Source organism: Ochotona princeps, chromosome 4 (genome assembly GCF_030435755.1).
Source record: "Ochotona princeps isolate mOchPri1 chromosome 4, mOchPri1.hap1, whole genome shotgun sequence".
Classification (NCBI taxonomy): Eukaryota; Metazoa; Chordata; class Mammalia; order Lagomorpha; family Ochotonidae; genus Ochotona; species Ochotona princeps.
This window is the reverse complement of record NC_080835.1, coordinates 27,017,390-27,150,855: the sequence shown is the minus strand read 5'-3', so window position 1 is coordinate 27,150,855 and position 133,466 is coordinate 27,017,390. Positions and strand designations below refer to the sequence as shown.

The following is a 133,466-nucleotide window of genomic DNA, read 5'->3' as shown; positions in this document are numbered from 1 at the left end:
AACAGGTTGGTGAGAACTGGGTTTAAAATGATTGAGCACATTTTCCTTGTCCATCTGTGTCTATGAAAAATTTTCTTGCAAAACAAAAAGAAACAACAAAAAAAGAAAAAACAGAAAATTTTTCTTGTGCGTATTGTGCCTATGAAAATTACTCTGCCTTAAATTATCAAATCCAGGGATCTTGTTACTCAATTCTAAGTCTGTGATAGAAAATGTGCAGGTATATTTCATGTACACATACATGTGCTTCTGCTCATCTATACGTGTTCTTACCCAAATGTGAGAAACTCCGAGGATCAATAGAAAAGCACAGTGTGTATGTGCCTTTTACTGAATTCCCGTTTTAAACACTCGGTGCAGTCACTTAATTCCATTTCCTTCCACAAATCCATAAAGCTGGCTGCAGAACCTGTATTATCTCACTCTGCCACAGATGATCGGTCATCTGCCACGATTTAGTGTAAACTTGAATGAATCTGGAGCTTATCAATATTATTAAATCACTGGCATTTATAAAGCATCCAGTCTGGAGCTCATGACACTAAATATAGAAAATGTGATAAGCTCATTATTAATCAATGAAAGAAAAATATCTTAATACCAAATTACTGCTACATACTCCTTTTATGTGTTAGGAGCTTTGTTTGAACTATGTGTTTTGTTTGCGCTTCTTGCCTTGGCTTGTGATTAGTTAAACCATTAACCACCAACCTGTAGTTTTATATTTCTATATAATTAGATCAGTTAGGAAATGAATGGAATATAAGTGTAAAATAGTTGCATTTAACAGTACATTGTGATTATACACAATACCTTCACTATAATAGATAATTCTATGTAGAAAAATCTCTTGTGAACAATGAAAAAAAGAAAGAGAGCATAAACTTGTCTCTGCAAGCTTTGCATCTCAGAATGGAAAACTCAGAACAATTAAAAACTGTAAGACAAGGTGGGGGGTCCAGCTTGATGCCCTAGTGGCTAAATCTTTGCTATGCAAGCACTGGGGTGCCATATGGGTGCTGATGCATGTCCTGGCTGCTCCAATTCCCATCCAGCTCCCTGCTGTGGTCTGGGAAAGCAACAGAGGATGGCCCAAAGCCTTGGGACCCTGCGCCCATGTGGGAGACTCAGGAGAGGCTCTGGATCAACTCAGCTCCAGCTGCTGTGACCACGTGGGGAGTGAGCCAGTAGATGGAAAATCTTGCTGTCTGTCTCTCTTTCTCTCTGTGTATCCGCCTTTGCAATAAAAATAAAATAAATCTTAAAAAAAAGGGGGGGAGCCAGGTGGAGAATGTTCAGCCCACAGTGTGGTCTGTAAGACCTGCAAAATCATCCGGTCTGCTGATGATCAAGCAACTACAGGTGAGATTCAAAATTCAGTAAATCAGGGCCTGGCACAATAGTATAGTGGTTAAAGTCCTCGCCTTGAATGCACCGGGATCCCATATGGGCGCCGCTTCTAATCCCAGCAGCCCTGTTTCCCAGCCAGCTCCCTGCCTGTAGCCTGGGAATGCAGTCAAGGACAGCCCAAAGCCTTGGGACCCTGTATCCATGTGGGAGACCCAGAGGAGTCTCCTGGCTTCAGATTGGCTCAGCTCCAGCCATTGCGGCCACTTGGGGAGTAAATCATCGGACGGAGGATCTTCCTCTCTGTCTCTCCTCCTGTCTGTATATCTGCCTTTCCAATAAAAAAATAAATAAATCTTTAAAAAATTCAATAAATCTTTGGCAGATCAATTTTTAAGTTACTAATTTTGCATGGTCTGCGAATAATGTTGTAAAATATCTAAATGGCCTGTAGCAGTAACACGGGTTCCCACTACAGCAATAAACTGTCCTCCATTAACTTCTTTTTTTTTTTTTTTTTTTTTTTTTTTAAAGATTTATTCATTTTATTACAGCCAGATATACACAGAGGAGGAGAGACAGAGAGGAAGATCTTCCGTCCGATGATTCACTCCCCAAGTGAGCCGCAACGGGCCGATGCGCGCCGATCCGATGCCGGGAACCTGGAACCTCTTCCGGGTCTCCCATGCGGGTGCAGTGTCCCAAAGCTTTGGGCCGTCCTCAACTGCTTTCCCAGGCCACAAGCAGGGAGCTGGATGGGAAGTGGAGCTGCCGGGATTAGAACCGGCGCCCATATGGGATCCCGGGGCTTTCAAGGTGAGGACTTTAGCCGCTAGGCCACGCCGCCGGGCCCCTCCATTAACTTCTAAAATTCCAATCAACTTTTTTCTCTTTTTCAGATATGTGTATAGAATTTTCCTTAATGCTAAACCATATGTTAGTGCTTAATAAAACTTCGCTTTCATGTTGTTTATGTTTTAATTTAATGTGAATTAGATTTTGTTGGTTATTGGTGTGATTTGAATGTTAAATGTGGCACTTATACTATTAGAGAAATGTCTAACATTTTTGTTATTTTTCGAAATTAGATTTTTTTTACAGATCCTACCTATGTTGTCCCTTTGTAATACGCATCGCATGACATGCATTGATCACTTCAATATTTTGTATTGAGCGTTTCTGCCAACCTCATTTTATTTAAAAATGTTTCCCTAATGATTTAGAAATTTAAGGTAATCCAACAGAAGCATATCAGTATTTTCATTATTTAGGAAAAACAACCATTTTCATATGTATATTTTCTAAAAGCCTAATTGTTTTTAAAATGGGTTTCTAAATATATAAACTTTTTATACATATAAATAAACTTTATCCTAAGTAATTATTGCTTGCTTGCTTTAATTAAACATTCTTTTTCTTCATGACACATAATGACAAGTGCAATTCTATGAATTAAATCGGAGCAAGACATTGCATGTTTTCCCAATGACATTTATAATATGATGTAACTACATATTTCTCACCCAGTAGGTCTAACATTTTATTTAAACAATTAGTTGCTCTTGTGTAGGTGTTGTTTTTTTCAATATGGTTTTAATTCATTTAAGGCAAACATAGCATATTACTCCTTAAAATTAACCTTATTTCTATGGCCCATAGCTAAACATAATTGAAAACATAGAAGAAAACATAGTACTAGTGTACTAAGTTATAGGGATAGCATAGTATTACCACATTAATAGAAATTCATCAGGGGCCTGAGCAGTGACATAGTATGCTAAACCCCTCCCCTGGAGCACCAGCATCCCATATGGGCACCACTTCTAGTCCTGGCTGCTCCACTTCCCATCCAGCTTCCTGCAAAGCAGCAGAGAATGGCCCAAAGTCTTGGGACCCTGCACACACCTGGGAGACCCAGAAGAAGCTCCTGGCTCCTGGCTTCAGGTTGTCTCAACTGTAGCCATTGTGGCCAGTTGAGGAGTGAACCAGCAGATGGAAGATCTTCCTCTCTGTCTCTCCTTCTCTCTTTAAATCTGATCTAACTTTCCAATAAAAATAATCAAATCTTGGGCCCAGCGGCATGGCCTAGCAGCTAAAGTCTTTGCCTTGAATGCCCCAGGATCCCATATGGGCGCCGGTTCTAGTCCCGGAAGCTCCACTTCCCATCCAGCTCCCTGCGTGTGGCCTGGGAAAGCAGTCGAGGACGGCCCAAGGCCTTGGGACCCTGCACCTGTGTGGGAGACCCGGAAGAGGTTCCAGGTTCCCGGCTTCGGATCGGCGCAGCACCGGCCGTTGCGGCTCACTTGGGGAGTGAATCATCGGACGGAAGATCTTCCTCTCTGTCTCTCCTCCACTGTGTATATCTGACTTTGTAATGAAAAATGAATAAATCTTTAAATAAAAAACAAATTTTTTAAGAGGCATTAAGTGTTAATATTTTTACATAACTTATCTAGGTTTCTCCAAAATTTAACATGATCTGAATGAATCTACGTGAATCAACTAGTATGCAATAATCAGTGTTGACTTCTGTGTAAAAAGTTGCTATTTGATGTTTCTCTTTTTCAAGATTCACTATTTTATCTATTTTATTTGAAAACCTGATTTTTTTCTTTTTTTTTAAGATTTGATTATTATTTTTTAAAAGATTTATTTATTTTCATTACAAAGTCAGATAATACAGAGAGGAGGAGAGACAGAGGGGAAGATCTTCCATCTGATGATTCACTCCCCAAGTGAGCCGCAACGGCCGGTGCTGCGCCGATCCGAAGCCGGGAACCTGGAACCTCTTCCGGGTCTCCCACGCAGGTGCAGGATCCCAAGGCTTTGGGCCGTCCTCGACTGCTTTCCCAGGCCACAAGCAGGGAGCTGGATGGGAAGTGGAGCTGCTGGGATTAGAACCGGTGCCCATATGGGATCCCGGGGCTTTCAAGGCGAGGACTTTAGCCGCTAGGCCACGCCACTGGGCCCAATGCCTCTTAAAAATTTTTAGCAAGAGAATATACAGACAAATCATAGATTAGGAGAAACTATTTTTGAGTCACATTTGATAAACGGACTGTCGTCTAAAGTATACAAAGGATTCTTAAAACTGCACAATTAAAACACAAATCAATTCAAAATGGGCAAAGGACATGCACAGACATTTCACCAAGGAAGTTGTACAGATGACAAATAAGCACAGTAAAACATGCTCAACGTCATGTATTGTTTGGGCCAGGGAGCTGGATCTGAAGGGGAGAAGTCAGAACACACACGGGCACTCACGAAGCATGCTGACATTAGAGGCAGGAGCTACGCCACAAAGTCAACCCCTTGCCTAGTGATTTTTAATGTATGTAATACATTGTTATTTATAATAGTTACCATGCTGTACAATAAATGTCTTGTACTTATTCTCCATCTGACTGAAATTTTGTATCCTTTGCCTAACGTCACCCCAAACCCCCAATTCTTAATAACCATGGTTCATTCTACTTCTGTGACTTTCAATTTTCAGAACCATCTGTAAGTGAGATGGTACAAATTTGTCCTGGACAAATTGCTACGCTAGTTTCCCATGGCTGCGTAACAAACTCCCACAAGTTCAGCAGTCTCAAACCACCCACATTCCACACTTTCTGTGAGTAAAGAGTCTTGTCGGAAGGATTTCATGAGAATGCAATCAAGGTGATGACCAGACTATGTGTCCTCATCTGAAAGCTGTCCTGTGGGGTAATCCATGTCAGGTTCTCCCAGACTGCTGGCAGAATATTGCACAGTTAGGACTGAAGCTGGAGGTAACACACCAGCCATGCCCAGAGGCTGCCTGCAGTTCCATCCCACACCGGCTTTCCCTAGCTTGACCCTTTACTTCAAACCATCAGAGAAATCACTGAAGTATGTCTGCTAGAGAAAGATGGAGTTTTTGCATAATGTGATCACAGTAGTGACATCCCATCACCTTTGCTATATTCTACTGGTTAGAAACAGGCTATAGGTTGTGTCCACACTCAGTGGGAGCAGATTCCACAAAAGCATGAATATCAGGAGTGAGAGATCACTGGGGGTCACCTTAGGGTCTGTCTACCACAAACCCCTATCTTGTGAAGCTCCTAGGCCAAATGCCTTACATATGGTCCTTCTTTCCATATGAGTATATTGCAGTTTTCAACTGTGAAATACTATTTAATGTAACTTAAAGGGGCAGGCATGTGGAGTAGCCATCGAGTCACCACTTAAGATGTCAGTTTTTCATGTCACAGCACCTGTTTAAATCTCGCTGTGTTGCTTCTAATCCTGCTTCCTGCTAATGAGCACCATGGAAAGCAGTAAATGATGGTTCAGCCGCTGCAGTCACTTGGGGAGTAAACTAGCAGAAGGAAGATCTTTTTTCCCCCACTGTATGACTCTGTCTTTCAAATAAAGAAACAGAAACAGAAAATAGAAACAGAATAGAAAAGAGTGAGGAGGGTTATTCTATCATGGGAACCCACAGGTGGTGGTGTGATCGCACCTGTTGGATTAGGTTTGGCCTGGGTCCAGGAATGGTTGGGTTGAATGAATGAAGCTACAGCTCTCTTGCATATGTATGAGACCAAGATAGGATGTCAGAGAGGCTAGGGTAGGTCTCAGCACATGCTGGCATGCACAAAATCTAGGGCTGGGAATTTTGCTCCTGGTGGAGATTTTGGGTGTCACCCCAACTAAGCAGTTCACTTTCTGATGTGCATGAAGACCGGGCCTATGTTGGTTGGGTTGGGCTAGGTCACACCACCACCTGTGGGTTCCCATGAGAAGTGAGGCTGGGGACGAAACTGACCAGGCAGCTGCATCTACCAGCTGTATGTGCATGGGCTGGTGCACGTGACAGCATCTGACCCTGCACTAGCTGGCACACACAAGAGTCAAGTGTGGGGTCTCCCAGGGGAGGTTTTTGGGGGGACTCCCCATATTCATTCTTAGACTCAGACTGTGGCCCCAGGGAAAACCACAAGATATGTGGTCTGACCTTGGAGTGCATGTATTGGGGCTAGACTTCCTCGGTTAGGTTACTGATGCCTATGCAGAGGACAGCCTGCACATTAACAGCCAGCTCCTTTACCAGTAGAGGGTATCAAATGCCTCATCAAAGGAGGGAAAGCAGAACAGTTTGGATAGTTGTGGCAAAGCTATGCAGCAAGATTCTGGGTCTGTGGATACACTGAGGTGGACTTGGCCAACAATAGGCCTTGGAAAGAGTTTCTCAACCCTGGTGCAATGAAGCTGACAATGTCTTAGAATTATCAAAACTACTCAAGTAACACCTTCAGAACATTCTTTCCCAAATTGGGGTCTTTAGGGCAGCATCAAATGACCATCTCCCATCCCAGGGTACTGATGTAGTTTGGCAGCGAGTAATGACCCTCCTCCCTGGAGGTACCACACCAGCCATGCCCAGAGGCTGCCTGCAGTTCCATCCCACACCGGCTTTCCCTAGCTTGACCCTTTACTTCAAAAAAAATAGAAACAATTATCCCACTCACCTTCCTCTGTACCATGACCCTGCCCACCTTGATTGGAGTCCCACTTGGGCATACAATCCTCTCAACTATATAAATAATATTTAAAAATATAACATTAGAAATTTAAAAATTAAAAAATTAAAAAAAATTTTTAAATAAATTAAAAAATAGGGCCCAGTGTGGTGGCCTAGCTCTAAAGTCCTCACCTTGCACACACCAGGATCCCATATGGGCGCCGGTTCTAATACCGGCAGCTCCACTTCCCATCCAGCTCCCTGCTGGTGGCTTGGGAAAGCAGTTGAGGACGGCCCAAAGCCTTAGCATCCTGCAACCACATGGGCGACCTGGAAGAAGCTCCTGGCTCCTGGTTCCCGGCTTTGGATTGGCACAGCTCTGGCAGTTATGGTCCCTTGGGTAGTGACTCATCGGATGGAAGATCTTCCTTTCTGTCTCTCCTTCTCTCTGCATATCTGCGTTTCCAATAAAAATAAATAAATCTTTTTAAAAAAACAAGAAATTAAAAAAATAAATGGGAATAAGGAAAAATTTCTTTTCATTGAAGGGTGATCATTATTGATTATAGAAGGAATGAGGGAAATTGAAAAATCACTATTTAGTAACTACTTAGTCATTGGTTCATGAAAATAGCATCACTGGTTGCTATAGTGAAATGATTGATGGCCCGCCAAAAGAGTTCTGGATGTCCTAGTCTCTAGAACAGGTGAGTATGAGCTTACTTGGAAAAAAAAATGCATTTGCAAATGCTCCAGATGATAGAGCATTTTGAGTTATCTGTGTGCATCCTAAATCCAGTGGCAAATGTCCTTCCAACATCCGCACACAGAAAAGGCAATGCAAACACAGAGCAAGCAATCAGTCAGCTGGGGGGCAGGGTAAGAGTTTCCCCAGAGCATGACCCTACTAACTCCTTTATTTCAGTTTTCTCGACTCTAGCATTGTGAGCCGATTCATTTCTGTTGTTTGCAGCCACCTCATTCGGAGCCATTTATTGCAACAACCACAAGAACTAACACAGAGATGAAAGAATGATGCCTGAGGAATTAGCACAGTCTTATTGAAGTATCCACAAAATACTTCTTAATGGGAAAGAAAAATACAATCGCTCTTCAGTGGAGAAAACTGGCAGCAGCTCCTTCCCATGCCTTGGGTTACAGAGTGAGACAGAACTGGTTTGTAGCTCTTCTCTCATTATTGTCTTTAGTAGCTTATGTGATGTTTTGAAAGTTACTTAAATTCATTAATCTTCAATTTCCTGTAAAACAGGATTACTAATAATCATTACCCACATCTTAAGGATATTACGAGGATTAGATGCAACAATCCACTAGCAGGTCTTACCACAGAACCTAGCACATCTGAGTAGGACTGCATGTTCAACACATATCAGTTATGTTGATGAGAACTGTCACCATTTACAGAATGAAGTCTCAATTCCTTGTAACCTCATCAGGGAAATAAAAGCTGCACAAAATTAAAAACATGATGATTGGCCAGAGCAATGGCTCAACTGGCTGATTCCCAGGCTCTATTGGAATCCTGTATGGGCACTGGTTCATGTTCTGCTTGCGTCACTTCCATTCCAGCTCCCTACTTGTGGCCTGAGAAAGCAATAGAGAATGGCCCAAACTCTTGGGTCGCTGTACCCACGAGGAAGAACTGGAAAAAGTCCCTGACTTCAGACCAGGTCAGCTCTGGCTGTTGCGGATATTTGGGGAGTGAACCTGCAGATGAAAGGGTTTTCTCTTTGTCTCTCCTTCTCTGCCTTTCCAATCAAAATAAATAAATCCAAAACCAAAATAAAACAAAAGCCCCACACATCATAATCAGGTCAAACCCCATTTTTTCCAAGTCCTACTTAAATGGTGCTTCTTTTCCAAACCTCCTGGTATTTCATCAGCTAATGTTGCTTCTTGCAAGTTCTTTGTTCAGGTAAGCCATTTATCAGTGCCTCTGTATCCACAGTTCAGACCACATGCCCTGCATCCGAAATGGACAGCTGTGTCCTTCTGAAGCTCTGCTCACTGGGCAGAGTTTATTTTATCACCATCTTTCAGAAGAGATCGCTAGATGAGCCTGTGGCTTCCGAAGAGGCAGAGTTTTCTTACTCCATTGCTTTCTCCACAGTAGGAAACAGGGAGAGGATACACGGTGCCTGCCAGGTCAGGCCTATCGAATGGTGCTCACTTGGTTTATGATGCTTTAAGTGAACTTTTTTTTTTTTAAGATCTATTTATTGGGCCCAGTGTCATGGCCTAGCGGCTAAAGTCCTCGCCTTGAACGCCCCGGGATCCCATATGGGCGCCGGTTCTAATCCCGGCAGCTCCACTTCCCAGCCAGCTCCCTGCTTGTGGCCTGGGAAGGCAGTTGAGAACGGCCCAAAGCTTTGGGACCCTGCACCCGTGTGGGAGACCCGGAAGAGGTTCCTGGTTCCCGGCTTCGGATTGGCGCGCACCGGCCCATTGTGGTCACTTGGGGAGTGAATCATCGGACAGAAGATCTTCCTCTCTGTCTCTCCTCCTCTCTGTATATATCCGCTTTCCAATAATAATAAAATCTTAAAAAAAAAAAAAGATTTATATATTTAGGACCCGGAGGCGTGGTCTAGCAGCTAAAGTTCTTCCCTGAACGTGCCAGGATCCCATATGGGCACCGGTTCTAATCCCAGAAGCTCTATTTCCCATCCAGCTCCCTGCTTGTGACCTGGGAAAGCAGTCGAGGATGGCCCAAAGCTTTGGGACCCTGTATCCACGTGGGAGACCCAGAAGAGCTCCTGGTTTCATTTTGGCTAAGCTCCAGTCTTTGTGGTCACTTGGGGAATGAATCATCGGAAGGAAGATCTTCCTCTCTGTCTCTCCTCTCTGTATATACAACTTTGCAATAAAAATAAATAAATCTTTAAAAGAGAGAAGGAGGAGAGAGAAAGAGAAATATCTTCTGTCCGATATTCACTCCCCAAGTGGCCGGAATGGCCGATGCTGCACCAATCCGAAGCCAGGAGCCAGGAGCTATTTCTAGTTCTCCCACATGGGTTCAGGGTCCCAAGGACTTGGGCCGTCCTCAACTGCCTTCCCAGGCCACGAGCAGGAAGCTGGATGGGAAATGGGGCTGCCGGGATTAGAACCAGTGTCCATATGGGATCCCGGTGTGTTCGAGGCAAAGACTTTAGCTGCTAGGCCATGCCACCAGGCCCCTTAATGAACTTTTTCTTTCCTTTTTTTCCCATTAATTATTTTTTTTATTGTAGTTTTGACAATCTTTACATAGTTAATTACGGTAAAAAGGTTCAAGGGCTATAGGGAAGTGGGTAAGACTATTATTTCCATACTGTTTCCTTCATGTATCTGACTAAAGGGGGATTTTAAGGGAGAAGCCCCACCCAGTTGCCCACCCACCCAAGGTCCCGGATGTGGCGCATGCTCTGAGATACTTGCTTAAGTGGTTTTGATAGTTCACCAGTTATGAATCGCTGCCAGTCTCGCCACTCCAAACATGATGAGGTCGTTGAAGAATCCACTGATTGACATAGTCCATCATAGAGTCTCCATTTGCCCAGTATTTCGCAGCCAACATATACCTGAGGTGGTTGATTGCCTTGTTCTGTCTTCTGTCTTTTCTTGGTTAGGGTTCTGAGTCCGGCATTTCCATTGGAGAGATCCCCAAAGAAACTTTGAGGTATTCCCAGACCAGATTCTTGTGTGTTCTAGCAAGCCCAGGGCCCAGCACAATCCATCGCCCTGATCAGCTGGTGGTTGGAATTGCTGGGTTGGTTCTGTTTTCAGCCCCGACTTCCACTGGAACCAATGGGTGTTGCAGTCCAGCCTGGTTCTGCCCAGCACATACTCAGCCCTCACATAAACCAGTGGGAGCAGCCGCTTAGTCAGAGCGACCCACAATAACCCCCACCAGGCACGCCCCCTATCCCGATTTGCCAGTCTGTGCAGAAGACTAGTCCAGTCTGTCCCACAACTCATTTGGCTCTCATATGTGTCGATGGGTGTTAAAGCCTAGTTCCATCTAACCAGCTCAACTATACAGCCTTCACAGATGTTGTTGAGTGCCTCTCTTTCTAGCCAGCCCAGGCCCCGTCCTAGTTTTTGTGCCCTCCCGTCGGAGTAGTAACCCAAGAGGGAGGAGCCCACTATTTCCCTCCCAGGTCTTTCTCACTCCCAGATTGTGCACTCTCCAGGTGGTTCTGTGGTTTAACTTAGCCCCCAGTGCCAGCTTCTGCCAGCTGATGCTGCGGCTAAGCCCAAACAACCCTCATCCACTCTATCTATGCTTGCACCAGTAGGAATAATCAGCCCAGCCTGGCTTTTTCCCTGAGACACATGGGTGTTATAACCCTGCTTAGTTTGGTCTGCCCCCATTCCAGCTCATGCTCTCCAGTAGGAATAGCTATCCAGCAAGGGAACCACCCCTTATTACACCTGCCTGCTCTGCCCCCTCCCTTCCTGGTTCTCACATGTGCTGGTTGGGTGCTGTGGTCACATCCAGTACAGGCAACCTCACCTTGGCATTCCATATTGTGCACTGGTTTTTGTTGCGACCAAACCCAGCTCGACCCACACTCTGTTCTGGTGCTCAGATTTGCCAGCAAATGACACGAACTGATTCAGCCTGGTCTGCCCCAACCAACCCATGTCAAATGTATGCCAGTGGGGATCTTTCCATGGCCTGTTCTGAGCTGTTTCCTATCATGCTTCTTGCGCCTACCTGCTGGGTCTGTGTCCTGCCAGAGGAGTTGCCCAGGCTCCTCCATCAGAACCCCTCCCAATGACAGATTTTGCACATACCAGGGGGTCCATGGGCCAGCCCTACTCAGTTCACCTCCTGTCCTAGCAGGGACAGTGGCTTTTCCTGACTGGCCTTCAACCCAAACTGGTTCTTGGATGTTTCAGCCCAGCCATGGCTTGTCCATACGCACATATGGCTCACACATGGTTCAGTAGGGCTTCAGACCTTGCCTAGTCCGTCCCACAACTACCCTGGTCCTCCAGGACACCAGGTGGTGTTGGAGTCTGGCCTGGCTTGGTGCGTCCAGTCCCAGCCCACACTTGTGCCAAGGGAGACTACAACTGATTCCTGATTAGAACGCAGCCCCCATTCCTGCACACACGCCCTTTGGTGGGAACCTCAATCCAACTAGGATTGTCCCCTTAGCTCCCCAACCAGACCTATTCCCAGCCCTAGATCACGCGCATGCCAGTGGTTGCTCTGACTCAGCTTGGCTCAGCCCCTCACTTGTCCCGGCCTCTGCCTTAGACACTGTGGCTTAGCGTCCTTGATTCACGCAGACCAGTAGGTGCAAGAGCCTAGCTCGGCATGATCTGTGCTCCATCCTGGTTTCTAGTTTTGCGTGTGGGCTAAGGTTTGCTCAGTTCTGCCCAGTATATCCCATTCCATTACCAATTCACACATTAGCCAACTGTTGCAGCTACTTTGCCCAGCTTGTCCAACCCCCAGGTCTGGACCACATGTTCACCAGTGGGAGCTATGACTCGCCAGGGGAGTTTCCCAAGTTCCTCCCCTTGGTCCATTCCCAGACCCAGTTCTCATACATGCCAATGGGTTTTAGGCCAGTGCCAGGCGCAGTCTGGCCTTCCATTTATTTATTTTTTTTAAGATTTATTCAGTTCATTACAAAGTCAGATATACAGAGAGGAGGAGAGACAGAGAGAAAGATCCTCCGTCCAATGATTCACTCCCCAAGTGAGTCGCAACGGGCCGGTGCGTGCCGATCCGAAGCCGGGAACCAGGAACCTCTTCCAGGTCTCCCACACAGGTGCAGGGCCCCAAAGCATTGGGCCGTCCTCGACTGCTCTCCCAGGCCACAAGCAGGGAGCTGGCTGGGAAGTGGAGCTGCAGGGACTAGAACTGGCGCCCATATGGGATCCCGGGGCGTTTAAGGTGAGGACTTTAGCCGCTAGGCCATGCCACCGGGCCCATGGCCTTCCATTTAGCCTCGTATGAGCTGGTGAACATTGCAGCCCAGCCCACCCCACACCCTATTCAGGATGCACATTTGGGTGCTGCTGCCTTGACCAGTCCAGACTGTTGTGAGTTCCTTTACCTGTGATTGATGGCAAGCTCCTTGGTCACACCTAACTTAGTCTATCACCACCCCAACTCTTGAGCTAACCAGTGGGGCTAGAATTTCCACACGGTTTGGCCCACACCTTCCGCACAGAATCTACCCCCGGATATGGTTCTCAAGTGATAGTTAATGTATTGGCCCTGCCTAATGTGACCTGTTTGCTGATCCATCATCATGTCAGGTAATAGGATAGCCTCCTGGACAAGCCCTGAGCCAAAGCTTTTGCATGGACTGGTATTCAGTGCTCAATGAAAGCAGTGGGTGGGCCCCGGGTACCTGGGCCTGCACAACCCAGCCCTAGAGACTTCCCCCTCGGTGTACTTACCCTGAAGAAAGCAGCCTCAGAGCCCAGGCAGCCCCAGGGACAGCACACCACGTGCACGTGGTGGCTTGCGTCTGGGATCCAGGCATGAGATGTCCTGTCCTGAGACCCACCCGCAGTCAAGTGGCTGCAGGAAGTTTTTTTCCCTTAAGTGAACTTTTGATGTTGATACAGAATCCAGGACCACCCCAGCAAGGACTGGACTTACACTTTTCAGTGCCAGAAAAGAAATGAGAAAATGAAAACCAAGTGTTTTGTTCTCAATCAACCTACTTCTCACAAAGAACACTCATGATACTCTTGGTAATACCACACACTTGACCTTCTAGGATCTTTCTATTTAAAAATGGCCCATCCCTGTGGCAGGCATTGTGATATAATAGGCTAAAGCCTCCACTTTTTACGCCAGCATTCCCTATGTGTGCTGTTCCTAGTCCTGTCTGCTCCATCTGTGATTCAGCTCCCTCTAACGAGGGTAAGGATGTATTGGGTCTAACTCCATTAATTTTTAAGAGTAATCTGACTTTTAAAATTTATTTATTTTTATTAGAAAGGCAGATATACAGAGAGGAGGAGAGAGAGAGAAGAAGATCTTTCGTCCGATGATTCACTCCCCAAGTGACCGCAACGGATGGAGCTTAGCCAATCCGAAGCCAGGAGCTCTTTTGGGTCTCCCACACAGGTGCAGGGTCCCAAAGCTTTGGGCCGTCTCGACTGCTTTCCCAGGTCACAAGCAGGGAGCTGGATGGGAAGTGGGGCTGCTGGATTAGAACCGGTGACCCTATGGGATCCTGGCGTGTGCAAGGCGAGGACTTTAACCACTACACTATTGCACCGGGCCCAAAAGTAATCTGATTTTTTGGAGAAATATAGATAGAGCCAGAGAGAACCTCTATTCGTTCACTCCTCAAATATCCACAACAGCCAGGGCTGGGGCAGTTTAGAGCCAAGAGCTGGGAATTCAATCTGGGTCTGTCATGAGAGTGGCAGGGATGCAATGATTTGAGCAATTAGCAGGTGCCTCTCAGATACACTTCAGCTGGAAGTGGGAACCTGATGAGCTGGGACCGGAAACCAAACCCTCAGATAGGAATGTGAGTACCTTTGCATTTTTAAAGATTTAGATTTTTTTTATTTGAAAGGCAGAATTACAGAGAGAGAAGGAAAGACAGACCTTCCATCTGTGGGTTCATGGCCAGAGCTAGGCTGGTCTAAAAGGGGGAGTCAGGAGCTCCTTCTAAGTGTTTCGTGTGCTTCAGGGGTCCAAAGCCTTGGGCCATCTTCTGGTGCTTTCCCAGGCACACTAACAGGGAGCTGGATTGGAAGCGGAGCAGCTGGGACTTCACCACAGTCAGGACTCAAACTGGTGCTCATATAGGATGCAAGCATCAGAGGCAGCAGAACAACCTAGTACACCCCAAAACCAGACCTTCTCCTCTCATTTTATTTATTTATTTTTAAAGATTTATTTAATTGAAAGCAGATCAAGAGTGAGAGTTTTTTTAAAGCTGGAATTATAGAGAGAGTGTGTGATAGCGAGCGAGCGAGAGAGAGAGAGAGAGAGAGAGAGAGAGAAACCTTCAATCTACTGGTTTACTCCCCAAATGGCAGCAACAGCCAGAGTGGAGTCGGGCCAAAACCAGGAGTAGGGAACTTCAATTGGTTCTCCTCTGTGGGTGCAGGTGCCCGAGAATGAGCCATCCTCCACTGCTTTCCAAAGTACATGGACAGCTGGATCAGAAATGGAACTGCTAAGACAAAAACTGGAGCCCATATGAGATGCTGGTAGCACAGTTGGTGGCTCTACCCGACAACGTGGGCTCCAACAACTCTGTACTGAGGTACTGCTGTAATGTCAGGTCTAGTGTTGGAGATACAAAGAACGCTTTAAGTATACCACCTGCTTTATGGAATTCATAATCTAGGAGGGAAAGGTAATCGTAATGCAATGTGATAGGGTGAAATCTAGTAGAAACTTCAGGCATCACAGGAAAACTGAAAAGAAAGCAACAGACTTTGCCAAGGGAGGAAGGAAATGTCATGGAATCTCAGATCCGTAAGGAATAGATGTTTTTGAAAACAAGAACAACGATTTCATTTTAGGCGTTTGAATTTGCCTAGATCAGACTTGAAACTGTTCTGTAGGGACTGTTTCAGAGGTTATGAAAAAAAAAACCCACCAACTTGGGAACATGTTTTCAGGAGAGAAGATATTTTTCAGGTAGTAACATTGTGTAAATGTAGCAATTTATACAATGTGTAAGTATGTGGGGTGGTTTTCCAACCACTGGCTTATTTCCCAAATACCTGAAATAAAGGCATAAGGCAGGATATTAACAAAGGTTTCTCACTTTGGTGGGATAGATCCAACTACCTGAGCCACCATGACTTCCCAGGACACACGTTAGCTGGAAACCTGGAATGGAGCCAGGACACAGAACTTAGGTACTCTGATACGGACACTCAACCTTGCACAAATTTTTTAGAAGATTCATATACATATATGAAAGCTCAACGCACCCCAAGGTAGACACAATATACAGCTTGGAATTACATTTGTGCTAATTTGGGGTAAACCAGAGTAATTTTATTTAAAGAGCTAAATAACATGGTGCTACAATAATATTTTTTTGAAATACTCGTTACAATTTTCCCTTAATATCTTTCCTGATTTACGTGGTATAAACAAACTCCATAATGGTAATGAGAGACTATAAAGGTTTTATTGGCACTTGCTTGGTATTGCCTACATAGCGCACTCCAGCACTAGTCGCGGGTATCTCCAACTAAGCGCCATAAAACATTTATAGCATGCCGCTCTGTTTCCTATACTTTGACAAAACTTCAGCAAGGACAAAAGCGAGCATAAAATAGCTGGTTGTGAAGACTTTTCTAGGAAGATTCCAGATTTCCTCTCGGCAGGAAGAAAAATAAATGTAATGAAGATTTACGTTACTTCTCTGAAGGATCTCACATTATGAGGCAAATTCTTTCCCTGAGGAAAAGGCATTTTCAGAGCTATCCACAGCAAATTCATCCTGCACTTAACATAAAACTAGCAAGGTCGTTTGTGTCCAGACCTTTGAATTCACTTGTAAATAACAACTACTTACTGCCTTACTTCCCCACCCGGGGACCAGGCACCACGTATTACAGGTGCAGAAGGGCTTACAGCAAGCAATGAATAAGAACAAAAGGATGCAGGCGCCTGGAGGAAAACACAACCTGGTTGGCTGAACAATCTCGGCAGGAAGTGCAGATCCAAGGCGAGGTTTTACCTAAGTTCAAAACCTTTTCAAACGCTCATCAACGGTTGTGTGTCCAGTTCATTGGGTCTTCCACTATGCCTGGGTTGTTTAAACCTTTCCGTTGGCTTATCTTGAGGGATGCAAGTCTGTGCTAAGCATGTAACACGTGTTGAACCTGCACTGATTTTTTTTAAAGAGGGAAGTGGCCGTTACACTTTAATGTTATTTTGACTTCAGTCTTAAGGGCAGAAGGATTTTTCGGAACTTCACTGCCCAAGAGAAGAAACACACGTCTGATAGGCAAGAAAAGATTTTTCAGTAGTCATTCATTACCCACCACCACACAGCCTGCAGGTCAGCTAGGGAATGTTTGCATACACTTTTGCTAAGTTACAGGTCTCAAACAAACAAACCCCAACGAGGAATGCACGGTGCGTTGACATTTTCTGAGAAGTCCAGTTATCCCTAACGTTGGTAGATTAGTCAATGAAGAGGCAGTATTTGTCTTAAGATAAGAGATTCGGAAACCCAGAGTGAGAAAAATCCCCGAGGTGGGGGTGGGGACAGTTAGTAAGAACCCCTGGGAAAGGCCCTTTCAGCAAGGACTGGAAAAGAATACGCTTGAATTTGAATTTCTTTGAATATAAATCTCCCCCTAATAGCAGGAAAAAGGTCCTCGAGCTAGCAAGCTTTGGGCAGAAAGGGAATAAACCAACTCTAAGACAGCTCGTCCTGCTGTTTTTGCTTCGGGGAGCGGGGAATGAGCATATTTAATCTGGCCATTGAATATTTTGAGTCCCTCGAAAGAACGCAAAGGTTTAAGAACGAATTCCTTGCACAGCGCTGACAAGCTCCCCGTTCGCAGCACCCTAACACCCCCGGCTGCCCCTCCCCAGCGTCGGGCTCCCCTTCCCACGCGGGGTGAGGCGAGCGCGCACACCGCGTTTCTCCAGGGCGCAGAGGGCGGGAAGCCCGCCGGCTCCGCAGCTCCGGCTAGCGGGCGCTCCGCCGCCGCCGCTGCCCTCCGAGAGGTGGCCGTGAGGCGGCCGGCAGAAGCTGAGGCCTCGCCCGCCGCCCGCCGCCCGCCAGCCGAGAGCGCGGGGCGCCCAGGGGGAGGCGGGGCGAGGCCGCGGGGCGGAGGGGAGCGGGAGGTGCATCCTGGGAAATCCACCAACATGGGGCGAAGCGGCCGCCGCCGCCGCCGTCGCCGCCGCCGCGAGTCCCGGGCGCTGGTGCCGCCGCTCCCCTGACGCGCCGGGCCGTGTGGGGGCCTCGCCCGCCCGCCCGCCCGGGCTCGGGTTCCCCGCGGCACGAGCCTGTCCCAGCGCGCCCTCCTTCTGGTCTCGCCCGCACGGGGCCATGTGAGGGGGGCAGCTCCCTCGGCCGCCGCCGCCTCCTCCTCTTCCTCCCCCCGCCCCTCCCTCCCTTCCCGGCCCCCTCACGCGGGGCCCTGGAGGAGCCCCCGCAGCCGCCCGCCCTCCCGACGCGACCCCCGCGATGGACAGGAACTACGCGACCTCGGGCTTTGCGGACCCGCCGCCGCCGCCGCCCGCGCCCCCCGCCAGCGCCGCCGCGCAGCCCCCCGCCCCCGGCTGGGCCTACGAACCCCGAGCCGCGGCGGCCGCCAGCAGCAGCAGCAGCTGCAGCAGCGGCAGCAGCCCCAGCCTCAAGGCCAGGTAGGGAGGGTGGGCGGCGGGGTCGCGGTGGGCCAGGAAAGGCCGGGGATGCGTTTGGGGCCTTCTGCGCGGGGTGCAGCGCCGCCGCCCAGGGGTGCGGGCGCTGGCGGGGAGCCCCCCATGAGGGGAGGGGGCTGATGACTCCGTAGGAGGTGGTCCCGGGCGGGTGTAGGATTCGCGCCTGGGGCTGGTGGGGGACCGTGGCTGAAGGAAGGGCTTGGCGGGCGGGCGGGAGTCGTTGGGGGCTCCGTCATCTCCCCGTCCTGGGCTCTCTCACATGGTGAAGTTTGGGCTCGAAGCTGAACTCTGGATCCGAAGGAGATCCAGGACTGAGTCCCGCGGGCGGAGGGAGGCGCCGGGGAGTTGGGGCCAGTGACATTCCATTGTATTGAAACCTCGGTGTGGCACGGTGTGGTCTTGGGGGCCTTTGCATTGAGCGTGGGGAAGGCTTGGTAGAGGCTTGGAGCTGCGCTCCTTCTGTGGGACCCAGAAGGATTGGGCCGCCCCAGAACCAGCGGGACTCGGGACCAAAGGGTTGGGTTGTGGGGTTGAGAGGGAAACCCGCGGGGCGTGAGTGCAGCGCCAGGGCTGGGTGACATATGTTTGCAGGGGTGGCTAAGATTGAGCGATTTGTCTTGCACGCGTTCAGAGTTGCTCTTGTGTTTCCTCCCCTTCTAACAGCAGGAAGTAAGGATTCTCTCGTGGCTTTCTGTGCCTTGGAGGAGGGGCAGTGACTACGAGTTGGGAAGAAATGGGGTGGAGGTGAGGGGTGTGTGTGGGGGGAGCCATCAGGGAAGGCCATAAAGGTTCCAGAACCCGAAGCATGCTTCTGCCATCTCGGCTTCATTACGTAGCGTAGCGTGGGGTTCAAGAGTTCCTCGGTCCTCCAACACGACCCCGGGAATCTAAAATGTTGACTCCTGCTGGAGACTTAAGCTCGCGGGGAATGTGTAGTTGTACACTGTGGAGCAGTCCAATTTGAATGATAACTGGAAGGCGTGGTCTGGCTTGGAGGAATCGGGAGCCGGGTGTTTTAAAGCCACCTCTCTCGAACAATACTCAATCTGGTAGGTGCAGCTTACCAGGACCAGGGAATCCTGGGTTGCTAATGACTTCATCCCGAGCCACCAACAGGAAGCTTTGTGATCTCATCAGGTTTCTTCATTATTTGCAAGACACAAGTGAACTTTCTTTAAAACTTTATATATTTTAGTGCTCTTCTAGATTGTAATCTTTGTTTTTTTTTGGAAAGTTCCACTGTCATGATTTGGAAAATATGTGTGACCGGGTAGCTGTTCTTTGTCTTAGATTGTACCTTGGGGTGAGTGAAAGAATGAGAAAAATTTCACTTTTAGAAAGAGGGGGAAAGAGCCTTGTTAGAAAAAATTTGGCCTTTTTTTTAAAAGAGCTAGGGAGAAAAGATATTGTAATGGGACATTTTAAATAATTAAATGCTGAAACCTTTCACAAGTAGCCATCATTCTGTATTGCATATAAATAAGCTGTTGTAAGAAGTTTCATGAAAAATATTTGGCGCTTTATTATTTTTTTCTTGTAATAATTTCACTGTCATTCTCCAAGTAGCTTTGGCATTGTATGATTTTCACTAATTAAAATTACTTTTTCTAAAGTGAGCAGCAATGCAGAATATTTTGTCTTAAGTGAAAAAATGTATTAGGTAAATGAAACTGAAATGCTATCTAGTTTTTTTCTGTTATTTCTTTTAGCAGAATACTTCTGAGGCAAGAATCTATAATCCGCTTATCATATTTTCCAATTATAATTTATCAAAGTAACAGAGTGACTCCCCAAACACATTTGAAAACAGTAAGTAGATTCACTTGGGCCACAAAATCTGAGAGAGTTGATTTCTGTCGTTTTGGAGTTACTGATTCTTAAATGTTAGCCCTTCCTGCCTTAAGGAAAGTGTTTTGGGGGAGTGGGGTCAGCTGAATTAGCGCATAGAAAATGCAGACTTTCCCCTCCCCCATTAACCTGCTTTGTTAACATCTTGTGTTAGGATCAGGCCATCTGTACACACTTCTTAATCGTACCTCATTTTATTCTTCAAACTGTGAAAATATCCTATTTGATTTCACTTACATGAAGAATCCTGAATCTTTATAGCCCTGTAAGTTTTTAAATAGCCTGCATTTCAGAAGCTTGTTCATGTTTTCAACATTTAAAAAGGCTTTTCCGTAATTCATGTATCCCTTGAATGTTTCTGTTCCCCTGCGTGGCAGTTTCCTCTGAAGGGGCAAAGGAGTGGGATGATGTAATGTGGGTATTTATCCATAAAGAAGCAGCCTTGTCTGTCACCTTGTTTCCTGTAAGCTAATCAAAAACTGACAGATGGTGATGACATTTAGTTCTTACTGACACAGAATCTAACATCCTACATTATGTCTTTGGTTGATCCTGAAATGTAGCATTTTCATCAATGGATGGGAAGGGGCACGCCAAACAATTATGAGTCTGAAACAATACTTTTAAGAGACAATGGCTCGGGCCCGGCGGCATGGCCTAGCAGCTAAAGTCCTCGCCTTGAAAGCCCCGGGATCCCATATGGGCACTGGTTCTAATCCTGGCAGCTCCACTTCCCATCCAGCTCCCTGCTTGTGGCCTGGGAAAGCAGTTGAGGATGGCCCAATGCATTGGGGCCCTGCACCTGCGTGGGAGACCCGGAAGAGGTTCCTGGTTCCCGGCTTTGGATCGGCGCTGCACTGGCCGTTGCGGCTCACTTGGGGAGTGAATCATCAGATGAAAGATCTTCCTCTCTGTCTCTCCTCCTCTGTGTATATCTGGCTGTAATAAAATGAATAAAATCTTTAAAAAAAAGAGACAATGGCTCCATTAGAGAGAAACAGTTGAAAAATAGAATGGACACTACTGCAGCATTTTACTTTAGGTGGGGTTTCTTAGGCCATTTTGGAACATTTCTAGAATAGATATTGTTGGGTACTTGGAAAGTTCACATAAATCCATTCATTTCTGCTCTGCCTTTGTGGGGGCTAGATTGGATGTGGATGGAGCCTGGCATTCTGGGAGTCAGCAGCCCTGCTGTGGAATCCCGCCTCTGGGGGCTGCTCAAACACAGCCACTCCAGTGCTCAAACTGCAATGTGTTACTGAGTGGACGTACTGTCTTCTTTAAATTTAGTTATATTAGTTTTTGTCTTTGACCTAAAAGTTCTTTTTTGCTTCTTGACTAAGTTTTAGAACTCCTAATAGATAGTTTTTTCTGAGGACTGTATGAATGTATGTGAATGAGGGGGTACCTCTCCAAAAAGCCCAGGAATGATTATGTTTGAAAATGGTCAGCTTCTGTATGAAATACATTTGTTTAAATATGTTTTGGATAGATTTTTAAACTAGACTGACTGAACTAGACACGGTTTTTGGAAAAATGCTTTGTAAGCTCGTAATTTATAAGGGATAATGACAGTCCCCAGTTAGTGAAAATTTCTTCCTTTTGAATGCATCTTGTCATGTAGCTGGTCTGAGATGGACCAGAAGGTACATATTTCTTATTTTTTTTAACATTCATTTATTTTTATGTGGAAGGCAGAGTTAACAGAGAGGAGAGATATATCTTCCATCTGCTGGTTCAGTCCCCAAATGGCTGCAATGGCCCTAGCTGCCTGTCCAGAGCCAGGAGCTTCATTTAGGTCTCCTATGTGGCTGCAGGGCCCCAAGCAATTGGGCCATTCCTCCCTACCTTCCTGGACACTTTGGCTGGAAGCTAAATCAGAAGTAAAGAACCCAAGATTCAAAACAGTGCCCATGTGGGGTATTGGCGCTGCAGGCAGAGGCTTAGCCCTTAGCCTGCTTTGTCATGGCACCAGCCTTAGGGAAGGTATTGTTTCAAATTTCTGTTGTAAGAGTTGCAAAATATGTACCAATAGCAACATACTGTATTAGTAGCTTTCATTCACCTCATGAGCAAATAATCTGTGCTACAGCAAGGTTCTTTGAGACTTTACTTGGGCATGTCCTGAGCATTGAATGATGAGCTCAAACTTCTACCACCCAAAGGAGCTCTGCTGCTCTGGTGAGACAGATCTCAGGTGGTCACTGCAAAGGCCATAGCCCCGGTCCACCAGCCCAGTCCAGAAACCTGGGAGTTGTGTGGGCCCAGTCACCAAATTCCACTGCTTGCTTGCTTTATTTCTTCTATTCTCTCTTTTTTTTTTTAAGCTCTTGTGATTTTCATGGCTCCATATTGGTCCAAGGCACTAGTATTTTTTACTTGGATAACTGCAGTGGCTTCTTTTTTTTTTTTTTTAAAGATTCTGAATTTATTAATCTAAGCATATTGCATCTCTGTTACCGGTCATCCGTGTGAACTGCAGTGGCTTCTAAGTAGTCCTCTTGAACCTTTTCTCTCCACCCTTCTGTTAAATCTACCCATGGCTTCCTGAGTGATTTCATTTTGTTGATTTATTTATCTGAAAAGCAGGTTTACAGGGATATATACCTTCTGTCCACTGATTCACGCCCTGGAAGGCCACAGTGAAGGCTGAAGCAAGGAGCCTGGAATTCTGTCCAAGTCTCCTATGTGGGTGGCAGGAGTCCACATACTTGAGCCGTCTTCTGTTGCTTTCCCAGGTGCCTTAGCTGGAAGCTCCATCAGAAGCAGAGCAGAAACAGCTGGGACTCACAGCATTTCTCATGTGGCATGGTAGGTAGTGTGATAGGCAGTGCCTTAACGTGCTGTGCCACAGATTGACCCAGAGTGGTTTTAAATCACACAAATCTAATAAGGCTTGGTGGTTGGCATAGCCCATTAAGACATCCTTATCCGTATTCGAGTGTCTGGATCCTCTGGCTCTGACTGCTGTTGCCTGTTGGTGCAGACCCTGGAGCACAGCAGTGTGATGGCTCAAGTGGTTGGGCTCCTGCCCACCCACAGGGAAGAACTGATTCAATTCCCCACTCCTGGCTCGCTTGCATTCTCTCTCCATCTCTCTCCAAAAGAGCAAACACTAAAGATGGAAAAACTCACAACTCTATCCATTTGATTCTGTTTATTTTCCCAAAACCTTTGTATGAATTAAAAAAAATTTTTTTTTTGGTTGTAGTGGTTTTCATTTATTTATTTCTGAGGGATGGAGAGCAAGAAGCAAGCGTGTTCCCATCCACTGGTTCAATTCCCAGGTGGTCACATCAGCCAGGTCTAGGCCAGGGCGAATTCAGGGGTAAGGCGTCCCGCATGGGTGGCAGCACTGGGACCATCTTCTGTAGCCTTTCCAGACATGTTAGCAGGGAGCTGAATCAGAAGCAGAGCGGCCAGAACTCAAATGAGCACTCTGCCAGTGTCATAAACTGCAGTTTATCTACTGTGGTACTCCCCTCCACATTCATTCATTCATTCATTCATTGAAAGGCAAGATGTTGGAGACAGAGAAAAGGGTCAAGAGATTCATTTTTATTGGATAGGCAGGTTTATAGAGAAGAGGAGAGACAGAAAGATCTCTGTCTGCTTGTTCACTCTCCAAGTGGCCTCAGTAGCCCAAGCTAAGCCCATGCAAAGACAGGAGCTTTCTTCTGGTTCTCCCATGTGAGTGTAGAGTCCCAAGGCTTTGGGTCATCCTCTACTGCTTTCCCAAGCCACGAGCAGGGAGCTGGACAGGAAGTGGAGCAACTGGGATACAAACTGGCGCCCATATGGGATCCCAGTGGATGCAAGGCGAGGATTTAGTTATAGAACCATTGTTCTGGACTTCTTCAAAATCTTTAATGTGCCCTACATGGGGCCTGCATTTATTATCCCATTTAAAATTTTAGAATTTGAATCATCCTAATTTCCTTCCTATCTTAAAGCTTTTTTTTTAAAGATTTATTTTTATTGCAAAGTCAGATATACAGAGAGGGGGAAAGACAGAAAGGAAGATCTTCCGTCCGATGATTCATTCTGTAAGTGACCGCAGTGGCCAGTGCTCAGCCGATCTGAAGCCAGGCGCCAGGAGTTCCTCTGGGTCTCCCACGCGGGTGCAGGGCCCCAAGGCTTTGGGCCGTAGGGAGCTAGGTGGGAAGCAGGGCTGCCAGAATTAGAACCGACACCCATATGGGATCCCAGTGTGTTCAAGGTGAGGATTTTAGCCGCTAGGCCACGGTGCTGAGCCCTAAAGCTCTTTGAATGCCCTTATCACCACTTAGATTATTTATCCCCATCCTTCCTCCCTCGCTTCTACTTCTTTGGGGAAACCTGCCTTCCTTCCAGTTCTAGCCGCACTGTGTGCAATGTTGTCTCTTGTCACAGTACATTTTACTTTCTTTTCACATTGTTCTTTGAAACTTAAATACCTACATGTTTATGTGATAGTTATCGTCCCTTTAGTATGAAATTTCATTGTGGAATGTTACTAGATGGTTTGCTGCTGTATTTCTAGTATTTAATACTTTTTCCAGTACTTGGCACACAATTGGTGTTTAAGGCATATTTATAGCACAAAAGCCAGAACTCTGCTTCATTGTGGCAGTTAGAAACGCTTACCTGTTGTGGCTTCTGTATGCACTCTACCTCTGCCCTGCAGGAGGGATCAAGATGAGGAATTTAAGGTTGCCTGAGTTTATCAGACTAGAGCTATATATGATTTGTTTCATTCTTTCCGGTATGTAAACCTTAAGCAAATACTCTTGGCTTAATTTCCATATCTAATTTCCAAAAGGTCTGTTGCAGTTGACTTATTTTGTTTTCTTTGCCTTCATTTTAGGCCTTCTAATATTAATTATGTAAGCAAGAGCTGGAGTTAACTTCATAAATAGGTAATGGCATTACTGTCCTTAACACCTTCCAGTATCATTCGGTAAAATCCCAAGTCTTTATCATGGCCTACATATATCCTACTCATCCAAGCCTTTCCTAATTTTCTGTCCTATCTCACTCTACCCCTGCACAGCGCCATCTTTCTGTTCCTGAAACAGGCCAAGATATTTGTGTCTTAGGACTTTTTCACTGGTTACTCTTTTAACCTGGAGTACTTATTCCAGGTCATTTCTGGATATTTAGGTCTTCTCTGATTTTAACTCTTCAGAAAGTGTTTCTGACAGTCCTTTCTTTTTTTTTTTTTAATAAATAAACTTATCCTTTAATTTCATTTTCCATGGACCTCTAGAAGTTCTCTTATATGTGTTTTTTTTTAAAGATTTATTCATTTTATTACAGCCAGATATACACAGAGGAGGAGAGACAGAGAGGAAGATCTTCTGTCCGATGATTCACTCCCTAAGTGAGCCGCAACAGGCCGATGCGCGCCGATCCGAAGCCGGGAACCAGGAACCTCTTCTGGGTCTCCCACGCGGGTGCAGGGTCCCAATGCATTGGGCCGTCCTCGACTGCTTTCCCAGGCCGCAAGCAGGGAGCTGGATGGGAAGTGGAGCTGCCAGGATTAGAACCGGCGCCCATATGGGATCCCGGGGCTTTCAAGGCGAGGACTTTAGCCACTAGGCCATGCCGCTGGGCCTGACAGTCCTTTCTAGAGTAACTTCTTATAGCTATCATGCTACAAAGCCCTTGTTTCTTCATAGCATTGTTGCTCTCTGAAGTAATTTGGCTGGTGTATAGCTACTATTTGTTATCAAGCTTTTCCCATGACACTTGCTGCCATAAATGGAATGAATGTGCCATGGGCCTAATGGTTAGGCTGCCACCTACAGTACCTGCAACCCATCTGGGTACCAGTTCAGTTCTGGCTGCTCCACTTCCAATCCAGGTCCCTTCACTTCCAATCCAGGTCCCTGTGCCTGAGAAAGCAGTAGAGGATGGGCTAACTGCTTGAGCCTCTGCTCCTATGTGGGAGACCCAGAAGAAGCTTCTGGCTCCTGGCTCTGACCTGGCCCACTCCTGGCCATCATGGCTAATTGGGGAGTAAATCAGCAAATGGAGGACCTCTGTTTCTCTCTGCCTCAGTTTGAACTTTGCCTTTCAAATAAATAAAATCTTTAAAAACATTGTTTGAAAGGCAGAGTGACAGAGAGATCTCCCGTCCACTAATTCACTCCTCAAGTGCCCATAAAAGTCAGAGCAGAACCAACCTGAAGCCAGGAGGCAATGTCTGGGTCCATCAGGAGGTGACAGACTACCGGAGTGGCCACCTACTTCCTCCCAGGGTGTGTGTTAGGTGTGTTAGCAGGAGGTCGGACTAGAGGTGGAGTAAGGACCCTAACATGGGATATGGTTATCTTTATGGCTAAGCCAGGTTAGTATATTCTTAGACAAATTTGTTAACCTTTTTGTACCTTCATTTCTAGTTTAAAATGAGGATGCTTTCTTAGCTTTTGAAGATTTGACTAAATAGCTTAATATTTAGAATAATGTGCAGCATATAGAATAATGACTTCTGTATACATTGTGAGTGCCATTAAATACTCACTGAATGGATGGAATAACTGCTACTAAGCCTATTATTTGTTTCTTTGTGACAGAAACAAATTAAGCTTTGGAAACAGAAAATTATATCTAGTTTAAGGCATCATGGAAACATTTGTCAGGTAGACTGCGTATAAATTGATCTGAATTGTTACTGTTGCAAAGGAGGGAACTCCATGAGCAACTGTGCCAGTAAGGAGAAAGTAGAGCTGCTGGGCCTGTTGTTAAGTAAGGGCTGTGCCTTGAGTGGCATGGGATCACTTCTGCGAGTCCCTGGTCCGGCGCCGAACAGTTATGAGAGGGAAGCTATGCAGAGGACTGGCTCAAAGGGGAGCTCGGGTGAGTTAACCCTGTACCACAGGACTAGTACTAGATTTTAAGGCTTTTCATGTTGGCCATGGAGTTAACTCTGTGTGCTCTGTAAAGGATAGGGCCCTTTGAAATGTTTAACAATGAGGATGTGAACAAAAGGGGTTACCCTGGCCCTAAATACATATTGGGTTAGAATCGACAAATAAAAAAAAAGGATACCAAAAATGTATGCAGTGCAAAAAGAGAAGCTTTAGCTCATTTTGGTCAGCATGCAGGCCATGCAGCTCTTCTAGTCATTAGGGATTTGTGAACGATTAAAACATAAAATCTTGGGTTTTGAAAGCTTGTGCTTTTGAATGAGGAAGTTAAATAAAACAAATAAGCAAGAAAATTTTCTCTTTAAGGGAGTAGCATTTCCCTGAATTCTGACAAAATAGCTGGTGTGAATGCCCTAAGGCAGAAGCAAGTCTGACATGATCTTCCTGTAGATCAGTGGTCCTGCAGAAGACCTCAAAGGAAGGCCTGTTGACTTTTTAAAGAGGATTTTTATCTGCTACAAATGAGAGGGGGGAAAAAAGAGAGACAGACAGATCTTGTGTCTGCTGGTTCATCCTCCAAAAATGCCTGCAGCAGCCTGGGCCAGGATGAAACAAGGAGCCAGGAACGAAGTTCAGATCTCCAGCAAGGGGCGGGAGCTCAGGTACTTGAGTCAGAACTGTTATTATCTCCTAGGGTGTGCATTAGCAGGAAGCTGGAAGCTGGAGTGGAGGTGCTCTGATATGGGATGGATGCTGGAAACCATATGTCTGCTCCAGGGCTTGTTGATTACAGGTTCTTGCTGGTCCAGGGGTTTCTTGTTGAGAACCACAGATCTGGATCTTATCGTTGTTGACTTCTTGTTAGTCTTATCTCTGCTTGACGTTATCATCTTTTTACAAAAACCCTTTCCAGACTCCAAGATATAAAGCAGACCCACGAAGTTTCCTTTATTTCCACAATTTTCTTCGTAGTATTTGTCCTTAGCTAACAAAACCAGAGAGCTTAATTTAGAAGTTTGGTTAGACTTTTTAAAAAAAAGATTTACTTTATTTTTATTGGAAAGGCAGATTTACAGAGAGGAAGAAAGAGAGAAAGATCTTCCGTCTGGCGATTCACTCCCCAAATGGCCGCAATGGGTGGAACTGAGCCCATCCGAAGCCAGGAGCCCAGAGCTTCTTCTGGGTCTTCCATGCATGCATGGTCCCAAGGTTTGGGGCTGTTCTTTATTGCTTTCCCAGGCCATAAACAGGGAGCTGGATGGGAAATGGGGCCACCAGGACACGAACTGGCACCCCATGGGATCCCGGCCCATGCAGGGCAAGACTTTAGCCTCTAGGCTACTGCGCCAGGCCCTGGTTAGACATTTTTGTAGAGAGGCTAGTGGAATCTCAGAGACTAAGGCTTTGGTTTTTTTAAGGGTGGGATAGGTCACTCCTTCCTTCCTTCCTTCCCTCCCTCCCTCCCTCCCTTCTTTCCTTCGTATATTTTTATTGGAAAGTCGTGTTTTACTAAGAGAAGGAGAAACAGAAAGAAAGCTCTTCCCATCCGTTGGCTTATTCCCCAAATGGCCACAACAGGTTCAGCTGAGCTGATCTGAAGCCAGGAGCCAGGAACTTCTTCTAGATCTTCCACACCAGTGTAGGGTCCCAAGGCTTTGGGCATTCTCCACTGCTTTCCAAGGCCAAAAGCAGGAAGCTGGATGGGAAGTGGAGCAGCTGGAGTACGAACCAGTGCCCATATGGGATCCCAGTGCATGCATGGTAAGGACTTCAGCCACTAGGCTACCACACTTGGCCTAGAGGCTAAGGTTTTGGAGCTGAAGAATAAAAGGGCTGAGTATTGAGCTGTAGCTGTTATTGTGAAAAATTTCTTAAAACATCTGTCACATGCCATGCATATATAAACTCGTTTTATTGACAAGGCAATTGAGATGCAGCACGGTTAGCTTGTCGTAGGTCACATTGCTGCCAAGTAGAAGAGGCAAGAATGAGACTTCAGTATAGTTAACAGCAAGCTGTTCTAGTTTTCAGGAAAAACTTCTTTCAGGGGGTTGTACGTATAGAAAATAATAGTATAGTATAGTATAAAGTCAGAAGGAGGAGTTTAGTAATGGAGGATGATGAAAAATTATGGGTCTTTGGGGACCTGATATTTATCCCGGGAGGCTATGCTTTCAATTATTTTAAAAATGGGAGTTATTTCCTCGGCATATTTTTGCTGAAAGGTTTTGGAGAAAACTTGGGGCATGGGCTTATCCTCCCTCAGATGGAATAGTTACCATAAGCCATGAAAGAAATTCGGGGATGTTTACTGAGCATCTGTCAAGTTCTGAACACTGACCTTGGATCTTTGAGCTTTCAGTGACAAAAACCAAGATCACTGCCTTGGTGGAATGTATAATGGCTGCTGAGATGAGACAGGAAAAAAATAAGCATAACTATGTAATATTCAGTCTGTGACAAGTGATACAAGAAAGAAAAGCAATGTAAAGAGTAGAAATTGCAGGTCCTGCACGGTGGCCTAGCAACTAAAGTCCTTGCCTTGCATGCAGGATCCCATCTGGGTTGCCGGTTCTAATCCCAGCAGCCCAGCTTCCCATCCACCTCCCTGCTTGTGGCCTGGGAAAGCAGTCGAGGATGGCCCAAAGCCTTGGGACCCTGCACCCGCGTAGGAGACCTGGAAGAGGCTTCGGGTTCCTGGCTTTGGATCAGCTCAGCTCCAGCCGTTGCAGTCACTTGGGGAATGAATCACCAGACAGAAGTTATTTTTCTCTGTCTCTCCTACTCACTGTATATCTGACTTCCCAATAAAATAAATAAATCTTAAAAAAATGAAAATTAATTTACATTCATGGGACACACACTGTGATACAGTGGATAAAGCCAAAGCTGGTGTCCAGTGTGAATGCCAGTTCATGTTCTTGTTACTCTACTTCACATCCAGCTGCCTGCTATTGTGCCTAGGAGGTGAAGATAGACTAAGTGCTTGGGCCCCTGCCACACACATGGAAGACCTGGATGGCTTAACCTCGGCTGTTGTTGCCATCTCAGGAATCAACCAGTGCATGTAAGATCTCTCTGTACCTACCTATCAAATAAATAAAACCACGTATCAAATTAAAATTTTTACATTGAGAAACAAGCTAAATAATTTTGCCATTAATTCAAATGACATACCAGTTTTGTGAAGATCAAACTGCCTGTTCCTTTGTTAACCATGCTTATGAAAAGGTCTTACTTCTTTGTTAAATGTTCACCCCTTATTGCTGCTACTGCTGTTTTAAAATTTCATTTAATTTTTGAAAAGTTTTTGAGGCTGGCATTATAGCAAAGTGGGTTAAGCTGTTGCCTATGAAGAGATATCCCACATGAGCACCTGTTCGGGTCCCAGCTACCCATGTAACAGACCCGGATGGAGTTTAGGATCCCCTTTGGCCCAGCCCAGCTCTGCCGCAGTCTTTGCAGCCATTTAGGGAATGAGCTAGCACATGAAAGATCTCTGTGTCTCCTTCTCTTCCTCTTTGTAGCTGCCTTCCAAATCAATAAATCTTTTAAAAAACAAAAGAATGTTTGTTTTATAAGGTAGGGAGAGTGAGGCAGAGAGAGATCTCTTTCATCAGTTCATTCACAGTAGCCAGATCTGGGCCATTGGAAGCCAGGGACTAAGAACTCTATCCTTGTCTCAACATGTAGGTGGCAGGGGCCCAAGTACTTGGTTCATCTGTACGGTCTTGTCTGAATGGATTAGCAGTACTGCCAGTATTACAGGTGGAAGCTTAACCCACTTTATCACAGTGCTAGTCCCGGTTTTTAATTGTACCAGCCTCCTGGGTGACTGTGTTCTTGGGCTGGTACTGATGGATTCCTAGTTTCCATTCAAACCAGTTTAGCTAAGCCTTTGAAGATCTTTACTGTCTTGGTCAGCAGACAGCATCTGGCACTCTGCTAATATAGAATATGAATGTGAATGGGATGTGGTATAATATGAAGAGTGAGATGGTGTATGGGCCTGGTTTTAGCATATCCACTCATTTTCAACCGTTTTTTGTACTGTGGCCATAAATTTTATCTTTTAATGAAACGTTATTTTGTTGCTCCTTCAGTAGTGGAAGGAATGTTACTATCTCGAGTTTTTGTCCTGTTTCCTCTGTCAGGACCAAGCTTTCCTTGTAGTTTGCATGGGCCTATTGACACTTATGGATTGTGACTATAACATAAGGAGGCTTTCTTAGGCTCTAGTACAATCCTCATTACTCTGTGGTCACTGAACGTTTTTAAATAAGTTGATACAAGGTTTGTGAAGCAAACACAAAAATGTGGATAAGCTGAAAATACGTTTGCTTCGATCTGATTGCATTACATGACTTTTTTATGTTAGGCACTATTATGAGATGAACATTTTCTCTGGTAAAGCAGCTGGTGCTATCCTCCCTTAAAGGACATTACATCTTATTATTTTTTTAAAAGATTTATTTACTTTTAGAACACAGAGTTACAGAAAGAAGGAGAGAGAGGGAATGAGGGAGAAGGAGAGACAGTGAGAGAACTTCCATCTGCTGACTCATTCCCCAAATGGCTGCAATAGTTAGAGCTGGGACATTCTGGCATCAGAAGCTGCCTTTGTATTTCCCATGTGGGTACAGGGTCCCAAGCACTTGGGCCATCTTCCACTGTTTTTTCAGATACATTATCAGGGAGTTGAATTCAAAATAGAGCAGTCAAGACTCCAGTTGGCATCCATATGGGCTGCTGGAACTGCAGGCAGTGATTTTGTTCACTGCACCACAGTACTCCACCACATTAAATTCATTTTAACTTATAGTTTGAGTTTGACCAGAGCCTCAGAGGGATTGGTGGAATCATGCTAAAATAAAAATGTGAACCAGGGCAGGTGTTATGTATCCTATTTTATAGGGCCCCTTCACCTCTGCTTCCAATCCAGTTTTCTCCTAATGTACCAGGTATGCAACAGATCATGACCTGTGCTCGTCAGTCTCTGTCATCTATGTGGGAGAACTGAGTGGAGTTCCTGGCTCCTGCTTCTGTAGTCATTTGAGGAGTGAGCCTCCAGATAGAAGATCCCACTCTCTCTGTGGAATAGACTTTTATTATTATTTTTTTAATGTGAATCATTCAGAAAAATGGGGATTTGGGGATGGGTGTTACAGTGCGGTGGAGTAAGCTGCAGCATAGCAAAACGTCTGTATTGAACTGTGAGTATTGGACTGGCTATTCTGCTTGTAATTCATCTCCCTGCTAATGTATCTGGGAATCCAGCGCAAGTTACCTCAAGTGTTTTGGCCTCATGTGATAGCATAGTGGCTAAACCTTCACCTTGCCTTGCATGCCCTGGGATCCCATATGGACAGTGGGTCATTCCCTGGCTGCTCCACTTCCCATCCAGCTCCCTGCTTGTGGCCTGGGAAAGCAGTCGAGGATGGCCCAAAGCCTTGGGACCCTGCACCCACATGGGAGACCTGGAAGAAGCTCCTGGTTCCTGCCTTCAGATCAGCTCAGCTCTGCCATTGCGGCCACTTGGGGAGTGAACCAGGAGATGGAAGATTCTTCTCCTTGCCTCTGGTTTCTGTAAATCTGCCTTTCCAATTAATATAAAAAAAAAAAAAAAAGATGCCTCACATGTTTGAGCCCATCACCCCTGTATGGAGTTTCAAGCTTATGCATCTCTGATTGTGACCATTTGGGAAGAGGATTGGGTGATAGAAAATGTCTCCGCTTGTCACTGTGCCTTTCAAATAAATAAACCCTTAAAAGCAAAGATTTGTGTTTATAAATTTAGCATGCACATGTAAATGCACGTTTATAAATTTAGCATGCACTGTGATTAAACTTTCTTTATTATGGTTTTTATAATTTATGAATACTTTTTCAGATAAAAAATGAAGTAGCTTTCAAATCCTATACATAGAAAACACAGATTCATTTATTTTCAATTTATTTCTTAGAAGTTTTCATCTTTCTGACCATCCAGTGGCTTTTAAAACTTAGTGGCATTTTGTTTCTTCTGCATTCCCCAAGTGTTATTCAAGAATTGGGCAACAGCCTTCTTCACTGGTGACTGCTTGTTGTTGATGGGCAGGAACGTCGTTATAGCAGTTCTGTTGATTCCTGGGCCGTATAATGCTCCCAGCACAAAGGCCTTGGCTGCCTGCTATCTCGCGTCTCTCAGTTCTTGTTTCTTGAACTACAGGGCCACAAAGCTTTTATTCTGCCTGATCCTGCAACTCCAAGCGCCGCCATCCCATAAAGCAGTAGAGGCAGGCGTTGGGACCCTGCACCCACGTGGGAGACCCAGAAGAAACTCCCTGGCTTTGGATCTGCTCTACTGTTGGGGAGTGAACCAGCAGATGGAAGATCTTTATCTTTTCTTCTCTGAATAAATCTGCCTTTTCAGGAAAAATAAATAAATCTTAAATTGCTTTGAGAAACACTGCATGAGTTGCATAACTCTGTGTACTGTGAAGATGTAGAAGTCAAAAAAATAGTGGCACCCAAATTATCTTTAACTGCATTTTCTGGAGATGTTTGTAATACTCTTCAAACAAAGGAAGCTAAAATGAAACATTTGGTTGCATTAGTATGTTGTGTTATGAGGAGTAATCAGCTATGTAGTTTTAGAAAGTTTGGTTGCTTTCATATTTTGGAAAGGTAGAGCAGCACAGTGATCCACTGGTTTATTCCCCAAATGCCCACAACATTCAGGGTTAGGCCCAACTGAAGCCAGGGCTTGGGAACTCCCATGTCTGTCTTCCAGTGTGCGTGGCAGAGGCCTACACTTGGGCCATCTTCTGCCGCCTTTGCAGATGCGCTGGGAGGGAGCCTGATTGGATTGAGGCAGCTGGGATTCAAATGAGCAATCCAGAAGGGGATGCCTGTGTTGTAAGTGGTGGCTTACTTTAAATAATAATTTAAAATCTTTAAAAAGCATATCTGGATATTACAGGTGGTTAATAATATGCAACAGTTTGAGCCACTAAACAGTTTGCTTTGACAGATGTGTTTCTTTTAAAAGAAAAGCATTGCAGAAGATTAATTGGAGTTGGGGAAAGTAGGACCTGGAAATTTTCTTTGTTTAGAGGGAAGATTAATAATTCGAGTGGTGACAGAAAAGGAAGACAATCAGATGGGATTTTGGAATGGTGTTGAATCCAGGCTTGATGTCTCTTGTCCTCAAGGACGGAGCCAAGCATGTGCCACAGCACTGTCGCATCTCATTATTTGCTTGAGAAACAATAGACAAACCCTCAGTTGCTTTAGTGTTGGCAGTTTTTCTTGGACATCTGTTACAAATGCCAAAATCTGTCTCTTTGTTGTGAATCCTGTTTAGAGCTGATAGACTGGTTTTTGTATATTATCTACCACTGTACTAGACAGAAAATTTCATTTCTTTGTAACCAACTTAATAAGCAATATCATTTGTATAATATAAAATAGACTTTTGGTAAAAAAAATCAGTAACTTATGATATATATATATATATAGCAGTTAAATAAACCAAAAAGTCATACTTGATTTAATAGTAACGTTGGTAGAAGGTTTCAGTTGTACCTCTTTTTTTTTTTAAAAGATTGATTTCTTTTATTACAAAGTCAGATATACAGAGAGGAGGAGAGACAGAGAGGAAGATCTTCCATCCAATGATTCACTCCCCAAGTGACCACAGCGGCTGTTGCTGTGCTGATCCAAAGCCAGGAGCCAGGAACCTCTTCCTGGTCTCCCATGTGGGTGCAGGGTCCCAAAGCTTTGGGCTGTCTTCAACTGCTTTCCCAGGCCACAAGCAGGGAGCTGGATGGGAAGTGGAGCTGCCGGGATTAGAACCGGCGCCCATATGGGATCCTGGTGTGTTCAAGGCGAGGACTTTATCTGGGCCACCGGGCCCAGTTGTAGCTCTTTTATACCAGTTACCAACTGGGGGCTCTGTAGGAAACAATTTCACTCAGATGATTGATCTGAGGCCACTTTCAACGTCTGTTTTTGTAGTTGTGCGTGGGTAAGAGCACCACAGCAGGTGGCAGGGGTGTAAGCACCTGGGCCATCACACTGAAGTGGCAGCAATTAGGAAGTCACTTCCCTTAAGGAGACAACGTGGGAACTCAGCTGCTGCGGTTGTTTAGGGATGGAGCATGGGCCAGCACCTTGGGGAAGGGACAGGTGATTCTCATACCACTCTCATGATGGTGTGTAGACCCTAGCTCTAATAGACCAAGAGATGCTTACTAATAGTAGAAGTTAACCAAGCTTTGTGAGGCAATCTTAAAAATGAGCATATTGGGGACAAGCTTTGTGGCGTAGTGGGCTGTTTGGGATGGCCACATTCCATTTTGGAGAGCCTGGGATGGGAGCAAGTCCTGCCTCCGCTTTCCCTCCATCCTTCTGCCAGTGAGCCTGTCCAAGTGCTTGCCACCCTCATGGGAGTCCAGGACGGAGTTTTTGACTCCTGGCTTTGGCCTTTCCCGAGCCCATGGCTGTTGTAGGCATTTGAGAAATGAACCAAAGGAGGGAAGTTTTCCTTTCCGTGTCCCTCTGCCTTTATGATAAATAAGTAAGTAAACATTTTTTTAAAAAAATCAGCATATTAGGGCCCTAAGAAACTAAAAAATTCAGTAGATTCAGTGGTATTCAAATCTAGACCTAATTGACTCCTGTTACTTTTTAAAAATGAGTACTATTTTTGATTTTCATCTTCATATGATTTTCCCATTTTAAGTGTACAGTGAGAGATTTTTAGTATATTTACAACTGTATTGCCACAATCTAAGAGCATTTTCATGACCCCGAGAAGATACCTCATGCCCATTTGTGACTGTATTCACATTTAGCCTTGTGTAATGATTAATCCATTTTCTGTCTCTAAAGATTGGTCTTTCCTGGACATTTCCTGTAATGGGGGAATAAAGTTTTTTTTAGATTTATTTTTATTGGAAAGTCAGATTTACAAACAGAAGGAGAATCTTATGTCTCCTGGTTCATTCTCCAAGTGGCCACAAAGGTTGGAGCTGAGCCGATCTGAAACCAGGAGCCAGGAGCCAAGAACCTCTTCCAGGTCTCCCACACAGGCCCTGGATCAGCATATGAGAGGCTGTGTGTCAGGCAACAGCTTCAGGCACTGTACCGCAGAGCCAGCTCCTGTTTGGTATTTGAGTTCTGGTTATTGGGGGTTTGCCTTAATATGCTCTCTTCAAGGAGGATTTTGCTGATCACTGTGTCCTCTTTATTCTGTCTCTGAACCCTTTTTTCCTCTACATTTATTTGGTAGAATTTAATTATTAGTTTATTTCCTTGTATTTGTTACCCACTGAACAACTTACATGTAACTTTCTCAGGACACTTTCCTTGTCTTTCTTACTGTTGTAACCCTGGGTTTTGCTTGTTGCCTGATACTTGCTGAATGTAGGAATGGATTTTATATAATCTGCCATGTATTTGCTTTATTCTGTTTCACAGGCTAGACACTTGTATATTGTTTAATCCTTCAATAATAAATGGGTCACAATGGCAGAAACTTTGCCATGTGCGTGCTTTACATTAAGCCCGTTACATTTATATACTTAAATACATATGGACTTAAAGTTCTTCCTTGAAGAAAATATAGTTTTTAAATTGTGAGACAAGAGATAACATGCACTCCCATATGTGATAATTTACTGTCCAAATGCCTACCATTGCGTGGGTGGTACAAAAGTAATTATTGAGCTATCATTGCTGCCTCTCAAGGTCTGCATTAGCAGGAAATGAGAGCCAGAAATCGGACCCTGGCTCTCTAGTATGGGACGTGGGCATCTTAACCACTAGGCCAAACAACCTGCTTTTTGGTAGGAATTTTAAACAGCGTTTGGTATAATGGTCAAGATGCCGCTTGGAATGTCTGCATGCTATGTTGGAGCATTTGGGTTTAGATTGATTCCAGTTTCCCTGTAAAGTATCGGGGTCTCCTGTCCCGCAGAAGAAATCACCCAATACTCCAGACTCTGTATCAAGAGGCACTTTATTCTTCCAACCAGTCCGTTTCCCAGTCAGTCGACTCGACTTCTACTACCTCCCGTTTGTCTCTGCTTCATTCCCCAATCTCCTCATCGCCCCCAGTCTTCTGTCTGTCTGTCTGTCCGTCCCAGTTGTACCCTGTCCTCTGTCTCAGTCCGTCCGTCCGTCTCCGTCTTCTTCTTCCTGTCTTGTCCCCATTCTTCCTGGAACCCCCACCGCTAAATACAATCTTAGTCCAATCAGCTTAAAGGTCACTTTATGATTGGCAGCAGGCACGCCAATCATAGCTCTGATCACGCGTAGCACACGCGCTAACCATGCAGCTATGGGCCAATCAGAAGGCACTTCCTGAAACCTGTGTACTGCCAAGCTCCGGGGGCGATCAGCGGTCTCAGCGCCATCTTAGGGCACACGTGCAGTGCTCCCGACAGTAAAGCACACCCTGGGGGGCTCTAGATGATGCCACAAGAAGTTAAGTGCCTGCCACCCTGTTTTCTGATGTCAGTCTGGCCCAGCCCTGAGTGTTGCGGGCATTTTAGGAATACACTAGTGGATGAAGACTTTTCTGTCTCTCTTTTAGATAAGTAAATAAAATTTACAATTAAAAAAGTTTTAAACAAAAATGATAGACTCAAAGCTACATAGAATAAAAATCACTTTGGACATAGACCTTAAATTATGATTTACACATAACTTCTTTGTTTCTTTTTTTTTTTAAAGATTTATTTATTTTATTACAAAGTCAGATAAACAGAGAGGAGGAGAGACAGAGAGGAAGATCTTCCATCCGATGATTCACTCCCCAAGTGAGCCGCAACGGGCCGGTGCTGCTGGGATTAGAACCGGCACCCATATGGGATCCCGGCGCGTTCAAGGCGAGGACTTTAGCCATTAGGCACGCCCCCTTTGTGCCATTTATAACTGCTTTTTTGCAGTTGCTTTTCTGTTTTGCCTCTGGCTTCTGGTCCACAGACTTCCAGAGCTAGAGGGTGAAAGAGGAAATGATGTTACAATATAATTAATTATGTACAAATTTTGTTATGTTTGTTTTGTCAATTTCCATTTGTCATATCTTACCTCAGTATTTAATGCCCCCCCCCATGGATTTATAGATATTTTATTTAAAAGGTAGATTTAGAAAGGAGATCTCCATCCACTGGTTTACTCCCAAAATAGCCTCAATGGCCAGAGCTGGACTCATCTGAAGCTAGGAGCCTCAGGTCTCCCTTGTGGATGCAGGGTCCCATGGACTGGGGCCATCCTCTGCTGCTCTTCCAGGACATAATCAGAGAGCTGGATGGGAAGTGGAGCAGCCAAGATATGATCTGGCACCCACATGGGATGCCAGCACTAGTAGGTGGAGGATTAGCTTGCTATGCCATCACCCCAGACCTTATAAAGATTTTGAGGTAAAGAATATGTGATGAATGAAGTAAAAATATTAGTTTTAATTCAGAACATTAGAACTGTCAGGCCCCACGTGGTAGCCTAGTGGCTGAAAGTCCTCACCTTACATGTTTCTAATCCCAGCTACCCCGCTTCCCATCCTGCTTGTGGCCTAGGAAAGCAGTGGAGAATGGACCAAAGCCTTGGGACCCTGCATCCGCGTGGGAGACCCGGAAGAAGCTCCTGGCTCCTGGCTTTGGATTGGCGCAGCACTGACCATTGTGGCCTCTTGGGGAATGAATCAATGGATGGAAGATTTACCTCTCTCTCTCCTCCTTTATATCTGACTTTTCAGTTTTAGAAAAAATAAATCTTTAAAAAGAACTGTAAAAAGTGCTAAACTTTATAAAACACTTACTTTGCTCAAAGTCTTGTGGCATCTATTTACAGAATCTGGACTGGAATTTTAGGCTCCTGGTTACAACCCAGGGTTCTTATCCTCACCTCTGAAAAGTTGAGGTATGACAAAGTACTATAAAACCTTAAATAGAATTCTGTTTTTATTCTAGTTTTCAGTGACTAAATTCTTTAACTCAAAGAAGAGTTACTAAAGGTAAAATTAATTCATTGTATGCTTAACCTGTGTAATACTTATGTACAAGTTCTGGCTTGTTTAACTAGGATTTAACATATTTCGTGGAATTTGGCTAACTTGGAATGTGTTTTATGTTTTAAGCATGAAAGATATAAATGTAGACTATTCAGTATGCTTATAGATTATGAATATCTGTACATAAGTCATAAGTTATTCTCAGGAATAGATTTAAAAACTTTTTTAGGATCATATACTATCTTCACTGCTATTTTAGATGAGATTTTTTTTGTCTCATTTGCCTTTATAGCTTAATTTTGTTAGATAAAAGTTTTGGAGAAAGTGTTGACAATGGTACATGAATAACTAAATTGGCTTTTTTGGTTGTTTTGCTTTTGAGAAAATAACTTTTTTCTTACTGTGGAATGTAATTTGCAGTAACTGAAGGAAATGATACTTTTCGCTGAAAAATTCTGACTCTGCTTATTTTCAAGACTAAATTCAGTTTTATGCTAGCCTGGGCAATATGAAGATTATGGCAAACCCCATTTCTTATTCCTCCTGTGTAGCCAGCACCTAAGTCATGTTTAGAATATACATGTGATGAGAGTCCTCTGTGTCCCCGCCTTCCCAGGGCTTGTGAGTTGGAAAGGCCTACGCTGACTTACAGTAGGTCTGATCTTAAATAAATGCATATTTAATCAAAGGCAATTTGAAGACCACATTTTGAGGCATATTTCTTTTTTATGGGGGATTAAAATGAAATCTAGCTTTTGTTTTTAAAAATGAACAGCTTTGGGGCTACACACCAGCACCTGCAACACTATGGTCCCAAATGAGTGCTTGTTTCTGTCCCAGCTGCTTCACTTCCAATCCAGGTATGAGTGTGTGTAAAACAGCATAAATAGGATTCAGTGATATCAGTTGGTTTCATGATACCTATTGAGGGTTTGGGGACACATAGCCCATGTGTGACTGCACCTGGAGTGAACAAACAATTTATACAGAGTAACCTAACCTTTTACATATATTATTGGTGGGAATACAAAATGATTTAGCCATGTTGGAAATCGGGTAGTCTATGTAATGTTAACCATATACTACCATATGTGACTCGGGCGTCTTACGTATTTACCACAGTGAAATGAAATGGTGACTTTCACTGTATGCAAGCTATAGCAATTTTTTTTTAATTATTTGTATTGGAAAGTCAAATTTACAGAGAGTAGGAGAGACAAAGATCTTTCATTGCTGGTTCATTCTCCAAGTGGCCACAATGGCCAGAGCTGTTCCAATCCAAGGCCAGAAGCCAGGAGCTTCTTCTGGTCTCCCACACAGGTGCAGGTCCTAAGGCTTTGGGCCATCCTTTACTGCTTTCCTAGGCCACAGGCAGGGAGCTGCAAGTGAAGTGGAGCAGTCAGGATATGAACCTGTGCTCATGTGGGATCCCAGTGCTTGCACGATGCATGGCAAGGACTTTAGCCACCAGGCTGTTGTGCCAGTCCTTATACCTCCTTTTTTCTTTTTTTTAAAAGAATGTATAATGTATATGTTTGAAAGGCAGATTTACATAGAGAAGAAAAGATGGAGAAAGAGTTCTTCCATCTGCTCATTTACTCCCCATGTGGCCACCATGGCCAAAGCCAAGCTGTTCTGAAGCCAGGAGTTTCTTGTGGGTCTTGCATGAAGGTACAGAGTCCCAAAGACTTGGACCATCCTCTGCTGTCCTTCCACACCATATACAGGGAATTGGATCAAAATGGAACACTCAGGACACAAACTAGCACCCATATGGGATGTTGACACTTGAGGCGAATGCTTAGCCTGTTGAGCCATGGTGCCGGCCCTAAAAGTAAACATTGACCCTTTCTTTCTTTATATTATACTATGCTTTAAAAATTTTTTTTCAGAATAATTAACAGATCCAAATTTAAAAGCAAAACCTAATGTACAGAAAAAAGCATAGAAACTGTAGTGGCTTTGAGATCGGTAAAATTTTCTTTTTCTTTTTTTAAGATTTTCATTTTTAAAATTTGGTTTTTTAAAGGTAAAGTGGCAGAGACACGAAGAAAAAAATTTTAATTTACTGGTTTGTTCACCAGATGATCCCATGGCTGCAGCTGGACCCTGGCCAAGGCAAGAGCCTGACATTCCAGGCAGATCATTCCAGGCAGAGCTCTCATGGAGGTGCTGGGAGTCAAGACCCTGCAGCATCTCCCGCTGCATTCCCAGGAGCATTAGTAAGACGGGTTGGAAGCGGAATAGCCAGGACCTGAGCATTCCAACATGAGATCTAAGTGTTGCAGGCAGTGGTTTAGCCTGCTACAGTGCTAAATGTAGTGTAAACCACCATTAAGTACTGTTTTTTTTTTCTAGAATGACTAAAATTAAGAACCCTGAAAAGATTAAGTTGATACAAAAGGTCTGTATGACAAATGAGGGAAGATGAAGAAATGTATGTTAGGTTTGTATTGGAGTTATCAATACAAAAAAGACAAGTGTTGCCTGTCTGTGTCTACCAAAAGGGTATGGAAGCAATGAAAGTAAAGGAATTAAATACTTGGTTTTACCAGAAAGGTTCCTTATATAAATGGTTGATTTGATGTCTGGAACAGGGAAAATATCAAATAAGTTTGAAAGCCTTATGCTATCATAATGATTGAAGTACCAGTAAGGACGTGTCATAAAGTCCCACTTCCCAAGGTATAAACTGAATATCAAGAGTCTACAATGCAAGCATTGCATATGGATGCTGGTTTTATGCTCAGCTGTTCTACTTCTGTTCAAGCTTCCTGCTGATGTGCCTGGGAAAGCTGCATAGGATGGCCAAGTGCTTGGGTCCCTGCACCCACTTGGGATGCCGTGAAGAAGGTCCTGACTCAGTTTCAGCCTGACCCAGCACTGGCCATTCTGGCCATCTTTGCAGTGGACCAACAGATGGATGATATCTTTTTGTTTCTCCCTGTCTGCAACTCTGTTTTTCAAATAAATGAAAGTCTGCAATGATAAATTATTGAAATATACATATACTTCTTGGAAAGTACACTGGTATTATAAGCATGAGTCAAAGGAAAAATAAGTTCATTTTTATCTGGCAGAAGAATGCTAACTTATAATACTGAAAGCATGACAATCAAAGTAGAAAAGGTAACTACACGGTTCTGGAAGAGATTACCGTAACTCTTTGAAGTTTGGTATCACTAGTAATGAAGCAGACTGACATTATGTGCTTTTTTATGTGGTGTAATAAGTACACAACATCATTTACACATTTCTCTTGAGGTTTGGGATATCCTACAATTTAACTGACTTCAACTTTAAAAAAAAACTTTAAAAAAAAGTTGATCAGTTCTTTAGCCTAGCTGTTAAGCTGTCCTACATTGTAGTGTCCTAATTTAAGTCCTTGTTCTGACTGTTGAATCCAGCTTCCTGCAGTTAAGATGCTGGGAAGCATCGGTGATGACTGAAGTGATTGGGCTTTAGCAACTGTGCAAGACACCTAGATTGAATCCCTGGTTTCTGGCTGAGGATCTGGCCCTGGCTCAGTCCTACCTGTTATAGGCAGATCGAACTAGCAGATCGAACCAGTTCCATGTGTTTGTCTCTTCCTCTCAAACTAAAACGTATATTTAAATCAGTGTCATACAACCAAGACGATGGGAACATGGGATTAGAACCGGAGTAGAGTTATAATCCTTTTAATTTTTTTTCATTTTATTTGAAAGGTAGAGCAACTAACCCAGAGAGATGTTCTTAAGGTTCACTCCTTAAGTGCCAGCAGCACCTGGAACTGAGCAAAGCTGAAGTCAGAAAGAACTTGACCTTGGTCTCCTAGTCGGTTTGTGAGAAGGACCCAAACACTTAAGCCTTTATTTGCCTGGCTGTCAGGCTGTACTTGACCAGGACAGCAGGAAACTGGATTGGAAGCAAAGTAGCAGAATGTAAACCAGGCACCTTGATTGAGTTGCAGGGGCTAAAAGGTTCCTGCCTCAGGCACAATTTTTTTTCTTAAAGATTTATTTATTTATATTATTGGAAAGTCAGATTTACATAGAGAAGGAGAAACAGAAAGATGTTCTGTGTTCTGGTTCACTCCCATAGTGTCTGCAATGAGCAGAACTGAGCCAATCCAAAGTTAGGAGCCAGGAGCTTCTTCTGGGTCACCCAGGCTGTTGCAGGGTGCCGAGGCTTTCGGCCATCCTCTACTGCTTTCCCAGGCCCCTCGCAGGGAGCTGGATGGGAGTTCATGAACCTGTGCCCATATGGGATCCCAGTGCATGGAAGGAGAGGATTTAGCCACTAGAATATCCTGCTTGGCCCTCAAGTACAATGCTTTTTTGCTTGTTTGTTGTTTGTTTTGTTTTGTTTTCACATTCTCTTTCCTTCCTCTGTCTGGGGAACGGGAGAGATAAGAGGAGAAGCCACACCCAGCCTCCCAACTATCCCAGGGTCCCCAATGTGGGGCATGCTCCTAGGGTCCTGCTCAGTGGTTCCAATAATTCAACAGTTCTGTATTGTTGCTGATCTTGCCATTCCTGTCATGATGAAATCTCTCCAGACTCCACTGGCTGATATAGTCCACCTTAGAGACTGCTTGCCCAGGTACTCACTGCCAACACTTGGCTGGGGTAGTTGATTGATTTGTTCTGTCCTCCATCCTCCATTATGGTACCAGGTGTCCTGCAAGCTGCAGTGTACTACCATATCCTCCATGTGCTTGTGGATATGCTGGCCACTGCTCTGTTTAAGCCACTGAGGAGGCCCAGCTCTGGCACATGCATTCCACAGTCAGACTGAAACCTGCAATTGTCTCCATGGTTGGAGTTCTGAGTCCAGTGGTTCAGTTGGGGGGATTCCAAAGAAACTTCATCTGACGTGATCTCTGACCTGATTCTTGTGTGTGCATGCCAATGCAGGGTCTGGCAGAGTCCGTCACCCAAATCTGCCTTCGTGCACAGTGTTAGTTGCAATTGCTGGGTCGGTTGTCTCCAGCCCTATCTCCTACACAAACCAATGGATGTTGCAGCCTAGCCCGATCCTGCCCACCATACACTTGGCCCCCACACAAACCAGTGGGAGTAGTAGCCTAGTCATAGCACCCCGCAATAACCCCCACCAGACCCACACCCTGCCCTGGTTCCCATGCCTACCAGTATGTACAGCCGACTGCTCCAGTCTGTCTCATATCCCATTAAGCTCTCATACATGTGTCAATGGGTATTAAAGTCTAGTTCAACCCAACCAGCCCCACTGTCCAGCCCACACATGTGCTGGCAGGTGCTACTCTCTGTCTAGCCATGCCTGTCCCAGTCCTGGTTCTCTTGCTCTCCCATGGGAGTGGCAACCCAAGAAGCAGGTGCCCACTGTTTCCCCTACTGGGCCCACTCCCACTCCCGGATCTTGTACTCTCCAGGTTGTACTACAGTTTAGCTCAACCGTTTGCCACCCATGCCAGCATCTGTTAGCTGATGCAGTGGCAAACCCCAACCAACCCACACCTACTCTGGCTTGTGCATGTACCAGTAGGTACATTATGCCTAGCCTTTCTTGTCCCCGATCCAGCTTACATGCAGGCCAACAGGTGTTGTAGCCCTGCCCAGTCTGGTCTCATGCTCACCAGTGGGAATAGTCGCCCAGCAGGGGAACTCCCTGCAGCCCCTCTACCGGGTTCGCCCACTCTCCCCCTGGTCTTATGTGTGCTGGTTGGGCACTGTCACCCAGTCTGGCACAGCCCGCCACACCTCAGCATTCAACAGTGGGTGCTGTAACCTGGCCCAGCCAAGCCTATCCCCAGTTCCAGCTCACGCTGGTCAGGACTACAGCATAGGCCAGCCCAGCCATCCCTGGGTTCCTGCCCTAATGTGAACTGGCTGGTATTACAGCCTGACCTGGCATGACCCACACACCATTCTATCTCTCAGATTTGCCAGTTGATGCTATGAACTTGGCCTGGCCAGTCTTGCCCCCGACCTGAGCCAAAGGTAAGCCTGTGGGTACTGTAACCTGGCTTTGTCTGGGCTGTTCCGTTTCTTGGTTCTTGGGCTCACCTGCAGGGACTGTGTCCTGACAGAGGAGTTTCCCAAGCTCCTCCATTAGAACCTCTCCCAGTGCCAGATCTCGCTCACACTGGTGGATCCATGGGCCAGCCTTACCTAATCCACCTCCTGTCCTAGCAGGAACAGTAGCCTTTCCTGACTGGCCCTCACACATTTCTGTTCTTACTGTTGGGTGCTACAGTCCAGCCAAGCCTAGTCCACATCCAGACACAGTTCATGCATGGCTCAGCAGGAGCAGAGCCCTAGCCCAGCCCATCCTACACCCATCCTGGTTCTTACGATCACAAGTTGGTGCTGGAGTCTAGCCCAGTCTGGTACACCCCAGACCCAATCCATACTTGGAAGCACAGTTCTTAAGTTAAAGGGAATAACCAAATTAAATTCTTGAGTTTTGATTAGATTCTAGTTAGAAAAGCTTACGACTCCAGATATTTTAGCGACAACTGAAGAAGTTGGAATATGTTTTCTATGTTACATAATTATTAGTATTAAATTTCACTAAATGCAATAATGATACTTGATTAAATAAGAGAAGGTATAGTTTTAGGAGAATCTCCTAATTTTTGGGAAACATAGCTTAAGTATTTAGAATTACATTGTAATGAGGCGTTTAAACTTCCAGCACCCTACCAGCTGCTGGTGGGCCTCAGGACAGGGCATCTGGCTCGGATCCCAGACGCCAGCCACCATCTGCATGTGGTGAGCTGTCCCCAGGCGGCCAGTGCGTCATTTGGCGCCAGGCTCTGCCTGCTGGCCGCCTGGCCGGGAAGCTCTGGGGTTTTGGTTCTTTATTTTTTTTTTTTTAAAGATTTATTTATTTTGTTACAAAGTCAGATATACAGAGAGGAGGAGAGACAGAGAGGAAGATCTTCCATCCGATGATTCACTCCCCAAGTGAGCCGCAACGGGCCGGTGCTGTGCCAATCCAAAGCCGGGAACCAGGAACCTCTTCCAGGTCACCCACGCGGGAGCAGGGTCCCAAAGCATTGGGCCGTCCTCCACTGCTTTCCCAGGCCACAGGCAGGGAGCTGGATGGGAAGTGGAGCTGCTGGGATTAGAACCGACGCCCATATGGGATCCGGGGCTTTCAAGGCGAGGACTTTAGCCGCCAGGCCATGCCGCCGGGCCCGGTTTTGGTTCTTTAAATCACTGCTTAGGTAGCTCCAGGCTGAACCCACTGTGCTTCTGGGATGTGAGTCAATCCTAAAGATTCCCAATGACAGTAACTCTTCCTTGGAAGAACTTGTAATCACTTAACAATGCTGAGCACCGAACACCAGTCCATGCAAAAGTTATGGCTCGGGGCTTGTCCAGCAGGATATCCTATTACCTGACATGATGATGGATCAGCAAACGGGTCACATTAGGCAGGGCCATTACATTAACTATCACTCGAGAATCATATCCAGGGGTAGATTCTGTGGGGAAGGTGTGGGCCAAACCCTGTGGAAATACTAGCCCCACTGGTTAGCTCAAGAGTTGGGGTGGTGATAGACTAAGCTAGGTGTGACCAAGGACCTTGCCATCAATCACAGGTAAAGGAACTGACAGTGGTCTGGACTGGTCAAGGCAGCAGCACCCAAATGTGCATCCTGAATAGGGTGTGGGGTGGGCTGGGCTGCAACATTCACCAGCTCATACAAGGCCAAATGGAAGGCCAGACTGCGCCTGGCACTGGCCTAAAACCCATTGGCATGTATGAGAACTGGGTCTGGGAGTGGATCAAGGGGAGGAACTTGGGAAACTCCCCTGGCGAGTCATAGCTCCCACTGGTGAACATGTGGTCCAGACCTGGGGGTTGGACAAGCTGGGCAAAGTAGCTGCAACAGTTGGCTAATGTGTGAATTGGTAATGGAATGGGATATACTGGGCAGAACTGAGCAAACCTTAGCCCACAAGCAAAACTAGAAACCAGGATGGAGCACAGGTCATGCCGAGTTAGGCTCTTGCACCTACTGGTCTGCGTGAATCAAGGACGCTAAGCCACAGTGTCCAAGGCAGAGGCCGGGACAAGTGAGGGGCTGAGCCAAGCTGAGTCAGAGCAACCACTGGCATGCGCGTGATCTAGGGCTGGGAACAAGCCTGGTTGGGGAGCTAAGGGAACACCCTAACTGGGTTGAGGTTCCCACCAAGGGGCATGTGTACAGGAATAGGGGCTGCGTTCTAACCAGGAATCAGTTGTAGTCTCCCTTGGCACAAGTGTGGGCTGGGACTGGATGCACCAAGCCAGGCCAGACTCCAACACCCTCTGGTGTCCTGGAGGACCAGGGTAGATGTGGGACAGACTAGGCAAGGTCTGAAGCCCTACTGAACCATATGTGAGCCATATGTGCGTATGGACAAGCCATGGCTGGGCTGAAACATCCAAGAACCAGTTTGGGTTGAAGGCCAGTCAGGAAAAGCCACTGTCCCTGCTAGGACAGGAGGTGAACTGAGTAGGGTTGGCTCATGGACCCCCTGGTATGTGCAAAATCTGTCATTGGGAGGGGTTCTGATGGAGGAGCCTGGGCAACTCCTCTGGCAGGACACAGACCCAGCAGGTAGGCGCAAGAAGCATGATAGGAAACAGCTCAGAACAGGCCATGGAAAGATCCCCACTGGCATACATTTGACATGGGTTGGTTGGGGGCAGACCAGGCTGAATCAGTTTGTGTCATTTGCTGGCAAATCTGAGCACCAGAACAGAGTGTGGGTCGAGCTGGGTTTGGTCGCAACAAAAACCAGTGCACAATATGGAATGCCAAGGTGAGGTTGCCTGTACTGGATGTGACCACAGCACTCAACCAGCACATGTGAGAACCAGGAAGGGAGGGGGCAGAGCAGGCAGGTGTAATAAGGGGTGGTTCCCTTGCTGGACAGCTACTCCCACTGGAGAGCATGAGCTGGGATGGGGGCAGACCAGACTAAGCAGGGCTACAACACCTGTGGGCCTCATGTGGACTAGATCAGGGAAAAACCAGGCTGGGCTGATTATTCCTACTGGTGCAAGCATAGATAGAGTGGATGAGGGTTGTTTGGGCTCAGCCACAGCATCAGCTGGCAGAAGCTGGCACTGGGAGTCTAATTCTGTCAACTCAAACCCACAGAACCACCTGGAGAGTGCATAATCCAGGAGTGGGAGAGGCTTCGGAGGGAAATAGTGGGCTCTTCCTTCTTCCCTCTTGGGTTACCACTCCGACGGGAGGGCACAAAAACTAGGACGGGGGCTGGGCTGGCTAGAAAGAGAGGCACTCAACAGCATATGTGAAGGCTGTATATTTGAGCCTGTTGGAACTACACTTCAATACCCATTGACATGTACGAGAGCCGAATGGGGTGTGGGACAGACTGGACTGCTGCTATACAGACTGGCAAACCAGGGTAGGGGGCGGAGCTGGTGGAGGTTATTGTGGGTCGCTCTGACTAAGCTGCTGCTCCCACTGGTTTATGTGAGGGCTGAGTATGTGCTGGGCAGAACCAGGCTGGACTGCAACACCCATTGGTTCCAGCGGAAGTCGGGGCTGAAAACAGAACCAACCCAGCAATTCCAACCACCAGCTAATCAGGGCGATGGACTGTGCTGGGCCCTGTACTTGCTGGAACATACAAGAATCTGGTCTGGGAACACCTCAGACAAAGTTTCTTTGGGGATCTCCCCAATGGAAATGCCGGACTCAGAACCCTAACCAAGAAAAGAAAGAAGACAGAACAAGTCAATCAACCACCTCAGCTATACGTTGGCTGCGAAATACTGGGCAAATGGAGATTCTATGATGGACTATGTCAATCAGTGGATTCTTCAATGACCTCATCATGTTTGGAGTGGCAAGATTGGCGGCGATTCATAACTGGTGAACTATCAAAACCACTTAAGCAAGTATCTCAGAGCATGCCCTACATCTGGGACTTGGAGTTGGTGGGGAAACTGGATGGGGCTTCTCCCTTAATATCCCCTTTTAACTCAGATACATGAAGGAAACAATATGGAAATAATAGTCTTACCCACTTCCCTATAGCCCTTGAACCTTTTTACCATAATTAACTATGTAAAGATTGTCAAAAATATAATAAAAAATATAATAAAAAAAGAATTACAGTGTTATGTTTACAGTTTATTCAAGTGGATTAGCAAAAACAAAAAAATCACATGTTTGTATAGAAAAAGAAATTAACACAATATTAAGATTGAGACTGTGAGTGTATGAGTATTCATTGTACTATTTATGGGTTTGAAATAGTGAAAATAAAAAGAGGAAAAATTGTTCTGAGTTATTGTCACAATGTTTGGGCTCAATTTTCTAGGCATGTTGTGAAATAGTATTAATAATTTATTTGCATTAGTTTTCTTAAAATGTTAGAATCAAAGTACCTTTGGAGATTTTTGTCTTGGCTTTTTTCATGCTGATGGGTTGAAATAGATTGAGTCATTTTAAAAAATGCTTTTCAGTTGGTTGAGAGGCAAAACACACACACACACACACACACACACACACACACACACATTAAGTTCCCATCTACTGGTTCACTCTGCAAATGTGTGTCATAGCCAAGGCTGGGCGTGGACCAGAGCCACAGGAAGTGGCCAGGAATGCAGTCCAGGTCTCTCCTGTGGGTAGTGGGAACTCATTGCCTAGTCTGCATTGGCAGGAAGTTGGAGTCAAGAACTGGAACCAGGGATTGATTGAACCTGGGTAATACAGTGTGAAACGTGGTATTTACCTGCTAAGCTAACATGCCACTTAATTAAATCACATTGTTGTGTGGATTTTGGCTCAGTTTTTAAGAAGTTGCTTGGAAAACCGGCATTCTATACTGGAGTGCCTGGGTTCAAGTCTCAGCCATGCTTCTGATTTCAGCTTCCTGCTAATATGCATCCTGAGAGGTAGTAAATACGGTTCTAGCCATCAGATTCTTGATGGACAACCTGTGCCCAACTGTAAGCCAGCCCAGCCCTTGCTCTTACAGACATTTGGTGGGTGAACCAGTGTGGATGGATGGTCTTTCTCTGCTTTTCAAAAAAATATAAATAAGTAAATCATATTATAAACCAGCAATAGAGCTTGGACAATGAATTCAGCTCTCATATTTCCTAGGATATTGCTCTATCCATTACTACATGTTACATCTTTCAGTAAGATGACTATTTGAGGTAAAGAATTCAGGAAAATACTACTTATCATTTTTCTTCCTAGCACAGAAGCATCGTTATATTTTCCCTATTGTGACAGTACTTTCAGACTGTGTATGATCTACTAATCTGTAGGTATTTGGCTAAGCACTTTTGATATGTCTTGATCATGTGGTTCTGACTATACTTTTGATGACTGACTTTTAATGTCCTCCAGTGTAAGCTATGAAGAAGGACCTCCCTCGCACTCTGAGACAGATCTTCCGAGACAGACATTCACAGCATCTCAGCAACTCCCTGGATACAGCCCCACGCCTCAGGCAGCCGGTAACAGCTCTCCTGTGAGATGTACAGTGCATCGGGGTATGGTCAGCCAATTGCAAGGAAAAGTCAGTTCTCAAAACTGGGCATCATCATACCATGGGAAACATTAAAGTGAAAAAGTTTAAGAGCATTGGCTTCTACAGTAGAAAATATAATCAGTAAATTGAGAAATCTTTTCATGCATCTTTGGAGATTTTAAATTGTAAATATGGTTGGCCAAATTAATATTTGTGTGTTATTTCAGAATAAAAGTTTAGGGTTATAGAACTTTCTGTCCTATGTTTTCAGATATTTAAAAATTAGTATCAGGTCTATAATTTTATATAAGTATGTAGCTTTACTTTGCGATATTTTATCATCCGATGTAGGTCTTTCTGGAGTATTTGACACTAGTGTGAACAGTGCCAGCGCTAACACTAAGGAATCTTCAGTGATGAGTTTTCTCTCTGCTGTGGAATCCCGAACTGCTCAGACTGCTGCCTCAGGAACCATTTTACCCCAGTTCAGGGCTCCATCCTGGCAGACAGGTGAATCTTTCTTTTCAGAATTCTGAAGTCTTGTAAAAATACTGTTGAAAAACACACTTGATGTTCTTGTCATGATGGTAGTGTGGTTAATTATTGATGCTTCACTGAACTTTAAAACCTGGAATTTTCCACAATTTTAAGGTGGATAAAAAATAAGAATTTGTTACTGGCAGAAAAGTTGTTACTGATGAAAACAAGTGAAGGGTAGGTAATTATTAAAAATAAGCACTGATTTAAAGTTTATATTTGGCAGTTTAAGTATTTGTCTACTTGAGAGGAGTAAAGTTGTAAATTTCATTTATTTTAGTTTAAACTAAGATGCTATAGTAAAAACTATTCTTGGAACTCATTTTGTCATTAGTGTAATATAAAATTTTCCCTAATTAAGCAAATTAAATACCTATTTAATACATGTTGTTATTACTTTTTCTGAAATGCAGAATTATAAAAAGGGAGACAGAGGCTGGTTTTCCACTCTTTGGTGTACTCCGCAAAGGTTTGCACTTGCGGGGTTAGGCTAGAACCCTGGAACTCCATCCAGATCTCCCATGTGCTGACAGCTTTCCTAGTACTTGCACCACCATCTGCTGCTTCCTGAGCACATTAGCAGGAAGCTGGATAGGAACCACAGAGTAGCTGGAACTCAGATGTTTATATCCATCCCAGGTGGCAACTTCATGCCTTGTGCCACAATGTCCAACCCATATGTTAATTTTCTGTCCTTACATAGATTTTAAGATTTATTTATTTTTACTGGAAAGGCAGATTTACAGAGAGAAAGACAGAGATCTTCCATCTGCTGGTTCATGCCCCAAATGGTCACAGTGGCCAGAAATGAGCTGATCCAAACGCCAAGAACCAGGAGCTTCATCTGCATTTCCAACTTGGGTGCAGGGGTCCCAGGATTGAGCCATTTTCGCTCGCTTTCCCAGGTTAAAACCAGGGAGCTGAGTTTGAAGTGAAGCAGCTGGGACATGAACCGGTGCCTGTATGGGATGTTTTAAGACTGGAGGGCCAGGCACAGTAGCCCAGTGGAAAAAGTCTTCGCCTTGGGCACTCTGGGATCCCATATGGGCATTGGTTTGTGTCTGGGTGGTCCTGTTTCCCATTCAGCTTCCTCCTTGTGGCCTGGGAAAGCAGTCGAGGATGGCCCAAAGCCTTGGGACCCTACATTCATGTAGGAGACTGAGAGGAAGCTCCTGTCTTCAGATGGGCTCAGCAGCGGCCATTGCAGTCACTTGGGGAGTGAATTAGCAGACCAAAGATCTTTCTTTGTGTCTCCCCTCCTCTCTGTATATCTGACTTTCTAACAAAAATAGAATGTATATTGGTAAAGTATATTTTGGTTAAAAAAAAAAAAGAGGGGAGGGCAATGCGATAGCATAGCTGCTAAAGTCCTCGCTTTGAACGTGGCAGGATCCCATACAATACCGGTTCTAATTCCAGCAGCACTGCTTCCTGTTCAGCTCCCTGCTTGTGGCCTGGGAAAGCAGTTGAGGATGGCCCAATGCTTTGGGACCCTGAACCCGCATTGGAGACGTGGAGGAGTCTCCAGGCTCCTGGCTTAGATCATCTAAACTCCAGCTGTTGCGGCTGCTTGGGGAGTGAGTCATTGGACGGAAGATCTTCCTCTGTGTCTCTCCTGCTTTCTGTATATCTGACTTTGCAATAAAAAAATAAGTTAAAAAAAAAAGAGTGGAGTTAACAGTCTGGGTTTTTCTTTTTTTTTTTAATTTATTTATTTTATTGAAAAGTCAGATATATGGAGAGGAGGAGAGACAGAGAGGAAGATCTTCTGTCTGATGATTCACTCTCCAAGTGGCCACCAGTAGCTGGAGCTGAGCCAATACGAAGCCAGGAGCCAGGAGCTTCTTTCTGGGTCTCCCACACAGGGTGCAGGGTCCCAAGGCTTTGGGCTGTCTTTAACTGTTTTCCCAGGCCACAAACAGGGAGCTGGAAAGGAAGTGGGACTGTCAGGACATGAACCATTGCCACAAGGGATCCCAGAGCATGCAAGGTGAGTACTTCGGCCGCTAGGCTACCCTGCTGGGCTCAGTCTGGTATTTTTTATTCGATTTATTTTTATTTGAAATGTAGAGTTCCAGAGAGGAGAGGTATCTTCCCATGCAGGGTTTCACTTCTCAAATTGCTGCATTAGCTGGAGCTGGGCCAGTTGGTCAGTCCGAAACCAGGAGCTAGATGATTTCCCCCAGATCTCTCATATTGGAGTATCCTCCATGTTTTCCTCGTCTGTAAGCAAGGAGTTAGAGTGGAAATAGATAAGAGCCAGCCCTCAAAAAGGATGCCAGTGCTAAGGTGGAAACTTAGCCTGCAATGCCACAGTGCTGGCCCCTGGATTTTTTTATGTGAAACATCTATTCAACTAATCTGCCTATGGCAATAATATTATTCGAATATGTCATAATTATTTGATTACATTTGATCAACATCTTGTTTTTTACAAACCATAATTGTAGTGAACATGTATAAAAATATCTATTTCTGGATGTGGCGCTTTTTAGAGGATAAGGGAGTACATGTTTTTACTTTTGTAATATGTAGCTAGAATATTTTGCTGATTTATTAGCTTTCTTTTTGATACTTTATTAGTTTCTCATTAATCTTTCTTGATAAATGTGTGCTGTTGTTATTTGGGATGTTGTTCATAGGAAGTCATAAGTTGAGATATTAGGTTTTGGTGGGTCAGTATTGTGGCATCTTGTGTAAAGCTACTGCCTGAAATGATGCCAGCATCCCATATGGGTGCATGTTTGAATTCCAGCTGCTGTTCTTTCAGTCAAGCTCCCTGATAATGACCTGGGAAAGCAGTGGAAAATGGCCAAGTACGTAGGCTTACTTACCCATATGGGAGACTTGGAAGAAGCTCCTGGCTCTGGGCTCCTGACTCTGGGCTCCTGACTTTGTTCTGAGTGAGCCCTAGCTGTTGTGTCCATTTGAGAAGTGCAACTGGGTATAAAAGATTTTCTTTCGCACTCTGTAACTCTGTCTTTCAAATAAGTAAGTCTCCTAAAAAATCAGAAAACAGGAGCAAGTGCAATAACCTACTGGCATCTCTGTGGGTGCCGGTTCACGGCCAGACTGTGCCACCTCCCATCCAGTTCCCTGCTTAGGGCTTGGGAAGGCAAAAGAATGGGTCCAAAAACGTTGGGACTCTCTACCCATGTGGAAAACCCAGTAGAGGCTCCTATCTCATAGCTTTGGATCAGCTCAGCTCTGGCCATTGTGACCATGTGGGGAGTCACCAGCAGATGGAAGATCTCTCTGTGTTTCCTTCTCTGTAAATCTGCTTTTACAATAAAAAAGGAATGTTAAAAAGATTTTTAAAGTGAATATATTTGATAAAAGAAACTTTGCAGTATTCATTGTTTGGGTGTATTTATCTTGCTAGAGACAGGCAATTCATTGTTGATATTTCATTGTCATTTTATGATACTTTTGTCGGTTTCTGTTTTGTTATGCTAGAGGGCTAGCAATTGTGTTGTGTTAATATGCAAAAGTTACCTACAGAATTACTTGGTCTTTTTTATGTATATATGTACATAATGTTTAGTTGATCATGATGGGAAGCATCGAGAATCAGGGAAAAGTGGGTGAGACCATTTTTCCCAAACTTTCTTTTTCTTTTTCTTTTATTTGGAGTAATAGAGGAGGTAATGGGAGAAGCCCCACTACCTGGGAATGGGGAGCATCTACCTGATATCAACCCAGGGTCCCCTTTGGCGGGGGGGAGCATGTTCCAAGGGGTCTACTAAAGTAGGTTCAATAGTCCTGAAGTGCAGTCTCACCAATCCAAGGATGGGAAATCCTTCCAAGGTCCATTGACTGACATAGTTGATCTTAGAGTTTCCTTTTTCCAATATATTTTCTTGTTATCATTTGGCTGAGGTAGTTGTCCAATTTGTTCTGTCCTCCTTCCTCTACTATTGTACCAGGCATCCTCTAGGCTGTCATATCCTCTGTGTGCATCTGGGCCTGCCCTCCACTGCTCTGTCTTCCTCTGAGGAAGCCTAGTTTTGACACTTGTATTCTATGATCAGACCACCAGGTCTGGATGTGAGCCCTCATATCCCTGTATGCCCCTACCTGTACCATTCCCCAGATCCTGTGCAGCCCCTACAATTACGCCGCCAGATGGACAGTGAGGTTTGACTAGTCTGGCCCACTGGTATGGTTTACACAGATTGGGCGTTAACCAGGCTCAAGATGCCCGCCAGCTGTTAGCTGCTTTTCTCCCAGCAGTGTAATACTTGCCTAGGTATAATGCAGCCTAACCCATTGCCCACAGCTAGGGGCTGGCTTACAATTTTATAGACATTTTGTGTAGGAAGAACTAGTGCAAGTCACTACTATGAAAACATCTGTCTGTATATTTGTGCTGTAATTGTGTAACAATCTCTTTGCCTTCTCTTCAGGCATGCATTCCTCAGCTGCATCTGAGCTATTTGTTACTGGAACCTTGCCAACTACTGGAACGCTTCCATCACCTGCCCTCTCTGTTTATCAGCATCCCACCACCTTCAGCAATAGAAACTTTGCTACCACCTCGCCTTTGGTGCTTCAGGATTTGACTTTTAACACTACATCAAATGGAATTTTAAATCCTCATGACCCTTTGCTGCAAATCAAGACTTCCCAGGCGACTGTTCCAACTGCCTTGGCATTTGAGCGCCTGGGTAGTACTGCATTAAGTAACAGCGTACCACCTCAGTCTTCAACATATCGCTCAGCTCAAGAGTCAGCACCCCATCTTTTACAACCTCAGTTTAGTTTGTTGCCTTCAGCACTTGCAGGAGCCCAGCAAACTCCTCAAGTCTACAGTTCAGCTCTCTTTACTAGTTCTACTGCTTCCATTGAAAGAGCTCTTCTTCGAGAATGTAGTGTTATTAAACACCATCAGCGGCCTTCAGGAACCCAGTCTCTTCAGGCACAACTGACTGGTGCCCAGCATTCCTTACCTAGTTACCTGTCCAATGCAGGTATAGGTAATTTTCAGGAAACAACCAGGCAGTCATCCTTATCCTGTAGTCCAGTAGGAAATTCTCCTCAGGTGAGCAATGGAGGACCACAACAGAAGGCCCCCCAGGTCTCAGCGGAACTTGTTCAGTCATACTCATCTGCAGTTCCATCATCAGGGTATCCTTCTACTTCAAAAGCAAACAACTGTTCCACAAAACCACTAGCATCAACCAAGACCCCAAAACCTCAAAATATAATTCCTCCTTTACAAACACTAAGCTATTCCAAACATTTACATAACCAGAGTTCTGTTATATCAGGCCAAGCACAAATTTATTCCACAGCGCAGCTACCAAGCCTCTTATCAGTTAGTCAGTCCCAAAATTATGGCTTAGTACAGCCACATAATGTGCCATCTATTGTTCATTCACAGGTTTACAGGTCCAACAAGGTTGAGAAATTGCCGTCCTTGTATAAAAGTTTTTCTGGGTCATCTCAGACTATACCCGCTGAAAGTCAAACACTCAATTATTCGTCTAACCAGCAGGAGGTATTATCTTCAGTTACAAATGAGAATTACCCTGCTGAAACAAGAGATCTATCTTTAGTCAGTCAGTCTCAAAGTTACACATCTGGTCATTCTCAGGGTTTATCACCAGTTAGCCAGGCACAGGTTAGTTACTCATCTCAATCACAAGTTTTGTCAGCGGTTAGTCCTTCAGAAAGCTATGCCTCAGGGCAGTCTTTGACATTAACAGCCCCTTCTCTTTCTTACTCTCCTGCTTCTCGGCCTCAAAATTTACCAGATACTAGCCCAACCCAGAATTACATTTCTATGCATTCTTCCCAAAATGCTCAGAGTCAAGAGTCATCTTCGCCGCAGTCCCAAAAATTTTTGCCTGCTGTCCAGTCACCATCCTTTGCCTCCTCTACTCATTGTCAGGCATTACAGAATAACATACCTTCCCCTGAGACAAAGTCTTACGCTGAAAGAAAACTTGACTCAAACGTGTACACATCCTCAAAGCAAGAAGATGATTTTCCAGTGCAAGAGTTACAGGTGTTGCAGTCACAGACAACTCTTGAGTCATCAACCCAAAGACTATCTGAAAGGAAAATCAGTGCTCAAGAAACAGCATACAAGGTCTCAAAGGCAGATGACAGATACTCTCAGACTGTAATCAGAAGTAATTCCTGTCTTGAAGATCAAGTTGTTGGGCTTACTCTACAAGGTTCAAAAAAGGAAGAAAGCATGGTTGGTTCAGTGCCACAGCTTAACCAGCAAGTGGGCCAAGTCAATAATGCTGCAACCCTTGATCTTAAGAAAGCAACTGACTTAATGCAGACTTCACAAATAAGGCTAAATACTAAAGATGTAAGCCAGCAGTCTTCTCTTATGCATAAAGCACATGAAGTTAAGGCCCAGGAGCAACATGATCAAATAGTTAATGTCTCATCCCAGATTAGAATTCCAGATCATGCCTTAGGGCATGGGCATCAGGCACCTCTTCCTACTACCCAGGTCCTTTTAGATCCTGGCTGTGATTTACAGATTCTTCAGCAGTCAATCCTTCAAGGGGGCTTAGGACAAGTGAAGGCATCTTTACAAGCCCAGCGTGTTCAGAGTCCTCAACAAATAGTACAGTCTTTCCTTCAAATGGATGGTCATATTATTCCAAGTAATGGTGAGCATTCTCAGCAGCAACTCCATCCTCAAAATTCTGATGTCATGAAGCTGGACCTCCCTGAATCTTCAAAACCATTACAGCCGCATCTGACCACAAAGGCCCATTTCAGTGAAACAAATCAGCATGAGTCAAAGAATCAATTTGTTTCTCTTGGATCAATATGTTTCCCTGAGGCCATGCTTCTCAGTGATGAAAGAAACATTTTATCAAATGTAGATGACATCTTAGCAGCTACAGCAGCAGCTTGTGGAGTTACACCTGATTTTTCTAAATCTGCTTCAAATGAAGCTATGCAGGCTGTGGAGGGTGGTGATTCTAAGTCGCAGTTTCAACAACCCTTAGATGTTAGGCATGTGACTTCAGACTTCAACCCTGTAGCAGCTACAGTAGGAAAGCCACAGAACATTAGTGATATTTCCTTAAATGGGAATCAGGTTAGTGTAAACCTTTCAGCAGTACCTACCCTTCAGTCAAAAATGACTCTTGAACAACAGTGCATTGAAACACCTGGTCAAAATATGTCGACCACAGCAAATTCAACAGTGGTTGGAACAAGTCATGAAATCCAAGAGCAGCGTTCTGGCACATTGAAACAGTCTGCTATGAATCCTGAGTCTGAAGAAGATGGTGAAGTTGCTGTTGAAGGCATGTTAAACACTAACAGAAACCCAGAGTTTGTTTCTAGTGGCAGAAGTTTAAGTGGAGAGAGTGCTACATCAGAGAGCGAGTTCGCCTTAGCAGGTGATGACAGTGGTGTGTCGGTGAACTCAACTAGGAGTGCACCTGCACTCCTGGCCATGGCCCAACCTGCAGATGCAATTGGTGTCAAGACTGAAGAAGAAAACCAAGATTTACCACATTTTTCTCTTCAAAAGAAAAAGACTAAAGGAAAAGGACAAAATAAAGAGGAAGAGACTAGTAATCAGAAACAACTGAAAAGGCCTTCCCATAGCAAACGCCAGAATCCAAGAGGAACAGACCCATATTCCCCATATACTCCTCCCTCAGAGAGCAGCCACGATGGTTATCAGCATCAAGAGAAAATGAGACAAAAGATCAAAGAGGTAGAGGAAAAGCAGCCAGAGGTCAAAACAGGATTCATTGCTTCTTTCTTAGATTTTCTGAAATCTGGCCCAAAGCAGCAGTTTTCCACGCTCACTGTACGCATGCCTAATAGGACTAAACGACCAGGGACCCAGACTGTTCGTGCACTCTGCCCACCACCACTTCCAAAGATGACGTCATTTGCAGCACCCTTGCCTTTAGTATCTGAAACTGGAGGTAACAGTCCTTCAGAAAAAGTTGATCACGAACTTAAAAACTTAGAACATTTATCTTCATTTTCTTCTGATGAAGAAGATCCTGGAGTATGCAGTAATGATATTTATAAAAATATCTCTGCTCCCTTAACTGCTTCTGATAAAAAGAAGAAAGGTAAAGATTTACAATTTAAGTTCACAACCAAGATTTTCTGTTTTACCAGCTGTAGTCTGCATGTTACAATGTTTATGTCAAAACATTTGCAAATTTCAGGATAAAATGCAAAAGTAGACTATCTTTTAATATTTTTCTTTGCAGGAAAGTTCTCAGGTTGACGTTCAATGATTCTGGCTTTTCTTGGCTTTTTGTCACAGGTGGTGTAACTTACACAATAGGCTATCCAGGCACCTCTGTCTGACATATCTTGATGTACCTAGGGATAATGAAGCATTCTATTCTGGGCTTAGTTATAAACTGACATGTTTTTTGGGATGCCAATTTTATCTGCCTATTAACATTAAATTTATAAATGTAGTTACATTATGTGCAAAATTTGCATTAATAGAATCAAGATAAAGTTTTTAGGTTTTGTACTGGGTCCAATCTTCCAACCAAATATTTATGTATATGTTTCACTCTATTCCTAGATTTACAGAGGAAATGTTTAATAAACATTCTTTTATGTAAATAATAAATAGGTTAGTATAAGTTACCATTTTAAGGAACATGCCCAGGAAAATCTTATTTGCAGCAATAATACAGCTACCACCTGTGTTACTGGAACTGCAGCAGTATTATGAGATATGCATTAACTCCAATACTCAGTTAATGTAACTAAGAAGAAATGAATCATGCTAGTTCGTGTGAGAAGCAGAACCTGAACCCAGAATCTCTGGTTCAAGAGTCTATATTCCTGTTGGACTCCTTTCTATAAATAGGTGGTGCTGGGCCCAGCGGCGTGGCCTAGCGGCTAAAGTCCTCGCCTTGAATGCCCCGGGATCCCATATGGGCGCCGGTTCTAATCCCGGCAGCCCTGCTTCCCATCCAGCTCCCTGCTTATGGCCTGGGAAAGCAGTTGAGGATGGCCCAATGCTTTGGGACCCTGCACCCACGTGGGAGACCTGGAGGAGGTTCCAGGTTCCAGGCTTCGGATTGGCACAGCACCGGCCGTTGCGGCTCACTTGGGGAGTGAATCATCAGATGGAAGATCTTCCTCTCTGTCTCTCCTCCTCTCTATATCTGACTTTGTAATGAAAATAAATAAATCTTTAAAAAAAAAAATAAAAAATAAATAGGGCCCGGCGGCGTGGCCTAGCTGCTAAAGTCCTCGCCTTGAATGCACCAAGATCCCATATGGGCGCCGGCTCTAATCCCGGCAGCTCCACTTCCCATCCAGCTCCCTGCTTATGGCCTGGGAAAGCTGCCGAGGACGGCCCAATGCATTGGGACCCTGCACCCGCGTGGAAGACCTGGAGGAGGTTCCTGGTTCCTGGCGGCATTGGATCGGCGCAGCACCGGCCCGTTGAGGCTCACTTGGGGAGTGAATCATTGGACGGAGGATCTTCCTCTCTGTCTCTCCTCCTCTCTGTATACCTGACTTTGTAATAAAAATAATAAAAAAAATCTTTTTTAAAAAAAATAGGTGGTGCTATGTAAGTTAAACTTTGTTTTGTAGTATACTTCTTAGTCACTTTCTGGACTCACTGCCTTTAACCACTAAAGTGATACAAAGCAACTGATATCCCAAATAATCTGCAGGCATAAGTATCTAATAATGCATATCTGAAGAATTTGTTACTGTAAAAATTGACCTAATAGAAAGTCAGTCTCAGATTGCAAAACCTCTGACGTGCAGATTCATAGTGCTTGCCAGTTATTGTGTTCCCTCTTGTGTACCCAGAACAAACATTTTTAAAGCTCTCTTCTAAAACATGAATCTAAAACTAGTTTCTTCTTGATAATTATGAACTTTTTCATGAAAATCTTCTGCATTACCCCAGTTCTTACCATTAAGTCTCTGCAGTTCTGCCTTGAGTCTGTTTCCTCACCTGCAGTAAGTCATTACTAAGTCTGCTGTAACAAACTTCTCAATAGATTCTTTATCATCAGTCCACCCTCCACATTGTCACCAGAAAATGCTGATTGTTACTTCTGCTTCAGGACACTTGCTTGTGTACCATGGAGGAATAGACCACGTGAAAACATTTTTTCTTTCTATTTTTACTTCCTTTTGTGACAACTGGGTTTACTGAACACCAGTTACTTTTATAATTGTCTTTGAACTTAAAGCTTTATTAATTTAAATATAAGGCAAAATTACAGATAAAGGAAGCTATCTTCTCTGCTGGTTCACTGCCCAAATGGTTACAACAGCTAGGGCTGAGCCAGGCAGAAGGCTGCATTCAAGAGCTTTATCCAGCTCCCACCGATGAGTGCAGGGTCGCAGGTACTTACAGCAACTTCCACTGCTTTCCAAGGCAAATTGTGAAAAGTGGGTTGGAAGTGTAGCAGCCAACATTGGTACTAGAGACCAAAGATGTTAGCCTGGTAGGCAGTAGCTTAACCACATATATCACTGCATACGCTTGTCTTTTTTTTTTTAAGATTTATTTATTTTATTGGAAAGTTAGATATACAGAGAGGAGGAGAGGCAGAGAAGAAGATCTTCCGTCTGATGGTTCACTCCCCAAGTGAGCGCAATGGCTGGTGCTGTGCCAATCCGAAGCCAGGAACCAGGAACGTCTTCCAGGTCTCCCATGCAGGGGGGCAGGGTCCCAAGGCTTTTAGCTGTCCTTGACTGCTTTCCCAGGCCACAAGCAGGGAGCTGGATGGGAAGCAGGGCTGCCGGGATTAGAACCAGCACCCATATGGGATCCCAGCACGTTCAAGGCGAGGACCTTAACCATTATGCTATCATGCCGGGCCCCCCTATCTTTTTTTTTAATCCAGTAAATCAAAGACTGCTTTCAACATCATTTTGGAGATTAAATGTCTACAAAAAGATTCAGTTTTGTGTTATAATTGTACTTTTTTATGTGTATGTATGTGTGTGTGTGTATATATATATACATTGTGTAAGCAAATGTTGGCACAGTGCTTGGAATGCTATGTAGGGATGAGTTAAGTCACCACTTGCGACACCTGCATCCCATGTGAGTACTGGTTCAAATTTCAACTACTTCCTTTGATCCAAATCCCTGCTCATGTGGCTAGGAAGGAAGAAGATTCTTCCTGTGTAAGAGACTCAGATGAAGCTCCTGGTTTCTGGCTTTATTCTGACCCAACCCCAACCACTGCAGCCATTTGGGGAATGAACAGTCAGGTGAAGATCTAGTCTGTTTATCTCTCCCTTCTTCCCGCTCTCCATTTATATCTTACCTGTAATTTTGCCTTTAAAATAAATAATTGTTTTTTAGAAGATGCTATGTGGGATGCCTGTAACACATGTTGGAATGCTTAAGGTTCAAGTCCAAGTCTTCATTCATCTTTGCTGCTTCCAATCCCAGTTTAAATGGTTTAAGTAGTTGGATCTCTGCCACCTCTGTGGAGAACTGGATTGAGTTTCAGGCTCCTGGGCTCACTGTGGCCCAGCCCTTGGTACAGAACCAGGCATGTTCATTTTAGTTATTAGACTTGATTTGAAAGGCTGGAAACCATAAATATTTAGTAAATGTTAAGTGAATTTTGGGTGTGTAAAACAAACATGGAATATTGAGGTCACCATGAGCTAAAGTTAAGTTGCTGGATTTTATTTTCTGAATTTTGTGACTGGAATTCTGACATGTTACACAATGTCAGGGCCTGGGAGCGGGTGCTGACCTAGCCATTAAAATGCTATTTAGACACCTGTATCCCATATTGAAGTGCTTGGTTTTGGGCTCAATGTCCAGTTCTGACTTGTAAGTCCAGCTTCATGCTGATGCCGTCCCTAGGAGGCAGTAATGAGGCCTCAGCTGGTTGTGTTCCTGCCATCCAAACAGGAAACCTGGATTGAATTCCTGGCTGTGGCCTTGGCACAGACCAGACCTGGCTGTGGCAGGCATTTGGGAAAATGAGCTGGTGAATGAAGAAGAAAGCATAGTTGTTCCTTTGCTCATGCTCTTTCTCCCTCTCTCTTCTCAAACAAAATAACAAAATACACAGGGTCATCTTCCAGTAGTAACGAGCCTTTAAATACTTACAGTATTTTCTGGTACTTTTTTGTTAATGACTACTAGATATTCTTAGCAGATGAAAACATCTTTATTTTCAGCTGCTTCCTTCTGTTCATTAACTTTAAGGCATTTAAATGACTAAAGAGCATATTTCTTGCTTTAAAATAATAATACTTTTTAGTAAAAAGTGTGTGTGAAATAAAAATTACGTTCCAATATAGGAATTGGATTAATGAAAAACGCACTGAGACTTTATTTAAGATCAGCAGCAACTAAGCACTAGGATGATTTTTTTGACATGGTGGTACAGTTGTTTAACAGCCTGATTTCTATATTAAAATGGCCAGTGGCTTAGAGAGAGGGGAAAACCTGCTGAATCTCCAAATTAGAAATGGTTACTATTATCATTTCAGCTCTCTTTCTGTTGAATTCCAAGTGTAATATAAAATAGTTCTCACAACTACAAAAATGTTTTTGAATCACTGTGAATAGCAACTAACATTGGAGTTATGCTAGCAAACTAGTTATGGAGCCAGTGTTATGGAGTGGCAGGTTAAGCAACTAGCATGCCCTATTGTGTTGGTTTGAGTCCTCACTGCCTGCTTTTTGAGCTCACTTTCTGCTGATGCATCATGGCAAGGCAACATGACAGCTTTAGTACTTGAACTACGCCTGGATTGGCCTGGCCCCGCGTTGGCCTTTCAGACAAATAAATAACCAAATAAATAAGTCTTAAAAACAGTTGAGTTAGTGGTTAGTTTCTCCAAAATTGAAGTTATGCTTAAAGTAGAGTGCTCAGCTTCTTCTTAAGGGAGCCATAGGTGTGCAGGGAAAATTCTTGAGGATGCATGGCTAAAATTCAGATCTCAAGAATGTAACAAGACAGTGACAACAGAACTTACTTCCTTTCCATTTGTTTGATCTTTGTGGATAAAATATACCTGAAGTGAAATGTATTGAATGCTTAAAGAATGTGGACCTCAAATGTAGGAGTCCTATAGTCTGTAGTCTGTTGTTTCTGAAGATTTCTTTAGAAATTTAAGATTTTGCTTTTGGTTTAATCTTGTAGCTTCTTGGAGTGGTCCTATTGCTGCAGTTAACCTGCTGCTTCAGATGCCCACATCCCATTTCAGAATGCCAAGGTTCAAGTCCTGTTTCCTGTCCGCTTTCCTGCTAATGCTTCCTGGAGGTAGCAGATTTATGTGCTCAAGTGTTGGACCTCTGCTACCTGTGTGCTATCATGAAGTTCTCATCATGGAACCTCTGAGCGCCTTAACCCATGTCTGGCCATTCCAGGCATCTGGGGAATAGACTAGCAGGCAGAAAATCTCTCTCTCTCTCCGTCTCTCTGTCACTTTGCCTTTCAAGTAGACAAAAATAAGAAATACGAGCATGTTTTGAAAGTTGTAGCTCCTTACCTCTGAAATGTATTTGGTGTTATGAAATGTTGAAGGGATTTAGCATCTTCTCCTAATGGGAATGTTTAAATAATCAAACATTTTATTTTCAGTTCATTTTTCCATATTTATATGAAATGTTACTTTTGGTAACTGAATTCTCATGCTCATGGGTGTGTTTGTTTATGGATGCTCTACTCCCCCCCCATTTGTCTAGTAATTTATATGGTAGTTGGCTTCTGTAATTGTTACTTTTTAAATGGCTCTTTTTGTTATTGTTCTTGGATTTCTCTCCAGATAAAATCAGCATGTCAAATTTTATTAAATCTCTTTGGAGGATTATTACAACATTAAGGATTTAATAAATGGATACTAATGATATGTGAACAGGGTGTAGTGAAACTACAAGCATTGATCTAAACTTGGTTAACAGCTGAGCAGAGAGCATTATCTCCCATCTACTGGTTCAATGGCAAATGTCCCATAGCAACCAGGGTTGGGCTAAGCTGAAGTCAGGATCCCAGAACTCAGTCTGCCACAAATGTAGCAGGGATCCAAGCCATCTCATGCTTTCTCCCATGGTAAGCAGTAGCAATAAGCTAGAATGGAAAACAGAGCCAGGTCTTGAGCCCTAGTACACTGATATAGAATGGAACCTTCATAAGCTAAGACATGAAATACCTACCCCTGATTTCTCTTTTACTCTTAGTTCTTTCCTCCATCTTGTTTTGGTATAATTTAATGTTTCCTTTCTGTCCTCTTAAGTTGGTTTGTTTTTCTCTAACATAGCATTTAAACATTGTCTGAACCACACTGTGGCATATCTCACTGCTTTCAGTGCTCTTGACTTGCTGTTTTAAATCAGTTTTTTTAAAAAAGATTTATTTATTTATATTGGAAAGTCAGATTTACAGAGAGAAGGGGAGTCATAGAGATAGATCTTCCATCCACTGGTTCACTCCCCAAGTGGCCACAATGGCTGAAAATAAGTCGATCTGAAACCAAGAGCCAGGATCCTCTTCCAAGTCTCCCATGTGGGTGCAGGGTCCCAAGGCCCTGGACTGTTCTTGACTGTTGTCCCAGACCACAAGCAGGGAGCTGGAAGTGCAGCAGCTGGGACTTGAACTGGCACCCAAGTTGTATCGCAGGGCGAGCAAGGCAATGATTTAAGGGCCCAGCATTAGACTACTTAAGAGGAGAGCTAGATGAGATCAGCTGCTATTGGTTTACTAACCAAATGGCCTCAGCGGCCAGGGGAGGACCAGGTTGGAATCAGGAGTTGGGATCCAGGAATTTTTTCTGGGTCTTGCAAGAGGGTCCAGGGTGCAAAGGCTTTGGGCCATCCTGCACTGTGTATATTTAGTTGAATTTTTTTTTAAAACATTTATTTATTTTTGTTTGAAAGGAAGGCTTTTCAAAAATATTTTAACATCTATTTATTGGAAATTCACATTTACAAAAAGAAGGAGATACAGAGAGACAGATCTTGCATCCGATGATTCGCTCCCCAACTGACCACAATAGCTACACCTGAGACAACCTGGAGCCAGGAGCTTCTTCTGGGTCTTCCATGTGGGTGAAGGGTCATCCCAAGGTTTTGGGCCATCCTCTACTGCCTTCCCAGGGCACAAGCCGGGAATTAGACGGAAGTAGTGCAGTAGGGGCATGAACAGTTGCCCATATGGGATCCCAGTGGTTGAAAGGCAAGGATTTGGGCCCCGCACGGTGGTCTGCTGGCTAAAGCCCTTTGCTTGAACATGCCAGGATCCCGTATGGGCACTGGTTCTAATCCCAGCAGCTCCACTTCCCATTCAGCTCCCTGCTTTTGACCTGGGAAAGCAGTGAAGGACGGCTCAAAGCTTTGGGACCCTGCACCTACGTGGGAGACCTGGAAGATGTCTCTGGCTCCTTTCTTCGGATTGGGGCAATAGTGGCCATTGCGGTCACTTGAGGAGTGAATCATCAGAGGTAAGATCTTCCTCTCTGCAATAAAAATAAATAAATCTTTAAAAAAAAAAGAAAGAAGGAAAACATTAAAAAAAAAAAACGAAGAAGGCAAGGATTTAGCTGCTAGTTTATCACACTGGGACCTGAAAGGCAGATTTACAGAAAGAAAAAGGGACAGGAAGAGGGGCTCTTTCCTCCCGAGCCTCTGATAATACTCATTCCCGATGACTACATACGTATATGTATATACACACATATACACACAGTTTGGTTTTCATTTGAAAGGCAGATATTACAGAGAGGAGGAACGGAGAGATAGGACTTTATCCTCTGGTTTATCCCCAAATTGCCACAAAGCCTGGAGCTGAGCCAGTCTGATGCCAGGAGCCCATTTCGGGTCTCCCATAAAGCTGCAGGAGCCCAAGGACTTGAGGCAGCCTCCAATGCTTTCCCAGACTGTAAGCAGGTAACTGGATGGGAAGTTGAGAGGCTGGTTGTAGAGCCAGTGCCCATATGCATTCTTGGGCCACAGGTTGCAGAGTTACACTGTTGAGTCTGTGCACCCTGTTGAAAGTATTTGTGTTTATATCAAATAATTTTTTTAAAGATTTATTTTTTTTTATTACAAAGTCAGATATACAGAGAGGAGGAGAGACAAAGAAGATCTTCTGTCCGATGATTCACTCCCCAAGTGACCACAACGGCCGATGCTGTGCCGATCTGAAGCCAGGAACCAGGAACCTCTTCCAGGTCTCCCACGCAGGTGCAGGGTCCCAAGGCTTTGGGCCGTCCTCGACTGTTTCCCAGGCCACAAGCAGGGAGCTGGATGGGAAGCAGGGCTGCCAGGATTAGAACCGGCACCCATATGGGATCCCGGGGCGTTCAAGGCGAGGACTTTAGCCGCTAGGCCACACCGCCGTTCCCTGAAATAATTTTTGATGTGTAATTTTCCCCCAGTGTCTGGTTTTGATACTGGATTAATACTGGCCTTATCGTATGTGTTGGGAAGCATTTGTATTTTTGGAGTTTATGAAGTTTTAGGCTTTCTTTGAATGTGATAAAAATATACTACTAGTTTTCTTCTATAAAATGCATTTCAATGAGTTTATTGTCTTCACTAAATAAAGGCCTTTTCAGATTTTTCATTGTCCTTGCTTGTACTCTTTCTAGCTAGTTTTTCATTCGGTTTACTTAACTTGTTGGTATACAATTTTCGCAGGATTACTTTATATTCCTCCCTAGTTTGAAAGCTTCTATTGCTGTTTCAAAGTCTCTGGAGAGTGCTTTCTTCTCCCATTCTTCATACCATCAGTATGCTGACCCTTCTGATATATTTTATGTTTCTGTTTTTAAAAAATACATAAAAGACAGGGACAGAGAGGAGAGAGGAAGAAAGATCTTCCATCTACCGATTCACTCCCCAAATCGCCGCAAAAGCCAGCAGTGGGCCAAGCTGAAGTCAGGAGGCAGAAGGCTTCTTTGAGGTCTCCCATGTGGGTGAAGGGGCCCAGGCTCTTGGGCTACCTTCTGCTGCTTTGCCAGGTGCATTAGCATGGAGCTGGGTTGGAAGTAGAGCCGTCAGGAGTTCAATCCATGTGCTTAGGGGATGCAAGTGTTGGAGGTGGTCACTTACTGTGGTATATACCACAGTGCCAGCAACATATCTTCCTTTTTTATAATGTATTTTTGGGGCTCAGCGTGGTAGCCTAGCAGCTAAAGTCCTTGCCTTGACCACTCCAGGATCCCATATGGGTGCAGGTTCTAATTCCGGCAGCCCCACTTCCCATCCAGCTCCCTGCTTGTAGCCTGGGAAAGCAGTCGAGGACGGCCCAAAGCCTTGGGACCCTGCACCCACGTGGAGACCCCGAAGAGGCCCTGGGCTCCTAGCTTCAGATTGGCTCAGCTCCAGCTGTTGTGGCTGTTTGGGGAGTGAATCAGTTGACAAAAGATCTTCCTCTTTGTTTTTCCTCCTCTCTGTATATCTGTTTTTTCAATAAAAATAAATAAATTTTTGTTTAAGTGTCTTTGTTCCATTTAAGAGGGGCATTTGGGAAGGTTAGGTACATGATGCAGCAGTCTCCTGTCCTCCTCCTCAATTCTAATATTTTTCGGTCTTTGAAATTAGCAGTCACGTTTTAAATTTCTTTGAGTTTTTTTCTTTTCAACCAATTGATTGTAAAAATAACCAAATATTTGTAAGCAGTTGAAGTTTTACTTGAAACAAGTAATTATTAATTTGTATTAATGATTTGTATTTGCTTCATTTAGTTTCAGAAGCGCGACAGGTAGGAACTACTGCTAGCCCAACTGCCAGTACTACTGGTCAGACTCCTTGTTCCTCTGCCACTGTTAAGCAAGATTCTCTCCATTCTGCTTCATCTGCAATAAATACGTTGGAGAACACAAACCCTGCAGAACCCTCAAAGTCCATTGAACGTGATGGTCTTCCTTCAGACCAGTTTGCAAAGGGACAAGACACTGTTGCCATACAAGGTTTTACTGACGACGAAAATGCAGAAAGCGGAGGAGAAGGCCAATACAGAGAGCGTGACGAATTTGTGGTCAAGATAGAAGACATAGATACATTTAAGGTGATGTGAATATTTACAGGGGTGAAGGTGTAGTTCTTACGATAACCTTCATGTTGACTTCAGCAGCGCGTAGCCAGCTGTGTATCAGAAAAGTTAGACTTTACAGTTATCTTACATTATGAGTTTTTCATAAAATCAGACTAATAGATGTCATGTTGAATATTTTGAAAATGAAGTAACGGAAAATAATTTTAACTGTTTTAATTTTATGTATTTCTAATCAATAAGTTGCACTTACATAGTAGTACAGACGTTTTTAAATGTGAATTCTCTGCAAGGCTGATAATTCATGTCATTATGAGCAGGTTGCAGAAAATGGTTATATAATTTAAAAATACAAAGAGAAATAATTAGACTATCATTATGTAAGGTAGAATTAGACTTACTTTCATAATTTCAATAGAACCAGAAGACTGCTATAATTTCATACTAAGTTTCAGCTGTTTTTAACTTAATCTAATCTATTTTCAGCCTTTTTTGTTTGCTATTGTCCTTTTCCCCACAATTGGAATGGAGAAAAAAGGCATTATAACATCCAAATTATCTGTGTACCTAAAAATCAGAAATAATTACTGTCACTGTTAACATTTGCTTCTGATCTTTTATATGTGTATAATCTTATAACATTGCATAAGTCACATCTGATGGTAGCATTTAAAAGCAAATTTTTCAGTACTTTTTCTGTGCGAAAGGGTAGTAAGCTAGTTTGTGTGTTTTCTGGAACTATTTAAACAGGGACTGTACCAATTTAACCAGCTGCTAGGGATTGTGAGAAAAAGTCAGTTTGAGGTTAAGAGATTAAATTGTGCTAGGTAGATCTTAAAGATTTCTTTCATTGCTAAGAGCCTATTAAAATAAAATGTAATGCTAATTTTTGTAAGTGTAATTAATTCCCCTTATTACAGGAGGCTTTAAAAACAGGAAAAGAACCTCCTGCTATTTGGAAAGTACAAAAAGCTTTATTACAGAAATTTGTTCCTGAAATTCGCGATGGCCAGAGAGAGTTTGCTGCTACAAATAGTGTAAGTAAAACGCTTTTTTACATCAATCTTTGTGTATTTTGACAATGATTCTGAGGGAAATACAGAGTGCATTAAGCAAATTACAGAGTAGATAGTTCACTCACAGTCTGATTTCAAAATAATAGCTAAAATACCAGCTATTTGAGATTGAACAACTTTATCCTGTTACTCTATGTTGAATTTATTTACATGACGGAAAATAGTATTAGACTGTGAAGTGTTCAAAGGAACTGAGTTGGAGACTTGCACACTGATTTTCTGCTAGTGAGGTATAGTGTTTTCCAGAATTACTTTTTGGTACTTGCATAGATAGCAGTTCTGAGGTTTTGAGTATCTACCAGCTATGGATTGCTTCTATTATTCATGTGTGCTTACAATCAGAAATACATCTGGAATCATTTTAATTCAGGGTAAAAGTAAGCTGACCAGAAATTTATTTTGGGACACTTTGAAAGACGACTATGCGATAGTGGAGCAACAAAAGAGTATTTATGTACATATTATATAATTATGTAATTCAAAATATCTCTTTACTTAGTATCTTGGATATTTTGGTGATGCAAAGACTAAATACAAAAGGATATATGTGAAGTTCATTGAAAATGCAAACAAGAAGGAGTATGTTAGAGTGTGTTCGAAAAAGCCAAGAAATAAGCCTTCACAAACTATCAGGTATTTGTTTCCATTATGTAATGTTTTTCTGCATATAAAGGCTTATCATTTGCAGTGTTGTTGTACAAAGGGTTACAGCAGTTGACGTGACTGGGTTTGCTTTGTTTAACTAGATGAGAACTTCGTTCCTAATAACAGTGATTGCTCTGGAAGGAATGTGCTGGGCACTCTGAAGGACAAATGTCCTTTCCTTCCCAGAGTTGTTTTTGTGTCATCCTAATAAATAGTGGAGGAAAAAAAAAGAATTTTAGAGCTAAAAGTTTGAGTGCAGTTCTTTGTGACATAATTTTTCAAAAGTCCCCTTTTTCATTTATGAAAGAAAAATAATAATGAAGTATGATGTTTAAAATCAGATATTTCTAACAAAAATGTGTGTTATGTACATCACTGGGCAAGTATACAAAAAAATAATCATTTATTAATATGATGGGTTTTCTAATGCAGGAATCTGCATAATAATTGACCTGATCTTATGATCTGTTCAGGAAAGTGAATATGACCCCTAGATATTTTCAGTCTAATACCATACCCATCTGGCTTATTTAAGATCCCCACCTATGGAGACAGCTCACCTTATTTTTGTGGTGGGATTCTACCCACTCCAATCCCCAGACCGAATGTAGAGCAAAGAGGTGACTCAAGGTGAGATGCCTCTGGGTACTACTGAAGGTCAACACTGGTACGACTGTCTAGAGTTTATCACAGTATTTCACTAAACCCACAGATCCTGTACAGAGAGTATAGCCTGGGTACTCTTTGGAAAATGAGTTCAGAAAAGAAGAGGAAGTTTGAGAGGGAAATAGTTGAATGTTGAATGCCAGTCATTAAAGAATATATTTCCAGAAGGTCTCATAAAAATCATGATTGAGACTTCAACTTTATTTTGCAGGTGCCTTGGAATAGTAGTTAACCCTTTATTCCCCAGTGATTCTAATTTTTCTGAGTTACTTAGTTTGACAAAATTTCAGTGTGTTAATGAAGTTTGTTTATAACATTGCAGAACTGTTCAGGCTAAGCCAAGTAGTAGCAATAAAACCTCTGATCCTCCAACAACAAAAACTACATCTACAAAAGTCCCTTCCACGAAACCCAAAGTTAAACAGCCCAAAGTAAAGGCTGAGCCGCCACCAAAGAAACGGAAGAAATGGAAAGAAGAATTTTCGTCATCCCAGTCTGACTCATCTCCTGAGATTCATTCTAGTAGTAGTGATGATGAGGGTGAGTTCTGCATGAGACGTTTGCCTTGAGAACTTTAGATAACTTCCGTGAATGCAGAGCAGCAGTGATGCTGACATTTGCAAGGGATCTGTCTGGCAATGAGTTCTGCTGAGGCTTTTATGAATAGAAATGCCCATGTGGCAGAACCAGCTGTAACCCAGTTGGCCCACACATACAGCCTTCTAAAGTAGAAATGACAGGACCCAGCTCTGAGTGTTAGATTTTGTAGTGCTGATTATCTCACCTCTTTGAATCAGAATATGGTAGGTGAAGTTTATACTTCTGTGTTTATGCTAGAGCAAAACGGTAAACAAGCCTCAGCAGCAGCAACTCAAACTGTAATACAACATAGTAGCATAATAATGTATGCTATGTATACATCTCATATGTAATACTGTGGTTATAAAATGAGAAAGTTGGTGCCGACATGGTGGCATATCAGGCTAAGCCTCCACCTGCGGCACCGATACCCCAAAGGGGCACTGGTTCAAGTTCCGGCTGCTTCACTTCCTGTCCAGCTCCTGCCTGTGGCCTGGGAAAGCAGCAGAAGCTGGCCCAAGTCCTTGGGCCCCTGCATTCACGTAGGAGACACGGAAGAAACTCCTAGCTACTGGCTTCGGATCAGCTCAACTCTGACCATTGCGGCTTTTTGGGAAGTGAACCAGCGGATGGAAGATCTCATGTCTCTCCCTCTCTCTCTGTAATCTGCCTTTCCAATAAAAATAAATAAATCTTTTCCCCCCTCAAAAATGAGAAGGTTGCAATACATTCTTACTTGTCATATTTTCTGACCTTAAGCTGTTCAGTAGTCTAAAAAATGCTTATATATCTATTGATATTTAGTGTATTAAAAGTTAGAAGGGATATTATTAAATACAAGAATACACCATATTCTATTAGCCATCAAAGCAAAATGTGTGATACATGCAGTAAGTTTCTATCAATTCAATTATCAGCTTTTTCAGAATTTGACAAACCTGGGGATAAAGTCTGACCCTCACTTTGTTTTTGTAAATAATGTTTTGAGACATAACCTCATAAATCCAGTTACATCTTTCCATATAGTTTTCCCACTACAGTGAAACATCTGATAATTACTACGAAAATTATGTGACAAGCACATTCTGAAATAATAACCAATTTTTTTTAGAAGAAGCTTGTTAGCTGAGCTTTATTATTATGGAGCATTAAGTTGAAGATCAAAAATAAAAATGGGATCAGAGGGTCTCATGTCTGCCAAGCCTAGGCAGAAAGCTTGTGACCCATGAGCAATAGGGAGCCTTTGCGAGAATTTAAAGAAAAGAGCAACGCTTGACATTTGATCTTGGATTATAAGATACAATTCAGGCTTGAGTCATGACAAGGATGGAAGAAGGGAACAGATCAGGGTGGCACCTTGGCAGAACATGAATGGTTAAATGTTTGGGAAATGAGTGAAGTGAATGTCCAGGATGGTCTTACAGGTTACTTGATCAAAAACATAACAAAAGTAAGTCAGTGAGCAAGACTACTATGAATGCATGACTTTTAAAAACTGCTTGGAATGGTTATTTTGAAATAAACATATCAGCGCAGGTGTTTGACACAGCAGTCCCACATCCTACATTGTAGTGCCTGGGTTTGAATCCTGCCTCCACTTCCACTTCAACCTTCTGCCATTGCATAGCCCCGGAGGCAATAAGCAATGACTCCACTGCTAGGGTGCTTGCCCCTTTCATGGGCGATCCTGATTGAGTTCCTAGGTCTCAGCTTTGTCCACCCTCACTGCTGGTTGTTACTGGCATTTGGAGAGTAAACCAGTAGTTAAAAGATCTCTCTTAGCCTTTCAAATACATTTTCAAAAGTGTACACATTTGTCAAATGGTTAAGATTCCAGCAGCTCCTATTGGAGGGCCTAGGTTCAAGTCCTGGCTCTGCTCATGATTCCGGCTTCCTGTTGTGGTGTGCCCTGATGGGCAGGAGGTAATGTTACAGGTAGTTGGGTCTCTGGCGTACATGTGAGAAACCATGATTGAATTGTAAGTTCCCAGCTTGGATCTGATCCCACATCAGCCTTTGTGGAATAGACCAGCAGATGAGTCTCTGTCTCTTCCTATCTCGTTTCTTCCTTTCAAATAAATAAATAAATAAAAATTTTAAGGTGTACACACCAGATTTTATGTGGTGATTTGTTTCTTTAAGGTATAGATTAAAGGCCATATATATAAAGTTTACAGTTAATAGTCCTGCTTACGGAATAGAGACATTTTGGTTCTGAATATACACTGATTTCCTCAAAAAAAATTTTCTCCCCTTGGTGACTTGAGTTGCTACTAAGTGTCATCAGTACTTAAGGACATATATTTTGTGCTTTTTAGAAAGCATTATTGTTAATGAATAAAGATTTATAGGCTCCCAGTGTTCATATTTTGTGTTTCGGGAACTTACTATTCCTACAACTTCATTCACAGTTTCCAAATCTTTATATGGGCTAAATTTGATTATTTACGAAACTAACAAGGCAAAATTTAAAAAAAAAATTAAAATGAAACTATTAGTTTTTATGTAATTAAATCTTCTTACACTACAGTATTTGGTGAGATAAGTGGCATTTTCTTCTAAATTTGTTTTCGAATGTTATTTTAGTTAAAGCACATGAATAAAAACCAAGTTTTGTATAGGTATATAGTTGGGGAAGGGAAGAATAAAGAGTATTAATTGCCTTCTCAGGTGATTAAAGAATGTTTCGTAAAGACTTATTATTTTTTTTTTAATTTAAGGGGCAAAGTTACAGAGAAGATGAGATAGATCTTCCATCCACTGGTTTGCTCTCCAAATGGCCACATTGGCCGGAACTGAGCCGATCCACAGCCAGGAGCTTCTTGTGGATCTTACGCAGGTTCAGGGGCTTAGGGGTTCAAAGCCTTGGCCTATCTTTTGCTGCCTTCCCAGGCCATCAGCAAGTAGCTGTACTGAAAGAGCAGTAGGGACTAAAAACCCTATGCACAAGAGGAATACCAGCACTGCAGGTGGTGGATTAACTTACTATGCCCCTGCACTTTCTTCATGTCCTTCGATGTATAAAAATTTTAAGTTCTAATGAAGGCCAGTTTTTTCCCCTTAATTTGCTTATGCTTTTATTTTTTGTTTATTTTTGTCACAGAATCCATTACCAAACCCAAGATTATGAACATTTATCTATTTTCTTTGAAGGGTCTTAGACTTTATACCTCTTGGCTCAGGTGATGTACTTCATGATGCAGTGTTAAAGGATGACTTTAATGCTACCCTGATCTCATCATTCAACTTTTTCAGGCTCTTGGTGCTGAGTCGATCCCCAGCCAGGAGCTTTTTTTTTTTTTTTTTTTTTTTAAGATTTATTATTATTGGAAAGCCGGATATACAGAGAGGAGGAGAGACAGAGAAGATCTTCCATCCGATGATTCACTCCCCAAGTGAGCCCCAACGGGCCAGTGCGCACCAATCCGATGCCGGGAACCAGGAACCTCTTCCGGGTCTCCCACGTGGGTGCAGGGTCCCAAAGCATTGGGCCGTCCTCAACTGCTTTCCCAGGCCACAAGCAGGGAGCTGGATGGGAAGTGGAGCTACCGGGATTAGAACCGGCGCGCACATGGGATCCCAAGGTGTTCAAGGCGAGGACTTTAGCCGCTAGGCCACGCCGCCGGGCCCCGCCAGGAGCTTCTTGTGGATCTTTTCATTCAGTTTTTTCAGGCTCTTGGGGTAGGGAAAGTGTGTGTAAAATTCATTTTCCAGAGTTCTAATTTTTTTATTTGAAACTTTAGATTTTATCATTAGCAATAAATATTGCTAGTAGACAGGTTCACTTCACTGGTTTTAAGAGAACATTTTGGAAAACACCCAAGTCTAAATATAGTGTATCTGTAAGTCATTCTTTAAAATAAAAATGATATTACACTGATATCTTGGCATAGTAGGCTATACTACAGCCTATATCATGATGCCTCATGGTCCTGGCTGCTCCACTCCCTGCTAATGGCCTGCTAACTTGAGCAGAGGATGGCTCAAGTCCCAAAGCCTTGGGACCCTGCACCCACATGGGAGAACTGGCAGAAGCTCTTGAGTCCTGGCTTTGGTTCGGCGCAGCTACAGCCATTGAGGCCATTTGGGGAGTGAACCAACAGATGTAAAACCTCTGTTACTCCTTTTGTCTAGCTGTCTTGCAAATAAAGATAAATCAATAAAAAAATTTAAAAGGTTGGTAGTTCAACTTGTAACTAAGCTTTCTTCTTGGTGATAATTAGTCCTTCTGTTGCACTATATACAAAAAAAAAGACATCCCAAAAGTAGAGATGTAGATTGGGTTTTCAGCTTAGCACTTGACATTTGAATCCCACATTAGGGTACCTGGGTTTAATTCCTGGCTGCAACTCTTGGCTCCAGCTTTCTGAGCCAGTGCAGATCTTGGCAGTCAGTTGTGATGGCTCGTGTAGTTGGATTTCTGCAGAGACCCAACTACTTAAAAACTTTTCAAAACTATATAAATGGAAACAATTTTACTGCCTCATCAAGGTCTATGTTAAAATTTATATGTTTATTTGAAAAAGAAACCAAGAAAGAGTGTGTTTCCATGCCTACAATGCCTACAATGACTGGGGCTGAGCTGGGCTACTGCCAGGAGTCTGAACAATCCAGATCTCCCATGTCAGGAACCTGGAAACCTGCTGTGCCTCAGTGTCTGCTACCTTCCAGGACATGCATCAGCAGAAAACTGTAGTTGGAAGTGGCAACAGGGTTTGAATCTAGGCACTCTGATAGGAGATGCACGCACCCCAAGCAGTGTCAGCTGCTGCGCCTCATGACTGAACAAAGCATTCTGCAGTGAAAATGACCTTTTGTACAAATGCACGCCAGCGATATGACAGGCATAGCAGTATGTACCTATAGTTCTCATGTAATTTTGTTTCAATGCCTTCACACCAACTGAGGCATCAGTAATTTTATCTAGTATTCCTTTTACAAATATCCATTTTAGAAAAGGATACATAGCATGTTAACAATATGAATAGCTTTTTACATCCAAGATCATGTCTACAGCCATACCACCCCAAACACGCCTGATCTTGTCTGATCTTGGAAGCTAAGCAGGGTCGGGCCTGGTCAGTACTTGAATTGTAGACATCCAAGATCATTCAAAGGATTCTACACCATAGAGCTATAACTTAGCAGTGTTACAATAGTTCTGTGAGTGCATAAATATTACTGCTACTAAGGATGTTCTTTTAAAAAGCCTTTTTTTTTTTTGAGAGAGAGAGAGGCATATAAAGTGGGAGCTCCTATCCAGACTGTTTTGCTCCTCAAATTCCTATACCACAACAACCAGGGTGAAAGCTGGAGAAAGCTATCCAGGTCTCCCATTTGGGTGCAGGAATCAAAAAGAACCAAATTATTTGAACCACCCCTGGGGTCTCCTTGTTTTGTTTTTGTTTTTGTTTTTTCTCTGAAGGCATAATTAAAACAGGTGAGACAGAAAAACATCTTTCATCTGCTCATTCACTCCCCAAATGGCTATTGTAGCTGGGCTGATCTGAAGCCAGGAGCTTCTTGCAGGTCTCCCACGTTCATGCAAGTGCTCCAGGCAGGGACCTAACATGCTATGTCATAGCGCTGGGTCCCTACCAGGGTCTGCTGTCGGCAGGAAGCTGGACTCAGGAGCCAAAGCTGTGTGTTGAGTCTTGCACACTAATGGATGTAGGAGTCTTCCCCATTAGGCTAAGTTTTGACTGCTTTTGGATAACTTTCAATATTGTAGATTTTTTTCTTGAGAAATTCTTGTTATTTGAAAGGTGGAGGGGCAGAGGCCTTGCATCCACTGATTGAGTACACCAAATATGGCCTCCTCTAAATCTTGAAATTTCCTCTGTTAATGACATAGTTTTCCATTTGAAAATATGTCATAGATAGGTTCCAGTATGGTAGCCTGGTGACTAAAGTGACTAAAGTCTTCTCCTTGAACGTGCTGGGATCCCATGTGGGTGCTGGTTCTAATCCCGGCAGCCCCACTTCCGATCCAGCTCCCTGCTCGTAGCCTGGGAAAGCAGTTGAGGACGGCCCAAAGCCTTTGGGACCCTGCACCCACGTGAGAGACCCGGAAGAATCTCTGGACTCCTGACTGGACTCCTGACCGCAGTTCTCGCCGTTGGCGGCTGCTTGGGGAGTGATTCAACAGACAAAAGATCTTCCTCTCTGTCTCTCCTGCTCTCTGCATATCTGACTTTCCAATAAAAATTTTTTTAAAAATATGACATAGATAAGATTTAAGTGTAGAAATATGACACTTATGTTTTAAGTCATACATTGGATGTCTTGTGGTTTCTTTATTGTTTCTGCAGAGAAAAACCATCCAAGTTGTGTATTATGACTTATCCACGATACAGGTTAAGGGAAGAGAAGTATGTACCGTCTAGCTTGCATCTCCAGTGCTGGGCTGGCGAGGCCTCAGAGTCACCCAAGAAGCCTTTCTAACATTTGATTTTTGAAAAACAGATTTATTTGCTTATTTGAAAGGCAGAATTTCAGAAGGAAAGACAAAGAAATAAGTAGAGATAGAGATAGAATTTCCATCAGCTGCTTCACTCCTCGAATGGCCTCAATGGATGAGTGCTGAGTGAGGTTGAAACCAGGAGACTGGAATTCCATGCATGTCTCCCTCATGGGTGTACGGCCCAGGTGTTTGGATTATTCCCTGCTGCCGACCAAGGGGCAGCCAGGACTCAAACCAGTGCTCATGTGTGATGCCGGCGTCTTAGCTTACACCACTCTACCACGATCCCAGTCTCTATAAGTTTTCATTTTAAGTTTCTCCGTGACTATTGTCCATCTGTCACTATCTGACTCATTGAGTACAGAAATCTAGTACCTCATTGTGTAAAGCTCTTTAGTGACGGTGATTTGCACAGCAGCTATGAGAATCTCTGTCCTAGGGTTTGTTTTTTAGGGTTTTTGTTGTTGAGATAAAAAGCCTGAAATCATTTTTCATCTGTTTGTAGCCTCTTGTAACAAAGTTTTTTTTTTAAATTGTCAATAAGGAAAATTTAACTTTCATTTCTTCTCTCTCCCAGGGTTTGATCCACCAGCTCCCTTTGTCACTCGGTTTTTGAACACAAGAGCAATGAAGGAAACCTTTAAAAGTTACATGGAGTTGCTTGTCAGCATTGCCTTGGATCCTGACACAATGCAAGCCTTAGAGAAGAGCAATGGTACAGTCTGCCTAATAGTACTGCCGCATTTTCTAAGTTCTCTAATTCTTGCCAGTTACACATTTTTGTATAATGTATACCTGTAAACAATCCATTGAATTCCCTATGGTCTGATTCTAGAAAATAGTCATATGTTTTGTCATACATTTTCTAAATATTTGAGCATCTTTGTATTGAATATCTTTTTATGGCTTTCTTCTCTAGAGAAAATTATGTAACTATTTACCATTTTCTTTCAGTTCTACAATCTATATCATCCTCATAGTATTTTACTAAATATGAATTACATGGAAGGTCTGTATGTCAATATTCTCTTTTCCAATAATTGCAAAAATGGATAACAATATTAAGATTATATACTCTTATTTTTAGTAAAAGGTAATATTGTAGAGAAATTATTTTATAGTTGATGATGTTAAAATAATACATGCATTGAGCTAAACCCATTAATATTACTTTCATAATTTTTCCTTATAGCAAAATAGGGTCAAATTGATATCTGGCAATTCAGAGATCTAATTGCCAAGGTTTTCTAATTTCTAATCCAGTGTTTTTCTTACTGTGTAGTCAAAGAGTTAACTATGTATCATGTGGAACTTACCAGTACATGAGATATAACGTAGCTAAAACATTTATTTTGTAGACTGAGGTTCACAAAAAGATTAGATGTGTTTCTTCCAAGTTATAGAATATGTTACAAATCAAAGATCAATCCAATTAATGCCCCAGGTCAACACCTTGGTTAGTAATTGTTTTTCCTGACATGAAAACTCTTTGTATCAAAATATATACATATTTGCAAGTTATTTCTGAATAGTTTTAGTTTGAAGGGTTTTTCTTTGGCATTTCTTATCAGTGTTTTATGATTTTTTCCCATTTAATATAAATGAGACACATTTAGGTGGTTTCATTTCAAAATAATTCACAAATGTTTAAAGCTTGTTGTTTTGTAATATGAATGTGTATTATTTGAGTAGACTGTCATGTGTGGCTCAGCCATATTAAAAGTGTTGTTCCTTTTTATTCAATTAGAATGGGTATCCTTCCCATTTTACTTTGCTTATATTTCTGTATTTCAGTTATGTGAACATTTACTATATTCAGCTATGAAATTTGTATCCTAGATTTTTGAGATTTATATACATGTTTTTATAAAGGTCATTGAAAAGTCTTTTAATGTAGAATTCTACATTAATAAAAAATAGAATAATGACCAAAAATTTTGAATAGGAATCTTTGTTTTGTTTTTTGTAAGATTTATTTTATTTTTACTGGAAAGGCAGATACACAGAGAGGAGAGACAGAGAGGAAGATCTTCAATCCAATGATTCACTCCCCAAGTGGCCGCAATAGCTGGAGCTGAGCCTATCCGAAGCCAGGAGCCTCTTCCGGGTCTCCCATGCGGGTGCAGGGTCCCAAAGCTTTGGGCCATCCTTGACTGCTTTCCCAGGCCACAGGCAGGGAGCTGGCTGGGAAGCAGGGCCGCCAGGATTAGAACCAGTGCCCATATGGGATCCCAGTGCCTTCAAGGCAAGGACCTTAAGCACTATGCCATCGCGCCGGGCCCAGTATTCTCTCGGGCTCAGTGGCGTGACCTAGTGGCTAAGGTCCTCGCCTTGAATGCTCCGGGATCCCATATGGGATCTAAACCGGACAGCTTCACTTCCCATCCAGCTCCCTGCTTGTGGCCTGGGAAAGCAGTCGAGGACCGCCAAAGCCCAATGCTTTGGCACCCTGCCCCCATGTGGGAGACCTGGAGGAGGCCCCTGGTTCCTGGCTGCAGATCAGCACAGCACCGGCCATTGCGGTCACCTGGGGAGTGAATCATCGGACAGAAGATCTTCTCCTCGTCCTATCTCTCCTCCTCTCTGTATATCTGACTTTGTAATAAAAATAAATAAATCTTTAAAAAAATGTTTATTCTCTCTTTCTCTAGAATGACTCTCTGACTCATATTTTTGACATTTTCATTAATTTTCTTCCTCTACTTTTTCTTTGCTTCAAGTTACAGTGAATTAAGAATATCCTTTGGTCATACTCATTCTTTTTTAGAATTTTATAATTTGAGGCCAAGTCGAATATTGTGACACTATTGTTCTTGAGGTGTCCAGAAGGGTAATCTGACAGCTTGACTGCTGGTCATACAGCTGCCATCCAATGTTCTTGTCTAGTTAAATCACAGTTTTATCTTAGCCAGTACCCATAATTTTTTATTTTAGCCTAGCGCATGTCCGATCATCCTGTTAAGCTATCTCATTCTTCCTTACCACTTTTCAGATTAGTTCGAGAAAACTTTTGTTCATTTTTTTGCAACCATTATTTTATGTAAGCTCGTCATTCTAATGTCTTGTAATATATGAATGCTATAAATGCTCTTATTTATGTTGATAATTTATCTTGTTAAATTATAATATGGTTTCAGATGAACTACTTTTACCTCATATGAAAAAAATAGATGGCATGCTGAACGATAACCGGAAGAGACTTCTTTTGAATCTTCATTTGGATCAGCCCTTCAAGGTATTTCGTTTAGGTGACCTATTAATAAAACTTAGAGTGGCATTTATAGCCCCAAGTATAATTTGAAATATAATAGCCATTCTCACAAATGCAGAATTGTTCACCTGTCAAAAATCTGGCTCTTTGTTCATCATGCGTCCACTTATTTGTCTTTCTAGTATTAACCATGTAGTATTCTTGTATTAAATAATTTCCAGGGTTGGGCATTTGGGCTAATAGTTAAAACACCTATTAAGATTCCCACATCCTGGGTCAACTTGTGGCATGGTGGGTTACATTGCTACCTGCAATGCCAGTACCCCATAAGTGCAACTTGCTTGAGTCCTGGCTACTCCCCTTCCAGTCCAGGTCCCTGGTAATGTGCCTGGAAAGGGAGTGGAAGATGTCCTGAGTATCTGGGTGACTATCAACAATATGGGAGACCTAGATGGAGTTCCAGGCTCTTGGCTTCTACCTGGCCCAGCCCTATTCTTTGCAGCAATTTGCCAAGTGAATCAGTAGATGGAAGATTCTTTCTCTCTGTCTCACAGACACATACACACACAACCCTACCACTCAAATACACACACACACACACATATATATATATATATGTATTTTTATAGAGTCATTTATCTGTTTTAATGTCTAAGTTATAAAGAGAGATCTATCTTTCATCCATTGGTTTAATTTGCAGATAGCTGCAATGACCAGAGCTGGGCCAGACCAAAGCCAGGAAACTTAATGAGTCTCCCATGTGGATGGCAGTGGCCCAAACACATGTGTCTTCCTTTACTGCTTTCCCAGGTCATTATGGGAGCTGATTTGAAAGTGAAGCGGCCACGATATAAACAGGCACCCACATGGAATGCCAGCACCAGAGGTGGTAGTTCTACACTACAGTACTGTCAGTAAATCCTTAAAAGACAAAAGCCCATCAGAGTGCCAACCTCTGCTCCTGATTGAGCTTCCTGCTAATGTGGCTCCTGAGGGTAGCAGGTGATGGTTAGTCTGAGCCGTTACGTAGAGAACTGGATTGAGTTCTAGTCTCTTAACTTTGACCTGGTCTAGTCCCGGCGGTTTCAGGCTTGGGAGCACTCTCTGCCTTTTCAAATTAACAATTTGAAAATAAACAAATAAGTAAATTCCAGATGTTCTTTGCAGATACTTCCCTTAAATTACACTCAAATATTATCTCTTAAACTTAAAAAAAAAATAAATTTAATTTTAAAAATAATTAGCCGGACCCGGCGGCGTGGCCTAGCGGCTAAAGTCCTCGCCTTGAATGCGCCAGAATCCCATATGGGCGCCGGTTCTAATCCCGGCAGCTCCACTTCCCATCCACCTCCCTGCTTGTGGCCTGGGAAAGCAGTTGAGGACGACCCAAGGATTTGGGACCCTGCACCCGTGTGGGAGACCTGGAAGAGGTTCCTGGTTCCTGGCGGCATCGGATCGGTGCGCACTGGCCCGTTGGGGCTCACTTGGGGAGTGAATCATCGGATGGAAGATCTTTCTCTCTGTCTCTCCTCCTCTCTGTATATCTGACTTTGTAATAAAAATAAATCTTTAAAAAAAAATAATTAGCCTGTTCTTAGAGTTATAAAATTCTCTTTACTTACCTGATTTATCAATACCTGAGGAAAAAGCTGATTTTGATATAATGATAGGATATCTACATGTTATGACATCTTGGCAATATAAGTAAGTTTTTGTGTCATCCGAAATCCAAAATAAAACTAGTCTAAACTCAAAAAATTATAAAAGCAGTTTTTCAGAGTTTATCACAACAATATTTAGAATCATTTGATTATCATATCTACTTTGGAAACGTTTCCTGTTGATGGTAACAATATTTATATACATTTTCACATCCTATTTTGTAAATTCCACATAAAAGTGAATGCTTTCCCTTTAAGGAAGTAAAAATTTAACTTTTGATAATGAATTCAAACTTGAATGACTCTAAGCTGCTATAGCATTAATGTATAGAAGTCTTCATAAAGTTCGTTAACAAGGCACATTCTTTCTTTAAAAGATTTGTTTGGGCCCGGCACCGTGGCCTAGTGGCTATAGGCCTCATCTTGTATGCTCCAGGATCCCATATAGGTGCCGGTTCTAATCCTGGCAGCTCCACTTGCCATCGAGGTCCCTGCTTGTGACCAGGGAAAGCAGTCAAGGATAGCCCGATGCTTTGGGATCCTGCACCCATGTGGGAGACCGTAGGAAGTTCCTGGCTCCTGGCTCCGGATTGGCACAGCACCAGCAGTGGCGCTCACTTGGGTAGTGAATCATCGGATGGAAGATCTTCCTCTCCGTCTCTCCTCCTCTATACATCTGATTTTGTAATAAAAATAAATAAACCTTTAAAAAAAAAAGATTGTTTATCTGAAAGCATTACAGAGAAGGAGAGGCAGAGATCTTCCATCCTCTGTTTCACTTCCCAGGGGGCTGTGACAGCCAGGCCTGAGATAGGATGAAACCAGGAGCCAGGAGATTCCACCAAGTCTCTTAACGTTAGCAGGGATCCATGTACTCTGGCCACATCCCCCTGCTTTCCCTGGCCAGTAGCAGGGAACTGGAATGGGAGTTGAGCAGTAGGACTCTAACTAGCGTCCATCGGGATGCCGAGATCATAGGCAATGACCTTACTTGCTGCATCATAAAGCCAACCTAAAAAACAGAATTTTTAAAAATTACGTTATTTTGTGAACTTTCTCAAGTACTCTTAATTTTCTTCACTGCCATGCATTTGCAGGGCAGGAAAGTCAGAAGCTGGTGAGAAGCTTCATGTTGAGATTATTCATAGGCCAATATGTTCTCACTCAACTCTTGCCTTCAAATACAGTTTTGGCTAATTATTTTATCAGTGTGAAACCTGTTTCTAGTAACTTGTGATGGGGATCTTCCAAAATGTTCAAGGACATACACTGTAGTGGACCCCGGGTAGATATGGAGGCCATTCTCCATCCCTAGGTACTAGGACATTTGGGAGGCTGGGTATGGCTGTGTGTGGCTTCCCCCTTAATCTCTCCCCTTCCCCCAAAACAAGAAGAAATGGAAAATTAGGAAACAATGATTTCACCCACTTTTCCCTGATCCTTAATCCTTCCCACCCTGGTCAACCTTGTAATTACCATCAAATAAATAAAATAACATTTTTTAAAAAGTTCAAGGAAAGTGTACATTATGAAGAAACTATGCATGAAAAATCAATTTTGCACAAGAATGAACTTTTCATTCTTTTATATGAACTTTTCAAAGTGCTTTCATAATAAAATCAATTGGAATATAATCAGCTCCATAAATGTTTTTAACTTGTGCAGTGGTGTGTAATGAACAGCTAAAAAGTTAATTTTTATACTATTTTCATAGGAGAAAAGCAAGATTTTTCTGTTTGTAATTAAATTATTAATCTCATAACTTTCATGTAAAGCCACTTCAAACCAAAATGAAATTCAAAGCAAAATATTATTAGTGGTAGATTAAGATTTTGTATTCCTTAGAAATAATTAGAACTACTTTCCATTATGATATTAGTAATTTGAAGAGTGAATTCTAAAGCCATGTTTTGGTTTCCTTTTTGTTGTTGTTGTATTTTCTTAAGATGTGTTTGTTTGTTTATTTATCTGGAAGGCAGAGTGACAGGGAGAGAAAGCACTTCCATTTTCCAGTGCACTGTATAAATGTCTGCAGAGGCTGGGATGTCGCTAAGCCGAAGCTAAGCCAGATGCTCCATCTGGGTGGCAGGGGGTCGAGGACTCAGACCATCACCCACTGTGTTCCTAGACACATTAACAGGAAGCTGCAGCACAGTACTCCAGGATGGGATGCAGGTGTCCTAGGCAGATACTTAATCTGCTGCACTAGAGCAGCCGTCCCTCCTGAAGCCTTGATGATGATTACGATGGTCTGTAATATGTTGTGCTCATTTCCATTTTCTGCTTTATCCCCACTGCAATTGGTTTTGCCATGGTTTTGCCACATGGCCACTGTATACTCAATCAGTGATCATCAGAACTTATCATCATGGTCAGAAAAAATCATCAAACTGTTTAACGGTCTTACGTGCTTTCACTGTAGTCAGAAAATGTAAGAGAAGCAGTGAAACCAGAGAAACGCTGTAACGCCCCTTGTTTTCCTGCGGACCTCTTTAGAACAGATCTCAGCAGTACTGCAGCCTTACAGGGCTGTTTTTCCCCTGCCTTGAAACCAGAGGGGTGTTACTGGAAAGAACTCTTCCTTGCTCAGGAGACTCAGTAAGTGCTTTGTTACTCAAACAAGCAGGTCACAAGGTTCGCCTAGATTCCAGGTGTGAAGAAATGGATTTCACATCTGATGGGATAATTGCAAAGTTGAACCAACCCCCTTCCATCACATTAGCCACACACACAGACACTATATATATACATGGATATATTTACCACATTCTGTCAGTTTTGCCACAGACAGGTGTATGCATACATATAAATTATAAATAGCTGGAAATAGTTCAGGTTAGTTTTCTTCTGATGTCAATTATTTTGTTTCACTGTTTTAAAGAATGCTTTGGAAAGTTTTCCTGAACTAACAATAATTACTCGAGACTCTAAAGCAAAAAGTGGAGGATCTGCTATTTCTAAAATCAAAATGAATGGCAAAGCTTATAATAAGAAAACTTTAAGGACCTCGAAAACATCCAGTAAATCTGCCCAAGTAAGTATAAATTGCTTAATGTAAGTATACCTTTACCAGTTATTAATACACTTCCTACCATAAACATTAAAATCTGCAAATTTTGACTGTTATCAAATATGTCATGCTTACTAAGTGTGGAGTCTTTGGACAGGAGGAAGCTGCTCTGGTCTGACGCCTAGGGACTCACTGTGACTGGAGTAAACACTCAGATTTTTACAGATAGGCTTATCAGGAAAAAAAAATCACCCCACATTTGTTTAAAATTGAGGCATAAAATTTATGTGTGTTTTATCTTGTACAACATGTTGTTTTTTGTTTTTGTTTTTTTTTAAGATTTATTTTACTTTTATTACAAAGTCAGATATACTGAGAGGAGGAGAGATAGAGAGGAAGTGGAGCTGCCGGGATTAGAACCAGCAGCCATATGGGATCGAGGCGAGGACCTTAGCCACTAGGCCACGCTGCCAAGCCCAACAACATGTTGTTTTGAAGTGGCTATATAATATGGAGTGGCTAAATATCTCAATGCAGTTTTGTCATTGGGTACACGTACATGCATAAAAATGGGTACACAAGTTTTGTGTAGGAATAGTCAATATTGGTGGCCCAGCGCAATAGCCTAGTGGCTAAATCCTCACCTTGCATGCCCAAGATCCCATATGAGAGCCAGTTCATTTCCTTGCTGCTCTACTTCCCATCTATCTTCCTGGGAAAGCAGTCTAGGACGGCCCAAAGCCTTGAGACTTTGTACCCGCATGAAGACCCGGAGGAAGTCCCTGGCAGCTGGCTTCAGATCGGCTCAGCTCTGGCCATTCGATCACTTGGAGAATAAACCAGCAGATGGAAGATCTTCCTCTCTGTCTCTCCTTCTCTATATCTGCTTTTCCAATAAAAATAAATATTTTTTAAAAATAGTCAATATTGGTCAAGTCAATACAGTTGGTATTTTTTTCATCAATATTCAAAGATGAAATTGTTACACTTTTTCAGAAAAGTGCGTAGTGGCATAGTAATTGTATTCTGAAGGAACATTCCCGGGTGCATGAGAGCGTATGCCTCTACTTCACAATTGTTAAGTACTAAGGGCACCATGAGGACCACAGAAAATTGCGGCCCTCATATAATTTATTCAAAATATATTTAATAGCAGGGAATGGTAGGCAAACTGTAGTTAAGTTTAAAAAAAAAGCTGAAAAATAAAAATTGTAGGGTAATATGTAAAGTATGGTTTCTTTTCCCTCAAAAAAAAAACATTCCGTTAGTAATCCGCATGTTATATCTTGGGAGAAAACATGAATGAATAGAATACGTGCTGCTGGCGTTGTTTATCTCTGAAATGCGAGACTATAAGAAGCTTTTTCTTCATAAATCATCTTACATGCTTGCTATTTAAATTTTCTACAGTATTTGAGTTTCAGATAGTGAATATTTATATTCAGGAGAAATAATGATCTTAAAATGAAATTTAAATTATTTTAAGTAAGCCTCTATCCATATTAATATAAACTATTACTTAGCCATATTAGTCATTTTCAAGGTTGCCATTGAGACTTTTCATGTGCTGTTTGCCTGTTAGTATTCTTACCTCAGATGCTCCAATAAATGTATCTATAAACTCTTCTCTTTTTGTAGGAGTTTGCTGTTGATCCAGAGAAAATACAGTTGTATTCTTTGTATCATTCACTCCATCATTATAAATACCATGTTTACCTGATATGTAAAGATGAGGTAATTTCTTCTCATTTATTTTTAAAAGAAATATGTTTTTCTGAACTTTAAGGAGACTTTGTAGTCTTTGTGAATGATTTCAAGAGAATTGGTGTAAATTCTGTGTGCTTGTATTTTGCCATATTCTCCTGTTAAATCGTGACTGGAAGATTGTTTCCGCTGTGTTTTGAGCTGAGGTTAACTGAGGTCTTCCCATCTCTTGAGCTATAGTTGGCAATCTTTTGAAGCTGTTAGTGCTTGATTTATTTACAATGATGTAGAGGATGATGCTTTATTGCATTTTGTTTTCATAACATGTAATGATCCTGCTTTAATTCACAATGTTCACTGCTGTGAGATCTTAATGTCTTACTTATCACTAGAATGGCTGTATCTCACTTAATTGTAGAGAAATGGGCTTTTTGTATCTTGGCATAATAAGATGAAAGTTTAATTTTAAATATTTTTAAGTTGTTGAGAAATTACACTAACTTGTGGACAGGATATAAGGGTTAATTTTCTCAGATAGGTTAAGTGACTATAGATAGTACTAGCCTATTTAGTAGCACTAGCACCTTTTTATTAAAATAGGTTGATCACTTTTCAAATACTCTGAAGTTCAGAATTTACCACATTATTTCTCATTTGGCCCTTAACCCAATTGGAAGGAATTGAGAAAATCTGAAGCACTTTCTCAGGCCTTCCCGCCAGCCCCAGTGGAGCCAAAGGTAATGGGATCAGCTGCAGCCAAATGTGTCTTTCTCCATGGATAGAATTAGGGCAGGAAGGTCCTGTAATTGTAGATGAATTAATAAATCCTCAGTTTGATTTTGACAAAATGTAATCCCCTGTGAAAAGCCTCAGTATAAGCTAATGTGGCAATTTTCTTTATTTTAGATTTCTTCTGTGCAGAAAAAAAATGAAGATTTAGGACAGGAAGAAATTGTTCAACTTTGTATGAAAAATGTAAAATGGGTGGAGGACCTATTTGAAAAATTTGGAGAACTTCTAAATCACGTACAGCAGAAATGTTCCTAACATTTCTACAAAAATCTCGTGTTTTTTTATAGCACTAATGAAATGGCAGAGGGGGATGGTCAAAGATAATCAAATGTCAAACGGTGATCTCCCACAGGCTTGCCCACCTTGGCATGGAACTCTCATCATGACCTCTGCAGCGGGACAGTGGTGCTGCTAAGGAAGTCAGTCCTTTGGAAACGGACTTAATCCCACCACATTTTTATCCTAATGATTTTTCTATTTTGTGAACAATTGGGTAACAGGTTTATTTTTGGAAAAGATTTTTGACAAATGATGAGGCATGCACTAAATATATTTTTTTTAATTGTTAGAGAAATAACACTTCAGTAATTTGATTTTTTTTTTTTCCTGGCACTGGCTAAATACCGGAATGAAAAGAGACGTGACAGAAAGCATATGTTTTCATGTCTGGCCACAAACTGAAGGTATTGTACATTATGTAAACAGCTCTGGTGTGATATAACATCCCCTAGGAAAATATTATCAACTTAAAATATTAAGTTCAGAAACCACACTCTACTTTATGGACTCCTTTACTCTTTACATGTTCAGGAAACTGGATGTGGAATTGGTGCAATTCTGTGACTGCTCTTTGTGTCAAATTATATTATGAAGAAAAATCAATGGCATACTATTTTCCCTATCTCAAAGAAAAGTATTTTTGTTTATACTGTGTTTTTTTCCTTTGGGAAAAAAATTCAATTGTACATTTTATTTTACTAATAGCTGTATTTTCACAAGGAAAATGTTGTGGTTATAAGTATGTTCTCTGTATCTGCACTACGCTTCATTACTTTAAGTAAATTTTATTTAGCTATATGTTGCATTTCTATTGTGGATTTTATCTTGAGATAATTTCACCTGTTTATACAGTTTCTTCAGTATTACCCAGAATATGCATTCAGTACTATAGTTAGTTCAGCTTTATAAATGGGGTTGTATTAGACACTGCAGCAGTTTCCTAATTCATGAAATAAATTTCTTGCTAAACTGTACTTAACTGATTGTCAAAAGTCTAACTGTGTGATGCATTTTGAAAACTAAAATTGATATTTAGACTATGCAGTGCTAAACACGTTTTTTTCCCTAACTCTTAGAACTGGAAGTGACAGAGTCCTCCTTTTGGTGCCTTTTCAACCTTTATACACACTAGGGTAGTTTTCCTAAGTTTGATAACTAGCAACATTTCAAGTAGTTTAGCTGAGACAGTGAATGTATTAGGTTCAACATGACCTTGTGTTTTATTTGTGTTTGCCAACAGGATGCCTTGTTTGTGAAAAAGATATACTAGTGTCATTCTAAACTTTCTTTTTTTTAGGATTCTAAAGAAGTTATTAAACATCATACATTTGTTTATTTTAACCACCATTTAGTGCCTTAAGTCCTATTAAGAAAGCAGTGTTACTGCTCAGTGCCCAAATATGATGTGCTTATATGGATATTAGTATTGTCTTGATTTTAACAGGCCTGTTACACTTAAGAGCTCAGTAAACTTGCGAAGAATTGAAGATAATGTGGGACTTAATTTCAGAATAAAACATTTTCATTATACTGTTGAGTGAATAATGAGTATCTGAGTTAAATTTACATACTTATTTATAACGGTTATCTTATTAAAAGCAATAATCTTTAATACTTGTACTTGCCATTAAACTAAAAGGTACTCATTAATGAAGTTTCTCTCAAGGGTAAAATGTTTTATATAACCTATTTGGACAGCCTATTTTGAAAACAAAAGTAATCTATTGGGTTCATGTAGCCCGACTCTGTAAGAGGAGCAAAGAAAACGAACAGCAGGACATCATGAAATGAGCTTTTTCGGTGGAGACGTGTAGGAAGCAGCCATAATTCTTTTTGATGGTATTGACTCTGGACAGAATTGGTTTCTTTCATTTCCACAGTGCAGCGTGAGGGATTGATTTCTGAATGTTTTTTGTAACTACATCTTTGCATTGCTCCCCAGCTTCCTTTCCTGAATCACAGATGATGTAGCCACACTTCATGACAGTCCCGTGTAAAACAAAGATGTTAATCTTGTATCCTGCAGCAAAAAACTGTTTCCTTTTCAAGTGCAGTTACCCTCAAAACTGTTTACAATTGTGTTTCTTTTGGTTGCTAAAAGAAGTGTTTTCATAATATGGGAGGCCAAATCCTATGCTATTGCCTTGGAGAGACCTTGCTGTATATATGCATAACCATCTCTCAGTTGGTCCATACAACAAAGGCAAAAAATATCAACCTCAGGCCTTAGAGAAATATGGGACTACTATAACAACCTTGCATGGGTCCTTTCCTTGTATGAAGTTAAATAAATACCTACCTGATTAGCATTTACATTCCTTCCCAGGAAGCTTGAAATTTATAATGTAGAAATAAGTTTAGGTTGTAGATAGAGATGAATAACTAAAGCACATGTTACCACTACCCAGGAAATATTTTTAAGACAAATTGGATTTTCTTACCTATACAGAATTGAAGTCATTTAATGTAAAAAATCATTTTTGCAATGTTATTTATCACTAGTTCAGATGAGAGGTTAAAGAAGTGGCCCCTCGTCATTTTCACTCTAACCTAATTCCCACTTATTTGATCCTTTCATTGAGTGGCAAATTTGTAATAACTTATGAATTATCACATTAAGCCAACACTATAACATACCCATTTCCTGTTTCCCTGTAAGATAGCAAATAATGGCAAGAAGGAAAAAAATAGCTTATTTTAAAATGGGTTATGAATTGTAAAATTCTAAATTTATTTAACTTTGTAGAACATAAAAAATAAATATAGAGATGATTCATTCATTGGACTGTTTTCTAATCTTCCTTCACATTTCTTAAAGGGTAGTTTTCCTCCTATAATTCCTATTTATTTTCTTGAAAGCAGCTGTTTCCAACCTGTGACTTTGAAGACAGACTCAAAAAGCCAATACAGCAGTAGGGGTGTGAAGCAGCCTTCCCAAAAGTTGCTTGAGATGTGTATGTAAGTTGTGAGTTTTATTGGATTTGTAGAATACAAGTTTTGTTTTTAAATTGTATTTCCAATTGTTTCACAAAAATGTTTTTCAGATAGAGTAAAATATCCCAGGATAATCTCTGTGTCAGTTGTACTTGACACATTAACTGCACAAATGAACAATGTTCACTATTGGTTGTGCATTAACTTATGTGTGCAACTTTTGGCATCTGTGTTCACAAATGCATGTTTTTTATAGATCACTTTTATTTATAAGTGACAGTAATTGAAGTTAAGGATACAAAGAAATCTGCATTTGTAGTCCAGAGTATTTAATTGGTCTATAATACAATGTATGGAAATGTGAAAGACAATTTTGTATATTTGTTTGCTACTAACTCAGATCATTAAAATGAAAACAATTTTTAAACAACAAAATCCGAATGTTTGAGGTTTGTTTTATTTTGTTAAGATTTGAAAAGTGAGTTCTTATACACCAAAAGCACATCATGTTATTTCAGTCAACACATGACACTTATGGCTGACTAAACAGAGTTATCAGACACAAATGATACAAGACCTACCTATTATTTGCTATCTTGTCGTTTGTTTTGGTTCTAAAACGTAGAGTTTGAAGTTCTTTAATGCACACAGTGAGGAAATCTTGGGTGCAATGAATGGTGACCATCAGATAACGCTTACTCTTTTGGCTGCTGAAATTGGTGATCTCATCAGCATTTTCCAAATTTCAGAAAATCATGCTTCACATTTTCTGTATTGCAAACCTCAGTGGTAGCATATTGCTTTGTTCCTGTTTTGTTACTGCTGCCTCTGTTAGTACCTTTTTTTTTTCTTTTAAATATTTATTGCAAACCAGATTTACAGCGAGAATAATCTTCCATCTGCTGGTTCACTCCCCAAGTGGCCGCAACAGCTGGAGTTGAGCCAGTCTGAAGCCAGGAGCCAGGAGCTTCTTCTGGGTCTCTCACACAAGTGCAGAGTCCCAAGGCTTTGGGCTGTCCTCAGCTGCTTTCCCAGGCCACAAGCAGCGCGCTGGAAAATAAGTGGAGCAGCTGGAATATGAACCGGTGCCCATATGGGATCCCAGCACATGCAAGGTGAAGGCTTTAGCCACTAAGCTACTGTGCTGGACTCCTGTTACTACCTTTTAGGGTGCACTTAGTATCTCAGTGAGGGTCTCTGAGCTGTTATTTAATTTAACCCATCTGCAGGAAGATGTGTAACAAGATACTTCTCTTGTTTTCAATATGGAAACAATTTACTGTGAGAAAAGTAACAAAGCTACTCTTGTTTGTTGTTGGTAGAGGGGAGTCAAAACTTTCTTTGAAAGTTAGAAATTATTCTTTGTATCTTGAAGTTGGCCTCAGAGCATGCTTTTCAACTCCTGGTATAGGATAATTCACAAAATTTGGTATGAACAATACCTTCTTTTTTAGAATTCCTAAGTTTCAGAGACACTCATATTTCAAAGAAAACACTTCAAAGTGAAATCAAAATGATTTGGGAGATATATATATATATATATATATTTCAGCTAGGATGAATAATTTAGAGCTGCCTGGTGTCAGGTTAAATGAAGATACGATTACCTTTCTGTATTAAAAGTTATCTATTGTCTATTGTGTGATTTTTTTTTTAAAGATTTATTCATTTTTTTTTCTATTACAAAGTCAGATATACACAGAGGAAGAGAGACAGAGAGGAAGATCTTCCATCCGATGATTCACTCCCCAAGTGAGCCGCAACGGGCCAGTGCACGTCGATCTGGAGCCGGGAACCAGGAACCTCTTCCGGGTCTCCCACGCGGGTGCAGAGTCCCAAGGCTTCGGGCCATCCTCTAGTGCTTTTCCAGGCCACAAATAGGGAGCTGGATAGGAAGTGCAACAGCCAGGATACAAACCAACACCCATATAGGATCCCAGCACATGCAAGGCAAGGACCTTAGCCACTAGGCTTGCACCAGGCCCCACATCAGGTTTTAATTCTCTGGACCAAATTAGTAGCACTTCATTCCAGTATAGCCTTCAGCACACTTTGGAACATTGATTAATTAGGGATCTCTTGCTGAATCCTGTCATATGGTGATAGGGCCCAGTGCACTTCTGACATGTAGTGCAGTATCTGGATTGTAGCATGTTCAGAGAAGAGTTACAGGAATATTAAAAAGGTAAAGATTGCAAGGTAGAAATTTTGCAGTAAAGCCATAAATAACATTAATGAGAAGTAGCAATTCCATCATTTGAAGGAAATTAATATACTGGCAGTTTGTATAGTATCAAAAATTATTGACATTTTATGAAAAAGTGAAGTACAGTAGCCATCATTTTGAGATTTTGCCCTCGTATACAGAGTAGTCCAGAAACCAACATTTCTGTGTCTGGGCCTTGAGAGTATCCTGACAGAAATGGTGACCTGAAGAAATTCATGGTAAACACTTCTATTTTTTTTTAAGATTTATTTATTTTTATTGGAAAGGCAGATATACAGAGAGGAGGAGAGGCAGAGAGGAAGAGCCACTGATGATTCACTCCCCACATGACCGCAATGGCCGGAGTTGAGCCAATCCAAAGCCAGGAGCTAGGAATTCTTCCGGGTCTGCCAAGGCTTTCCGTGTCCCAAGGATTTGGGCCGTCCTCAACTGCTTTCCCAGGCCACAAGCAGGGAGCTGGACGGGAAGCAGGGCCGCCGGGATTAGAACCAGCACCCTTATGGAATCCCGGCATGTGCAGGGTGAGGGCCTCAACGACTATGTCGGTAAACACTTCTAAATATCTGTTACATGTACTCATTGTGAGCAAAATAACGCAGTAGAAGGGCATTAACAACGGGGAAGGAATGTTTTATGGCAGCTGAGCCTGCTGGAGGAAGAAGGCGAAGTTCCTCAGTGCTTCAGTGGTGCCACTAAGCCAGCTCTGGCTTCAGGCATGACATTTGAAATATAACGTCCGGAAGGTGAATTAAGAGACAAAGTCTTTTCAAGCTGTTTATGTTTTTTTGATTCCAGATAGACTAGAATGCTGGAGAAATACAGAATGGTTTGGTTGCGTACATAAACAAGCACGTTGGAACAATGAAATGGGAAGGTCTTAGTACATTTACTACTACGTTGCAAAACCAATTCCTTTTTTTTTAATTTGTCATTTATTTTTAATTTGTCATTATGTTACCTAAGTTCATGCTGTTCTTTTGGTTTACTCACTTCTGTGAAAGGCAGAATTAGAGAAGACAAAGATCTTCCATGTGCTGGTTCATTCCCCCAAATGGACACAGTGGCTAGAGCTAAGCCTGGGTGAAGCCAGGAGCCAGGAATTTCATCCAGGTCTCGTACATGGATTCAGTGGTCCAAGGACTTGGGCCAACTTCCACTGCTTTCATAGGTGCATTAACTATTAACTGAATAGGAAATGGAGCAGCTGGGACACAAACCAGCGCCCTGTTATGCTGGGCCTTTTCTTTCTGTCTTTATAATGTCTTTTACAAAACCAACCCTTTTGATGCCACTCTTAGTTTTCCTCATTGTGTTTACTTATCAACAGACCATTGTAACAGACTGTTGTAATTCTAACATTTAATTTCCATCCAATCCATGGATGTGAATGGGCCAGCAGGTGTCTGGGCAGTGATACAAGGGAATTCAAAACACTAGCAGCCGTGTCCACTCACTGTGTATTAATAATTGAGCAGTTGACTATGCTTCCTGAACAAAATCAGTATTACTAGTTAGCTAGTCTATGTCAGGAAAGGCTGTAGTATTGAATATTCAAAAAGTTGAAAGTAGAGTTTCTGGGGCTGGTGCTGTGGTATAGCAGGCTAGGTAGCATTGCTGTGGGTGCCAGCTCAAGTCCTGCTGCTTTACTTCTGATCCAAATTCTTACTGATACACCTGGGAGAGCAGAAGAGGATGACCCAAGAGTTTGGGTCCCCGCACCCACGAGGCAGAGCCAGAAGAACCTCCTGGCTTTGGCCCAGCTCAGCTATAGGAGCTCTCTCTGCCTCTGTTGCTCTTTAGTTCTTTCAAATAAATAATTTTTTATTTAAAAATGAACTTCTGATCTATAATTGATTTGTTATTCACGAACTAAAATAGAATTATGGGCCCAGCGGCCTGGCCTAGCGGCTAAAGTCCTCGCCTTGAACGCACCGGGATCCCATATGGGCGCCGGTTCTAATCCCGGCAGCTCCACTTCCCATCCAGCTCCCTGCTTGTGGCCTGGGAAAGCAGTCGAGGACAGCCCAATGCTTTGGTACCCTGCACCTGCGTGGGAGACCTGGAGGAGGTTCCAGGTTCCCGGCTTCGGATCGGCGCGCACCGGCCCGTTGCGGCTCACTTGGGGAGTGAATCATTGGACGGAAGATCTTCCTCTCTGTCTCTCCTCCTCTATGTATATCTGGCTGTAATAAAAATGAATAAATCTTTAAAAAAATAGAATTATTTATATAATTTTATTGGAAAAGCAGATTTTACAGAGAGGAGAGATAAATCATCCATCCACTGGTTCACTACCCAGATGTCCTCAGTGGCTGGTGCTGAGCTGACCAGAAGCCAGGAGCTTCCTCTGGGACTTCCACAAGGGTGCAGGGTCCTAAGGCTTCAGGCCATTCTTTGCTGCTTTTCCAGGCCACAAGTAAGGAGCTGGACAAGAATTCGTGCATCTGGGACAAAAACTGGCACCTATATGGGATCCTGGTGCTTTCAAAGTAAGGATTTAGCCAATTGAGGTATTGTAGCAGGCCCCAGGCCTTTCTTAAAAACAAGCAATTAGTGGCCAATGCAGTGGCATACCAGGCTAGTCCTCAGCCTGCAGTGCTGGCATCCTATATAGGCAATGGTTTGCTTTCCAGTTACTCTACTTCCAAACTGGCTCCCTGCTAGCTACTGGCCTAGGAAAACAGCAGAGTATGGTTCAAGTCCTTGAGACCCTGTGCCCATGTGAGAAACCCAGAAGCTCCAGGCTCCTAGCTTCAGGTCCAGCTACTGTGGCTTTCTGGAGAGTGAACCAGCAGAGGGAAGATTTTTCTCTTTGTCTCCTCTCTCTAAGTCAAATCTGTCTTTCAAGTAAAAAAATAAATCTATGCATTGGGAAAACAAAACAGCAGTGTAGCAGGAAGGACTTGCCCGTTCAATGAATTTTTAAAATTAGCCTTGTTCGGGCCCGGCGGCCTGGCCTAGCGGCTAAAGTCCTCGTCTTGAAAGCCCCGGGATCCCATATGGGCGCCAGTTCTAGTCCCGGCAGCTCCACTTCCCATCCAGCTCCCTGCTTGTGGCCTGGGAAAGCAGTCGAGGACGGCCCAATGCATTGGGATACTGCACCCGCGTGGGAGACCCGGAAGAGGTTCCAGGTTCCCGGCTTCGGATCGGCGCGCACCGGCCATTGGGGCTCACTTGGGGAGTGAATCATCGGATGGAAGATCTTCGTCTTTGTCTCTCCTCCTCTGTGTATATCTGGCTGTAATAAAATGAATAAATCTTTAAAAAAAAATTAGCCTTGTTCGCAAGAATTTTCAATACCTTAAAAGTCTGTTTATGGGTCAGTCAGTAGAAAGTCTTGCCAGGACCATTTGACTATTGGATTTCTTATAAAATAATGCTATTTGACTTTAGAAGTCAGGAAGCAGAATTTTTCACAGTCAATGCTAATGTAAATGCATTAACATTATCACAGGATTTTACAAATAATTCACTATCTAAAAGACTATATATTAAGGGTTCCAAGTCCAGCGTGGTAACCTAGCGGCTAAAGTCCTCGCCTTGCATGTGCCAGGATCCCTTATGAGCGCCAGTTCGTGTCCCAGCCACTCTGCTTCATTTCCAGCTCCCTGCTTGTAGCCTGGGAAAGTAGTCAGGGAGGCCCAAAGTGTTGGGACCCTGTACCAATGTGGGAGACCTGGAAGAAGCTCCTGGCTCCTGTCTTTGGATTGGCTAAGCTCTGGCCATTGCGGCCACTTGAGGAGTGAATCAGTGGATAGAAGATCTTCCTCTCTGTCTCTCCTTTCTCTCTGTATGTCTGACTTTTCAATAAAAATAAATAAATCTTTTAAAAAAAAGAAATAAGATATTTGCAGATACATTTATCTTGAAACATTCCAGCATTATCCAAGTCAATCTAATTGCTGACTAGCATCCTTCTAGAAGACGCAAGAGAAGCAGAGACACAGGATGCAGCCACAAGCCAACAGCCACCTGGAACCAGACCAGGAAGTGAAGGAGACAAAGAAAGGTCCTACCACAAAGCCTTGGAAGGAGTGCAGCTCCGGGCCTTGACTGAGTAATTCTGCCCTCTGGAATATGAGAGAAGTAGTTTTCTATTGTTGAAGCCATAAGGTTTATAATAATTTTTTAAAAATTTTTATTACAAAGTCAGATATACAGAGAGGAGGAGAGACAGAGAGGAAGTGGAGCTGCCGGGATTAGAACCGGCAACCATATGGGATCCTGGCAAGGACCTTAGCCACTAGGCCATGCCACTAGGCCATGCCACCAGGCCCTATAGTAATTTGTTATTGTAACAACCCTAGGAAACCAATATACCATGCAGATACTACCCAAAAGGAAATTGAATGTGACTTTATGGGCTTAATTTTTCTACAGTTATTTTAGACTCTGCTTGATTGCAGGTAACTAAAATTCAGAGAGCAAAACTGGAAAAGGAATTACTACTGTCCTAGCAAAGTAAATGAAAAAAAAAAAAACAGAGCAAAGACTACTTAGTACCCAGACAAAGGAGGTTGGTTTCATGACCAGTAGCAATGATTTTAGGCTTAATAACAGCTCTGAAATGCATGAAACCAAAGCTAATAGAACTGAATGGAGAACTCAGTAACTCACCATGATAGATGTATAATAAATGTAGAAAATATGTTCAAGGGAATAGGCATTTAGCCTAGCAGTTAAGATGTCTGCACACCACACTGGCAGCCTTGAGTTCAAGTCCTGGCACTGACCCCTGACTCTGGCTTACTGCTGATACACATGTTGAAAGGTAGCAATGGACCTGGCGGCGCGGCCTAGCAGCTAAAGTCCTCGCCTTGGACATGGCAGGATCCCATATGGACAACGGTTCTAATCCCGGCAGCTGCACTTCCCATCCAGCTCCCTGCTGTGGCCTGGGAAAGCAGTTGAGGATGGCCCAAAGCCTTGGGACCCTGCACCCGTGTGGGAGACCAGGAAGAAGTTCCAGGCTCCTGGCTTCAGATGGGCGCAGCACGGCCATTGCGCTCACTTGGGGAGTGAATCATTGGACAGAAGATCTTCCTCTCTGTCTCTCCTCCTCTCTGTATATCTGACTTTGTAATAAAAATAAATAAATATTAAAAAAAAAAAAAGCTAGCAGTGATGGCTCAAGTAACTGTCACAGGGCAGGCCTGGTCCCCTGCTCTGGCTCAGGTTCCAGCCCAGCCCCAGCCTTTGAGAGCATTTGGGGAATGAACCAGGGGATGGAAATATGCTTTCTCAGAAATAAATAAATAAATAAATAAAAAGTAAATAATACCTTTTCAACTGAATCAAAACAAAAGATTATAAAATTGGGCAAATGTAGCAAAGGAAGACTCAGGAAAATTACAGCATTTTACACACTACACGAACTAGGTTTCTTCCAAAACTGATGACTTAAAGTGAAGCCAGCGCTGTAACAGGCTAAGCCACCTCCTGCAGTGTCAGCATCCCGTACAGGCACAACTTTGAGTCTTGACTGCTCCTTCTTGGATCCAGCTCATGACAATGACCTGGGAAAGCAGAAGGGTTAGGCGGCTAGCACCATAGCGTACTAGGTGAGCGTCTGCCTGTGATATACCATCATCCATGCAGGTGCAGCAGGTTCAGATCCCAGCTGCTGCACTTCCAATCCTGTGGGCAAGCAAATGTAGAATCTCTGTCTTCTCTGTGCATCCTCCTTTCAAATAAATTACCAACAACCCCACCCCAAAACATGTGCGAGAGCAGTGGGAGACGTCCAGGTCATTGAGCCCCTGCACCTCAGCCTGGCCCAGCTCCAGTCACCGTAGACATTCGGGGAGTGAACCAACAGGTGAAAGATTCTCTCTCTCTCTCTCTCTCTCTCTCTCTCTCTCTCTCTGTCTCTCTGTCTCTCTGACACACATACTTGCAAATGAAATCTTTTAGAAGAAGAAAAACAAAAATAATCCCAAAATAAACAGAAGAAAGAATAATGATGTGAGCAGAAATCAATGAAATAGAAAACTAAGATGAACCAAAGCTAAGTCAAATTGAGACAAATATAATTCATTAATTTCTTGCTGGAAAATCTAGATAATTTACCAATATCGGGAATAAGAGAAAAAGCATAACTACAGATTATATTAACATTAAAAAGAGAATTATGGGCAATTTATGCCAATACATTTAACAGATAAAAGAGAAACTTGTGAACAGAGACTATCAAAGCTGTATAAGAAAAATCCTTGGCATTTGTTTTTGTGTGTTCTTGTACCCTCTACCTACCCTGAACTGCCTCATTGCTCTGACAGTTAATGGGTTCTCTTGTAGTGTCTATGTATTACATCACATCTTGCACTGAGACGCCTGCAGCGCTCCCCTTTCCAATCTTGAGGCCATGTATTCCATGTTCTTGCCAAATCATACTGCCTAGAGCAATTTAGGAAAATGTTGGGCACAAACGGAAAGCCTTGTCATCCCTGTCTCGTCTCTCAGTCTTTGGCCATTGAATGTCACGATGCCTGCAGGGCTTTCTGGTGGACATCCTGTATCAGCTCCAGGCTGTTCCACCCTTTTTCTAGTCGTTCAGTGTGTTTGTGACAGCAGAGTGTTGGATTTTGTCAGATGCTTTTTCTACATTTAGTGAGACATTGTGATTGTTTTTGTGCTAAGATATTAGTTGGATTTTTCCAAATGACTTTAAAGTTATGAAATGTGTTGGATGCAGTATGGTAATCAGATACACATATATAATGTGTAATGATCAGATTAGGTCAGTATTCTGTTTGAATTTCTTTCATTATTTTTTTTTACTTTTTTCTTTCTTTTTCATGATTGCTTTACAGTTTACCATAGACATCTGAGTAGAAGCAGCTTCAGATTTATATGAGCTCAGGTGATAATAGAAATGTTACCTTTACATTTCTCAACTCACTTTCCCCACTGTGATACAAACTTCATCTCTTTATGGAACAAAGCCAAAGACACATGTCGTAATTACGACATTATACTGTGTGCTTATTATCTGAGCATGACACAGTCTTGCTTCTGATAACTCCTCATGGTGTTCCTGAGAATACATGTCACATCTATTACTGTATGTTGTATGCCCAAGAATACATTACATATGTATTATCTTATACAAATGCTTTTAAAACCACTGACAGAAAAAAAATACTCATACTCTTTTAAAATATGTAATTGCCTTCACTAACCTTTATTGCTTGGTGTGAGTTTGAGTTCCCATCTGTGGCCACTCCCTCGCAGTCAGAAAAGCTTTCCTCTGTTATTTCTTAGAAAGTGGATGTGCTCCCAACAGTTTCTCTCTATTTTTGTTTATATCACAAAGTCTACTTCCCATCATCTTCTAAGAATGGCTGTTCTCAGCTGTCAGGGTTACTGTGCCTGAGGATATTTTGTCCCTCTGTCTTCTGGACCTCATTATTTTTCCTGAAAATTCAACTGCTATTCTTCCTGGCCTTCTACATAACAAGTGTTTGTCATGCTGCTTTTAAGAACTTTGCTGTGTTTCTGTGTCTTAGCCTTTTCAGCATTTTTACTCTGATAGATCTATGTGTGCATTCCTTTGTTTATTCTACTTGGAGTTCACTATCTTTTTTAGACAGGCCAGAAAAGTTCTAGAATCTGTCAAACAAAAATAATAGCACTGAACTTTTTCTTTAGTAATTAGAGGGAGGGGGCTTTTGTGGTGGCTCACTTGGCTAATCTGCCTGCAAGCTCCAACATCCCATATGGGTGCCAGGTTGCATCCCAGCTGTTTCACTTCCCATTTAGTTTCATCCTCATGGCCTGGGAAAGCAGTAGAGGACGGCCCAAAGCCTTGGGACTCTGCACACACATGGGAGACCCAGAAGAAGCTCCTGGTTCCTGTCTTCAGATCAGCTCAGCTCCAGCGGTTATGGCCACTTGGGAATTGAACCAGCAGAGATCTTTGTCTCTCCTTCTCTGAGTAAATCTGCCTTTCCAATAAAAATAAATCTTAGAAAGAAAGAAAGCAAAGCAATGCAAAGAACAAAGAGACCAGTTAAGAAGCTGGTGTAGTGATCCAGGTCAGAGACGACAGGGACTTGGATCAGGACAGTAGGAATGCACATCGCAGTGGAACAAGGTCAGATTCTTAGCATGACTGCAAAGTGCAATCAAAAGATTTACAGTCAGGAATGCCTCCACGACTTATGGCCTAAGCTGCTGGAGTTGAACTTTCCCTTAACTGAGCACCAGAAAATGTTGGGCAGGTTCAGAGTAGCAAGATCTTGTGCAGGTTAGGTGCCTCCAGCTCATCCCAGCGGAAATGCAGAGTTGGCAGCAGGGTAAATGAGGCAGAAGTTTCAAGTCAGGAGATATAATTGAGGGAGTCCTCAAATAGTTTCTAAAACCATGAGCTGAACTTCATTGCTGAGCTAGCAAACAGGAAGAAGGGCTATCCCAACTGTAGCCAACTGCCTAGGATGCATTGTACCCAGGCAGACGTTACACTGCTGGGAGGAAAGCAGCCAATAGCTGGAGAGTATTCTGGACCTGGTTAATGCAAATTTTTTTTTATTAATTACATTACATTATGTGACACAGTTTCATAGGCTCTGGGATTCCCACAACCCCTCCCCGTACCCTCCCCCCATGGTGGATTCCTCCACCTTGTTGCAGTAGTACAGTTCAAATTCAGTCAAGATTCTTTCATTGCAAGTGTATACCAAGCATAGAGTCCAGCATCTTATTGTCTAGATAAATTCAATGGTTTCTTGGGGAGACTGTCTCTGGTCTGAAGGCAGAGCTGGCAGAATATCACCTGATCAATTAAAAGCCATAACAACATCAACAACAATTTATAACATTATGGAATTATTTGACATGGTATTCAGTAACCAATATGTTAAAAAATGCAAGTTCTTAACCACATCCTGTGATTACTTCATTGACATTTCAATTTTAGTTTATATACAACCGGCTTCTATACACCTTAAAATGGCTATAGGGTACTATTCAGCTGTCTCGTGTCTATTTTCATTTTAGTATTTAGCAGCTTATAGTGTTGAAGCATAATTTTGCTGAACTTGGCGGATTTTAGAATAGTCTACACTGGGTTATACAGACGTGGGGGTTCAATGGAACATGCATCCCCGCATCCAGACAAAAGATGGATTCTCAATGAAACTGTTGGACATGTTTAGACAATGGGATGATGGAAATCAGTATGGAGAACACTCAAACAACTCAAAATATGCATACCATATGATCCAGCAATTGCACTCCTAGAAATATATCCAAAACACCTGTCACACGAGAACCCAACATGCACCCCTATGTTCATAGCAGCACAATCAATAATTGAAAAAACTTGGAAGCAACCGAAATGCCCAGCAGCAGAAGACTGGATAAGAAAGCTATGGTTTATTCACTCCATGGAATACTACTCGGCTATTTAAAAAAACGACATGCAGTTCTTTGTGGCCAAATGGGCCCAACTGGAAACCTTTATGCTAAGGGAAATAAGCCAATCCCAAAAGATTAGATACCACATGTTTGCCTTAATTTAAGATGAAATGATGGGGCCCGGCGCCTTGGCCTAGTGAGCGGCTAAAGTCCTCGCCTTGAACGCACCAGGATCCCATATGGGTACCAGTTCTAATCCCGGCAGCTCCACTTCCCATCCAGCTCCCTGCTTGTGGCCTGGGAAAGCAATTGAGGACGGCCCAATGCATTGGGACCCTGCACCCATGTGGGAGACCCGGAAGAGTTTCCTGTTTCCTGGCTCCGGATCGGCGCGCATCAGCCATTGCGGTCACTTGGGGAGTGAATCATCGGATGGAAGATCTTCCTCTCTGTTCTCCTCCTCTCTGTATATCTGACTTTGTAATAAAAATAAAAATAAATCTTTTTAAAAAAAGATGAAATGATGTCAATCTGAAAAAAAGTACCTGTAAATTGTAATATTATTTCAACCTCTAACACTAGGCTATAGCTCCTACTGGTGAGCACAAGAGCTAGACTGGGAGCAGGCTAGACCAGCCAAGGCTGTTGTGAGCTAGTCTGGGTGCAGGCTGGCAGTCAGTCCACAGCACACTGGCATGAGTGAAAGCCATACCGGGGTGCAGGCCAGGTTGGGTGGGAATACAGCACCCACCAGTTCACATGAGGACTGGGTATGGTCTGAACTGGACTAGGCTGCTGCACCTACCAGCAAGAGTTGGAACTGGGGGACAGATTGGGCTAAGCCAGTCTGTAACACCTGCTGGCAAATACCAAGAGTTGGGGCAGGCCATATCAGACTTGTCCACAGCACCTGCTGGTATGCAAAAGACCTGGGCCTGGGAGCAGGCATGGGAGGGGAACTTTGGGGACACCTTTGCATGGCCTCTGCTTCCCCTACTGATTATGAGAGCTGGGACTGGGAGTTGGACAGGCTGGGCTAGGTTGCTGTACCTGCTGGCATGCACAAGAGCCAGAATAGGTGAGGGCCAGTGGAGCTAGGCAGTAGCACCAGCTGGCAAGTACCGGGACTGGGGGTGAGTCATGTCAGAATTCCCCTAGCCAAGCATCACACATGTTCCTGGATCTGTGGATGCACTAAGAAGGACTTTGCTACCCAATAGACCTTGGAAAGATTTTCTCAACCCTGGAGCAACATAACTGACAATGTATTGAGTACCAAAACCACTCAAGTAACACCTTTGGAATACCCTTTCCCACATCTGTAGGGTGTCACCAAAGGACCAACCCCCAGCCCTATGTGCTGATGTAGTTTGACAGCAAGGAGTGGGCCTCTCCCCTTCCTCCCTTGCGAACACACACACACACACAACTGAAATATTTGCTTCACCCACCTTCCTCTATTCCTGACTTTCCTTGCTCTATCAGAGGCCCTTATGGACATGCATCCCTCTCAACTATGTAAGCAATACTAAAAATTAAATTAAAAAAAAAGAAAAAAGAACTAATGTTCTTCCCCATTGTTAGGCAAGGGAAAGACAGCAGAGAAAATTGTGAATAACAACCAGAAACAGGAAAAACGTGCCCTGGCTTGTTCTGGAAGCCACGTCCTCAGCTTTGGGTTTGGTTGCTATCAACCAAGGCTGTTTTATTGGATGTTGACTCTTGAGTAATACATTAACATAACTCAAATTCTTTTTTTAAGTAAGAGAAACCAAATATTTACAAATATGAAAATTTTTATAATTAATTTTTTTCAGACTCAATGTATTACTTCAGAAGATAAATAAAGCTATATCTGTTTGTTGTGGCTGGGGTGGGGGAATCCACTTAGAAAGCAAGAAACGGCTGACCTAAGCCAAACTCAGATGACGTCAGTAGCACAACAATGGCCATAGTTTATCTCTCTGCATTAGCTTACCAGCTCAAAATTGTCACATAACTTTACTACAGATATTATGATTTTCTAAATATTGGTCATGATATGATTAGTTAATAATTAATTGAGTTTCTATAGGACAAAAGAGTGAAGCAACACAACGTATTTCATGACTCCACAAAAACGAAGGGTCATTGTTGATTTATGACTTACGTGAAGGACAAAAGGAGTAGATTATGGATAACTGGGAGCTTTCTACAAAGTACTTATGCTAAATATGATTTATTATAATTTTCCATAATCCCTATAGCTTCAAACTAAAAAGGAAACCTTTTTTATTGGGAAGCCAGATATACAGAGAGGAGGAGAGACAGAGAGGATGATCTATCCGATGATTCACTCCCCAAGTGACCACAGTGGCTGGTGCTGAATCGATCCAGAGCCGGGGCCAGGAACTTCTTCCAGGTCTCCCACACGGGTGCAGGGTCCCAAAGCTTTGGGCCGTCCTCGACTGCTTTCCCAGGCCACAAGCAGGGAGCTGGATGGGAAGCGGGACTGCCAGGATTAGAACCGGCACCCATATGGGATCCCCGTGTATTCAAGGTGAAGGCTTTAGCTGCTAGGCTACCAGACCCCACAAGCAAACTTTCAAAGTCCTATTTTTTGAAATCATATGAAGGAAAATTTAAGATTAATTTATTCTTCAATCATTTCATTTTCTTAAATATTTATTTTATTTTTATTTGAAAGGCAGATATATACAGAAAAGAGAAGAGAGAGAGAAAGATCTTCTGTCTGCTGGTTCACTCCCCAAGCAGTGCCGAGCTATAGCCAGGAGCCCAGAGTCTCTCCGCGTCTCCCACACAGGTGCAGGGTCCCAAGGCTTTGGGCCGTCTTTGACTGTTTTCCCAGGCTACAAGCAGGGAGCTGCATGAAAGCGGGGCTGTTGGGATTAGAACTGGTGCCCACATGGCAAGGACTTTAGCCACTAGGCTACTGTGACAGGCCCAGTCGTTTCATTTTAATATTTAAGCAAAAGAACATACAAATTTACCTTAATATTTTGCCTTTTATTTAAAGAAAACTGAGTGTATCAAATATACTATGTATAGTGAAATTATAAGCCTTTTGATTGTGTGTTTTAAGATTGTTTTTGAAAGGCAGAGTTACACAGAGAGACAAAGGCAGCAAGAGATCTTCATATGTTGGTTCATTCCCTAAATGGCTGCAAAGGCCAGAGCTGGGCTGGTCCACAACTAGAAGCCAGACACTTCTGGGTCTCGCACATGGGTACAGGAGCCCAAGGACTTGAAAAGCTCCCACTGCTTCCTAGACCATAAGCAGGGAGCCTGGATTGGAAGTGGAGCAACTGGGACTTGAACTAGTGCCCATATGGGATGCTGGCGCTACAGAAGGAGACTTACTCTACTAGGCCAAAGTACCAGGCCTTTCCCCCCCTTCTTTTTTTTAAAGATTTATTTATTTTATTACAAAGTCAGATATACAGAGAGGAGGAGAGACAGAGAGGAAGATCTTCCGTCCGATGATTCACTCCCCAAGTGAGCCGCAACGGCTGGAGCTCAGCCGATCCGAAGCCAGGAGCTCTTCCAGGTCTCCCACGCGGGTGCAGGGCCCCAAGGCTTTTAGCCATCCTCAACTGTTTTCCCAGCCCACAAGCAGAGAGCTGGATGGGAAGCAGGGCTGCTGGGATTAGAAGCGGCGACCATATGGGATTCTGGCATTCAAGGTGAGGACGTTAAAGCACTATGCTATCGCACTCCCCCACCCCCCTTTTTAAGTGGTAACCAATCATCATTTGAAGGAGTCAGCCCTGGAGCAAGTCTTTGGCTTAGCAGTTAACAGTGGTTAGGGTCAGTGCCTGTGTCCCGTATTGGAATATTTCTGTTTGGTGTGTCTCTGGCTGCTGATTGATGCTTCTTGCTAATGCACACCCAGGAAGATGGTAGTGACAATTCCAGGAGCTTGGATCCCGCCATTGACAAACTGGACTGCATTTCTTCACTCAGCCCAGCCCAGCCAGACCTGGTCCAGGTCATGAACCAGTCCAGCAATGAACCAGCACATGGGAATTCTTTCTGTTTCTCAGGTAAAAAAAAAAAAAATTATCAGACATTGTTCAAGAGTAGCTTATTAAGAAAAATAAAAAGTGGGCCTGGTGCTGGTTCAATTGTATATCTTCACCTTGCAAGTTCCAAGATCCCATATGGGTGCAGATTCCCATCCCAGCTGCTCCAGTTTCCATCCAGTTAGGGATGGAACTGACCAGGCAGCTGTAATCAGTAGTGTGTGCAAAGGCTGATGTGGGTGATGGACTGAACTCGACCCTGTACTGGCTGGCAAATGCAAAGAGTTAGGTCTAGAGTCATCCCAGGTGAGGTTCCTTGGGGGACACCCCAGTTGGACCACTGGTCTCAAGGTTCTGGCCACAGAGAAGATCATAGCATTGATGGTTTGACCTTAGACCACATGCATGTATCTGGGCCAGTGAATGGCATGCCCTGGTGTATGCGGGGGACAAGATGGTCAGCTCATGGAGGCCTGCAGAGGATGTCAAGTGCCATATCAGAGGATGCAGAACTAATGGGTTGGACAACTCTCCCCGCTGAGCTTTGGCAGCAAGTGTCTGGATGAGTGGAGCACTGTGGTGGACTGTCAGCCAACAGACCTTGGAAGGAATGTCTCAACCTTGGAGCAATGAGACCAACAGTGTCTCAGAACTATCAAGATCACTCAAGCAATATCTTCAGAACTTTCTTTTCCATATTAGGGTTTCTGAGATGACATCAAGTGGGCAGGCCCATCTCCAGGAAGTGATAGAGTTTAGCACGTGAGAGCAGCTTCCTCCCCCTCCCTCCCTGGAACCCTCCTCATTCCCCTTCCCCACACAGATACAGGAGAAAAGGGAAGAAAAGGAAAATTGTAAGCATTGTCTCACCCACCTTCCACCACACCTCAATCCTCCCCACCCTAATGGGTGTGCATCCTTGTCAACTATGTAAACAACACAAAAAATAAAAGTATTAAGATAAGAAAAAATGAAGGATCTTAAAAAACTGTTTGGGGGCTGGCACTGTGGCACACATGGTTAAGCAGCCCCCCTAGGGTGCTGGCATCCCATATCAGAGTGCTTGTTGAGGTCCCAGCTGCTGTGCTTCCCATCCAGCCACTCGGTAATGCACTTGGGAAACCAGCAGAAGGCAGCCCATGTATGTGGGCCCCTGGCACCCATGTAGGAGACCCAACGGAGTTCCAGGTTCCTAGCTTCAACCTGGCCCAGACTGTGCTGATATGGCCATTTGGGGAATGAACCAGCAGATACCACTCCTTCCCTACCACTCTTTCAAATAAATAAAATAGCACTTTGTATTTTGATGAGGATAATAAAAAATCTATATGCCCAAATGCACAGTTGCTGAAAAAATCAAATCCATTTTGTTAGACGATCAAGATGTGTTTATGCAAACGTGTGTGTTAAACAGCATTGATATGAACATGACCCAGGACCGCACAGAACACACTAGCTAAGCGTCATGGGTGGAAAGAGAAAGAATGTGTCAGAATGGGAGAATCAGGCCAGGGACCAGTAGAAAATGGGTTACACCTCCAGGGGGCATAGAATGCAGACAGGTAGAATTCCAACATTCCAAGGGAGGTAGAAAAATACAGCATGAACTGTTGAAAAATCTGAAAAAAGTTATACGAAGTGCCTAAGTGATCACTGAAGTCAACTGCCTTCCTCCAAAGACCACTTGTGGGCATTTGTGGAGACTGGCTTTCAGAAAAAGCTCCTCTCCCGTCCGTGAGGGGCGAGAGCAGACCTGTGGGTGCCTTCCCTTAGGCAGCACAGGCAGAAGACAGTGTGACCTGGACCCGGTGTCTCAAATGGCTCCTCAGTTGCAGTTTTATCTCAGAGTAGTAACAAACAGAACTTTGAAATTTCGTGAACAAATGTGAGCTTGGGTTTTACTACCACCAGGGGGAGAAAGCACATAAAAAAGGGCCAACCAGGTTGGCAACTTTTCCCAACTCCAGAGCAGCCAAGGTCTCCCTCCCCACATTCCACCCACTCACTCCAGTTTCCTGGGGCCACAGCTCCTAGCTTGTGCTTCCAGAATCAACTGTGCATAGGAACTTCGTCCCATAAGCTTGAAAATGAACTCCCACTTAAATCATCGTTCTAATTTATACTCATGTCACACAAGTATTCTCAGATATTTATTACATGTACCACAGTTTGAAAATGGCTGCAAAATTCCCAACTTGCAAAAAATGGGCTACTATCTGTCCATTGATTTATTGGTCTCACAGTGCTGCGGTTTTCAGGGGGGACCACGGCGATTCCTGTCTCAACTTTCCAGGAAAGTAGGATGCTCCCTGTTAGCAGCCCTCCCACCCGCTCCTTCCTGCCACCTCACCACCACTACTCCCTTCCACACCAACTGGCCCTCCCCACCAGACCCAGAGCTGCTTCTGGGGCAGCCCAGGCAACCCTGGCAGCCCTGGTCTGGGCCTGCTACCCTTCTGTGACTTCTAGACTTTGTTCTCCTAGCCAGATAAGGATTTATTTGTTCTTTTTAAAATTTTTTTAAAGCTTCATCTATTTATTTGAAAGGTAGTTACAGAGAGTTCGCTCCCCAAATGGACTCACCGGCAAGAGCTGGGCAGCTCCAGGAGACAGGAGTGTCTTCCGGGTCTCCCACGTGGGTGCAGGGTCCCAAGCACTGGCCCCATCTTCTAATGGCTTTCCCAGGCACCTTAGCAGGGAGCTGGATCGGAAGTGGAGCAGCTGGGGCTGGAACCACACTGCTTTCAGCAGCTATACCACAGTGCCGGCACTGGATTTATTCCTTCCTGTAGGCAGGAAAACCTCACTGGATGTACTGCCATGACATGATTTTAGATGTTTATGTTCCAAAGTGCCATTTATTAAATGTAATCTGATATAGATAGATAGATAGATAGATAGATAGATATTTAATGTAACTATGTGGGCCAGTTTTGTCAAGTGGTTTAAGCTCCACTTGGTACAACTGCTTCCCATGTTGAGGTTTCGGGTTCAAGTCCTGTCTCCACTTACGATTCCAGCTTCTTACTGATGTGCCTTCTGGGAGGCAGCAGATTCTGGTTCTCAAATTTGGGCTCTCACCACCCACATGGACTCTTGACTTCTGCTTGGCCCAGCACCAGCTGGTGTGGGCGTTTGGGGAGTCAAAGCAATTAACAAAAAAATTTTTGTTTCTGCCTTTCACATGAAATGAAAGTGAATGTATATTTTAAAATATATCTTCGAAAAAAAAAATTTCTGAAGCGGGTTCTAATTCTGCTCCCAGCCTCGGGAGTGAAGACGAGCACTCCGGGTCAAGTAGCTGGCCTGGTGGGACACAGTGGGACTTCAGCAGGTGTGGACGCCGGCCGCGAGGGTGCCCGGGCAGGATGGAAGGGCCCTGCCCCATAAAATACCTTTTACCTGATCTCGGTTCCGGTCGTGACCCGCCTGCGGGATTCCAAGGGGCAAGGGGTCCGCCTGGGAGCACGTGACCGGCCGGAGGCGGGGCCCGGCCGGTTAACAGGAGGCGGAGGCGCGGCAGCGCACAGTCGGCCTGTGGGCTCGGTGCTGGAAGGCTTCTCCGTCGGGGCAGCCGGGGCCATGGCCTCGGTTCGGGAGAAGGCGGCCGCGCTCAACCTCTCTGCTCTCCACAGCCCCGCGCAGAGGCCACCCGGTAGGTCCCAAGGCACGTCCCGTGGGACGGTGCGGGCCGGGCGGGCTGTGGGGCATTCGGCCGTCCCCGCGCGCAGCGGTCGGCTGGGCTAGCCTGGCACCGCCGGGGGCCCTCGGCCCACCGGCCCGGCCCGCCACGCCTTGCGCGCGCTTCGGGCTGCTCTCCGACCGCCGACCGGGCGGCCCACACAGCCCGGCTTTTCTCCCAAGCTCGAACCTGGCCTCGCCTTGGTCCGTGCGCCCGCTGCGTGCCGGGCGGCCACTCGCCGTGGTCCAGACAGCGCTGCGCGCCGCGGCTGACCGTACCTGGAACGTGGCTAGCCACACTGACACACCTGGACGGACTGCTCAGTGTGGCTCGTGGCCGCAGGGTAGCAGTCCCGAGCCCGTTGCTGGGAGAGGCGAGAGGATCTGTTGATATGTTATCCTAGCAGGAACTTGGCCGAAAGCGTTAGTTTGTTTTTTTAACGCCTTCTAAATATGCAGAATTCATATTCTGAAAACAAGTTTCTGACTTTTTTTAAACGTGAGGAGAGAGGTTGGCTAATCCTGCCTTTTCGGGGGAAGTTCCATTGGAATCTTCTGATCGCTTCTAAGACTGCTGCTAATGTTAAATGCAGCTTGGTAACTAGGGGGACTCAGATGACTGTTATGATATCCAGGTAACTCTTGGCCTTCCTCCCTCCCCCCTTTGGATAGGTTACAGTATTGGCCCCTCTCTGGAGCTGCGTGGAAAAGCCATGATTCCTTCCCCTAGGTCAAAGGAGTGCAGCTCCCCACCGCATCCTGGGATGCTCCTTCTAATTTTCAAAATGCTCACTGTCAATTGTGATCCAGAACTCAGTTTCTTTGTACTTTTCTAAGATCACAATATGGACTGTCTTCTGCCTCCGTGTGAAAGGTTTGGATGAGCAGCACATCCAAACCATTTCCTTGGCTGATGCTGTGACGAGAACTCCTTTAAAACATTTGGGAATTGAAAACCCAATGCTATTGAAAACAGCCTTGGGATAGCTTCTGATACTTTGTGAATGCTGAGAAGTCCCCCAGTTTCACCTGATGAAAATGTGGCAGTTGGTTTTCTGCAGCAGCCGAAATACCAGTTCTGAGCTTTGGGCATTTGTGAACAATTTCTTTGATGATATTAGGGAAGATGGGTTTAAAAATGAAGTAGATGCTTGTCGGGAGAGGTAGGGTGCTGGTTAGCGGGTTTGAATGTGGGAGAAGGCAGGTGCAGTGGGCAGAGGGGCCCTGACAGAGCACTCGTTTATTTCCTGGGATACACCTGGCTCTGTGAGCGTTTGTTAAGCCCTCTTCCGGCCTTTAGTTTGCTGCATGGTGGTCTTAGCACAGTCATGCGAGTCAATGGGTCTTGCTTTCCTGTCTTCCTGCTGTATGCTCTGCTAAAGACTTTTTTTTGCTCTTTTTCTGCTGTTGAGTAATTCTTGCATACTTTAAAGGGAGCGACGAGAGACCTGATTTACATGAAGAAATAAGGTCTAGATGCCAACCTCTAACCAACCCTTTGTAGGCTTTAGACAAGTGTGTTCTGTTATCCCTTTCTGCTGTAACCTAAGTCTTTGACTTGGCCTGGTGTCACTTTTCCAGGGAGCTCGAAGTACTTCCCATATGCTATCTCCCTAGCCTGTATGAACTCAAGCAGGATCCGGTGCTGGCTTTTTGGCTAGTTACCTTAGTATTTTAAAGTGGTTCTTGTTAGTGGGTTAATCATTTCACCTGACAGCAGCCATCTTCGATGAGGCAATCTTGGTCTTCAGCATGCTCATAAAGCCAAACAGGAAGAAAATAAACTTTGAACCAGCAAAACCAACGTTCAGTGGAAGTGTTGCAATGTTGGCGTTGGAAGTAGAGAAGGTTTTTTCCATTCAGTCACAGCTGCCCAGGCTTAACACCCCAAACACGACTAACTTTGCATTGATTTTCTGACTTTATGATAAAAATAAATAAATCTTAAAAAGGAAAAAAAAAGGTTAATTTTTATTAGACAAGCAGACTTACAGAGAGAAGAGACAGAAAGATCTTCCATCCACTGGTTTGCTCCGAAAGGCCTCAATAGCCGGAGCTGAGCATATATGAAGCCAGGAGCTTCTTCTGGGTCTCCCAAACAGGTGCAGGGTCCCAAGGCTTTGGGCCGTCCTTGACTGCTTTCCCAGGCCACGAGCAGGGAGCTGGATGGGAAGTGGAGCAGCCAGGATGCGAACCAGTGTCCATGTGGGATGCCAGTGCTTGCAGGAGGAGAAATAGCCAGTTGAGCCATTGTGCTGGCCCCGGCAGTTAAATAATTTGAACCTCCAAATTATAAGGAAATCTGAAAACAGTACATAGTAGCATACTATTTCTTCAGTTTTTAAAAAAATATTTAAATGAAAAGCAGATTTACAGAGAGAAGGTAAGACAGAGAAAAAAATCTTCCATCTACTGGCTCACTCCCCAAGTTGCTGCAATGGCCAGAGCTGAGCTGATCCAAAGCCAGGAGCCAGGAGCCTCCTCTGGGTCTCCCACGCAGGTGCAGGGTCCCAAGGCTTTGGGTCATCCTGGATTGCTTTCCCAGGCCACAAACAGGGAGCTGGTTGGGAAACAAGGCTGCCAGTATTAGAACCAGTGCCCATGTGGGATCCCAGCATGCTCAAGGCAAGGACTTTAATCTAGGCTATGGCGCCAGGCCCAAGAAAGCAAATTTGTTGTGGGCTGGAGTTGTGGCACAGTGAACTAAGCTGTTACCTGTGACACCAGCATCTGCTCTGCTGCTGATCCAGCTGCCTGCTGCTGGGCCTAGGGAGGCAGTGGAGAATGGCCCATGTGGGAGACCAGGATGAAGTTCCTGGCTCCTGGCGTTGGTTGAATCAACCCTAGCCATTGTGATTATTTAGGGAGTGAGGCAGTGGATGGGAGATCTCTCTCTCTCTCTCCCCCGTCTCTCCCCCTCTCTCTCTCCTTCTCTTGTCACTCATTTTGTCAAATAAATAAATCTGTTTTGAACAGTGTATGTTTTAGTGATGTACTGTACTTGACTGTAAGATCCAGTTTTAGGGCCCGGGTTGGTTAAGCTAGTGGCTAAAGTCCTCGCCTTGCATGTGCTGGGAGCCCGTATGGGTGCTGGTTCTAATCCCGGCAGCTCCACTTCCCATCCAGCTCCCTGCTTGTGGCCTGGGAAAGCAGTCAAGGATGGTCCAAAGCCTTGGGACTCTGCACCCGCGTGAGAGACCCGGAAGAGGCTCCGGGCTCCTGTTTTCAGACCAGCTCAGCTCTGGCCATTGCAGCCACTTCAGGAGTGAGCCAGCAGATGGAAGGTCTTTCTCACTGTCTTTCCTCCTCTCTGTAAATCTTTCCAGTAAAAAATAAGGTTTTTTTTCTAAATCCAATTTTATAATGTATATATTGATCTACTTTGAAGGATTTAGTATCTCGCTACTAAAATGACTAGTGAGTTTTTTTTATCACAGTAGGGCTAGATCTGCTGATTGCATGGATTGTGATTGAAACCAATTCTTCCCTTTAAAAATATTTATTTATTTATTTATTTATTTATTTATTTATTTATTTATTGGAGAGGCAGAGTTGCAGAGATGTAAAGAGAGAGACAGTGACAGATTTAAACAGAGATCTTGCATTCACTGTTCCCTCTACAAATGGCCTCAACTGCCAGCTCTGGGCCAGGTTGAAACCAAAAGCTAGAAAATTCTTCGCAGGTCTCCCGTATGGGTGAAGGGGGTTCAAGTACTTGGGGGCCATGTTCTGCTGTTTGCCCAGGCCATGATTAGAGATCTATATCAGAAGTGGAGCAACTAGAGCTTGAACTGGCGCCCCATTGGGATCCCTGTGTCTCAGGCGACAGTTTGACGCACCAGGCTAAGACTCTGACCCTTCCTTTTTGTTTTTTTAAAGATTTATTTTTATTGGAAAGTCAGATATACAGAAAGGAGGGGAAACAGAGGAAGATTTTCTTTTCATTGATTTACTCCCCAGGTGGCCGCAGAGGCCAGAGCTGAGCCGATCCAAAACCAGGAGCCAACAACCTCTTCCAGGTTTTCTACATAGGCACAGGGTCCCAGGGCTTTGGGCCATCCTCTACTGCTTTCCCAGACCACAAGCAGGGAGCTGGATGGGAAGTGGAGCTGCTGGGACATGAATCAGTATGCAAATGGATCCCAGAGCATGCAAGGCAAGAATTTCGCCCCTGAGTCATTACACCAGTCCCTGTGGGTAAACATTTTTCGCTAGAGCTCAAACACATGTGAAGGGCAGGCCTTTGCTTTTGAAAAACAGCTGTTGTTTTCAAGCAAATAAAGATGGAAACTGCTGGAAAAGTAAATGAATGTTAATTAGCCATGAATTTATAGGACTTAATTGCATGTATAGTATGTTATATATCTTGCTTAAGTTAATTTCTCCTGTTAGACAGCCACTCCATATCTGTATATGGTGAAGTCAAGTTTGTCCCCAGACTTCATTTCTTATGAATCTGCAGTATTGTATTTGCTGTTCAATGTTCCTTTCTTTCTTTGCTTTTTCTTCCTTCCTGTGGTTATTTTATGTCAAGAATAGAGTGACAGAAAGAGATCTTTCATCGGCTGGTTCCCTGCTGTAATGGCCACAGTGACCAGGACTGGTCTGGGATGAAACCAAGAACCTGGAACTCCATGCAGGTTTCCCATGTGATCAGAAGAGACTCAGTTATGTGTGCTATCCTTTCCCTGCTTTCCCAAGGGCTTTGGCAGGGAGCTGGATCAAAAGCAGAATTGACAGGATTCAAGCCAGCGTTCTGCAGAGGAGTGCCACAGTACTGACCCAACAATGTCCTTTTCTAAGGAGGTGGGAGGGCTGGCTTTACTGTTTATATCTGAGATCTTGGAGTTCAACTGTTGTGTCAGTGGATGAAGAAACCAACGCAGAGGATCGGGCTCTTACTCAGGGATTCCTAGCTGGTCTCTAGTTGCTTTAATTCTTTTGCTTATGGTGCTTTTCAAAAACAGCTGGCCAGATGTAAATAAGGAGGCACCAAACTGTAGATGGTGATGAATTTTTAAAGAGTTGTTTCATTCATGTCTGAATGAAGTTCAGTGACAAGCTAAAGCTTAAGTGCTGATTGCTAGACTTACAAAGCACTCTGTATATACTACTGGGCTTTTAAATGGTATTTAGAAACCACAGTAGGTCATCCTACTGGGCTATATTCTCTACCAATATTCAGTTCAGCTCTTGATGATGGTAAATAGGTTTTAAACCAGCATGTGGGGGGTGGGGTGGGATCTGCATTCAATTGATGAAGTCAGCAATAAATAAACAGGTTACCCTGGTGTGGGTCTTGGCACATTTACTTGTCAAGTCCAAAGTATATTAAAGTATACGTGTATGAACATGAGCTAGTTTGGGTCTGTGGGTGTTGGTGGTGCTTTAGGGGAAATATCCCAGGATGCAATGGCTGGAAATTAATGGACAGTGAGAACAGAAGGGACCTGAAAGGGCTGAACTCTATCATGCCTGGAAGATTCTGGAAGTATTTTGTGCCTCACAGGTGCCTACTCTCCTGCTCTAACCTGTTTTGTAATCTTTTACACAGTTAGTCAACCTGAAACACTTCCTGATTTCCCACATTTCTGCATCAAGTTAATACGGGGAAATGTATTCCTTCCCTCTTAATTCTCACGTGAAGATTGGCCTTTTCCACGTCCCTGAGACCATAGAGGCTCTCTCCTTACCCCTTTTCTAGTTGTCCTGTTAATCTCAAATTAATAGATGTTTAAATCATATGTGTTGACCTACTTGTAGCTCAAATGTTACGACTGTGGGTTACACCTGTAACATTATTATAGTTCAGAAGTGTTTTTCACTGGTGCCTAAAGGCAGGCTGGTCCCTACAAGTATGATTCTTAACATGTCTTTCCCTTTCTTACTGTATGCACTTTATGATATCTACCTTATTTTAGGAATCATGATTACTAAGAGGTTTTTTTTTTTTTTAATCATTTAGTTGGAGGTTCACAAGCCTTAGAGGTTTTCATTATGTTTCCTCTAATCTTTTTACCATCTTAAAGCTATTTTGCTTAATCCAGGCTCCAGTGAAAGTTGATGCTAAATCTATTTCTCTGGTGGCTTGACTTTTTTTTTTTAAGATTTATTTTATTTTTATTACAAAGTCAGATATACAGAGAGGAGGAGACACTGAGAGGAAGATCTTCTGTCCAATGATTCACTCCCCAACTGACTTCAGTGGCCAGAGCTGAGCCGATCTGAAGCCAGGAGCCAGGAGCTTCTTCCTGGTCTTCCATGTGGGTGCAGGGTCCTGAGGCTTTGGGCCATCCTTGATTGCCCTCCCAGGCCACGAGCAGGGAGCTGGATGGGAAGTGGAGCTGCTGGGATTAGAACGAGCACCCATATGGGATTCCAGCGCATTCAAGGCAAGGACTTTAGTCACTAGGCTACTGTGCCAGGCCCGTGGCTTGACTTAATATATGTAAGGACAAGCTAACATATATTTACCAACTAAGTTGTGGAGAGCAAGTTTGTTTAAATCACCAAGCCTTCATTTCCACAAAATAAGATTAATAACATCCACAGAAGTCAATCCAACAGGATAACCTGAGAGGAGACAGCCTGACACATTGTATATGTGCAAATGTTAGCTATTACTACCACAGTGAAGACTTGAAACCTAAGAGAAAAGAATTTAGTTCATCAAAGTTTCAGTTATAATCTCTGGAACGGGTGCAAACATTCTATTTTAATTAGACACTGGGGTTCCCTTAGTTCTGGGTATAAATAATATGGGGTTATTTTGTGATTATCTCAGATTCCTTATTCCAGCTTTATTCATTATAGAGTAAATCTAAATAAATACTAATTGTCATAAATTTATTTCCAGCTTGACAAGACTAGTTACTTCTTCACAGTTCAGGTTTTTTTTAAAAAAGATTTTCTTTACTTTTATTGCAAGGTTAAATATACAGAGAAATGGAGAGACAGAGAGACAGATCTTGCATCTGTCCACTGGTTCTCTCCCCAAGTAGCCGCAATGGCCAGAGCTGAGTTAATTTGTAGCCAGGAGCCAGGAGCTTCTTTGAAGTCTCCCACGTGGGTGCAGGGTCCCAAGGCTTTGGTCTGTGCTCTGCTGCTTTCCCAGGCCACAAGCAGGGAGCTGGAAGCAAAGTGAGCAGCCGGGATTAGAACCGGCACCCCTATGGGATCCTGGCACGTGCAAGGCGAGGACTTAGGTACTAGGCTACTATTCTGGGTCCATGATTCAGTTTTTGAAGCTAACTACATGACGTTTGTGAGACTGCTAACAGTCCCTTCTTTTAGTATTGGCTTATAAAGCATCTTTAATTTTAAAATATAATTTTGATTAAAAAAAGTGTCATTGTAAACATAACAATTGGTAAGTGATAAATTACCCATCTATTTTGGTATTGGAAACATACAAATAATCAGTTAAGGGCTTTGTGTATGCATGTACTATGAAATTTATGATAAAGTTGTCAAAACAGCTAGTAGCTACAGAATTATGCTGTATTTCTCTCCCTGTATAAACTCTGCCATCCAAATCTTTTTAAACAAATGATGTGTAAGTGGATATAGTGTAATGATTCAGTGTTCTTATAATTATTGTAACACAAGAGATGAATTTGAAATGACCCACCTAAGTGGTCACTTTGGCAGTATACATACCAAATGACCCACTTAAAAATTTGTGGTGCAGTAAGTAGGCATTTCATTTCTTAAGGAATTTTTCTTATTCTCAAAATCAGTGCATTCTGTATGTTTAAAAGAGTAGGAAAGTAATTTCAAAGAGCAATTGCTTACTTTTTTTTTTTAAGTTTTTGTGAAAAGGGGAGAGACAGAGATCAAAATCAGTGTTTTCCACGTACTGGTTAACTTCCCAAATGCCCCAGGACAGCCAGGCCTGGATGGGCCAGGCTGGAGCCAGGAGCTCAGGACTCGGGCTGCGTCCTCCACGTGTGTGCCAGGGGTCCAACTGAGCCTGACCTGCTGCTTCCCTGCATACGTCTTAGCAAGAGGCTGGTATGAATTGGAGTGGAGTCAGGACTCACAAACTCAGCCGCCCAGTAGTTAGGTGGGCTTCACAAATGACATCCTAGGGCCTGGCGGCGTGGCCTAGTGGCTAAAGTCCTCGCCTTGTACGGGCCAGGATCCCATATGGTCGCCGGTTCTAATCCTGGCAGCTCCACTTTCTCTCTGTCTCTTCTCCTCTCTGTATATCTAACTTTGTAATTAAAATAAATCTAAAAAAAATAAATATTAAAAAAAACAAAAACAAAAAACAAATGACATCCTAGCAAGTTTAACAAAAAAAAAAAAGAAAAAAAAAAAAGAAAGAAAAACGGGGGCTCTCATCTGGAGTACTGAATTTTCTGGGTAACGGAAAATGCAGTCCATGAAAGGATTCACCCTGTTCAGGTAAAGACCGTCAGAGCGAAGCCGCCGGCTCAAGGCAGATAGCTGTACCCAACCCCTGCAAAAGACTAAAACCCAAGGCCCATTTCTTTCTTCCTAGTTTCCCTTTGTCGTTCTGCCATCAGTTTATTACAAATGAGGGAAAATATGATAGGAAGCTTTGGAGGCTTATTTTCATTTTGTATTCAGTTGAAATCTTTGTGTCCCTCCTGCTTTGTAGTAAGTTATCCTGAAGCGCAGAAATCAAATTGTTGCTTAACTGTGCTTACGGAGCGCTGACTTAATCTAAAAGCCTACCAAATAGGAAGCTTTAAAATATGAATTTATTCCTAAAGTGCCTGCATCTGGCTGATACGTGCCTGAAAGTCTTAGACAGCAGTACCAGTTCTAGTGTGATCTTCACTGTAACGTGTACACTTGTATGTGACCTCTGTGAATCTGTTCTGTTCTGTTTGCTTTAAAGACTTATTTGTTTTTGAAAGCCAGAGTTGGGGTGGGGGAAGAGACAGGCAGACACAGAGAGATCTTTCATCTGCTGGTTCACTCACCAAATGACTACAGTGGCCCAAACTAAACCAGGCTGGAGCCAGGGTTGTCATCTGGGTCTCGCACATGGGAGCAGGGACCAAACATTAGGGCCATCTTCTGCTGCTTTTCCCAGGCCGTTAGCAGGGAGCTGAACTGCAAGTGAAGCAGCTGGGGAAAGAACCAGCACCCATGCAAGATGCTGGTACCACTGGTGGCAGCTTTACCGGTTATGCCACAGCGCTGGCTCCTGGGAATGTGTTTTGAATCCATCACAAAAAGATGCTGTCTGCCTTAAGGGACTGCTAGAGAAAATGAGATGATTTCTATAAGGCACTAACAGAGTTCCTTGAACGCAGCTCCCAGCTTGTTGTGTCACTTCCCCTGCATTCTCAAACCACAACTCCATCAGCTGCTCCCACTTGCTGTCGCCCTTTGCCTCTTGCTGGCCAGGCACCCTGCCACCTCAGAGCTTGGCCCTCCATGTTCCCTCTCTGCTTGCCCTGGAGGTCTGGGAACAGCTTGCCTCCTAGTTTTGCTGATTTCCACTGAAACACGTAACCTTACCACAGTCCCGCTTTAAAACAGCACTTGCCTCCGTACCCAGCTGTTTCAGCGGTAATCACATCTACATACTACCTGTGTCTTCTTACAGAATCTATGTCCATAGGCATCGTTTTGTGAACTCTTGTGTCTGAGCAGATATAACACTGTTTGATATACGGAAGAGACTACGTTTTTAAAAAATGAGCTGCCATTAATAATGATCGTGTGTTTCCCTCACTATTGCTTCTTCTTAATATCTCTGGATAGGTGTTAAGACCTTCCAACAAATGAACAAAGTAGTCATTCTCAGGTTCTCGCAATTTTCTCCCTCTAGGTTTCAGTGTGGCCCAGAAGCCGTTTGGAGCCACATACGTGTGGAGCAGCATTATAAACACTCTTCAAACACAGGTGGAGGTGAAAAAACGCAGGCATCACCTAAAACGACACAATGACTGCTTTGTGGGTTCAGAAGCCGTGGATGTCATTTACGCTCACCTGATGCAGAATAAGTACTTCGGTGATGTCGATATTCCTCGGGCCAAAGTCGTGAGAGTGTGTCAGGCGCTTATGGACTACAAAGTCTTTGAAGCGGTTCCCACCAGGGTCTTTGGAAAAGAGAAAAAGCCTGCATTTGAAGACAGTAGTTGCAGCCTCTATCGGTTCACAACGATATCGAACCAGGACGGCCAGGCAGGCAAAGAAAACAGGTCAACCTCCCCCTTCAGGTTCGTGTGCAATCTCGGGCTCTAAGGGAAATGGCTGCAAGGTTTTGCTTCTTTATATATCTATATTTTTTTAATGAGATGTTGAACAGCATTGAATTTGTAAGCAGTGAAGTATGGTAACTCCTAGACTTGTTTGTTCCTTTTTAAAATATAAATTTATTATTTTTTAGGTTTGAAATTTGGCAGTCTTTGAATACTTTGGCATGTTCAAATGTAGACATTTTATATATAGACACAGGTGCTATTTTTTCTTGGAAACATATGCTAATATCACAAACCGAGGGATCCATGATCATAGCATGGGGGAAAGAAGGGTATTTTGTCATGTATGTTGATGATCCAGGGAAGCAACACATATAACCACATACCAAATGATGTGATATCTAATAAATTTTATACTCTATCTGTAAAATAACTTCCTCAAATAAGAGAAAATGGGATATTTGCCCTGCTGGATCTGGCTTATTTCATTTAGCATAATGATTTCCAACTCATCTGTATTTGTTGCAAATGGCATTTTGTTCTTATTTTCCATGTAGCAGCAACAACCAACAAACCTTGATGTTTCTATCTGCATGGGGCGCGGTATTTAGCATAGTTGATTTTTTTTTTTAAAGATTTATTCAGTTTATTACAAAGTCAGATATACAGAGAGGAGGAGAGACAGAGAGGAAGATCTTCCGTCCGATGATTCACTCCCCAAGTGAGCCGCAACGGCCGGTACGCGCCAATCCAAAGCCGGGAACCTGGAACCTCTTCCGGGTCTCCCACATGGGTGCAGGGTCCCAATGCATTGGGCCGTCCTCTACTGCTTTCCCAGACCACAAGCAGGGAGCTGGATGGGAAGTGGAGCTGCCGGGACTAGAACCGGCGCCCATATGGGATCCTGGGGCGTTCAAGGCGAGGACTTTAGCTGCTCACTAGGCCACGCCGCCGGGCCCTAGCATAGTTGATTAAGATGCTACTTGGGATCCTGGGGCGGTAGCCTAGTGGCTTAAAGTCCTAACCTATAATGCGCCGGGATCCCATATGAGTGCCGGTTCTAATCCCAGCAGCCCGCTTCCCATCCAGCTCCCTGCTTGTGGCCTGGGAAAGCAGTAGAGGACGGTCCAAGGACTTGGGACCCTATGCCTATGTAGGAACCCTGGAAGAGGTTGTTGACTCCTGGTTTCGGATCAGCTCAGCTCCGGCTGTTGCGGCTGCTTGGGGGAGTGGATGGGAAAGTGGAGCAGCTGGAAGACAAACTGGCATTCACGTAGAGTCCTGGCGTGTACAAGGGAAGGATCAGCTAGCTGAGCCATCAGACCGGGCCCAATGCATTTCATTTTTAGTAAATTTTTTTTTTAGATCCCCATGTATTTTAGAAAAGTCATCCTGGCCGTTGTCTGGGCTCCCCTGGGAGCTCTGGTTAGGAATCTGTGGTATTATTGCTGCTTGCAGGAGATGAGGACTGAAGTTAGCTGCATGGCCAAGGGATGGGGTCACTTCATGGGGTGGACTAGGGAGACGGAAATGTGGGGCTAGTGGTTTTAAATGGGCACATGGTGAGTTTTGTTATTTATCATAAAATATTCATAAAGTGTACCTGTTCCTCAGGTAAACTGTGCAGAGGTGATAGTGTACTTGATGTTCTTTTAATTCATTCAGATCTAACCTGCAGTTTTAGGGTATTTCCCTTCAAACGTTCTTCTGAAGATGTATTTATTTATTTATTTATTTTATTACAAAATCAGATGTACAGAGAGGAGAAACAGAAAGATCTTCAGGGCCTAGCGGCTAAAGTCCTCGCCTTGAAAGCCCCGGGATCCCATATGGGCGCCGGTTCTAATCCCGGCAGCTCCACTTCCCATCCAGCTCCCTGCTTGTGGCCTGGGAAAGCAGTCGAGGACGGCCCAATGCATTGGGACACTGCACCCGCCTGGGAGACCCGGAAGAGGTTCCAGGTTCCCGGCTTCGGATTGGCGCGCACTGGCCCATGGCGGCTAACTTGGGGAGTGAATCATCAGACGGAAGATCTTCGTCTTTGTCTCTCCTCCTCTGTGTATATCTGGCTGTAATAAAATGAATAAATCTTTTAAAAAAAAAAAAGATCTTCATCTGCTGGTTCAACCCTAAGTGGCCACAATGACTGGGGTTGCGCCAAGCTGGGGCCAGGACCTTCTTACAGATCTCCCATGCAGGAGCAACATCCCAAGGCTTTGGGCCGTCCTCCTCTGTTTTCTCAGGCCATTAGCAGGGAGCTGGATGGGAAGTAGAGCAGCTGGGATATGAATCAGCCCCATATGGGATCCCAGCACATGCAAGGCAAGGATTTAGCCACTAGGATATTATGCTGGGCCATATATATATATATATATATATATATATATATATATATATATATATATTTTAAATACTTGATTCTGTCTACATGAAAGGCAGAACAAGATGGAGGGAGGGAGGGGGGAGAGATACCTCTCGCTTCTGTTGGTTCATTGCCCAGGTGCCTACAGCAGCCAGGCTGTGCCCAGCCTGAGCCAGGAACTCTGTCCGAGTGTCCATTCAGTGCCAGGGACACAGGCACTTCAGCTGCTCTCCTCCCAGGAGCGCATCAGGAAGGGCCAAAGCAGAAGCTGTCTGGGCAAGACTGCAACAGGCACTCAGATAGATATGGAATGCAGCTTCATTGGCGGAGCCAGTCCCCAGCTCATCTTGAAATATGTTTTAGCTCTTCAAAAAAGTTATTTATTTTTATTGAAAAGGCAGGCATATAGACAGCAAGAAATAGAAAGATCTCCCATCTGCTGATTTACTCCCTAAATGACTGGGAGAGCTACAGCTGAGCCAATCTGAAGCCAGAAGCCAGGAGCTACTTCTGGGTCTCCCATGTGGGTTCTGGGTCTCCCATGTGGGTACTGGGTCCTAAACCCTTGGACCAACCTGTTCTGCTTTTCCAAACCACATGCAGGGAGCTTGATGGGAAGTGGAGCAGCTGGGACACAAACTGGTGCCCATATGGGATCCCAGTGTGTGCAAGGAAAAGATACAGCTGCTGAGCCATTACATGGGGCCCAACTACGTTTTAACTCTTTTAGGCATGATAAACACGCTCAGATGCACGGTTATGTATCTGAAACCCCTGGGACAAGTTGTATATTTAGAAAGGTCATTTTGCGCCTACATCATGTGCAAGGTAAAGGATTATAGATCTGTCTTTGAAAATGGTGAGAACTGTCTCCCAAAGAATGCCTTAGAAGATAACTGGGGTGCAGTGCAATGGCTCGACTGGCTAATTTTTTCTTTAAGTGCTGAGATCCCATATGGGCGCCGGTTCATGTACCTGCTGTTCCACTTCCCATCCAGCTCCCTGCTGGTGGCCTGGGAAAGCAGTTGAGGACGGCCCAAAGCCTTGGGACCCTGCACCCACTGGGCTGACCTGGAAGAAGCTCCTGGCTCCTGGCTTCAGATAGGCTCAGTTCTACTTAGGTAGTGAACCACTGGATGGAATATCTGTTTCTCCTTCTCTCTTGTCAATCTGCCTTTCTAATAAAAATAAATAAGCCTTTTTTTTAAGAAAAAAAATAACAACTTAAAAAAATTGGTGAGCATCATCAAGTTTGTTTTTCAAATTGGTGACTAAAATTTTTGTCAAGGAATTACTTCAATGCAGATGTTCATAGGACCTGCGCTGTGACACCGTGGGTAGAGCCACTGTCCTTGATACCATCCTCCCGTGTGGGTGTTGGTTCATGTTCAGCTGCCTCACTTCTAACCCAGCTCCCGGCCAATGGCTGGAAAAGCAGTACAAGATGGACCAAATATCTGGGCCCTGTAGCCACGTGGGAGACCCAGATCAATGTCCTGGTTGTGGCCTGGCCTGCTTCTAGCCCTACGCGGCCATCTGGAAAGTGAACCAGCCAGTGGAAGAGGCCTACCTCTCTGACACCGACTTTCAAACAAATAAATCCTTAAAAAAATATTTTGAAATCTAAATGTTAAAGGGAGAATTTATTTACAGTATTTTTTCGCAGAAAGTATAAAGTTTATTAACTTTAAAAGAAAAGCAACTGAATATGGGATAGTTCTTATTTACAAGTTCTAGAATAGGGGGCACATTTTAGATAACCAAAGGAGTAATATTTTTCTAGAAATACTAGAATTTCACTCTAGGTGGAATAATGAAAAGAGTGACAGCCCCAGTTAAAGCAGATAAAGTAATACCATCAAAATACATTTTTCAAAAAACATCACTGCTACTTAGACATGAATTTTCACAAAATTATGCTTGTGGCTAGTTCAGATAGTTCATTTGCTTAGAAAAGCTGGCTTTTGTGGGGGTGGGGCAACACATGAGTGTGTCTTCATGTAAGTGCATGCTTCCAAGCCACTTGGGAATGTTACGGTTTCCAGAGGTTTAGGAGTTCATCTTCTCTGTATTTACAATATTTTTTAAAGATTTATGTATTTTTATTGAAAAGTCATATTTACAGAGAGAAGGAGATGCAGAAATAACGATCTATCCTCTGATTCCTTCTCCAAGTGGCTGCAACAGTTGGAGCTGAGGTAATCTGAAGTCAGGAGCAAGGAGCCTCCTCTGGGTCTCCCATGTGGCCACAGGGTCCCCAGGCTTTGGGCCATCCTTGACTGCTTTCCCAGGCCACAGGCAGGGGGCTGGAAGGAAGGTGGAGCAGTTGATATTTGAAGCAGCGCCCATGTGATATCCCAGTGCAGGCAAATGCAAACAAGTCGAGGACTCCAGCCACTAGGCTTATGTGCTGGGCCCCGATTTACAGTATTTGCTTGGACTTAAGAAACAAACGTGTGGCGTGCTTTCATATTTGTAGCGGTTTTTATAGTTTAGAATTTGCATTTTTGTGTGCTTGTTCTGAAATATATAAGCTTTCCAGAAACTGTAGTTCTAAAGCGCTGGAATTTTTCTGTGGTTATACTAGCAAACATTACCTCATAAAATAAATTTATTTTAGGAATACAGATGCATTATTTAAGTCATCTGATATCAAATCAGCAAGTCTGGAGGATTTGTGGGAAAATCTGAGTTTGAAGCCTGCCAACTCCCCTCATGTAAATCTCTCTGCAACCTTGTCTCCACAAGGTAAGCGAAAGATATGTAAAGTAAGAAACAGAAGCCTAGCTTCCAGTAAAAGCGCTTCAGTCTTTCCCATCTTAACCTTTATTAGAATTTAAATATTCAGCAGGCAGAGAAAGAGCACACTCCGTAGTAGAGCTGCTTATATTCAGTTTTAACAGAAGTCTATTATCTTTAACAAACACATCAGTGTTGCAACTCTCGAACACTGACTTTTGTCCCATCAGCTGGCGGATGTTCAAAACTGAAATTTTGGGCATGCAGATTTTTACTGAAAACATGCTTCAGAAGTTGCTCTCCCCAAGATTTTACTAGGGGAAGCATAGATTGGAAGATCGCATGAAAGCATTAAGGGAATTCTTAGTTCCTCCTTGTCTGTGGCAGGGGCATGCGGTGTGCTGGCTCCCACTTCCTCCCTCCCTCCTCCGTGCCAGTTGTGGGCACCCTGAGTGCAACAGTCTGCGGCCAGTCGTTTCAAACCAGTTTCAAGATTGAATGAATCATTCTTTCTTCCAGAGCCCTTATTAACATGTTATATGACTTGATCTCTTATCTCTGCCAGATTGCTTTATACAGTGCAGAGAATGAAAAGAATCCCTGTTGTCCAAAGTCTGTTTCTCCTACACTTCCAACAAATCTTGGATTGTTTTATTTTGTTACAAGAAAGCGCTTCATGAAGTTGACTTGTTCTTTTCTTGGAGTCTAGGGGAGCGGGGGAGACAAATTTATTAGCTGAGACCTGTCTAGATAAAAACTCTCGTGAGCATACAGTAACTGTTAATTCCTTTAATTCTTCTTGTCATTTCTCCTGTGTAGTGATCAATGAAGTATGGCAAGAAGAAACAATTGCACGACTACTACAGCTTATAGACCTGCCACTTATCGACTCCTTACTCAGGCATCAGGAGATGGTCCCTAAAGTTCCTCCATGTAGCAGGCAGCCTGACCTAGTCAGCAGCAGTAACTACCTGGATCGGGCGATTCTCAAGGCTTACGGTGATTCACAGTACGTGTCAGTACATGTGATCATCTGAGTATGTGTGGAGGAAGATTATAAATAATGGCTCTAAGATAATCATTGGAATTCTACCTTCCATAGGGTCGAATATGCGTTGCCAGTTGATAGAGCCAGTTATTTGAGAAAAACAGAATGAACTGAATTTAGAAAATAACTTAAGCTTTGTTACTTTCACATCATTGTTGTTTCACATGTAAATAGCTTGCACACCAAGAGAAGTGATTGTGTTGCCTCTTATCTCAAATAAAATGTGAGTCTAGTCTTCTAAGATTTCTCCAAAGGATCTAGAACAAGATGAACAGCATACAGGGGTCAACGTAAGCCACCATCAGCAACTCCAGAGTGCCGTTAGGGGCTCAGGTTGAAGTCCTAGCTGCTCCACTTTTGATCCAGCTCCCTGCTAATGTACTTGGCAAAGCAGTGGAAGATGAGCCGAGTGCCTAGGCCCTTGCCACCAACGGGGAGACATAGCCTAGCCCAGTCTGGCCATTGCAGCCATTTGGGGAGTGAACCAGCACATGGAAAATCCCTCTCTTTTTATCTGTGTTTCTCCTAATTGCCTTTTAAATAAAAAATAAATAAGTCTTAAATCTACTTTTAAAAAAATCTAAATAAATTCTTGGAATCCTTTTAGCTACAAATGTTTTTATATGCCTCTAGAATGCCTGTGAAGGATATAATTTTAAGTTAGCTAGTTTTATGAAAGTAAGATTTAGGAGAATTGTAGCTACAGGTGGTAAACATAAATCTTTTAAAAGGCAGAGAAAAGAAAAAGAGAAAGAGCTATCTTCCATCCACTGGTTCACTCCTCAAATGGCCACAACAGTTGGAGTGGACCAGACAGAAGCTGGTACCCAGGAGTTTCTTCTGGGTCTGCCACATGGGTGCAGGGGCCCAAGCATTTGGGTCATCCTCTACTGCTCTCCCAAGTACATTAACAGGAAGCTGGATTGGAAGCAGAGCAGCTTGGACTGACTCCCATATGGGATGCCAACCCTGCAGGTGGCAGCTTTTTTTTTTTTTCAATGATTTATTTATTTTTATTGGAAAGTCATATTCACAGAGAAGAGGAGAGACAGAGAGGAAAGATCTTCCATCCACTGGTTCACTCCCCAAGTGGTCATATCGGCTGGTGCTGAGCTCATCCAGAGCCAGGAGCTTCTTCCAGGTCTCCCACACGGGTGCAGAGTCCCAAGGCTTTGGGCCGTACTCAACCTCTTTCCCAGACCACAAGCAGGGAACTAGATGAGAAGTGGGGCAGCTGGAATTAGAACCAGTGTCCATATGGGATCCCGGCACGTTCAAGGCAAGGACTTTAGCCACTAGACTACTGTCCCTAGGCTTTCTTTTTCCCTCTTTTTTCAGCGGCTTTTATCTGATATCCCATAACATGAGCACACACTAAATACATAAATTAAGATTCTCCCCTCACCCGGGAATAGTTCTATATTTCTCATAACTTTAAAACTTTATTTCCTAAATAATGTTATTAAAGGTTAAAATAAGCCCTGATATTTTCTAGTTTATTCAATTTTTAAAAAATGATATCTTTTTTATTTGAAAGGCAGTTTTACAGAGGAAGAGCCCTTCCATCCACTGGTTCACTCACCAGATAGCCTCAGTGGCCAGAGCTGAGCTGATCTTAAGCCAAATTTGGGCTATGTTCTGCTGCTCTCCCTGGCCATAAGCAGAGAGCTGGATTGAAAATAGAGCAGCCAAGACTAGAACCGGGGTCTAAAGGGATTCTGGTATTGCAAGGTGGAAGATTAGCCTGATGTGTTTATTCAACTTTTAATTGTGTTGCTCTAACAAATAGTGTTCCAGTCCATTTAAGAGAGAGAAATACAACTTATATTTTCAGTACTTCACTAGTTATACATTGAGATGAACTATTAAGGTAATAGCTAAGAGGCAAAAGGTAGCTTAACACCTCATGTGAAAAAGTTAATCCCAACATACCAGTTGTTCAGGTCTGCCTACATAATAGAAGGCTTATTCTACAAGACTTCAAATTACATTTCTATACCCTCAAGCAACAGGTGAAAGCTTTTCACAGTTATCTTTTCCCATGCAGAATCAGTGCTGGCAGTCACAGTAGAGATCACTTCCTGTAGATCTTAAGCCCGCTAGCACTTGGGCCGGAGATGAAGTGATTTGCCTAAGATACGCATCTGGGTCATCGCAGAAGCAGCTGTGAAGGTCCATGACATAGACAACGTGATTGCTTTCTGAACTATGTTAACGGATTGGAGCTTAAGAGTTGGTCGTTTCATTTCTTGAAATGTTAGGACTCTTCTGAAGTTTTTCAGCTGCATTTTGCTACACATGGTAGTTGATATTATATTATCTTGTAACTATTGTCATGTGTTCTGCCCTAGCCAGAGAAATGATACATGATACACATAGCTCTGAAGAAGCTGCACTGAATCAAAGTCTGGCCTCGGCGTCAGATCTGGGTCCTGGTCCTGGTCCTGCCTGGGGCCTGAGCGAATGACTTGTCATTTGATTGTCTATTTTGATGGCTGGACACTTGCTGTTTAACTATGATAGATGATCCAGCTATGTATTAAACTGTTGTATATATGGCCTCGCAATTAACATGTAGTTTAGAAGTGTCTGGATTTGATCCCTGGCTCCAGATTTATTTATTTTTACTGCAGTCAGATATACAGAGAGGAGGAGAGACAGAGAGGAAGATCTGTCTACTGTGACTGCAATGGCTGGAGCTGAGCCAATACGAAGCCAGGAGCCCTGAACCTCTTGTGGGTCTCCTACACAGGTGCAGGGTCCTAAGGCTTTGGGCCGTCCTCGACTGCTTTCCCAGGACACAAGCAGAGAGCTGGACAGGAAGTGGGGGCTGCTGGGATACGAACCAGCACCCATATGGGATCTTGGAGTGTTCAAGGCAAGGACTTTAGCTGCTAGGCCACGGCGCCATGCCCAGCTTCTGATTCTTGCACCTGCTAGTGGTAGTGGTAGATGCAATGGTAGTGGCTCACCAAGTATTTGCATTGTTGCCACCCATGTGGGAGACTGGGATTGAGTTCTATGCTCTTGTCGGTATTTGTATAATAAGCCAGCAAATGAGACATGTGTGTCTGTTTCCATTTCATTGTTTAAAATTGAATTAAACGTATCTTTAAATGTATAGTGGTTTATGCTGTCAACATAAATTTTTGGTGTCCTGGCCTGTCTCTCTGACCCAGGGAAGACGAATGGCTATCAGCAGCGATTGACTGCTTAGAATACTTTCCAGACCATTTGGTGGTGGACATAAGCAGAAGCTTCCCTGAGCAGCCAGATGGCACAGACGTGGTGAAAGGACTTCTGTTTGATGCCATTAGCAAATACTACAGTAATAGGGAGCCTCTGTTGAATCACTTATCTGATGTTCACAATGGAATTGCAGAACTCCTAGGTAAGTAAGAACCTTCCAGATAGAATTTATTTTTGTAAGGAAAGAGGAAAATGGTAGTTCTTTTCAAGAGTAACCAAGATAGTACTACCTGAAGGCAGAATCTGGATTAATTCATGGAAAACATGGTTATTCCAAAATCTGTTATTTTTCCTTTGGAAAGAGGCATTAGTGAACTCTAGTGCTATTGGAAACTTCTGATTGCAACAGGAAAATTCCCTCAATTCACAAAAATCATTAGGTTGGAGCAGAAATTCTTTTTTGAGAATGATTGATTCATTTGAGAGTGTTAAGGAGAGCGAGAAAAAAAGGTCTATCCACTGTTTCACTCCCTAATGACTGCAGCAGCCAGGCCTGGAACCGACCGAAGTCACCCGGGTCTCCTATGTGGATGGCAGGGGGCCCAGTGCTCGGGTCATCATCTGGTGTTAGTCCCAGACCATTAGCAGAGAGCTGGGTCAGAAGTGGAACCGCCTGGACATGAGCTGGCGTCCTCGTGGGATGCCACGGTCACAGGCTGTGGCTTTACCCACCTTGCCACAACGCAGGCCCCAGCTTTATCTTCTTTAGGGGAATTACCAGCAGCACCACCACTGCCATGTCCCTCTATCAGTGAGCCAGACTCTTCCACGTGGGCTGTTTAAAGCAAACTGGAAGTGTCAAAAAGATTCCTTTTGTTTTTCCTAGGTAGAGATGGATATACCAGCTTAATGCACATAGCAGGCCCCTAGAATGTATCGAGTTAATGAAAAGTACAGGCTGGGAGTTTGTCCTCAAAGCCAAGAGCTGGATTTAATGATCTAAGCTACTATATTACAAGAACTTAGGCAATTAGTTGCCAACTGGAAAACAGGCTTCCTTTATGGTATGGGTCATTCACTGTAATCCCTAGTCTTGTTTTGGTTTTTGGAAGCAATTTTGAATAAATGTACTGTTTGATTTAAGCTGTAACTTGAGGTTTTTTTCCCTTGAATACAGTCATGTTTGGTCAATTAAAAGTGGTTCTTTTTTTTTTTGGTCAAAGTGAATGGGAAGACTGAAATAGCATTAGAAGCTACTCAGCTCTTCCTGAAGCTTTTGGATACCCAAAATAGGGAAGAATTCAGAAGACTGCTGTATTTCATGGCTGTTGCGGCACATCCTTCTGAATTTAAATTACAGAAAGACGTAAGTCTTTTGTTTAAATGTTACTTGTATTGAGAATCTAATACTTATAAGACCCATGTATCAAATTACTCCCTCTTCAGTAGCAGGCATGCTGAAATGGATAACAGCTGCCAATATTCCCTTTCTTATTAAACGGAATCAAACTTGAGTCTTCTAAATACATGCAGTGTGTATTCTGTTTGTAGAGTGACAACCGAATGGTTGTGAAAAGGATATTCTCAAAAGCCATTGTTGACAACAAAAACTTATCCAAGGGCAAAACTGACCTCCTGGTACTCTTTTTAATGGATCATCAAAAAGACGTTTTCAAGGTAAGCTAAGCTGAACCAACCACAGGGTTTTATTTAATAGATTGCTAGATTGTAACACATTCGAATAATGCCCCATGTTCCTTTTTCTTCAGATTCCTGGAACTCTACATAAAATTGTCAGTATTAAACTTTTGGCCATACAGAAGGGAAGAGACCCAAATAAAGATGCAGGTAATCTGAGAAATTTTATTTTCATTACCTTCCAAAGACAGATTCCAGTGCTTAGTTGAAGGTATTTTACACTTTTATTTAAACTGAATTCTAAATATTTTTCTCAGTTACACAGATTTAGCACAGAAGCTATTCAAAAAGCAACTTGTGCAGGATTTTTTAACAAAAAAATCACTAGTGCTTATTTCTTCAATGTACTTTGTAAAATGGAAGAAGAAAACAAGTATCAAATATTAGCTGGTTTTAATTAAAGGAATATTGTCCTAAGTGAACCTTTTTTTTTTTTTTACCTCTGTAAGGGTATATTTATTGCCAGAGAATCAATCAAAGTGACTATTCCAACAGTACACAGAAGACAACCAAAGATGAGCTCTTGAACTTAATAAAAACTATTGATGAGGACTCAAAACTGTCTGCCAAAGAGAAGAAAAAGTTGCTAGGTCAGTTCTATAAGTGTCACCCAGACATCTTTGTTGAGTATTTTGGAGAATGAGTTTCTAGTGTATGTATATAGATTGTGTATTTTAAGAATAAATTATGTATCCTAAAGAAATGATCACATTTGTAAACTTGGAATTTCTAAATGTGGAACTGTACTTAATAAACTTTTTTTTATATAATCTTGTGTGTCAGAACCTAAGTATTAGGAAGATGGTATGTTGGTGTTGGGTCTTGACTGCATTCAATGCCTTATAGCACATGATAGAAATGTAGATGACTTGGAGTGTTTACAACAGAAAGTGATAGATAATAAGGAAGTGTATAATTAGAGGAATGTCATTTGTATTTTGAAAGTTCTTAAAGATGCAAACTAGAAATTTAGGCCATGATAAAATGCATTTGTTAATTACCATGAATTGTAGGTAAGTCAGAAACCAGGCTGTCTAA

General features: G+C 43.2%; 2 protein-coding genes across 6 annotated transcripts; both read left to right on the top strand.

The window, feature by feature from the left end:
* Positions 1-17,873: 17,873 nt before the first annotated feature.
* On the top strand, positions 17,874-90,172 carry QSER1 (glutamine and serine rich 1). 5 transcript variants are annotated; one of them, XM_058663208.1, is made up of 13 exons: positions 17,874-18,191; positions 50,269-50,378; positions 50,744-50,902; positions 55,336-59,001; positions 68,594-68,916; positions 69,822-69,938; positions 70,477-70,610; positions 71,611-71,828; positions 78,908-79,045; positions 81,468-81,565; positions 86,084-86,236; positions 87,851-87,946; positions 88,823-90,172. In XM_058663208.1, exons 1-13 carry the CDS (start codon positions 18,013-18,015, stop codon positions 88,961-88,963), a joined length of 5,532 nt encoding a protein of 1,843 aa, XP_058519191.1. In that variant the 5' UTR covers positions 17,874-18,012; the 3' UTR covers positions 88,964-90,172. The 5 variants fall into 5 exon arrangements, with proteins under 5 accessions (XP_058519191.1, XP_058519190.1, XP_058519193.1 ...); XM_058663207.1 differs by having other exon boundaries at positions 50,269-50,414; XM_058663209.1 differs by lacking the exon at positions 17,874-18,191 and adding an exon at positions 38,751-38,909.
* A 20,763-nt stretch (positions 90,173-110,935) lies between these two features.
* DEPDC7 (DEP domain containing 7) lies at positions 110,936-133,191 on the top strand. Its single transcript, XM_004585423.2, has 9 exons — positions 110,936-111,182; positions 121,020-121,410; positions 126,375-126,502; positions 127,313-127,502; positions 130,721-130,932; positions 131,954-132,096; positions 132,282-132,407; positions 132,500-132,578; positions 132,878-133,191. Exons 1-9 carry the CDS (start codon positions 111,110-111,112, stop codon positions 133,069-133,071), a joined length of 1,536 nt encoding a protein of 511 aa, XP_004585480.2. The 5' UTR covers positions 110,936-111,109; the 3' UTR covers positions 133,072-133,191.
* The last annotated feature ends 275 nt before the right edge of the window (positions 133,192-133,466 follow it).

Coding starts and splice junctions, on each gene's coding strand:
- QSER1 (XM_058663207.1), top strand. CDS start 18,013: ATGGACAGGAACTACGCGACCTCGGGCTTTGCGGACCCGCCGCCGCCG. Junction 71,829..78,907: donor TAGTAGTAGTGATGATGAGG/GTGAGTTCTGCA, acceptor TCTCTCTCCCAG/GGTTTGATCCACCAGCTCCC. Junction 86,237..87,850: donor CATCCAGTAAATCTGCCCAA/GTAAGTATAAAT, acceptor CTCTTTTTGTAG/GAGTTTGCTGTTGATCCAGA.
- DEPDC7 (XM_004585423.2), top strand. CDS start 111,110: ATGGCCTCGGTTCGGGAGAAGGCGGCCGCGCTCAACCTCTCTGCTCTC. Junction 126,503..127,312: donor TGCAACCTTGTCTCCACAAG/GTAAGCGAAAGA, acceptor TCTCCTGTGTAG/TGATCAATGAAGTATGGCAA. Junction 130,933..131,953: donor TGGAATTGCAGAACTCCTAG/GTAAGTAAGAAC, acceptor TTTTGGTCAAAG/TGAATGGGAAGACTGAAATA.